The sequence below is a fragment of the Melospiza melodia genome, chromosome 3 (assembly GCF_035770615.1).
Source record: "Melospiza melodia melodia isolate bMelMel2 chromosome 3, bMelMel2.pri, whole genome shotgun sequence".
NCBI lineage: Eukaryota > Metazoa > Chordata > Aves > Passeriformes > Passerellidae > Melospiza > Melospiza melodia.
This window is the reverse complement of record NC_086196.1, coordinates 21,665,580-21,785,511: the sequence shown is the minus strand read 5'-3', so window position 1 is coordinate 21,785,511 and position 119,932 is coordinate 21,665,580. Positions and strand designations below refer to the sequence as shown.

General features: G+C 43.3%; 8 protein-coding genes across 10 annotated transcripts; 2 read left to right on the top strand and 6 right to left on the bottom strand.

The window, feature by feature from the left end:
* Positions 1–240: 240 nt before the first annotated feature.
* BEND3 (BEN domain containing 3) lies at positions 241–20,348 on the top strand. Of its 3 annotated transcripts, none has more exons than XM_063150962.1 (4): positions 241–329; positions 9,889–9,933; positions 10,374–10,594; positions 15,501–20,348. In XM_063150962.1, the coding sequence occupies exons 2-4, from the start codon at positions 9,900–9,902 to the stop codon at positions 17,760–17,762; spliced, it is 2,517 nt and encodes an 838-aa protein (XP_063007032.1). In that variant the 5' UTR covers positions 241–329; positions 9,889–9,899; the 3' UTR covers positions 17,763–20,348. The 3 variants fall into 3 exon arrangements, with proteins under 3 accessions (XP_063007032.1, XP_063007031.1, XP_063007033.1); XM_063150961.1 differs by lacking the exon at positions 241–329 and adding an exon at positions 1,028–1,097; XM_063150963.1 differs by lacking the exons at positions 241–329; positions 9,889–9,933; positions 10,374–10,594 and adding an exon at positions 11,643–11,784.
* Positions 20,349–31,816: 11,468 nt separating this feature from the next.
* LOC134416684 (taste receptor type 2 member 9-like) lies at positions 31,817–32,767 on the bottom strand. The gene has a single exon (XM_063153428.1). It carries the CDS (start codon positions 32,765–32,767, stop codon positions 31,817–31,819), a length of 951 nt encoding a protein of 316 aa, XP_063009498.1.
* A 5,559-nt stretch (positions 32,768–38,326) lies between these two features.
* On the bottom strand, positions 38,327–39,280 carry LOC134416683 (taste receptor type 2 member 9-like). The gene has a single exon (XM_063153427.1). It carries the CDS (start codon positions 39,278–39,280, stop codon positions 38,327–38,329), a length of 954 nt encoding a protein of 317 aa, XP_063009497.1.
* Positions 39,281–42,917: 3,637 nt separating this feature from the next.
* Positions 42,918–43,871, bottom strand: LOC134416682 (taste receptor type 2 member 9-like). The gene has a single exon (XM_063153426.1). The coding sequence runs from the start codon at positions 43,869–43,871 to the stop codon at positions 42,918–42,920; it is 954 nt and encodes a 317-aa protein (XP_063009496.1).
* A 3,637-nt stretch (positions 43,872–47,508) lies between these two features.
* Positions 47,509–48,462, bottom strand: LOC134416680 (taste receptor type 2 member 9-like). Its single transcript, XM_063153425.1, has one exon. It carries the CDS (start codon positions 48,460–48,462, stop codon positions 47,509–47,511), a length of 954 nt encoding a protein of 317 aa, XP_063009495.1.
* A 3,637-nt stretch (positions 48,463–52,099) lies between these two features.
* Positions 52,100–53,053, bottom strand: LOC134416679 (taste receptor type 2 member 9-like). Its single transcript, XM_063153424.1, has one exon. It carries the CDS (start codon positions 53,051–53,053, stop codon positions 52,100–52,102), a length of 954 nt encoding a protein of 317 aa, XP_063009494.1.
* Positions 53,054–56,153: 3,100 nt separating this feature from the next.
* MEP1A (meprin A subunit alpha) lies at positions 56,154–69,223 on the top strand. The gene is made up of 14 exons (XM_063150960.1): positions 56,154–56,222; positions 56,307–56,331; positions 56,429–56,476; positions 57,143–57,183; positions 57,290–57,368; positions 57,689–57,806; positions 59,173–59,348; positions 60,980–61,201; positions 62,134–62,283; positions 64,862–65,077; positions 65,952–66,417; positions 67,821–67,987; positions 68,511–68,709; positions 69,076–69,223. The coding sequence occupies exons 1-14, from the start codon at positions 56,154–56,156 to the stop codon at positions 69,221–69,223; spliced, it is 2,124 nt and encodes a 707-aa protein (XP_063007030.1).
* Positions 69,224–70,064: 841 nt separating this feature from the next.
* On the bottom strand, positions 70,065–111,116 carry ADGRF5 (adhesion G protein-coupled receptor F5). Its single transcript, XM_063150958.1, has 22 exons — positions 110,704–111,116; positions 94,210–94,361; positions 92,954–93,097; positions 90,959–91,019; positions 90,227–90,391; positions 88,635–88,814; positions 88,131–88,258; positions 87,624–87,682; positions 86,815–86,957; positions 85,760–85,966; positions 83,640–83,873; positions 82,124–82,288; positions 81,775–81,993; positions 81,298–81,516; positions 79,932–80,084; positions 78,518–78,714; positions 77,781–77,960; positions 74,954–76,324; positions 73,941–73,982; positions 73,783–73,842; positions 71,858–71,942; positions 70,065–71,050 (listed from the first exon to the last, which is right to left on the bottom strand). Exons 3-22 carry the CDS (start codon positions 93,053–93,055, stop codon positions 70,971–70,973), a joined length of 4,050 nt encoding a protein of 1,349 aa, XP_063007028.1. The 5' UTR covers positions 93,056–93,097; positions 94,210–94,361; positions 110,704–111,116; the 3' UTR covers positions 70,065–70,970.
* Between the last annotated feature and the right edge of the window lie 8,816 nt (positions 111,117–119,932).

Below are 119,932 nucleotides of genomic sequence, written 5' to 3'. Positions count from 1 at the left end.
CTCCCACGGGCGCTGCCAGCTCGGGGCAGCGCCGGGGGCCGGAGCCTGCCGGGCCGGGCAGAGGCGGCGTGCGGGTGTCACAGCCCGTGTGTGCGAGGAGCTCTCGGCGCGTCCCCCGGCTCCGCCCGCAGAGCTGCCCCGGGCTGACCCGCGGGCACGCCGCCGTGGGGACGGATTTACGGGATCGGTGCGGCCGCGGCCGGGGTCTCGGGAGCAGCCGGGCGATCTCTCCGGCGGCGCGGCCGGAGCCCGGCTCTGCCTGGGGATGACCCGGATCCCCCCGGTTTTGTCGCAGCCTGGCGGTGGCGGCGGCGGGACGCGAGTGGCGGGTGGGTGTCGGGAAGGCGCGCGGGGGGATGCGGGACCGTGTGCCCGCGCGCGGCCACGTGCTCGCCGCCACCTGCCGTGGGCACGCGGCCCCCGCCGCCGCCTCCCCCGCGCGCGCACGTGCGCGGCCCGCCGCCTGGCTCTCCACGCGAGACCGCGCGGAGCGGCCCGGCCGCGCAAAGGCCGGGGAGGGCGGCGCGGGGGAGCGCGTTTTCCGCGCGGTGGCGGCGGCCGGCAGCGAGCGCGCCCCGTCCCCGCCGTTCCCGGCCCCGTCACGCGGGTCCGTGTCCCCGAGCGGCGGCGGCCCCACGTGCGGGCGCGGGGTCCAGGGCAGGGCGTGTCGCGGGGCGGGCGCGTGGCACTCCCGGCGGCGGGGCCTCTGCCCGCGCGGCACCGAGTGGGCGGCGGGGCGGGCGCGGCGCGGGGGCGCGCGGGGTCTCCAGTGGGAACCGCGCGCGTTCCCAGTGGCAGTGCCGGGGAGGGCGGGGGGTGGGGAGCCAGGGGACGGGGGAGGAGCGGGCCGCTCTCCCCCCCCACCCCCGCTCCCTCCCTCCCCTGCCCCTGCCCCGGGGCGGCGGGTGGCGCTGGCCGCGGCGGGTCGGGGCTCGGTGTCCTTGTGCGGAAATGACACACGGTCCCGTCACGTCACGCGAGAGCGCAGCGCGCGGACCCTCGCACACAAAGAGCGGGGGGGAAGCGCGGGCTCCAGCGGCGGCCGCTCCAGCCGCCCCCGCCGCCCCGGGGCTCCCGTGGCCCCGCGCGGAGCAGAGGTAAGTCTCGCCACCGCCGCTGGTGGGGACGGGCGCCGTTCCACGCACCCCACGGCGAGCGGGGAGCGCCGCCCCGGCGGGTGGGGGAAGAACGGGGAGGGGGGGGCCGAGCGGGGGAGGCGCGGGGCCGGCCCCTCCCCCGGCCGCCCGCGGGCCGGGGCCGCGCTGCCGGGGCCGCGCGGGCGGGGGTCTCTTTGTTCGCCGCTCCGAGCGGCGCTGCGGCGGCGCGGGTCGCGCGCGCCCGGCCCGGGTGCCTCCATCCGCGGGGCCGGGGGAGGGGGACAACGGGGAGCCGGTGGTGGGGGGGGAGCAGCGGAACGGTCACGCCGCCGTCACCTCCAGCCTCACCTTAACCCCTTCCCCCTCCTCCCCCGCGCGCCGGCCACATAGATCCGCCCGGGCAGGGTTCGGACCGGAAGCACCAACCGCCGCCTCCGCCTCGGGCTCGTGGGTCTGACCGCGGAAGCGGCCGCGGCCGCGCCGCGTGCGGTGCGCGCGGGGCGTCCCCCGCCGCAGCGCCCGCCCCCGGGCGGGGCCTCGCGCCGCCGCCGCCGCGCGCGCCGCTCCCACGTGGCGGCCGCTCCGCCGGCCCTCGGTAGGCGCGGGGGGAGCCCCGGCCCCGCCACGGGCCCGCCCGGGCACCGCCCCGGGGCTCCGCGCGGCCACGCGTGCCCCGGGAGCTAGCGCCGGGGTCAGGGTCCCGCCTGTCCTATCATACACGGCGGGAGGAGCGGCCGGCGGGTGGTTGCGCTGGAATTCGTGTCGGTCCTCGCTGGGTCGCGCTCTGAGGGGCCCGGTGTAGGGCACTGCGGGGGAACGGGCCGCCCCTGGCCCGACCGCCTCCCGCCAGGTCACCCGCGGCTTCCCCTGCCCCGAACAGCCGCTGCCTCCGCCCGGAGCACGCTCACCGCCCCTTCCCCGATCACCGCCCGCTTCCCCCGCGCTGATCGCCCGCTGCCTCTACCCTACTTTTCCCTGCGGTGTGTCCACACAGCCCTTTGTAAATAGAAGGGAACAAACTCTGAACCAGCAGAATGCGAGCCGGCCGCGGGCCAGCAGCCATGTGACGGCTCCCACATAGCGTTGACGCAGTCCCAGAGTTTTTTTGGGTTGAAGTGTGAGTAGGGTTTGCGCTGCCACCCATAAACACAGAGTATGCCTGACCCATGGGGCCGAGACATCTAGACAGGGAAAGGGAAACCTTTTCCCTGTTTCCAACTTTAATGATTTACATCTCGTAAAACAAATAATTACCCATGGATGTTCATACATACTTCTTATCTCCTGCTAAATCAAACTCATTATTGGACCAACGGAGTTTTTATCTTTGCGCTAAGTATTTTCATAGGTTAGGTAAGTTCAGTGGATAAAAATAAACGGAAGGTGAATGAAGTTTGGAGGAGAATTTAAACTGCACAAAGTTCAGATGGAACAGTATTTTAAAATAAAAGCAGACTGAGAGGGGAGAGAGGAAAACAAAATGTTTTAATAGACCAGTGGAAAACACGTGGTTGAAGAAAAGACAAATCCATGCATTACTGCTGGAAATAAACTAGGTTGCATTACTGCTAGAAATAAACTAGGTTAGTGTTTTGCTGACCCCTGCAAGATTAAATTGCTGTTTGGTAAAAGTACAGAGGACAGAGTGAGAAAACTTCAATTTTAGGCAAATTGTGAGAAAACTGAGCAGAGTGGTTTTGATTTGTTGGGTTGTTTTTTGGTTTTTTGGGGGGTTTTTGTTTGTTTGGTTTTTTAGGCTTTTTTTTTTTTAATCTGCATATTTAACTTAATTAAAATGAAATATGAAAGACCCAAATTAAGTGCATGCCCTCTTAGTCCTACTGAAAAAGCACCCTTGTTGCAGGCTGGCTTCAGTGGAGATTTGAGGCTTCATGTCCTGCTCCACAGGGCAGCAAAGGAGGTTTTCAAAATATGAAAATATAAGGATTTTTATTCTCCATAAGAATAGTGCTTCCAACGACATCTGCTGGTTCCTTAAAATCTTTGTAGTTTTAGAACTTACTATTCATGTATTTAGAACTTACTATTACTCATGTAGTCAAAATGCTTGTAATGTTGGAATACTGTTTTCTACAGTACTTAGTTTTACAAGGGTCAGTACTGGATATTAAGAACAAATTTTATTGAGAAACAAGGCTACAGCCCCCTATTACCTCAAAATGAATAGAACAGAAAGCATTTGCTTTTAGTATTTCATATGCTGTCTACTTGCATTTTTCTCTTTGCTCAGTTAAATGAGGCAACATTCAGATCTCAGTTTCTTTAAGATGGGTTGTCAGTTTCAAATAACTGTCTTGGTTTTTGTTTGGTAGTGTTTTTTATTAAGGTGATTTCAGGTATTGGACTTCTTTGACCCTCTGCTTCTTCAAAATTTATAAGGCCTTGTCAAAATTATGTAAAATTTGTTGTCAAATCACAGACCCAAATCACTGGCCCATAGACCTGAACAAAAGGCAAACATTGCCTTTAAGAAATACATTTTCCAGCTCTGTCTTGGAGTGGTATTTATGTCTAATTTAGTTGAATTGAATTTGAGTTGCATTGTCTTTTACAAATCGAAGGAATAAAATCTACCCTGAGGATAATTGCAATATTGAAATTATTGAACCCAGTGCTGCAGCTAGGAAATAAAAGATGCAGATTACTTGGCACCCAAAGCAGAATGCAGAACTCGCAGTTCTCTAGGTTTGCTTCTCAGCCCAGCAGGAGAGCTTTCCAAGAGACAGCCTGGAGAGCAGCACGCACCCCGAACAGGAGGCGGCTCCTGGGCGGCCTGAGCAGAGGGCACACGCCTCCAGTCCTTTTTGACTCTGGGACTGTAGGCCTGGGTTGAGAATTGTTATTTCCTCTCATTATTTCCAACTGTTCTATAGGAATCAGTCTTCTAAATCATCACGAGGGACAGAGTTCCACACCATTGCCAGGCACTTGGAGCAGCCCTCTGCTCACCTGCTGTGTGGAATGGCACTGCTTCCACCTACCCCCACCAGCTTTCAGGGCTCTGGACTTCCCATGGGAAGCTTTGGTTACTTTCTGTGCTTCACCCAGTGCATGATAGGAAGTATAGGCAGAGTCTGAGACAGGGAGCAGGACAGACACTTGAGTTTTGGCCCAGATTAATTGATTAATCATTGTCAATTGCTGACAATGAATATATGTACAGTGCTTTTGATTGGCTCTGGGTAAATCATGCTCTAGTTATGTAGTGTAATACCATTGCAATTCAGTGATAAAGTCCTGTTACATGATGGTATGTGTAGGAGGAGGTGCTAATTTTGGCTGTTAAACAGCAGTTGAATGTACATGTCTTAGAAAATTTAGCTAGTGTCATCTCCTTAAAAGATCCGCTTTTTTTCTTTTTGTTCCTCATTTATTTAACATTATTAGGATACATATGCTGTAAGAGGGATGTTGTATCTTTCACTGCATGCTGAAAGCTAAGGAAACAGAGCAGTTTATTCTGCATATGTTATCAAACACGTATTTAATGTTACTAACAAACATGTATGTCTTAACATTTGCCCAAAATGTAGAAGAACAGTTGACATTTTCAGAAGCAATGCTCAAGAACATTTTTCATTATGAGCTGAGTTTTATATATGAAGCAATGTACCACCACGAGGCTTTAAAGGGAATAAACTTAAAACACAATGTCTCAATCCCCGTGTTTTTAATAACATTCTTGTAGCCAGTAATGAAGAATTAGGGACATTCCTGCCAACCTACATGAAGAAGCTAAAATACTTAGTGGGACGATGTGCATCCAAGAAGCAACTTCTACATTTTTACCATGCATTAGTGAATTGAACAATACAATGTTCTGTAAGCAGCAAACTTCTATAAAACTGATAATCTTCATTATTGTTATTATTTAGTAACTTGTTTAAGGTAGTTATTAATTTTCATTTATGATTAGTGTTAACAAGTGTGATGAAATCCCAGTTGCTTTCCACATGCAGCATGTGTACAGTTTTATAGTTTCCTGTGTGGTTTTCACACTATTTTTTTTCATTTGTCAGAACTTAGCACATTAGATATAGGAGTTCAAAGAGTACAGTTACTTTAGTTACAAACAGCAGGACAGCAGTATTTTTTTCTGGTGGAATTTGTTCATTCAATTTTTAAGTCAGGCTGTGAAAATGATCAGTCAGGCTTTCTTTAAGAATGATTGCAAAGGCAGAGAACTACCTTCATCTTACATGATGAGCAGGATCTTTTCTCCCTGTATTGTGCTTTTGTAATGGTCAAAATCATAAGAGGGGTCGGGAAAGCATCCTTCAAAGCAAACACGAGTAATTGTTAGGTGGTAAACAGGAGGAGGAGAATGCACATTATGGGAAGATATAACTTAACAAGCTAAACAAAACATTCAGTTTTGTTTTGTGTATCAATAACTAGATAAACCTTATGCTACTTTGAAGTAGCAATATGTATTATATTAGATGATATGAGAATGAAATACATTCCGAGTATGAGTTGCAATTTCTTTCCTTACTCATAAAATCTGTCGTACCCCAGTGCTTTAAATCTTTAAAGCTTCAGTGCATATTTTGGGTAGGTGCATTTTTGGTAGGTGGTTCACATGTTCCGTTCTACATGCAAAAGCAGCATCAGGGTGGTCGGTAACACTAAATGCACAGAGAAACATTCCAAAACACCTTTTTAAGGTGTTATTCCATGCTTTGGAACTCCCAGCACTGCCCTATTCTTTGAGGTTCTCTGTTGACCATGGGTAATACCTTTTCAATGTGGAATGTCATTACCAAAATGATACAACAGTGCAGTTAAGTGTCATGACCTGGTACATTTTTGGAATAGAGGCAGATGTCTAAGCAAGAGTAATCGAAGTAGGGAGTGTTAAGTCCCTTCATTGAACTGTCTTGTTCATTTCCTAGTCTGATGAGAAGGGAGAGCAGGATCTGTGGGAAGGGAATTTGTCCAGTAGTGACAGACAAGGTGTTCCAGGACTCCCCTTCATTCCCTACTCCCTTGGATTTGGCTGTTGACATAGGTGTAAGTGTTTGGTTTGGAATCTTTTTTCCAGGGGGTTCACCAGAAAGCAGGATGCAGTGCAGCATCTGTCTGTATCCCAGCGAGATAAAGCTGCCAAGGCTGGTTGCTCTGCCAGTCACAGTTGCAGGCATGGGCTTCCAACTTCAGCACAGAGTGTTCACTCTTTCCTAGAACTTGCTAACAGCTGTCCTCTAGATAGCATTGAGCAATTATTAGGCTGAGGATGATAAGTATATTTATCTTCCGTTTTGAAAAAAATACATATAAGATTGAAATATGTTTTGTATACTCAACATGACAAGGAACAACTGTTGGATGTTTGCTTTACTGTATGTATTTCTCACTCAATTGCTTTTTGCAGTATTTTGCCCCAAGATCTTTTAGACTTTTTTTTTTTTCATTCCAGCTTTGCCTAATTTCACAGTCTGGGCTAGAATGCTACCTCGAAACAAACTTTGACAGTGCTACCTCTTTTAAAGAGGAAGTTATTATTAGTAAGAACTGATGCACAGCAAACAATATTTTAGCAAATATGAAATCTTTTCTCTTTAGTGGACTTGAAACAATCAACAAAATTGTTGTTAATCTTACATATACAGGCATGCATGCACAGACACACTCAGAAACAGATACAGGCTTTCTACCTTTGCATAAATCCTAATTTCCTGTGGAAGCAATGATGCCATTGCTATGTTGGTGCCTCTTTGTTGGCTCACTAGTCACCCGTGGGTCCACTATGACCCAGATTTGAAGCGAGATGGTGGAATAAATAAGGTATCATTGAATAGTTGAACCAAGCCAGTGACTTGCTGGTATGAGGAGAGATTTTAATTCCTCCTTTCCAGCCCAAACCTTGTGCACATTCCTGAGCTGGGCCCTTTGCTTCTGTCTTACAAGGAAAGTGACCCAGGAAAAAAAGGAGTTGATTTCTGACAGTTTATCAAGATGGAAGGTTAAGGTGGGCACCCATGCTTGACCAGGGGAGCAGGTGGGGCTGCAAGACAGGAAATCAAAGGGACAATTGAATCCTGTCTCTTAACAGAAGCTGTTATATGTTTGATGTGCTTCATTTTCTCAATACCAGAGTTCTTACAAATCTCACAAAGAAGACAGGAAGCTAGATAAGGAAAGAGATTATTACCAGGGCTCCCAAAAATGAAAAAAAAAAAAAAAAATTGAGTTCATGCTTTTTTTTTGACACCTAAGATCTCAGGTATGGAACACAGTCTTCCCAGGCTTCATTGGTTCTGACACTGATTTTCACTATTCACTTTTAATTGTATTCTGGCAGTTTTCGGATTAAAAAACCTTAAAAGGTTTAAACCTGTATTTCAAATTTGTGAAACAATGTTTTAACTCAGTGTTATTTGACCTGAATTCAGGGTAGCTTTGGCCTTCCTAATGTTGTTTTCTTCAGAAAGTTAACTGTTGCTTTGCTTTAATTTTCACTTCTTTCCAATGTTAAAGAGTGGTTTTTCAGGTACTCATTTATCTTCTCCTTTTAGTTTGATTTTTCCTCTGATAGGAATTCTTCTAAAGCATTCTTCCCATTTTAACAATAGTAATAGCAGGAATTAGAAAGAAAATAAAATTCCTAAATATTCCGTCCTAAATATTTGTTTCATCCACTGCCACCTTTTAATCTTCTCTTCTGCCTTTCTGGTTAACATTTTTCACTGTTTTGCTCCAACGAAGCAGTCTAGGATTATATGAAAAATCATTTTGATCTCCATTTTAGAATGTTCTGTAGTGGTATTGATAGATTTGCTTACTGTCACCTCAGGCTCTCACAAAAAGATTGTGTGTCACACTCCCTGAGCACTGACATCTGTTGGTCTTGTACCACAGCCCTCAGAGCCATGCCTAGTGCAGCATGGAAAAGTGCAAGGAAGATCCAGGCAGTAACTATCAATGTATGTGGGATATCAGGGCAAAATATGAACTGTTAGTACAATGGGATTTTCTTAAGGTCCAGGAGGGCTTTTTGATGGTGCTGTGAGAAGTAGACTGCTGTAGGATTTTTCATGAAGAGCTATAGTGACTTTGTCTAAATCTCTAAATACTGTTGAGTTAATAAGACCGGGTATTAACCCATGTCAGGGCTTATCAGGTGGTTTAAAAGTTGGTGCAGGCCACTTAGCTTCACGCTGTTATGTTTAGAGAGTTTGCAGGAGTTTAAGTGACATGATTATGGTACTGTTAGGCTTGCATAATTGATATATGGATCAATTCATAAATCAATACAAGTCCTGAAATAGGGAATTATGGTGGGTAAAAGGATAAGGTATCTGAGGGGTTTGTAGTAGCTCTACATCCAACTGAGAGAGGCTTATTTTTATACGTGATGATGAAGACAATCTCATTTTATCCCCTTGAGGATGCCCTTTACAAGGCTGTATATAGGGGCCATGTGGAAGATCAGCACATCAAAGAGTATCTTGGCTTCAAGGGTGGCCCAGTATAAGCTGATTTTATAAATCTGTGCATCTTTTGTTCGGGTGCCACCTATTGTAAATTGTACAAAATCTAATCCAGAATGGAACCTCATAGTTACCATTACAGCCATCAATGACCTACAAATTGAAATTCATATCTACACAGCATTCACGTGTTTACAGAGTTTTTAAAAAGTGTTTTGAGATGTAAAAAAAATAAAAATTGATTAATCATTATTCAGGAGAGAGTTACAGACTATTTTTCCTTCCACAACGGATTCTCTGTCTTTCTTTCCCCATCTTTCTTATCAATTTCATTATAATTCCCACTCCTGGGCTATGTGTACACTTTTGATTGACTGGTTTTATTGACTTTCACTTGTAAAGCAATAATATTCTGGGCCAGATAAGCATAATGCTGCGTGTAGAGGAGCATGAGCAGAGCGTGACCGTTTGCCAGTCACCCGCTCTCCAGTGGAGAGTGTCAGTTTGCAGCTGCGTGCCCTGGAAGGGTCAGTGATATCTGACCAAGTTGTTTGCTTTGTAGATCTCCAAAGATTTAGAATATCTTTTAGGAACATGTACAGAGATTGATGTTTGGCCCCAAGTAACTTGCAAAATTAGTTTTCAAGTAAACAGAAATGCAGGTGAGTTTTTCACGTGAGAAGTAACACTAAAATCATGCGAGCATAATAATATATATTTGCTTTTCCCTACAAAACCCACATTATTTAGAGGCTGACAGAGAAAAAGGACTTAGTGTAGATCTATGTGCATTGTTCTGCTGGAATTGATGCAATTTATACCAAAAGATGAAAGATTTTTAAATAAAAACATACTCCAGGATGTATGTTACTATTAATGATGAGTTTTCTTTCTGTGATGACTTTGTGTCAACCACAAGGACAATATGAACACATTTGACTGTAATAATAGCGATTTTGTACAGGGGGGAAGACTTAATACAATTAACTTCCATTTATATACTGCCAAGACACTACAGAGAAGGTTTGAATGACTTTTACATTTGTCTGTACCAGAAAAAGATACAGAGTTTAAAATAGTTCCCTACCTGCTGTGCGTTATTAACAATATAGTTTGCCTGTTGACGGGTCTGTAGATGGCCATGAAGGTTATTGAAAATAACTAGTTGAAAATAACTATTGAAAATAACAAACATACAGACTGGAAAGACTGGGAGTCATTTGTGGGCTGTTAACTCAATACTTCTAGATTAAGAGTAATTACAAGAGGAGATGTAGATATTCCCTGATTCTAGAAGATGCTGATATTTATTTTTGTGTTTTTGTTTTGTTCTTTAGAGAGATAGAAGATGAATTCAGCTGAAATCACTGATGATGATGAAGGTAAAATGATACTTCGTATAATTTTTGATCAGGCAGAAATATTTGTTGATTTAAAGTATTTGCCACCTAATAGAGAATGCAGTTGGATCAAGACAAATTACACTGTTTTTTTTAAAGTTATCTAAAATAGGGCATTATCTTTGTTAGTCATTATTATTTCTGCTCTACATCCTTCCTCCCCTCCAAAAAATCTTCCTCCTGTAATATTATTTGTTTATACTTTAGATTCTTCTTTGGACAAGAAGATGTCATTTATTGGAAAATGGAATGATTTGATTTTGTGGTGGCCCCAATATACACTTACCATAGAAGTAATAAATATAATGAAGTTCTTCAAAACACATTTTCGTATAAAGAGACAAATCACAGAACATTATACTAAAGATGTCATGGTTTTCTGGAGAGGGTGCTTTATCTTTCTAAACATTCTCTTTTTTCAGTAAAAATTCCTAAGAAAAATGTGAAAGTGGAAACAGAAAATAAAGATGAAGCTCTGGACTGCTCAGTAACTTCCAGATCAGCTGAGAAACACTCACTGGATGGTGCGGTGACTTGCCTACAGGATTCCAGCAAACGGAAACAGAGCTCCCTTGGCTGTGATGGGTCAGGAGGCCAGCAGGATGCCTTACCCAGCGTGAAGAAGAGACGCTTTACACAAGAGGTGACTGCTCTACACATGACTGTGATTTTTTGGTTCATATTTTCTAGGCTAAATTCTCTGCTGCTTTAAGTAGAGTGCAAGTCTTTTAACTAAATTTGCATTGGTAATGAGTTTGTTGCAAATGTGGCTAATCTTAAGCCAGTTTGCACACAGCTGGGTGTTCTCTAAATAACGTGAAAGTGGTCATATTTATGAAATATAGTTCATAGTTATAGATTAATTCATTTATGTGAATTATATTTTTGTTGCTCAGCAGATAACATAGGAAGGGGCAGTGACTTGGAGTAACTGGGCATGACTGATTACAGTCCCTCTCCTGTCACACAGTCCCTCAGCTTGATCCTGAGTGGCAGAATCAGGGCTGTGATTCTTTCTTCAGTGGCAAAGATTTAATGTCAGTAAGACATTAAATAAAATGTATAAAATAATACAGTATAAATTACTGTATTATTTGAAGGATAAAAATGCAGGGATGCAGAAGATTTCAGTTATATCAAGAGTGGAATGTATTACAGCATCTGATGTGGCATCCCAGCTTGGGACAATCCAGATGTTTCTCTAGCCAGTGAAGGAGATGCCCAGTCTTTTCCATTATCCTGATCTTGTGTTTCATCTCTCTAGTAATGGTGGATTTTAACTAAACTCTGCTGAAATTGAGCTAGCTTCTTTTTGTCCTTGTTCTTTTCAGTAGGGAGAGCAATGATCATCTGTTCCTAGAAAAGTCTTCTGCTTGTGGGAAAATTCATGTGATGTTGTCCACTCTTAGTCCTTCCTTTCCAAGATTAAAATTCTCTTTTTTCAGCTCTTCTTCAGGAGTCACGTTATATTTTTGTTGTTCCATTTGAGAGTCCAGGCAGACTAGTGTCCAGTGTTGGGTAGTAACATCTCTCCTGCCACCCTCTAGAGCAGTATAATGACCTCCTGTTTTTCACACTCAGCACTTTATTAAAATAACCTAGATTCAAATTCATCCTCTTTTGAATAACTTCAGGCCCTGGGTTATATTTAGTTTGTGACCTATCCTAATGCACGTATCCTTTTCTGCTCTTCTACTACCTAACCAGTTATTCCATGTTGTATTTGCACATTTCATGTCTTCTTTATAGCTGTAGTTCTCTGTGATTCTTTTTCTTGACTATCATCTCTCTGACTTCTTACGGCTGTTTTTTCCCCCTGAATGCCTGTGGTAGGTAGGTTTTAATCTTATTACACGGTTTCTTTCTTTTCCTTTTTCTTTTTACAATTGTTTTCCTTACATTCAGATTCTTAAAAGAGCTTTATAATGTGAACTGTGCTTGCTTTGCATTTTCCTGTTTGCCATTAATAAATTTTAAAGTTTTATTTGAAATTAATTATAACTTTGGATTTAAAATATCAGAAGTTGACCCAGGAATAACAATGAAAATTCATTCTTGGCTGACCCCAATGAATCAGCATGTTTAGTTAAATAACCAACCAGAAATAGTCCTCAATCTTAACAGGATTTTTAAAGTTAATTACTTCTCTAGTACCAATATTTTGTTTTAATTGATGACTTCATTAACTATTTCTATTTAAACACTGGAAAAATCTTAATTATTCTGAAGAATGTTGTGCTTGTATATTTTTACTGCACGTCATATAGGCATCTATCTATGATATAAACAGAGCTGTACTTTTGGGCTGGTAATTATATTACTAAATTACTTTTTATCTGAAGACTTCACTCTTTTTTTTAAATTTTGAGTGCCACTTCTTAATCATGAATTAATTTTTCCCGATTTTCTTTTTAAAAAACAATATGTAGAAGATTGTAGATTTTAAAAAGTTATGTGCAGGACTTTCCATACTTTTTATGTGCCTGAAAGTATATGTTTCTTGCTTATGTATTTATTTATTCTTTACTTCTGTGCTTGAATATTATGCACTATTTTCTTAGAGATATTTAGACTTTGTTTATTAAGCATAACAAAGGTCATAAATGGACTTGAGGATTAAGCAGCACAATAACTAAGCAACTTTTAAAACTTGGCTTAGGATTCCCAGGGAGTATGTGAGAGACTATTTCACAATTTCTTGTATTGGTCGATGTTTTGCAAAATACTGTACTTTGCAAATGTTCATAAAATGTTTAGAACATAAAAACTTGCTATGCAACTGTAGTCTGAAAAGCAGCAGTGTCTTACATGCATTGAGTCTCATAGAACAATATCTTTGCTTCTTTTTTGATAGTACTTTAGAACCGATAATCTTAAATGGGTGCAGTATTATCTGAAATTCATGGATGTTTAAAGATCAGTGTTACAGAAAACTGATTAGTTAAATTGTACATTTTGCAAAAGCCATGTATTTATGGTGTTGATAGTGCTGTTCCCAGATGGAAATCATAGACAGGATAATTAAAAGCAAAAGAAAAGAAAATGAGAATGCATCTGAACTAAAATATCCTTAAATATTTTTAAGGCCCAAATGTTTTGTCATCTGCTGGGAGAACACTGGCTATATGTTTCTGAAATGCAAATATTCTGAAATGCAAATCCATCCTGCAGCCAGATCCAGACACTGGGAGCTGCATTAGTGAAGGAAGAAGTTCAGCTGCTATCGTAGTGTAGTTCTTAGCATGAGCTCCAGAGCACCATGTCCAAAACTGAGACTGCAAACTTTAATGATCTTACTGTCAAAGTAATGAATTAATGTTCTTTAATACACATTCTAATATTGATTTGGCCTGACTGTGTGTGAGGGGCACATCAATAGAAGTTACCCTTATATTGCCAAGTTTTATTATTAATTAATTAGGGAAAATAAACAGCAGGAGGTCAAATGAGAACTGACAGATACCTGGTGGCCCGTGGCAAGCTATTTAGCAGCAAGGTATTTTCGTAGTAGAAGAGGAATTGAAAGAGGCATATGCTGTTTCTGAAGGCATATTTGGTATATTCTCAGTTAACAGGAGTGTTAATGAAAGAGCAGCTTAGGTGGTAGGTCTCACTGGTTGTGTAAGAAAAGTTTTGTTTTGTTCTTTAGATGTAGAATAGTAAAAAGCTTTGTAATTCAGTTTGTGTGCCTGACTGGGGAGCAGTATTGTGCACACTGTCAGTGAGATTTTCATGGCCTGCTTTTAGGTGATGTCTATGCAGGGCTCTGTTACCACCTGGAACTTCCTCTGTTTCTTCACTGACAGGTACAGGTGGGGTATGACATCTTCAGTCCCAGCTTAGGAGCCTGCAGTTTGGTGGGGGCAGCGTGGATTTCAGTTTGCTCACAGTTCGGTCGCTGTTCTGGCTTTGTTATGAGTGGGACTGGAGTGGGACAGTCTTCTAACTGGGACCTGGAAACCAGGTGTCCTAGGCACCATGACAGCCAGGGATTCTGCACACTGAAATGCATCTCCTTGGCATTACATTTTCATTTGATCATCTCTTCACACAGCTTTGGATGTGCAAACACAAGGTTTTGTATGAGGGTAATGTGATGTGAGTGAGAGCAGTACTTGGAAACAGCTTCAGTTTAATTGAATGCTGGTTTCTAAACTTGGAGTGGAAACCAGCTTGTTCTTTCTGAGTCTCCTTTGAGTATACATTGCATTAGAAATTAAAAAATAATTAGATTCAGTTTGTCACTGCAGTAAGCAGATGCCAAGTATGAGTACACATAGGGACCACATTGATTTCATGACTCAGTTCTGTTTCTTAAGAAAGAAACCTTAATTCAAATTCCTCATTGTAGGACATTATGGGGCCTTCACTAGAATTTCAAATTTCTTGTGGCTCTCAGCTCCGACCTGAAGTCTGTGTTTCATTTGTTTTAATACTTGAATGCAAATTCTGTAGTGTTTTATCTAATTCATGTTCTATAGAACAAGCCAAGAAAATTGTTTCAGTATAGAAACATCTACAAATCTCGGAGTGTTTTCTCATGTTTGAATTCTTTATGTTGGATTTTGATTCTGTTGTATCTGCTTAACTTTTAAGAATTGTTTGCAATATCCATGTGTTTGTGAAAAAAACCCCAAATCAAGCCCTGCATATCTACTCTGAGATGATGAAAATGCTTGGTTCCAATTTCAAGCAATGAGGAATAAGTACAAATAATTGGAACATTAAGTCCTCAAAAATTCATTACTAGTTTTATATAATTTATGAATTATATAAATTTCTATAGTTTAAATAATTTAGAAAGTTAGAAATCTATGAGTCTAAACTTCCTTGTCTTTCAGAAATAAAGAAATCTTCTGTTAGGCTTCCTTTAAAAAAATATATTGTACCAAGGTACTTTCCACTTTTTTATTATTTAAATAGAATAACTTTTAAAAATTAATAAATTTCTAGGACTTGTTTAGTACTTCTGCACCATTATAAAGAATTTTTTAAAAACATATATAAACCTTTCACATCAGAAAAAAGGGAATAAGCATATTTTTTGTGGTTTATAGCCTTTGTGACATTTTCAAAAGCTAACCTAAAGAGAGTGCTGGAATGTTAAATGCAGTTGTTGGAGGCAATGGCAAGGTCACAGGACTAGGAGTCAGAAAATCTAGATGCTATTCTTGGCTCTGTTGCTGACTTGTTGCCACCCAAATTCTTGACAGCCCAAGATCCTCATATCCAAGGTGAAGCCTAATGATACTTAATTTGGGGGAGTAATTAGAGCTCTGTGGGTAGAGAGTACTAAGGATTATTATTGCATTTCTGTTCCATGGGGAAAGCTATGAGCCAAAAAAAGGAAAACAAAAAGGAAACCTAAATAATTCTTTACTGTATTTTTATTTTTTCCAGTGAAATTATTAATTTTTATTGTTTAACACAAGTCCCCTGGAGAAAATTTGACTTTGCATATTTATGTAACAATGCCTGCTTAAGGAGCACATATTTATAGCTAATATTTTTAAGGGAGTGTTACTAATACAATATTTGTTCATTTGAAGGGCTCCCTTTCAAACATGAGGAACAGAGATGCTGGCTCACCCACGAATGCAGAGCAGCCAAGCAAGAACAAGAATTCTAATGTAGCATGGCTCTGTGAAGAAGAATCTTTCAGTGACATAATCACTCCATCTTATAAGAAACCTCTCTATGGCATCTCACACAAAATCACAGAGAAGAAGAACCCACCAGGAGCCGAGCAGTTTGCTTCTTATGAGTTGTTTGAAAAAATCAACCCCAGCAGTCCCTCACAAATTCGGACTTTGAACGATCAACGCAAAAGAGACTCAGCCATTGCAGTAGCGGCAGCATCAGCAGATTCAGAATCAAATATATATTCTTTGATACAGAAAATGTTTTACACGCTGAACACCCTCAACACCAATATGACTCAGCTTCACAGTAAAGTTGACCTGTTGTCTCTGGAGGTTAGCAGAATTAAAAAGCAAGTCAGTCCAGCAGAGTCTGTTGCTGACTTCAAGCCTCCCCCGGAGTACCAGCTGACTTCTACGGAACTCAAACAAATCATGGATCAAAGCACATCGGGCGGAGACCTGGCTTGCCGGTTGCTGGTGCAGCTCTTCCCAGAGCTCTTCAGTGACGATGAGTTTGGCAGGAGCTGTAGTGCATGTGGCTTTCTCAACAAAAGGAAACTTGAATCTCTTCATCTGCAGCTTATTCGTAACTATGTGGAAGTTTGTTATCCTTCTGTGAAGAATACAGCTGTGTGGCAGTTGGAGTGTTTGCCTCAAGTCAATGATTTTTTCAATAGATTTTGGGCTCAAAGGGAAATGGAAAACAGTCAGCAGAATGTGCAATCATCCAGTTTTTATGAGACTGAGCAGGTCGAATCCTCTCATTTTATGGAGGATAAAGAGCAGGAAGAAGCTTTGTCGTTGGACAGGAGTAATGTCATTGCCTCAGATTACATGCTGGATGCTCAGGATCTCAATGAATTTTTAGATGAAGCTTCTTCACCAGGAGAGTTTTCTGTTTTTTTGTTACACAGACTGTTTCCAGAGCTCTTTGACCACAGAAAATTAGCTGAAAGGTACAGCTGCTTTGGAGACTCTGGAAAACAACTGCTGGATCCTCATCGGCTTCAAATAATCCGTAGGTACACTGAAATTTACTTTCCAGACGTGCAAGAAGAGGAAGCCTGGTTGCAGCAGTGTGTTCAGCGAATAAATGATGAGCTTGAAAGTACGTATATGGATGGAAGTGAATGTGACCAGATGAGAGATGACTGTTACGATTCTTCTAGTTTACCAGATGATGTATCAATCATAAAAGTGGAAGACAGTTTTGAATATGAAAAGCCCGGCAGACGGTCCAAAAAAATTTGGCTTGTACCCATAGATTTTGACAAACTTGACTTTCCCCCTCCTGATTTTGATGTCCCTGTCCCAGATTACCTGTTGAACAAGGAACAGATTAAAAGCATATATGAAAGCAGTCTTTCCATAGGCAACTTTGCTTCCCGATTGCTTGTTCTCTTATTTCCTGAACTATTTACTCATGAAAACTTACGGAAGCAATACAACTGTAGCGGATCTTTAGGCAAGAAACAGCTTGACCCCACTAGAATTAAATTAATTCGACATTATGTGCAGATACTGTACCCCAGAGCGAAGAATGACAGAGTGTGGACATTAGAGTTTGTTGGGAAGCTTGACGAGAGGTGTCGACGAAGAGACACGGAGCAAAGGCGCTCGTACCAACAGCAACGGAAAATCCATGTGCCAGGGCCCGACAGGAGGGAATTTCTCACCTATGCAATAAACCCTGAGAGATTCCGGGAAGAATTTGAAGGGCCGCCACTGCCACCGGAAAGAAGCAGCAAGGATTTTTGCAAGATACCACTTGATGAGCTTGTTGTTCCTAATCCAGACTTCCCTGTGCCTTCTCTGTATTTGCTGTCTGACAAGGAGATAAGAGAGATAGTGCAGCAGAGCCTGTCGGTCGGCAACTTTGCTGCCAGGCTTCTTGTAAGACTCTTCCCTGAACTCTTTACTCCGGAGAATCTGAGACTGCAGTACAACCATTCAGGTGCTTGTAATAAAAAACAGCTTGATCCCATCAGACTGAGACTGATCCGTCATTATGTGGAGGCAGTTTATCCTGTGGAGAAAATGGAAGAGGTGTGGCATTATGAATGTATACCGAGCATCGATGAAAGGTGCCGGCGTCCTAACAGAAAAAAGTGTGATATACTGAAAAAAGCTAAGAAAGCAAAAAAAGTGACAGGCTCTTTAAACTGCTAAGACTTTGACCACTAAATTATTGTCAAGAGTATGCTTTGGTTTAGACTGAAGGGCCTGTTGGGAGCTGAGGGTTCTCAGCACCTGGGACAGTCAGGCACTAAATTTGTTGCGTTTCAGTGTGTGTGTTGCATTTCTGTTGGCACCGCAGCAGTGGGAAGTGGCTGACTACATTTGTACATGGGTCAAGACCATCAGTGACAGCTATCAATGACTCGCTAAGAGCGTGATATTCACTGGTGCAAATACATGTATTGAAACTATTGCTCCACTCCCCATTTCTGCATCTTCCTTTTCTATCACTTTCTGATAATAAAGAATTTTTTTTATGGTTGTGCTCTTCAAGAGCAGTTTTACATTATACCATTAGAAACAGTATTTTTAATTAATTCAGATTTTCAAATGTGTAGACTAATTTAAATTTGAATGTGCCATTTTCATTGGAAATCATTGGAATATTAGACTTTGCTTTTACAGTAACTTTAGCTTCACACTTGTTTTGTTCTTCATGATGTTGAGGTACTGGAAGTTATAATACTGTGTCAAAGAGTGGGTCAGAATGGTGTCATTTGCATTTTTGACTGTTACATTGGTTTTATTTCTAAAATCAAGAATTTCTGTTGAAGAATTGAGACATGAGCATAGACACCGTGGGAATGGGTTTTTTTTTTTTGCACTGACACCACAATGTGTGTGATGTCAATGCAAAAAATAATAACTCACTCACCCCCGTGAGTTATTGTTTTGTCCAGTGTAACTGCTGGAGTGTCTGAGGATTGCTTGTCTTGGGTAAAGCCACCAAAACAGATCCAAGCCTATACCCATGGAATATCTTCCCATCATCTGCTTGCCACCCTGTTTGTAAAATAGCAGAAGCAACAGCAACATCAAAAAGACCTGAAACAATGACTTAAAAAAATTTTAGACCTTACTTTCTATCAAAATCATGATTCCAAAGGTTTCCAGTGTTGATATTGAATTGCATATATAAAAAGTATGTGCAAAGATTGGTTTTGTGGTGAAATCCAGTGTTTCAGGGTCCCAGCATATGAGCTGTGGCAATGTAACTTACTCTTTCCATGAGTGCAACAGCATCTGAATATTTGGGTGTAGGGATACGGAACTCCCTCACTTTGCCAAATTGTTTTAGTGTAATTAGTAGCTATTTGGAGACATAACTGTGTATGTATAACTTAGGTTCATATGGTCAAGTTTGCATCATTAATATCCTCAAATGTAGCAAAGATCATCCAGAACCCAACATGAATTTGCTGTATGACTTGTCACTGGAGAGTGCTGCTTTAAAACTAGTTTTCTCTTAAAAAACAAACAACTGATAGAAATGGTGAGAGAGAGTCAGTAAAGACAGTGGTTGCCTAAAGAGCATCGCTGGAACACCTTGGAGCAATTGTTGATGTTCTCTGTGGTCCTTTTCTGTTGTTTACTTAGATGGGTCATAGCAAAATTTAAGTCAGTTCCAATGTAATTTTCTATTTTAGCATTTTTAAGGAAGTACAAAATATTTGATATTTTTACTTCAGATTTTTAGAATATATTGTTCGTAGACTCATATTGATCCCTTTGAAAGGAAAACAAAATGGTTTTTCCTGATGGCAAGAACTAGTAAACGTATTGTGTTAAACTGGGAGTAAATCATAGTTAGTAGCATTTGCTCATTTTGCCCATATGCTAGAAACATTCTCAGAGAATGTATGAAAAAAAGTCATGAATGTACTTAACAACACATTGATACTGTTTATATCCATTTAAATGTTTCCTGTTGGTTTAATTAATAGCAGACCATACTCAAAATGGATATCAGAGCAAATACGGCTATAATAAATTGAAATCATTTTACCAAAGATAAAGAACTGATACCACAATGTCTGCATGTGTTCATTTTAGTGCATAAATTTGTCAAATTGAATGTATCAGAAACCAAGATTCTCTTGTCATTGTATGCTACCTAGAAACTCTGTGAATTTTTTTTACATGCACTTTTATAGGATGATATATAAAATAACAGAAGATCTTAACAGCTGTTTAATTTGTAGTTGCAAATGGCTGGCCAAAAGGTAAGAAATACAATTTTATTTTCTTATCCTAATGTTATATGTTTCACCACTTAGTGATGTCAAAGCTCCCAGAAGAATTCAATATATATTGAGCTTTTTTACAAGGGATAGATGTTACTAGCTAGCATGCAAGTTTGAGACATACTGGCTTTTACTGTAGTCATTAATATTAAGTCATAAAATCAGTCAATTGATATTATCTAAAAAGTAGTGAAAGAAAGAATTTGACAACTTTGATCATAAAAATGATAATTTTTGAAACTGGGTGTAAAAATATTTTTGTTGTGTTTTTTTTTCTCTTTTTATTGCTGTGTACATTCCTTTTGTCCAGCTCTTCACAACCCTTTCATGATTCGCTTGATTGTATGATTTATAACTGATGTCAAGAAAATACAGACATATAAATAGTGGCATAGTTCACTAACACAAGCTCTTGCAGTGCATCTGAAGTACAGCCACTTCATCCAGTTGGTCAGTCTTGTAAATATATTAAAGGTATATTATTTTCATACAAGAGGAATGTTGTCTGGTGATTGTTCAGGTACAAGCAGGATTATTTTCCTATAAAGTCTCTTACTAAGGTCTGAGATAACCTTAGGTAGTTGGACAAATACATAAAGGAAAACACCCCAGTTTGCTGCAGCCATTTAAAAAGATTTTTCTGTCTTTCAGACTTCTTCTGTTTAAAAGAATAAACTTAAAATTTTGGAAGTGAAACTGTGATAGGAGAGTGGCCAGATATTGAAGTGTTGGGTGCATAAATAGCCATGCACGCTGACTTCCTATGGATGAGCGTTACTTTCTACCTACTCAGTTAAGGTGGGTGTCAGGTGTCTCTACTTGTTACAGTGTAACTGTGTCAGCTTTCAGTAAGTATTGAATTGCCCATTTCTAAGCTTCCTAAAAGAAACAGTGTAGTATTATTATTTATTTTTGCATCTTATGCATTTTCTACAACTTGAACATTTCCGTAGAAGTTCTGTAAAAAATACAAAACAACACGTAAAAGAGAGGTGACGTATACATCAGTTTATTGCCTGTAAAGTGTATTCAAGTGACAGAATCAACAACAAATGTGTTGGCAAATGAGAAAAGTCTTCACTTGAAATCACTTAGTTATGCTGAGGCAGTGCAGCCAACAGTGTTTCATGTTCTAAGAAATGTTAGTGACTTTTTAAATTCTCTTCAAAATGCATATAAGTTTTTTCTAGGTACATTTTAAAAATGCTGTCATTTGTCTCTTTTCAATTATTATTTGATATTTATGCTGGAGCAGTGAGAAACAGAATTGTGTGCTCAATGCTCTACAAAGGCACACCAGGTCTAGTTTCATGCTGGAAGGGGCTAAGATGAATACTATATCCCCAAGAAGCCCAGAAAATAATGTATAGGTTTTATTTATAATTTATTTTCATTCAGATTTCATTTTGCTGATTAAAGCAATGTGGAACAACTGGAAAATTCAATGTCTTAAGCTTGCTTTGAAGGCACAGCATAAATTGCCAAGTGCTCTTACTTACAAAAGTTTTAGTTGATTGCACTTAAAATTTATGGAAGAACAAATGTGGCAGGTTTTTCTGAGTAAATTAAACAAACTCCATCACTTATAAACATTTCTTTACTGCCTTGGTTTGATTTCCTGATTTTTTTTCCATTATTACTGCAAGTCAGCACCAATGGAGTTACAGATTTTTCCTCAGAAACATTTTGAAAGTATATTTTTTTAATGTGCCTGAAGTTGATAAAAATGAATAGATGAAGTTATGGTTTAGTTTCCTCTTAATTCTCTCTTAAAATTGACTTTGCTAAGAAAGGCAGAACAAGCGAGAAATACACATTTGTCTTCATCCTTTCCTACCTATTTTTTTTGTTGTAGTAAATGTTAAGACAGATAAATTTCTATTAGTAATAGTGCTTTCAAATCCTTATTTTGCCCTAAAATTCATTCATCAAAACTTCTCACTGGTAGTAATAGTCTTAATTTTTTATGGAAGTGTCTCACAGAATACATAATGCCTGTGTTTGTTGGAGCTCACATAAATCCTGTTCTGAGAGGTCATCTCTCCTGCAGCAGAGTGCCAGCTGAAGGAGCTGCCCGGGCTTTGCCAGTTCCAGTGCTGGAAGCAGATGACTCCTAACAAAATCAAACCTCCATCACATTCACATTTTCCTTGTATCTCATCTGACTGGCAAGAGATTAACCCCTACACTGTATTATTTTTACCCACCATATTCATTTTCATTATTGTAATTTTCTGGATGCTAATGGTCATTTCTAGCTAATGGTCATGAAAGCCTGTGACATGAGCAGATCACTTGCTTTCTCCATTTCTTGGTTTGTTACATCATGGAACTGTGGTCCCCACTGAGCATTTTTCTTTGATTAACAATTCAGAAGGAAGAACTTTGATTCCCTTGGGAAAGGAAGAATTCTAATAGAAGAGAAATAAAGCTGTTCTTTTCCCACTTCTCCCCTTTCTTACCTACACCCTAAGATTAAATTGAATAGAGCAATTTTTATGTATGTTTTTAGCTATGGTTTCCTTTCTGTTTTAAAATTTAGTGAAAGTGACTTCCCAGTCATAAAATGGGTGAAATCATTGCATGTCCAATCACACTAAAATTGATGTTAATAGATGGAAAGAAATCATTACTGGATATTGGAGGAAGATCAGCTAATTTGTATCTATACACACAGAACACACACACACAAATTCCAAGTAATCACTCCCAATTTCCTTCACAAATTTCATTATAGCAAAGCAGCTGTTTATCCTTGTTTCCAGAGGCATTTTGTAGTCTTGTGTGTTAGAGGTCACTTCTCTGGAAGGCAAAATGTTCCTTTAATTCCTTTCAGGAATGTCCCACTTTGGTGAGCTCATATGGTGGTGTGTTAGCAAGTTCTACAAATGTTTCCTGAGAAGAAAATCCTAAGGTAACTGTCAGCAGTGCGAATGAGTCACTTGATAGGATTGCATCCTACATTTGAAATCTGACCCCGTGTATAAAGCCAGGAGTTTGATATTATGTCATGTAATGTTGTCCCTTGTCTCTTACCCCCTATCTCTCCTTGTTCCAAGAGGTTAAACAAAAGAGGGTCTCCCTCCCTGTAGTGCTTGTCTGTGTGCAGAAGCACTGGAAACCAGTAAATTTTAGCTTCAGTAGTGCTCAGATGTGCATGGCTCACATGCATCCCCCTTTGCATTCCTTTCCCTTCCATGCCCGAGCACTGTAATTTGGTAGGTGCTGAAGGCAGAGTGTCTTGTTCTGACATGCCATTACAGGAAAAAAGCAACCACACCCAAGAAACAAAACAACAAAAAAAAAAATCAAACCAACCAACCAAACCACAAACCCAACTCCCCATCAGAAATACTTGGGTGCTTTTCTGTTCTAAGAAAAAAAGAATTGCTTATTATGTGTGGCCAGAGGGGTTGGGGAATACACCCTGCCTCTCTGTCAGTCTGTAGGCAGCAGAACTTGGAGCCTATTCATGAGTGCCAGTATATGCCAGGCTCTCTTCTGCCAGACCCAAGTCCAACTCCTGTGGGAACAATTTCCCAGTATTCCTTCACAGGGTTCTCTGTCCCATGCCCTGCTCCATAATGCAGGTTGGCCCACACGCAGCAGGTTCTGCAGTTGTGTAGCACTGCTCCTGCAGCAGGTGAGACACACAAAGCTGCCAGGTAATGCTGCAGGCTGTGCCAGGGACAACAGACTCCTCCACCCACAGTCTGGCAGTGCTTGCCCCTTATGGGACCAGGCAAAGTCACCTGGATCAGATCATCAGTCTGTGAAGGGCAGGCAGGCTGCACATTCCAGGTCCATTCCTTGACATCCAACATGAAAGTGGGTTTGCCTGTGATTAATGCAGAAGTGGCTTGGACAGCACAGTCATCTGGGCAGCCTCCTGGGAACTTGTCAGTCACTTCTCAAGCTGTCCAAGCCTCCCCTTTCCACCTCTCATCAATGTATCCAAGAAGAAGCCCTTACACATAGTTCCTCCATCACACAGAGTGGTTGATCCCCAGATCAGTTTCTGTGTGCTTTACATGCCCTCCAACAAAAACTGGAAGTGACATGCCTGTTCATACACCTCCCAGAACACATTCTGACCCTTCTTTGGGTCACAGTTTTAGCTCACATGATATTTAAAGGCTGCAGAAACAAGTGCAACTTGCTTAGTAGCAGTGTCTGACCCCAATAAAAAGGTCTGATCAATAGAGAAGCTTATCCAGGACAGATCAATGTAGCCAAGCGGAACAGCTACTCACCTTCCTGCTGTCATAGTTTTCCTCTGAGATCACCCTGCCTTGTGACTGAAGCTTTCTATTTTGAAGCACTTGGGTACAGTTCCCTCTCCAACCATTTCAATCCTGAAACCACAGAGGGCTGTCTCATGCATCACAGGACTCCTGTAGGAAGTCTGCCTTTCTTTTCCTTAGCTCATACCACTGGTGGATTAACACTTCAAACTTCTGAAAGCCTGTTTCTACCTTCTGCTGTCAGTGAGGGCCTGGTTTTGGTGGCAGTCATAGAATCACTGAATTATTTGAGCTGGACAGGACCTCTAAAAATCATCTAGCTCCAACTCCCTGCCATGGTCAGGGACACTTTCCACCAGACCAAGTTGCTAAAAACCCCATCCAACCTGACCTTGAAGACTTCCAGGGATGGGAGATAATTGGATATATTGTTTCATTGTCTCACCACCTTCAACATTGAAAAAAAAAATCCCTATACCCAATGTAAATCTATCCTCTTTCACTTTAAAACCAGTGCCGCTTGTCCTGTCTCTACAGGCTCTAGTGAAAAATCTGTCATCATTAGGAATAGGCTAGGTCTTGATTGCTTGTGCTCTTGTCTACTTGGGTTTCCAAAAGGCTTTTCCAGAAGTCAAAAGTTTAACTTTTTGGCATAATACTGTATTTATATTCTGTTCAGTTCAAATTACCTTGCTAGGTGCTCTGTTATGCTAATGGCTCTCAGGGATGCAACTGCCCTGCTCATCTTGGATGCCAGGAAGGTGCTTTTTGTTGTTACTGTTTTAATCCTGCATAGAACAGACCCTTTCAGAAAGTTAATTTCTTCACATCCCTACCTTAGCTACTCCCAGGCCCCAGAACATTCCTGTCATTTTGAGTGGGGTCTTCCTCTGGTCCTGCATGCTCTGGTGTAAGCTACTACTGCTGGAGGTGACAGGGAGTGTGTACATGCTGACAAGCATTTGACAGGTTGCTGACCAGCAGCTGGAGCTCACTGACATGTTACAACACACCCCTCTACTTGTTTCTCTCAGCACCCCTGGAGATTATGGCAGCCATTTAGAATAGCAAGAATAAGTGGAATTGGGGAACAGAGGATGCATTTCATTTATTTCCATTGCAGCTGCACAAGTGCCAACAGAGTGGTGACAGCAATGCCCACAATGAAAGTACAGCCCGCTCTGCAGAGTCCCTTCACTTCTGCAAAGTAAGGATCACCAAAATCCCCTTGCAGAGTAAGGATCACCAAAATCCCCTAGGAAAGCTTTCCAGGATCATGTCCTCTTAACAATTTTTTTTGAAAGGTCGCTATGCCTGTAAATCAATAGCTAGACATGTATCTGCATCTTTAAACATCTACACAATCGGGGGAAAAAAATAAAAGCAAAACAAAATGAAAAACCAAAACCCAACCAAACTAAAACCAAACCAAAACAGAAAGCAAACAAAAACCCCAAACAAACCAAAACAAAAAATCAAAACAAACAAAACAAAACCAAAACAGCACACATTTTAGCTATGCCTGAAGAAAGCAAGAAATTATTTTAAATCCTTCACTCTGCAGCCATCACTTTGGGGCTATGGAAAGGTACACCCTGCTTAAACTCCGCAATTGAGTAGCTGTTGCCATGAAAGAAAAAGTGTCCTGGGATATGCTCTTGCTGCCTCTTCAGGGCTATCTTTGTCCTTCCAGGCTCTCCAGACCAGGTTGGGAGCAGACAGTACTGGATGAACAGTAGCTACCTGCTCCTACTGGCCAGCTTTTCTGCAGACACACACCTGTGTATGGCTGTCTAAACACATATAAACAAAAAATCTGTGTGCTTCACAGTTCACCAACAACTAGGGTTGGTGGAAGCACGTTTAATGCCACCAGTGCAAGAGGTTATTCCTGAGATACCCGTCCTAAGTGACAGTATTTTCCTGAATTAATACAGACATGAGCTTCTCTCCCCAGTATGGTCTGACCTTCACTCAGCTCCTTAAAATGTCTAAGTATTAAATATCTACCTAAATGCCACAATGAAATTGATACATGACAATCTGAGATTTCATCTTCCTCTGCATGGTTAGTTAAACAGGAAAAATCAGCAGTACTACACAAAGCTCCTCACTGATCGGCATTCTACATGAGAGCAGAGAATCACTGCCATGGTTTACTCATAACTTCCTGACACACCTGATGAGAAGACTGGCCTGGCTGAACAGAGAACTTTGGCTGGAACTCAGAAAAAAAAAGGAATGTTTAGACATCTGGAAGAAGGGGTAGGCAACTCAGGAGGACTACAGCAAAGTTCTGAGGCTATGCAGAGAGAAAAGTGGAAGAAACTGGAACTTAATCTGGCTACTGCCATAAAATAAATTTAAAAATGTTTCTATAAATACACTAGCAACAAAAGGCTGGCTAAGAAGAATCTTTTATTGGATCATTTACTGGATGGGTATGGGTGGAAATGTACTGACAAAGGTTCTGCAGGTACTCAGACCCCTGAGCTGGACAACAGGGAGAAGAATGTAGCCCCCATAATCCAAGGGGAAAGGGTCAGTCACCTGCTGTACCATTTAGACACAAGTCTATGGTGCTGAATGGCATCCACCCAATTGTATTCAGAGAGCTGGTGGAAGAGCCCACGGAGCCACTTTCTATCATTTTCCCACAGTCCTGCCTCACCACGGAGACTCCAGGTCACTGGAGGTCAGCCAGTGTGATGCCCTTTTACAAGAAGAGTTGGGAGGAGGATCTGGGAAACTACAGACTGGTCAGCCTGACAGTGCTGGGGAGGGTCCTGCAGAAAACAAAACTGAGTGAATTGTGTGGCATGGACAGCACAACCAGGGGATTTCAAAGAGCCATCATGGCTTTGTGATATGGCATGGATACTTAAAAAAAAAAAAAAAAAAAAAAACAACTTTGGCCAAAGTGAAAGCCATCAAAAGGCACAGCATCACAGCATGCCATCAAGAACAGGGACACAAACCAAAACTTGCCAAAATTGATCCATTCAAATCCCAGAAAGAGAGAAGAAGGACTTACAAATACTCTGAAAAGGAGATATGCTGAAAAGAAATGCAATTGAAGGAAAATAAAAAGAAAATGAGGAGATTAGTGATCACAAGAAAGTGGTCTGAGAGAAAATGAGGTGCAGCACAAAGGACCAAAACAGGCCAAAACTAAGCTCACAGATGTTGCAAAAGAAGGGGAAAAAGTAAAGGAGGAAGACACAACTTGGAGGGGAAGATATCAATGACGTGGCATGGATACTTTAAAAAAAAAAAAAAAAAATCTTGACCAAAATCCAAAGCCATGAAAAGGCCTGTATGCCTACAAGTGCAGGTACATGCACAAAAGTTTACCAAAATTGATCCCTGTTGAAGGCTAAAACAGAAATGAAAGACTTACAAACACTCTGGAATGGAGGTACCATCAAAGGAAATGAAACTGAAGGAAAAGAAAAGAAAATTGGGAAATTTAGAAATTACAAGAAAATGGACCAGGAATATATCAGGTGCAGTGCAAAGGACCAAAACATGCCAAAACTAAGCTCACAGATGTTGCAAAAGCAGGGGAAAAAGTCAAGGAAGAAGACTCAATTTGGAGGGGAAGATATGAGGGACATGGCATGGGTACTTAAATTGAAAAAATCTTTCCCATGGTCAAAGCCATCAAAAGGCAGGCCATATGCCATCAAGTGCAGGCACATGTAGCAAAACTTTCCAAAACTGATCCCTGCTGAAGGCCAAAACAGAAAGGAAGGACTTAGAAACACTCTGGAATGGAGATACCATCAAAGGAATTGCAGTTGGAGGAGAAAAAAAAAATTGGGAAATTTGGTGACTGCAAGAAAATGCACCAGGATTATATCAGGTGCAGTGCAAAGGACCAAGACAGGCCAAAACTAAGCTCAGAGATGTTGCAAAAGCAGGGGAAAAAGTCAAGGAGGAAGACACAATTTGGACAGGAAGATATGAGAGACATGGCATGAATACTTATAAAAAAAATTCAAAACTCAATCTTGGCCAAAGTGACTTTTATCGAAAGTCATAGCATGCCATCAAATGCAGGGACATGGACCAAAGCTTGCTAAAATTGATCCATTCAAATCCCAGAAAGAGGAAAGAAGTACTTACAAACTCTGATATTGTCTTATTGCAAAGCTCTCATACTTTCTCGGTGATTTCTCATGGGCACCTCCTCACAGCACCAACTCCTTCTTCCTCACAGCACAGCCAACAAACAACAGATTTCTTCTCAACCAGCTAACCCACTCTTTTATAGCCCTCATCTTTACTAATCACAACTGCAGCCTATTAAAGGCAGGCCTGTTCCTAATCTTTGGTCCTTAGTACAGCTGCAACTCCTCAGGGGCGAGATTATCTTCTGCACTATCTTTATTTTGTTACATTCTATCCCCCCACAAGACAACTTTCAGGGGAAGATATGAGGGATATGGCATGGATACTTGTAGGAAGATACAGTATGGGTAATGTAGAATGTAATCTTAGCCCCCAACGTTGCAGCTGGACCCTATTACTAAGGATTAGGAGTAGGCCGGATGACAACAGGCAACACCTGTAGCCAAAAAGAACTAGTGGCCTAAAAGAGTGGATTGGTGGGAAGTGAAGTCAGAAGAGTGATGGCTGCTGCAAGGAGCAAGAATAGGCAGTGCTTAGAGGAGATGCCTATAGGAAACATTGACGAGGTATGAAATTCAGGCACTATGGAATCCTTGGACCATAATGATAAAAGAACTCTTAATATATAGCACAGCATGTAATGATAAATGAACTGTTGTAATATATAAGATGATAGATACTTAAAAAAAAAATTCAAACTTGGTTAAAGGGAAAGCCTTCAAAAGGCACGATGTGCTATTTAGTGCAGGGACACAGACCAAAGCTTGTCCAATTGATTCCCATTGAAATTGCAAGATTTTGTTTCCCTTCCTGAAAGGAAATAACATTTCAGGACCACGGAAACCAAGGAGATCTCATGTGGTGCTGTGGTGGAAGCAGGAAAAATGAAAGCCCAAGCAGGAACTCTATGGCTGCAGGAAATGAGCCACCAGCATTTTCTCTCTTCCAAATGATGATAGCCATGTTTTCTGTAGGTTATAAGAGCCAGGAGGGTGTTACATGAACATTCATATCACATGCTCCCAATTGCATTGATTTGCCATCATAAAGACTTGGAATGTGACCCAGAGCAGTTTTCCATACTGTGCCAGCACTGGGCTGCCATTCCCATTGCCTTCTGACACCTCTGATGTGTCAGCTTCTCCAGGCTGGGCCCATCCTGCATCTGTCCCCATGGGCTGTGCAGGGTGGCTGTGCTGATGGACACCCTGTCCCCTGCAGTGCCAGCTGAGTGGGGCTGGTGCACAGGAGCAGGATTCAGTGCTGGCTGTCACATTCTCAGGGGTTTCGTGGGGATGGAGGAATGGATGTGCAGCGTGGTTCACTGGGGCTGTGGTGTTTTTTGTGGTGCCATCTGCAGGGTGCTGGGTTTTGCCTGCTGAGTCTTGTGGCATGTGAGGTTGTGAGGGATGGATGTTGCACTGCATGTAGGGAATGAGATGGGTCTTCCAGGGCTTTTTTGTGTAATCAATTGTGGCTTTCAGGTTAAAGGATCAAGTGCAGCAGCAGAGGAAGAAGGGATGTGTGGATGTTCCTGCCTTTCAGGGCCTTTCACAGGGGAGATGTGTCCAGCAGAGCTGCTTGCAATCTGCATCTGGAGCTGAGCTGCTGGCAGAAGTGACCAATTCAGGTTCTGTTTTGTATTTGCTGACACTATTTCATGTTTCAGCTGCTGTGATGGGTTGCCCTCAGGCAGAAGCCAGAACTCCACCGAGCTGGTTTTTCCCTCGCACCCACAGGAAGGGCAGGGGCAAAAAAGAGGCTGGAAAAACTCATGTTTTGAGATAATGGCTGGGAGATCACTCACCATTTACTGTCGTGGACAAAATGTATTTTGACACCAGGAAAATTAATTTAATTCATTTAAATATAGAAAATAGAGCAGGATAATGAGGAAGAAAAGGAAACCTTGATCCCACTCCCTCTACAACCCATTCATCTGAGGCCAACTTCCCTAATTCATCCCCAGATCCTCCAACTACTCCCCCACAGCAGCACAGGGCCAAGTTGAATAGGGGCTGCAGTCACCTCTTAACAAGTTGTCTCCTCCACTCCTGATGCCTCAAGTTGCTTCCCCAATCGAGGGCAAAGCCTGTTCGCTGGGTGTTTCACTGAGCCAGAGTGCACTGGGAAAAGCCAATCTCATCTCCAGGTCAGAGCAGCCCAGGAGAGCAGTCCCACAGAGCAGGCAGTCCTGCCCTTGCAGGCAGTGGGGTGCAGAGGATGCGCAGGGCTGGGGTGGGAAGGGGGCTCTGCACCCCCTGAGCTCCCCGGGGCCGTTCCTGCCTCGCTCTTTGTGGCTCAGTGACCACCTCTGGTGAGTGACAGGGCTCAGTGAGTTCACACTGAGCTATCAGCCACTGCCAGGCCCTGATACAGCCCATAATATATGCCACAGCAGAAGGAAAGGGAAACCAAAATAGAGGGAAACCTATTCATTGCAGCCATTTCATTCTGTGAATACCAAAACATTTGTGGAAGGTTGGCAGTATTGTTATTCCATTTTTTGCAGCCGGTTTGTGTTCCAGTCTTGCACATTTTCCTACTCCAATAAGAGTTTAGAAATGTGGGAGAAAATAAAGCCCTTGCAGGTCCTCAGAGATGAAAGTGCCTGGGTGCAGCTCGGTTGAATATCTGATTATGGCAAATTCAACATGTAAGTCTTGTCATGTTCAGTAAGAACTTTCAGAGTCACAGAATCACAACTAATGCACTTTATTGTAGAAATACAAATTTGGAATTGCTACTAATAAATACACTCACTGGACTAGCTCTAAAAATATTTAGGAAAGAAGAAGAAAATAAGGAAGAGCAATGGGTAATTCATTAAGCTTAACTTCACCTCTAGGTAGGCCTATGAACAGAATTTCACCACGGTGCAATCTGACAAAATCAAAAGCGCAAATTGTTACAAAGAGGTGTTCCCTGCATCGGGGAGGAGAGCAAAGCAATCCTGTTGTCCTGTCTGCACAGTGGGGTGATAGTCTCATCCTCTGCCAGGGAGGATTTGAAATGCCAGATTGATACTTTTGGGAGAAACGCAGGTGAGGCTGCAGTCAAAACACCTCCTTGCTGCCATGGTGAATGGTGGTGGGCAGCCAGCTGCTGTGGAGGTGAGGGATACCCGGGGTTCTGATTGCAAAGGCTGTGAGTCCTGGGCAGCGGCTGAACACTTAATTAGCATCACTCCCTCTTCCACTGAGCACAGGTAGAGGTAAAGGGGCTCTGCCCAATGATCCATCACCCCACCAGCAGACTCTCATGCCCAAATTAATCCCTTCACCACACAGGGGCTTGCTTAGGCATAGTTCCTACCATCAGGGCTAAATGACTTTGTTTATAACAAAAATGTATCTCAAAGTTTAGCTGAATCTAAATATGATAATAATGCAATATGATAATAGAATTTAGCTCACAATAATTTAGCTCAAAAGACACAAATGAAGTTGTTGTAACTTGGATGTTGAAGAGTGAACATCAGTATCATCTACACTGCCTGGAGAGCTGCATCCGAAATGAAATTACTTGTTTTCTACAGTAAAAGATCAACATTTTGCATGGGCTCCAGCTTCTCTCTCAGTTCCTACTTCATGAAAAACTCCCCCTTCACACAGGAGAGAAACTTCAGCAGTGCTTTTTCCAGCTTGGGATTGCTGAAAATCAGAATAAGGGAATGAACACCTGGAAAAGCATACAAATATATGTATATAAGGAGTGTCATGATATTTTCTTTCTTCGTGGTATAAATTATTGTCAAGGTCAAACATACAAAGTTGATGCTGTACATCACTAAGAAGGAGAGGACAGATTTCATGGCTCTGATGTGGGCATCCATGCTGAGGTCCTTCATGGAGTTGGTCTGCATCGTGCGCTTGTGTCTCCAGAGAGAAAAGAGAAGGGAAACAGCAGAAAAGGTGACTACCAGGAATGAAGCCGTTAATACAAGCCCAGCAAGAAAATGAGAAGAGAAAAGATGTTTATCCTTCCTGATAGTTACTTCCCAAAAATTTCCTTGGCCGGTCAAAGTGATGTTCTTCTGCAGAGTTTCACCGAGGACATAGGTGATGATGCTTATAGCCAGGGCAAAAATTTCTGACCCCAACAAGAGCCAGGGCACCATTCTGTCAATTTTTACTTTCAGGTAGATGAAGAAGCTGTTCCTGAAATTGGCAATTTTTATGCAGTAGAAACCACAAAGACAGGCTGAGATCCACAAGTTGGAATAATTAAAAGATGTTCCAATCGATGCAAGGACTTTAAGTATGGTTTGACAATGAAGAAAATTGGGAAAGATTTTTGACAGGAAGTGGTAAAGCCATGCATCGCATAAAAAGGAAATCCTGGAGCATCCCAGCAGCAGCAAGATCTTCTCATTAGAGTTCAGGGTTTTCTTTTTGACCCAGGCAATGCAAAGCACACAAACGATGAAAGCATTTATCCACATGCCAGCAAACACCTCCAGGGTGATGATGGCCAAAGCCATGGCCCCATAGGAAGTGCCATTGGATTGCTGTGGAGGGTGACAAGCTTCCATGGTGCGAGCTGGGGAGCAGAGCTGTGCTGGCCAAGGGGGCTGTGGCAGCAGAGCCTGAGGCAGGTCAGTGGCTGCTGTTGGTGGAGTGTCAGGGATGGCAAGAGGAGCTTTATAGAGCTGCTGCTGCTGCTGGGGGGGATTTTGGTGCCGCTGCTGTGGGCACAGGGCAGGTGCAGGGATGTAAATGTGCTGGGTATCCCCTTACCCGGGGCCAGTGTCTCTCTTGACTATTTGAATGTTGGTTTGGGGGTGCTGTGCTGGGTGACACAAACAGCGGAGATGTTTTTCTGTGGTGGAGAGTGTTTTGGTTTTGATACTGATCCCTGTTTGATCAGTGTCAGGCTTCAGGATCTGGGTTCTTCTGTCCCTTTTTTTGCCTATGATGATCATGCAGAGCCCTGACTGTGCTCAGCAGGTCAGGGGACTCTAAAAAGTGTCCTTTTTAGTCTGAGAGTCTGGGTGCTGCAACGTTCAGCCCACATGCTGGAAAATTGGCATTTATTTTGATGCTTCACAGGCATTGAAATCCATGTTTGTTTCTCAAATGGCATTGCCTTAAGAGTAAGTGAAGAGCCCCCTAGTGGGGCAGGTCATGGGAGCCAAGAAAATAAAGCTGGTACTTTTTGCCAAGTTTATTTTGAAGCATATGGGGGGAAGGGGTAAAAACTGGGACTATTCCCTGTTCCAATCTCATCTGCTTGGGAAAGTGAAGGCTTTCAAAGATGGCACCATGCTGAGTTTCCCCCACACTGCAGTGCCCTAAATCTTCCAAATGATTTAGACCCTGAAAGCTGTGAGGTTTTTCCCAGGCAAGTTGTGTTAAGTTCGGTAGGGCATGGACTGCCTGTGCCCTTTGGGGTAGTACAGGACCTGTCCCATTTGGCCTTGCACATCAGGAGCACAGAAACCAAGGAGATCTCATGTGGTGCTGTGGTGGAAGCAGGAAAAATGAAAGCCCAAGCAGGAACTCTATGGCTACAGGAAATGAGCCACCAGCATTTTCTCTCTTCCAAATGATGATAGCCATGATTTCTGTGGGATATAAGAGCCAGGAGGGTGTTACATGAACATTCATATCACATGCTCCCAATTGCATTGATTTGCCATCATAAAGACTTGGAATGTGACCCAGAGCAGTTTTCCATACTGTGCCAGCACTGGGCTGCCATTCCCATTGCCTTCTGACACCTCTGATGTGTCAGCTTCTCCAGGCTGGGCCCATCCTGCATCTGTCCCCATGGGCTGTGCAGGGTGGCTGTGCTGATGGACACCCTGTCCCCTGCAGTGCCAGCTGAGTGGGGCTGGTGCACAGGAGCAGGATTCTGGCTGTTGATTCAGTGCTGGCTGTTGCATTCTCAGGGGTTTTGTGGGGATGGAGGAATGGATGTGCAGCGTGGTTCACTGGGGCTGTGGTGTTTTTTGTGGTGCCATCTGCAAGGTGCTGGGTTTTGCCTGCTGAGTCTTGTGGCATGTGAGGTTGTGAGGGATGGATGTTGCACTGCATGTAGGGAATGAGATGGATCTTCCAGGGCTTTTTTGTGTAATCTGTTGTGGCTTCAGGTAAAAGGATGAAGTGCATGAGCAGCAGAAGGGGAAGAACGGATGTGTGGCTGTTCCTGTCCTTTCAGGGCCTTTCACAGGGGAGATGTGTCCAGAAGAGCTGCTTATGATCTGCCTCTGGAGCTGAGCTGGTGACAGAAATGATCAGTTCACATTGGTTTTGCTGTGTTCTTGCTGGAGATATTTCATGTTTCAGCTGCTGTGATGGGTTGGCCTTGTGCCGTTGTCATATTCCCACTCAGCTGCCCCTTCACTCTCACCTACAGTTGGGGCCGGGGTGGTAAATAAGATGGAAAACCTCATGGATTGAGATAAAGACAGGGAGATCAATCACCAGGTAATGTCATCGACAATAGTCTTGAGAAGAACAAAAATCAGGTTATTTATTGACTACTGGAAATATTGTAGGTTGATAAGAAACAAAGAGAAAATTAGAACCTGCTGCCTCCATCCCCTTCTTCCCCAGATCAGTTTGATGCCTCTTTCCCAGGTTTCCTACATCAGTGCAGAGGGATGGGGAATGGGGGTTGTAGTCAGTTCCTAACAAGTTGTCTCCTCCACTCTGTCCTTGCACTCTTCCCCTGCTCTAGCAATGGTCCCTCCATCGGGCTGCAGTCCTTCAGCATGAGCTGATTCCAGCGTGGCCTCTGCCTCGCTGCCATCCCTCAGGATACACCCACCCCCCCGACTGTGCTGTGGGGCTCTCCTGGGGCTGCAGGTGTCTCCCCTTTGCACCACAGACCTCCATGGGCTGCAGGGCACACTTGCCTCACCATGGGCCTTTTCACAGGCTGCAGGGGAATTCTTTCTCCAGCACATGGAGCAACCTATCCCCTCCCTCCCTTGGCCCTATTCTTCAGGACTGTTTCTCACAATATTCCTTAGTCCTCACTGCTGGGACATGTTCCATCCATAACTGGACTTCAATGCACAGAAGGCCACAATTGTTTCAGGATACAATCCTGAAAAACAAAATGAAATCTCCTCAGGGCAGGTGTCATGAGCTTGTTATGGAAATATAAATTCAAATTCAAATGCTTCCTAGCCCCAGAAGGTGGATTGGCATGTTGTAAAGTGGCATTAATTATTTGTTTGCTTGTTTCTGGGCAGTTGCTGTTTAAGGAGAGTTGGGTATTTTGGTGAGGCAGCCTGCTAGAACCAGTAGTTGAGAGGTTGCTCTGGCCTAAATGGTTGTGTCTCTCAGTTCAGAAGCAGGGAGGAAGCTTTTGGCAGGTGAGATGTGAAATGCACACCTGGCACTGGGTGTGAGGTAAATGACCCCCTGAGTGTGAGCTGGTAAAACAAATGACCCCATCATGTTCTGCTCTGTTCATGCTGGTGTGAAGGAAACTTTCCTGTCTCACCACCCAGGAGGCCTCTGACAGTCATGGCCCAGCACCAGAGACTGTCACTGCAGGGCCCAAAGCCCCTCCACCGTGGGCAGCTGCCCCACTCCCCTCCCTACACACACCCTGCTCTCAGCCAGACCAGGTTTCCTCACTTGCTTGGCACTGGGTTTCCCATAGTGGAGTCTCAGGCCTCTGGATCTTTAAAGCACTTTAATCATGGCACAGTAGCGCAGAAGCAGCTCAAGCTGGGTGCCTCTGAGGAGGTAAGCCAAACAATTGGGTCCCTGGGATTTTGTGTCCTTCCTGTCTATGCACATGATGACTGCAGTGTCTTAAGTGTCCAGTCAGCTGTCTGGTGCCGCAGGTCCCTGTGCTGTGCAAGGCTTGGCACCATGCTTGGGACTCCCTGCACTTCCCCACAACCTGCAGCTCCCTCCTATTGCAGCTGCTGCCTGAGCTGTCTGCACTGAATGTGTTCCTCCACACTGGAACTATTTCACATTTCTCTGTCATGGTGAGTTGTGCTTGGGCAGCTCTCAGACTCCCACTCAGTAACTCCTTGACTCTCACTCTGGAATAGGACAGGGGTGGCAAATAAGATGGAACTGCTCATGACTCAAGATGAAGACTGGGGAATCACTCCCCAGTTATTTTCACAGACAAAGCAGAAATGACACAGGGAAAATCAGTTTAATTTATTGCCTATTGAAAACAGAGTAGGATGATGTAGAACATGCATGAAACTAGCATATTTGATCTTCACCCCCCAGTAATCTCAGGCTCAATTTAACTCATTCAGAGATTCTCTGCTGCCTCCTATCCTCAGGAGCACAGGAAGACAGGGAATGTTGTCAGTTCATAAAAAGTTGTCTCCTTCACTCTTCTCCTGCTCCAGCACGGCTCTCTCCCGTGGCCTGCAGTCCTTCAGGACTTCTGTTTTCCGAGAGGAGCACGATGGTTGCTGATGAGATGAGCAATGTCTGGTGTTGGATCCATTAGGGTGCCTGGAATTGGCTTTTCCCAGCATGAGACAGCCCTGACCTCACCTAGTTGAGAACCCCACAGGCCCCAGCTGCAGCTCCTGGCCCAGACACCCTGTACTTCTGCCTGTGCGTCACTGTGAGATGAAGCTGTGGCTTCATCCCACGCTGCAACTTGCAGAAAACCCACCTTCCTGGGGCTGTAACTGAGCCAGAGTGCACTGGGAAAAGCCAATCTCATCTCCAGGTCAGGGCAGCCCAGGAGAGCAGTCCCACAGAGCAGGCAGTCCTGCCCTTGCAGGCAGTGGGGTGCAGAGGATGCGCAGGGCTGGAGTGGGAAGGGGGCTCTGCACCCCGTGAGCTCCCCGGGGCCGTTCCGGCCTCGCTCTTTGTGGCTCAGTGACCACCTCTGGTGAGTGACAGGGTTCAGTGAGTTCACACTGAGCTATCAGCCACTGCCAGGCCCTGATACAGCCCATGATATATGCCACAGCAGAAGGAAAGGGAAACCAAAATAGAGGGAAACCTATTCATTGCAGCCATTTCATTCTGTGAATACCAAAACATTTGTGGCAGGTCGGCAGTATTGTTATTCCATTTTTGCAGCCAGTCTGTATTCCAGTCTTGCACATTTTTCTGTTCCATTAAGAGTTTAGAAATTTGGAAGAAAAGAAAGACCTTGCAGGTCCTCAGAGATGAAAGTGCCTGGGTGCAGCTCGGTTGAATATCTGAGTATGGGAAATTCAACGTGTAAATCTTGTCATGTTAAATAAGAAGTTTCAGAGTCACAGAATCACAACTAATGCACTTTATTGTAGAAATACAAATTTGGAATTGCTACTAATAAATACACTCACTGGACTAGCTCTAAAAATATTTAGGAAAGAAGAAGAAAATAAGGAAGAGCAATGGGTAATTCATTAAGCTTAACTTCACCTTTAGGTAGGCCTATGAACAGAATTTCACCACGGCGCAATCTGACAAAATCAAAAGCACAAATTGTTACAAAGAGGTGTTCCCTGCATCGGGGAGGAGAGCAAAGCAATCCTGTTGTCCTATCTGCACAGTGGGGTGATAGTCTCATCCTCTGCCAGGGAGGATTTGAAATGCCAGATTGATACTTTTGGGAGAAACGCAGGTGAGGCTGCAGTCAAAACACCTCCTTGCTGCCATGGTGAATGGTGGTGGGCAGCCAGCTGCTGTGGAGGTGAGGGATACCCGGGGTTCTGATTGCAAAGGCTGTGAGTCCTGGGCAGGGGCTGAACACTTAATTAGCATCACTCCCTCTTCCACTGAGCACAGGTAAAGGGGCTCTGTCCAATGATCCATCACCCCACCAGCAGACTCTCATGCCCAAATTAATCCCTTCACCACACAGGGGCTTGCTTAGGCATAGTTCCTACCATCAGGGCTAAATGACTTTGTTCATAACAAAAATGTATCTCAAAGTTTAGCTGAATCTATATATGATAATAATGCAATATGATAATAAAATTTAGCTCACAATAATTTAGCTCAAAGACACTAATGAAGTTGTTGTAACTTGGATGTTGAAGACTGAACGTCAGTATCATCTACACTGCCTGGAGAGCTGCATCCGAAATGAAATTACTTGTTTTCTACAGTAAAAGATCAACATTTTGCATGGGCTCCAGCTTCTCTCTCAGTTCCTACTTCATGAAAAACTCCCACTTCACACAGGAGAGAAACTTCAGCAGTGCTTTTTCCAGCTTGGGATTGCTGAAAATCAGAATAAGGGAATGAACACCTGGAAAAGCATGCAAATATATGTATATAAGTAGTGTCATGATATTATCTTTCTTTGTGTCATAAATTATTGTCAAGATCAAACATACAAAGTTGATGCTGTACATCACTAAGAAGGAGAGGACAGATTTCATGGCTCTGATGTGAGCATCCATGCTGAGGTCCTTCATGGAGTTGGTCTGCATCGTGCGCTTGTGTCTCCAGAGAGAAAAGAGAAGGGAAACAGCAGAAAAGGTGACTACCATGAATGAGGCAGCAAATACAAGCCCAGCAAGAAAATGAAAAGGGAAAAGATGTTTATCCTTCCTGATAGTTACTTCCCAAAAATTTCCTTGGCCGGTTAAAGTGATGTTGTTCTTCTGCAGAGTTTCTTTGAGGACATAGGTGACAATGATCATAGCCAAGGCTAAAATCCCTGTCCCCAACAAGAGCCAGGGCACCATTCTGTCAACTTTTACTTTCAAGTAGATGAAGAAGCTGTTCCTGAAATTAGCAATTTTTATGCAGTAGAAACCACAAAGACAGGCTGAGATCCACAAGTTGGAATAATTAAAAGACGTTGCAAACGATGCAAGGACTTGAAGTATGGTTTGAAAATGAAGAAAATTGGGAAAGATTTTTGACAGGAAGTGGTAAAGCCATGCATCGCATAAAAAGGAAATCCTGGAGCATCCCAGCAGCAGCAAGATCTTCTCATTAGAGTTCAGGGTTTTCTTTTTGACCCAGGCAATGCAAAGCACACAAACGATGAAAGCATTTATCCACATGCCAGCAAACACCTCCAGGGTGATGATGGCCAAAGCCATGGCCCCATAGGAAGTGCCATTGGATTGCTGTGGAGGGTGACAAGCTTCCATGGTGCGAGCTGGGGAGCAGAGCTGTGCTGGCCAAGGGGGCTGTGGCAGCAGAGCCTGAGGCAGGTCAGTGGCTGCTGTTGGTGGAGTGTCAGGGATGGCAAGAGGAGCTTTATAGAGCTGCTGCTGCTGCTGGGGGGGATTTTGGTGCCGCTGCTGTGGGCACAGGGCAGGTGCAGGGATGTAAATGTGCTGGGTATCCCCTTACCCGGGGCCAGTGTCTCTCTTGACTATTTGAATGTTGGTTTGGGGGTGCTGTGCTGGGTGACACAAACAGCGGAGATGTTTTTCTGTGGTGGAGAGTGTTTTGATTTTGATACTGATCCCTGTTTGATCAGTGTCAGGCTTCAGGATCTGGGTTCTTCTGTCCCTTTTTTTGCCTATGATGATCATGCAGAGCCCTGACTGTGCTCAGCAGGTCAGGGGACTCTAAAAAGTGTCCTTTTTAGTCTGAGAGTCTGGGTGCTGCAACGTTCAGCCCACATGCTGGAAAATTGGCATTTATTTTGATGCTTCACAGGCATTGAAATCCATGTTTGTTTCTCAAATGGCATTGCCTTAAGAGTAAGTGAAGAGCCCCCTAGTGGGGCAGGTCATGGGAGCCAAGAAAATAAAGCTGGTACTTTTTGCCAAGTTTATTTTGAAGCATATGGGGGGAAGGGGTAAAAACTGGGACTATTCCCTGTTCCAATCTCATCTGCTTGGGAAAGTGAAGGCTTTCAAAGATGGCACCATGCTGAGTTTCCCCCACACTGCAGTGCCCTAAATCTTCCAAATGATTTAGACCCTGAAAGCTGTGAGGTTTTTCCCAGGCAAGTTGTGTTAAGCTCGGTAGGGCATGGACTGCCTGTGCCCTTTGGGGTAGTACAGGACCTGTCCCATTTGGCCTTGCACATCAGGAGCACAGAAACCAAGGAGATCTCATGTGGTGCTGTGGTGGAAGCAGGAAAAATGAAAGCCCAAGCAGGAACTCTATGGCTGCAGGAAATGAGCCACCAGCATTTTCTCTCTTCCAAATGATGATAGCCATGTTTTCTGTAGGTTATAAGAGCCAGGAGGGTGTTACATGAACATTCATATCACATGCTCCCAATTGCATTGATTTGCCATCATAAAGACTTGGAATGTGACCCAGAGCAGTTTTCCATACTGTGCCAGCACTGGGCTGCCATTCCCATTGCCTTCTGACACCTCTGATGTGTCAGCTTCTCCAGGCTGGGCCCATCCTGCATCTGTCCCCATGGGCTGTGCAGGGTGGCTGTGCTGATGGACACCCTGTCCCCTGCAGTGCCAGCTGAGTGGGGCTGGTGCACAGGAGCAGGATTCAGTGCTGGCTGTCACATTCTCAGGGGTTTCGTGGGGATGGAGGAATGGATGTGCAGCGTGGTTCACTGGGGCTGTGGTGTTTTTTGTGGTGCCATCTGCAGGGTGCTGGGTTTTGCCTGCTGAGTCTTGTGGCATGTGAGGTTGTGAGGGATGGATGTTGCACTGCATGTAGGGAATGAGATGGATCTTCCAGGGCTTTTTTGTGTAATCAATTGTGGCTTTCAGGTTAAAGGATCAAGTGCAGCAGCAGAGGAAGAAGGGATGTGTGGATGTTCCTGCCTTTCAGGGCCTTTCACAGGGGAGATGTGTCCAGCAGAGCTGCTTGCAATCTGCATCTGGACCTGAGCTGCTGGCAGAAGTGACCAATTCAGGTTCTGTTTTGTATTTGCTGACACTATTTCATGTTTCAGCTGCTATGATGGGTTGCCCTAAGGCAGAAGCCAGAACTCCACCGAGCTGGTTTTTCCCTCGCACCCACAGGAAGGGCAGGGGCAAAAAAGAGGCTGGAAAAACTCATGTTTTGAGATAATGGCTGGGGGATCACTCACCATTTACTGTCGTGGACAAAATGTATTTTGACACCAGGAAAATTAATTTAATTCATTTAAATATAGAAAATAATGAGGAAGAAAAGGAAACCTTGATCCCACTCCCTCTGCAACCCATTCATCTGAGGCCAACTTCCCTAATTCATCCCCAGATCCTCCAACTACTCCCCCACAGCAGCACAGGGCCAAGTTGAATAGGGGCTGCAGTCACCTCTTAGCAAGTTGTCTCCTCCACTCCTGATGCCTCAAGTTGCTTCCCCAATCGAGGGCAAAGCCTGTTCGCTGGGTGTTTCACTGAGCCAGAGTGCACTGGGAAAAGCCAATCTCATCTCCAGGTCAGGGCAGCCCAGGAGAGCAGTCCCACAGAGCAGGCAGTCCTGTCCTTGCAGGCAGTGGGGCACAGAGGACACGCAGGGCTGGGGTGGGAAGGGGGCTCTGCACCCCCTGAGCTCCCCGGGGCCGTTCCTGCCTCGCTCTTTGTGGCTCAGTGACCACCTCTGGTGAGTGACAGGGCTCAGCGAGTTCACACTGAGCTATCAGCCACTGCCAGGCCCTGATACAGCCCATAATATATGCCACAGCAGAAGGAAAGGGAAACCAAAATAGAGGGAAACCTATTCATTGCAGCCATTTCATTCTGTGAATACCAAAACATTTGTGGCAGGTCGGCAGTATTGTTACTCCATTTTTTGCAGCCAGTTTGTGTTCCAGTCTTGCACATTTTCCTGCTCCATTAAGAGTTTAGAATTGTGGAAGAAAATAAAGCCCTTGCAGGTCCTCAGAGATGAAAGTGCCTGGGTGCAGCTCAGTTGAATTTCTGAGTATGGGAAATTCAACGTGTAAATCTTGTCATGTTAAATAAGAAGTTTCAGAGTCACAGAATCACAACTAATGCACTTTATTGTAGAAATACAAATTTGGAATTGCTACTAATAAATATACTCACTGGACTAGCTCTAAAACTATTTATGAAAGAAGAAGAAACTAAGGAAGAGTGATGGGTAGTTCATTAAGCTTAACTTCACCTCTAGGTAGGCCTATGAACAGAATTTCACCACGGTGCAATCTGAGAAAATCAAAAGCGCAAATTGTTACAAAGAGGTGTTCCCTGCATCGGGGAGGAGAGCAAAGCAATCCTGTTGTCCTGTCTGCACAGTGGGGTGATAGTCTCATCCTCTGCCAGGGAGGATTTGAAATGCCAGATTGATACTTTTGGGAGAAACGCAGGTGAGGCTGCAGTCAAAACACCTCCTTGCTGCCATGGTGAATGGTGGTGGGCAGCCAGCTGCTGTGGAGGTGAGGGATACCCGGGGTTCTGATTGCAAAGGCTGTGAGTCCTGGGCAGGGGCTGAACACTTAATTAGCATCACTCCCTCTTCCACTGAGCACAGGTAGAGGTAAAGGGGCTCTGTCCAATGATCCATCACCCCACCAGCAGACTCTCATGCCCAAATTAATCCCTTCACCACACAGGGGCTTGCTTAGGCATAGTTCCTACCATCAGGGCTAAATGACTTTGTTCATAACAAAAATATATCTCAAAGTTTAGCTGAATCTATATATTATAATAATGCAATATGATAATAAAATTTAGCTCACAATAATTTAGCTCAAAAGACACTAATGAAGTTGTTGTAACTTGGATGTTGAAGACTGAACGTCAGTATCATCTACACTGCCTGGAGAGCTGCATCCGAAATGAAATTACTTGTTTTCTACAGTAAAAGATCAACATTTTGCATGGGCTCCAGCTTCTCTCTCAGTTCCTACTTCATGAAAAACTCCCACTTCACACAGGAGAGAAACTTCAGCAGTGCTTTTTCCAGCTTGGGATTGCTGAAAATCAGAATAAGGGAATGAACACCTGGAAAAGCATACAAATATATGTATATAAGGAGTGTCATGATATTTTCTTTCTTCGTGGTATAAATTATTGTCAAGATCAAACATACAAAGTTGATGCTGTACATCACTAAGAAGGAGAGGACAGATTTCATGGCTCTGATGTGGGCATCCATGCTGAGGTCCTTCATGGAGTTGGTCTGCATCGTGCGCTTGTGTCTCCAGAGAGAAAAGAGAAGGGAAACAGCAGAAAAGGTGACTACCAGGAATGAAGCCGTTAATACAAGCCCAGCAAGAAAATGAGAAGAGAAAAGATGTTTATCCTTCCTGATAGTTACTTCCCAAAAATTTCCTTGGCCGGTCAAAGTGATGTTGTTCTTCTGCAGAGTTTCACCGAGGACATAGGTGATGATGCTTATAGCCAGGGCAAAAATTTCTGACCCCAACAAGAGCCAGGGCACCATTCTGTCAATTTTTACTTTCAGGTAGATGAAGAAGCTGTTCCTGAAATTGGCAATTTTTATGCAGTAGAAACCACAAAGACAGGCTGAGATCCACAAGTTGGAATAATTAAAAGATGTTCCAATCGATGCAAGGACTTGAAGTATGGTTTGAAAATGAAGCAAATTGGGAAAGATTTTTGACAGGAAGTGGTAAAGCCATGCAAAGCATGAAAAGGAAATCCTGGAGCATCCCAGCAGCAGCAAGATCTTCTCATTAGAGTTCAGGGTTTTCTTTTTGACCCAGGCAATGCAAAGCACACAAACGATGAAAGCATTTATCCACATGCCAGCAAACACCTCCAGGGTGATGATGGCCAAAGCCATGGCCCCATAGGAAGTGCCATTGGATTGCTGTGGAGGGTGACAAGCTTCCATGGTGCGAGCTGGGGAGCAGAGCTGTGCTGGCCAAGGGGGCTGTGGCAGCAGAGCCTGAGGCAGGTCAGTGGCTGCTGTTGGTGGAGTGTCAGGGATGGCAAGAGGAGCTTTATAGAGCTGCTGCTGCTGCTGGGGGGGATTTTGGTGCCGCTGCTGTGGGCACAGGGCAGGTGCAGGGATGTAAATGTGCTGGGTATCCCCTTACCCGGGGCCAGTGTCTCTCTTGACTATTTGAATGTTGGTTTGGGGGTGCTGTGCTGGGTGACACAAACAGCGGAGATGTTTTTCTGCGGTGGAGAGTGTTTTGATTTTGATACTGATCCCTGTTTGATCAGTGTCAGGCTTCAGGATCTGGGTTCTTCTGTCCCTTTTTTTGCCTATGATGATCATGCAGAGCCCTGACTGTGCTCAGCAGGTCAGGGGACTCTAAAAAGTGTCCTTTTTAGTCTGAGAGTCTGGGTGCTGCAACGTTCAGCCCACATGCTGGAAAATTGGCATTTATTTTGATGCTTCACAGGCATTGAAATCCATGTTTGTTTCTCAAATGGCATTGCCTTAAGAGTAAGTGAAGAGCCCCCTAGTGGGGCAGGTCATGGGAGCCAAGAAAATAAAGCTGGTACTTTTTGCCAAGTTTATTTTGAAGCATATGGGGGGAAGGGGTAAAAACTGGGACTATTCCCTGTTCCAATCTCATCTGCTTGGGAAAGTGAAGGCTTTCAAAGATGGCACCATGCTGAGTTTCCCCCACACTGCAGTGCCCTAAATCTTCCAAATGATTTAGACCCTGAAAGCTGTGAGGTTTTTCCCAGGCAAGTTGTGTTAAGCTCGGTAGGGCATGGACTGCCTGTGCCCTTTGGGGTAGTACAGGACCTGTCCCATTTGGCCTTGCACATCAGGAGCACAGAAACCAAGGAGATCTCATGTGGTGCTGTGGTGGAAGCAGGAAAAATGAAAGCCCAAGCAGGAACTCTATGGCTGCAGGAAATGAGCCACCAGCATTTTCTCTCTTCCAAATGATGATAGCCATGTTTTCTGTAGGATATAAGAGCCAGGAGGGTGTTACATGAACATTCATATCACATGCTCCCAATTGCATTGATTTGCCATCATAAAGACTTGGAATGTGACCCAGAGCAGTTTTCCATACTGTGCCAGCACTGGGCTGCCATTCCCATTGCCTTCTGACACCTCTGATGTGTCAGCTTCTCCAGGCTGGGCCCATCCTGCATCTGTCCCCATGGGCTGTGCAGGGTGGCTGTGCTGATGGACACCCTGTCCCCTGCAGTGCCAGCTGAGTGGGGCTGGTGCACAGGAGCAGGATTCAGTGCTGGCTGTCACATTCTCAGGGGTTTCGTGGGGATGGAGGAATGGATGTGCAGCGTGGTTCACTGGGGCTGTGGTGTTTTTTGTGGTGCCATCTGCAGGGTGCTGGGTTTTGCCTGCTGAGTCTTGTGGCATGTGAGGTTGTGAGGGATGGATGTTGCACTGCATGTAGGGAATGAGATGGATCTTCCAGGGCTTTTTTGTGTAATCAATTGTGGCTTTCAGGTTAAAGGATCAAGTGCAGCAGCAGAGGAAGAAGGGATGTGTGGATGTTCCTGCCTTTCAGGGCCTTTCACAGGGGAGATGTGTCCAGCAGAGCTGCTTGCAATCTGCATCTGGACCTGAGCTGCTGGCAGAAGTGACCAATTCAGGTTCTGTTTTGTATTTGCTGACACTATTTCATGTTTCAGCTGCTATGATGGGTTGCCCTAAGGCAGAAGCCAGAACTCCACCGAGCTGGTTTTTCCCTCGCACCCACAGGAAGGGCAGGGGCAAAAAAGAGGCTGGAAAAACTCATGTTTTGAGATAATGGCTGGGGGATCACTCACCATTTACTGTCGTGGACAAAATGTATTTTGACACCAGGAAAATTAATTTAATTCATTTAAATATAGAAAATAATGAGGAAGAAAAGGAAACCTTGATCCCACTCCCTCTGCAACCCATTCATCTGAGGCCAACTTCCCTAATTCATCCCCAGATCCTCCAACTACTCCCCCACAGCAGCACAGGGCCAAGTTGAATAGGGGCTGCAGTCACCTCTTAGCAAGTTGTCTCCTCCACTCCTGATGCCTCAAGTTGCTTCCCCAATCGAGGGCAAAGCCTGTTCGCTGGGTGTTTCACTGAGCCAGAGTGCACTGGGAAAAGCCAATCTCATCTCCAGGTCAGGGCAGCCCAGGAGAGCAGTCCCACAGAGCAGGCAGTCCTGTCCTTGCAGGCAGTGGGGCACAGAGGACACGCAGGGCTGGGGTGGGAAGGGGGCTCTGCACCCCCTGAGCTCCCCGGGGCCGTTCCTGCCTCGCTCTTTGTGGCTCAGTGACCACCTCTGGTGAGTGACAGGGCTCAGCGAGTTCACACTGAGCTATCAGCCACTGCCAGGCCCTGATACAGCCCATAATATATGCCACAGCAGAAGGAAAGGGAAACCAAAATAGAGGGAAACCTATTCATTGCAGCCATTTCATTCTGTGAATACCAAAACATTTGTGGCAGGTCGGCAGTATTGTTACTCCATTTTTTGCAGCCAGTTTGTGTTCCAGTCTTGCACATTTTCCTGCTCCATTAAGAGTTTAGAATTGTGGAAGAAAATAAAGCCCTTGCAGGTCCTCAGAGATGAAAGTGCCTGGGTGCAGCTCAGTTGAATTTCTGAGTATGGGAAATTCAACGTGTAAATCTTGTCATGTTAAATAAGAAGTTTCAGAGTCACAGAATCACAACTAATGCACTTTATTGTAGAAATACAAATTTGGAATTGCTACTAATAAATATACTCACTGGACTAGCTCTAAAACTATTTATGAAAGAAGAAGAAACTAAGGAAGAGTGATGGGTAGTTCATTAAGCTTAACTTCACCTCTAGGTAGGCCTATGAACAGAATTTCACCACGGTGCAATCTGAGAAAATCAAAAGCGCAAATTGTTACAAAGAGGTGTTCCCTGCATCGGGGAGGAGAGCAAAGCAATCCTGTTGTCCTGTCTGCACAGTGGGGTGATAGTCTCATCCTCTGCCAGGGAGGATTTGAAATGCCAGATTGATACTTTTGGGAGAAACGCAGGTGAGGCTGCAGTCAAAACACCTCCTTGCTGCCATGGTGAATGGTGGTGGGCAGCCAGCTGCTGTGGAGGTGAGGGATACCCGGGGTTCTGATTGCAAAGGCTGTGAGTCCTGGGCAGGGGCTGAACACTTAATTAGCATCACTCCCTCTTCCACTGAGCACAGGTAGAGGTAAAGGGGCTCTGTCCAATGATCCATCACCCCACCAGCAGACTCTCATGCCCAAATTAATCCCTTCACCACACAGGGGCTTGCTTAGGCATAGTTCCTACCATCAGGGCTAAATGACTTTGTTCATAACAAAAATATATCTCAAAGTTTAGCTGAATCTATATATTATAATAATGCAATATGATAATAAAATTTAGCTCACAATAATTTAGCTCAAAAGACACTAATGAAGTTGTTGTAACTTGGATGTTGAAGACTGAACGTCAGTATCATCTACACTGCCTGGAGAGCTGCATCCGAAATGAAATTACTTGTTTTCTACAGTAAAAGATCAACATTTTGCATGGGCTCCAGCTTCTCTCTCAGTTCCTACTTCATGAAAAACTCCCACTTCACACAGGAGAGAAACTTCAGCAGTGCTTTTTCCAGCTTGGGATTGCTGAAAATCAGAATAAGGGAATGAACACCTGGAAAAGCATACAAATATATGTATATAAGGAGTGTCATGATATTTTCTTTCTTCGTGGTATAAATTATTGTCAAGATCAAACATACAAAGTTGATGCTGTACATCACTAAGAAGGAGAGGACAGATTTCATGGCTCTGATGTGGGCATCCATGCTGAGGTCCTTCATGGAGTTGGTCTGCATCGTGCGCTTGTGTCTCCAGAGAGAAAAGAGAAGGGAAACAGCAGAAAAGGTGACTACCAGGAATGAAGCCGTTAATACAAGCCCAGCAAGAAAATGAGAAGAGAAAAGATGTTTATCCTTCCTGATAGTTACTTCCCAAAAATTTCCTTGGCCGGTCAAAGTGATGTTGTTCTTCTGCAGAGTTTCACCGAGGACATAGGTGATGATGCTTATAGCCAGGGCAAAAATTTCTGACCCCAACAAGAGCCAGGGCACCATTCTGTCAATTTTTACTTTCAGGTAGATGAAGAAGCTGTTCCTGAAATTGGCAATTTTTATGCAGTAGAAACCACAAAGACAGGCTGAGATCCACAAGTTGGAATAATTAAAAGATGTTCCAATCGATGCAAGGACTTGAAGTATGGTTTGAAAATGAAGCAAATTGGGAAAGATTTTTGACAGGAAGTGGTAAAGCCATGCAAAGCATGAAAAGGAAATCCTGGAGCATCCCAGCAGCAGCAAGATCTTCTCATTAGAGTTCAGGGTTTTCTTTTTGACCCAGGCAATGCAAAGCACACAAACGATGAAAGCATTTATCCACATGCCAGCAAACACCTCCAGGGTGATGATGGCCAAAGCCATGGCCCCATAGGAAGTGCCATTGGATTGCTGTGGAGGGTGACAAGCTTCCATGGTGCGAGCTGGGGAGCAGAGCTGTGCTGGCCAAGGGGGCTGTGGCAGCAGAGCCTGAGGCAGGTCAGTGGCTGCTGTTGGTGGAGTGTCAGGGATGGCAAGAGGAGCTTTATAGAGCTGCTGCTGCTGCTGGGGGGGATTTTGGTGCCGCTGCTGTGGGCACAGGGCAGGTGCAGGGATGTAAATGTGCTGGGTATCCCCTTACCCGGGGCCAGTGTCTCTCTTGACTATTTGAATGTTGGTTTGGGGGTGCTGTGCTGGGTGACACAAACAGCGGAGATGTTTTTCTGCGGTGGAGAGTGTTTTGATTTTGATACTGATCCCTGTTTGATCAGTGTCAGGCTTCAGGATCTGGGTTCTTCTGTCCCTTTTTTTGCCTATGATGATCATGCAGAGCCCTGACTGTGCTCAGCAGGTCAGGGGACTCTAAAAAGTGTCCTTTTTAGTCTGAGAGTCTGGGTGCTGCAACGTTCAGCCCACATGCTGGAAAATTGGCATTTATTTTGATGCTTCACAGGCATTGAAATCCATGTTTGTTTCTCAAATGGCATTGCCTTAAGAGTAAGTGAAGAGCCCCCTAGTGGGGCAGGTCATGGGAGCCAAGAAAATAAAGCTGGTACTTTTTGCCAAGTTTATTTTGAAGCATATGGGGGGAAGGGGTAAAAACTGGGACTATTCCCTGTTCCAATCTCATCTGCTTGGGAAAGTGAAGGCTTTCAAAGATGGCACCATGCTGAGTTTCCCCCACACTGCAGTGCCCTAAATCTTCCAAATGATTTAGACCCTGAAAGCTGTGAGGTTTTTCCCAGGCAAGTTGTGTTAAGCTCGGTAGGGCATGGACTGCCTGTGCCCTTTGGGGTAGTACAGGACCTGTCCCATTTGGCCTTGCACATCAGGAGCACAGAAACCAAGGAGATCTCATGTGGTGCTGTGGTGGAAGCAGGAAAAATGAAAGCCCAAGCAGGAACTCTATGGCTGCAGGAAATGAGCCACCAGCATTTTCTCTCTTCCAAATGATGATAGCCATGTTTTCTGTAGGATATAAGAGCCAGGAGGGTGTTACATGAACATTCATATCACATGCTCCCAATTGCATTGATTTGCCATCATAAAGACTTGGAATGTGACCCAGAGCAGTTTTCCATACTGTGCCAGCACTGGGCTGCCATTCCCATTGCCTTCTGACACCTCTGATGTGTCAGCTTCTCCAGGCTGGGCCCATCCTGCATCTGTCCCCATGGGCTGTGCAGGGTGGCTGTGCTGATGGACACCCTGTCCCCTGCAGTGCCAGCTGAGTGGGGCTGGTGCACAGGAGCAGGATTCAGTGCTGGCTGTCACATTCTCAGGGGTTTCGTGGGGATGGAGGAATGGATGTGCAGCGTGGTTCACTGGGGCTGTGGTGTTTTTTGTGGTGCCATCTGCAAGGTGCTGGGTTTTGCCTGCTGAGTCTTGTGGCATGTGAGGTTGTGAGGGATGGATGTTGCACTGCATGTAGGGAATGAGATGGATCTTCCAGGGCTTTTTTGTGTAATCAATTGTGGCTTTCAGGTTAAAGGATCAAGTGCAGCAGCAGAGGAAGAAGGGATGTGTGGATGTTCCTGCCTTTCAGGGCCTTTCACAGGGGAGATGTGTCCAGCAGAGCTGCTTGCAATCTGCATCTGGACCTGAGCTGCTGGCAGAAGTGACCAATTCAGGTTCTGTTTTGTATTTGCTGACACTATTTCATGTTTCAGCTGCTATGATGGGTTGCCCTAAGGCAGAAGCCAGAACTCCACCGAGCTGGTTTTTCCCTCGCACCCACAGGAAGGGCAGGGGCAAAAAAGAGGCTGGAAAAACTCATGTTTTGAGATAATGGCTGGGGGATCACTCACCATTTACTGTCGTGGACAAAATGTATTTTGACACCAGGAAAATTAATTTAATTCATTTAAATATAGAAAATAATGAGGAAGAAAAGGAAACCTTGATCCCACTCCCTCTACAACCCATTCATCTGAGGCCAACTTCCCTAATTCATCCCCAGATCCTCCAACTACTCCCCCACAGCAGCACAGGGCCAAGTTGAATAGGGGCTGCAGTCACCTCTTAGCAAGTTGTCTCCTCCACTCCTGATGCCTCAAGTTGCTTCCCCAATCGAGGGCAAAGCCTGTTCGCTGGGTGTTTCACTGAGCCAGAGTGCACTGGGAAAAGCCAATCTCATCTCCAGGTCAGAGCAGCCCAGGAGAGCAGTCCCACAGAGCAGGCAGTCCTGTCCTTGCAGGCAGTGGGGCACAGAGGACACGCAGGGCTGGGGTGGGAAGGGGGCTCTGCACCCCGTGAGCTCCCCGGGGCCGTTCCGGCCTCGCTCTTTGTGGCTCAGTGACCACCTCTGGTGAGTGACAGGGCTCAGTGAGTTCACACTGAGCTATCAGCCACTGCCAGGCCCTGATACAGCCCATAATATATGCCACAGCAGAAGGAAAGGGAAACCAAAATAGAGGGAAACCTATTCATTGCAGCCATTTCATTCTGTGAATACCAAAACATTTGTGGCAGGTCGGCAGTATTGTTACTCCATTTTTTGCAGCCAGTTTGTGTTCCAGTCTTGCACATTTTCCTGCTCCATTAAGAGTTTAGAATTGTGGAAGAAAATAAAGCCCTTGCAGGTCCTCAGAGATGAAAGTGCCTGGGTGCAGCTCAGTTGAATTTCTGATTCTGGGAAATTCAACGTGTAAATCTTGTCATGTTAAATAAGAAGTTTCAGAGTCACAGAATCACAACTAATGCACTTTATTGTAGAAATACAAATTTGGAATTGCTACTAATAAATACACTCACTGGACTAGCTCTAAAACTATTTATGAAAGAAGAAGAAACTAAGGAAGAGTGATGGGTAGTTCATTAAGCTTAACTTCACCACTAGGTAGGCCTATGAATAGAATTTCACCACGGTGCAATCTGAGAAAATCAAAAGCGCAAATTGTTACAAAGAGGTGTTCCCTGCATCGGGGAGGAGAGCAAAGCAATCCTGTTGTCCTGTCTGCACAGTGGGGTGATAGTCTCATCCTCTGCCAGGGAGGATTTGAAATGCCAGATTGATACTTTTGGGAGAAACGCAGGTGAGGCTGCAGTCAAAACACCTCCTTGCTGCCATGGTGAATGGTGGTGGGCAGCCAGCTGCTGTGGAGGTGAGGGATACCCGGGGTTCTGATTGCAAAGGCTGTGAGTCCTGGGCAGGGGCTGAACACTTAATTAGCATCACTCCCTCTTCCACTGAGCCCAGGTAGAGGTAAAGGGGCTCTGCCCAATGATCCATCACCCCACCAGCAGACTCTCATGCCCAAATTAATCCCTTCACCACACAGGGGCTTGCTTTGGCATCGTTCCTACCATCAGGGCTAAATGACTTTGTTTGTAACAAAAATGTATCTCAAAGTTTCACTGAATCTAAATATGATAATAATGCAATATGATAATAGAATTTAGCTCACAATAATTTAGCTCAAAAGACACAAATGAAGTTGTTGTAACTTGGATGTTGAAGTGTGAACATCAGTATCATCTACACTGCCTGGAGAGCTGCATCCGAAATGAAATTACTTGTTTTCTACAGTAAAAGATCAACATTTTGCATGGGCTCCAGCTTCTCTCTCAGTTCCTACTTCATGAAAAACTCCCACTTCACACAGGAGAGAAACTTCAGCAGTGCTTTTTCCAGCTTGGGATTGCTGAAAATCAGAATAAGGGAATGAACACATGGAAAAGCATGCAAATATATGTATATAAGTAGTGTCATGATATTATCCTTGTTTGTGTCATAAATTATTGTCAAGATCAAAAATACAAAGTTGATGCTGTACATCACTAAGAAGGAGAGGACAGATTTCATGGCTCTGATGTGAGCATCCATGCTGAGGTCCTTCATGGAGTTGGTCTGCATCGTGCGCTTGTGTCTCCAGAGAGAAAAGAGAAGGGAAACAGCAGAAAAGGTGACTACCATGAATGGGGCAGCAAATACAAGGCCAGAAAGAAAATGAAAAGGGAAAAGATGTTTATCCTTCCTGGTAGTTGCTTCCCAAAAATTTTCTTGGCCTGTCAAAGTGATGTTGTTCTTCTGCAGAGTTTCACCGAGGACATAGGTGATGATGTTTATAGCCAAGGCAAAAATCCCTGTCCCCAACAAGAGCCAGGGCACCATTCTGTCAATTTTTACTTTCAGGTAGATGAAGAAGCTGTTCCTGAAATTGGCAATTTTTATGCAGTAGAAACCACAAAGACAGGCTGAGATCCACAAGTTGGAATAATTAAAAGATGTTCCAAACGATGCAAGGACTTGAAGTATGGTTTGACAATGAAGCAAATTGGGAAAAATTTTTGACAGGAAGTGGTAAAGCCATGCAAAGCATGAAAAGGAAATCCTGGAGCATCCCAGCAGCAGCAAGATCTTCTCATTAGAGTTCAGGGTTTTCTTTTTGACCCAGGCAACGCAAAGCACACAAACGATGAAAGCATTTATCCACATGCCAGCAAACACCTCCAGGGTGATGATGGCCAAAGCCATGGCCCCATAGGAAGTGCCATTGGATTGCTGTGGAGGGTGACAAGCTTCCATGGTGCGAGCTGGGGAGCAGAGCTGTGCTGGCCAAGGGGGCTGTGGCAGCAGAGCCTGAGGCAGGTCAGTGGCTGCTGTTGGTGGAGTGTCAGGGATGGCAAGAGGAGCTTTATAGAGCTGCTGCTGCTGCTGGGGGGGATTTTGGTGCCGCTGCTGTGGGCACAGGGCAGGTGCAGGGATGTAAATGTGCTGGGTATCCCCTTACCCGGGGCCAGTGTCTCTCTTGACTATTTGAATGTTGGTTTGGGGGTGCTGTGCTGGGTGACACAAACAGCGGAGATGTTTTTCTGCGGTGGAGAGTGTTTTGATTTTGATACTGATCCCTGTTTGATCAGTGTCAGGCTTCAGGATCTGGGTTCTTCTGTCCCTTTTTTTGCCTAGGATGATCGCTCAGCGTGGGGTTAGCACTGCGCAAAGCACATCCATGGCTGTGAGATGAGTGATCAAGTCCGGGAATCCTATTGTGAAAAACATTCATATTGATCTGCTCTATCCTTTGTGTCTTTTCCTACCAGTCTGAGCTCAGTACAGGCCAAGGGAATATGTAGATATTTTTTACATAAAGTCGTTCAAGGCATTATCATTGTTGCCATCTGATTTTAGACACTATTTTAAGTTTTGATTTATACAAGATTAAAAATTAATAGTATATTCCTTTTTAAATCTGTCCTGTATTTTGTTTTACTGGCCCTGAGCTCCAAGTTGACAATATTTCAGATTACATTATAACATGCAATAAAATTTTCGAGTGGTACCTGAACAATGCCCTGAATGTCCAAAAGCCTGCTTGTTTTTCTCAGCACTATCAGTTTATCTAATAAAATATTATCTTTCTATGACCTTTGCCAAAATTACTCCTGTCAGGGAATTTTGCTAACTGCCTTCTGCTCTTTCATTCAGGCAGATATTTATTTATGTGCTCCTATTTTTAATGTACACCTATTCATTTTTTCTATCTAGAATCGTAGATATTTATAATACTTTAAAAGCAGAGCAACTGCTGTTGTTATCCTCTGCTGTGTATTTGACATCTGAATACTGGAGCTGTAGGCATTTGACAAGTTAAGTCTTGTGTTGATTTCAAGCCCTGCAAATCAAAAATAGACTTATCTAAAAACTGGGAAGGTTCATGGGTAATTTTTTTATTAAAATGTGGTTGGTGCCACTTTGGTATACCAGTTTTTCCAACTCAGGAGACATTTGTTTTCGTAGGACATAAATTTCACCACATTTCTCTGTCTGAGTTTTTCTGTGTTACAGTGGAGTTAAAACCAGTGCAAGCAGATTAACAAAAGGTATTATCTGCATTTAGTGACACCAGGTAGTGCCTGTGTCTAGGAATCCAGGGTGGATCTGGATTGGGCGTGGGAATACTGATGCACAGCAATTTTTGCCACTTCATACAATGCGGAGTAAGAGACCAAAAGGCACCTGCTGTACTTCCCAGAGTGGAAGAGCAGCAGCTTTTCCCATCACCAAGTTCTTCCCACAACTGCAGCCAATGGAATAATGTGCATGCATTTGCCCTCCAGGGAGGACAAAATGCAACTGGTGCTGGAGTCCCTCTGCTGCGGAGACAGGCTGAGAGGTGGGGCTGCTCAGCCTGGAGAAGAGAGAGCTCCAGGGAGACCTTAGAGACTAGCACAGTGCCTAAAAGGCATCCAAGAGACTCCCTGTATATATCTGTGAAAGCAAATATATGCTCTCAGAATGACTTATCTTTAGACATCTGCTTTAGGTTCTTGAGTTGAAAAGTTAAGGGTACTAAAACCAAGTGGTTTTCAGACAGTTCTGCTTTTGCTTCATTTTTTTTGCTTCCTTTCTCACATCCACTGCCAAACATGTGGAAATATGGCCTTGGTGCTGTGTTTTGACTCTCTTTGCTTGCCTGTGAAAACAGCCTTGACGTGCTGTATCTTGAGACATGCTTATTTTGCTAGTAGTATGTCCTGTTCAGCTTAGGTGTCAGCCACAATTCTTCCTAAAAGAAAGTGTTGAAGAACATTCATTTATGTTAGGTGAAGGATTAGTGCTCTGGGGCCCTTCTTCTCTAAACAAGAAAAGATCTCTGTACTTTTTCCTCTGCAATGTTATCTCTTATGAATAGATTCCTACTTTGATTTGTTTAGGGAAAAAATGTTGCTTAGCTTGAAGGGCTGACTTCTTTCTAGGACAGGTCCATTTCCTACTCAAAACCTACTTACTCAAGCTCTCTGCCTGGGCTGTGGGTAGCGGTGTCATGGCACAGCCCTTCTCTGCTAATTGCTGAACACAGAGGTGAACATCCTCACATCCAGGACTTGTAATTTCAGATGTGAAATGGAGGAGCAGGATTCCATGCCTAAGCTAAAGGCACTCAGGCACTCCAGGGCACATGGGGGCTGTGGGAATACTGATGCACAGCAAACTAGAGATTTATGGAGCCCTTCCTGACCCATGTTCCTGAGAAAGAAGATAGCAAGATACAGGACAAGAGTTTGTGATCTCTGAAACCCACCTGGAAGGCCAAGGATTACAGCTCTAAGTGACTGTTCTGGAGGCTGAGGGTGGCAGGTTGTGCATGGAGCATCAGCTCTGGGATGGGATCAGCTGAGCAAAGACACTGTCAGGGGATTCACAATCATATCTCTCTTACTTCTAATCTTTACAATGTGGTGTTAATTATTAATTGAAAGCAGCACTGGGCCAAATTCTAATGGCACTGGAGTGCTATAAAACTGGAAGAATTCTGCCTAAGAGCGTGGCTTTTCTCCTGTGCAGTCAAGGTGATAATGGTGACAGAAAACAAACACAGGGGAAGGAGTCAGCAACTTTGGGCCAGAGGAGAAGCTGTCATGTGAAGCCTGGGTGTGTCTTTCACCAGCTGCACTGAAGACATGAAGTTACCACATTCCTCTCTGTAATTTTCCTCCAAATGGACTTAGGTAGCTGATAAGAGCAATGCCAGCAATTGCCATTCAGGAAGAAATCTAACTGTTATAATAATGTTTCAAAGGTGAAAAGTCTGATGCTTATTGGCTGAAGCTCCATGGAAAGCTCAGCAATGTGCCCTATATATTGCCAGAGATGAGAGGGAGCAGTTTCTGTTCCCTCTGCAAAAATGGGCTCCAGCATCTTCCCACTCTGTGTGACACTTCTGCTGTGTTCTGTCTATGGTTCTCCAGTCTCTGTGAGTAAAACCTGATTTCTATAGGCTCCTCTCAGTCCAGAGGCATCTCATACCTTATACTGGTTGTATTCCATTCTCCTCCAGGTGGGACAGCTCTCCAGTGAAGCTGGTAAGTGCTGTGTGAGCTGGTTTGAGTTCCGAAGCATTTCCTTCTGCTTGCTGTGAGCCACCACATCTGAACACTTTATGGTTTGACTGTCTTGCAGATGCTGGAGCTGGTGAGGTATTCAAAGACATTCCCCAAATCAACTTGGGTGAGTTCACATCTAAATTCTCATGAGGCCTGAAGAGTCGTGAGCATAATGCTGAATTTTCAGTATTGTCAAGAAGACTGATGGTCAGGTAGCTCATGGTAACAAGAGAATGAAAATCAAGTGAGCTCAGAACTCTCCGTGACACCTGAATATTTCCTGGATTGTAAGTCTATGTGAACAAAGGATGCAGATGCCTTTTGTTTCTGAATTTTGGACAGACCCATGGTGCTAAGGCAGAAAAACACTGTATGATTCGGAAGGACTCTGCAGCCCCAGCTGCATTTTCTGTCCCTCTCTATATGATTTTTATAAAGTTTTGCAAACATGTTTTGCTGTACAACTTAGATGTTTATTGGTCACTGTTCCATTGTGTGACTCTTGTCACTGCCTGAGAGCAAGCAGAGCTCATCAAAGGTGACCACAGATATTTGTGCCACCACAAAGGCACTGCCAGGAAGACATTGTCATGAAGTAAATATCGAGTAGAAACTAGAAACTGCTGTTACTTTTATTGTTACCTGTAACTCAGTGTATAGAGGCTGGTCCTTATTTATTTTCTGTAGATGCCCAAGGACATTAACTTTGTATAAGCAGGTTCAATGTGGTTTATGAAATGAAATATATTTGAAATTCATTGACACTATTTTTGATTAAATACCATTTCAGCTGCTGGACTGGACCTCTTTCAGGGTGATATCTTGCTCCCTGTAAGTAACTAAAAGCTTTCTGTTGCTTGTCCTAATTGTATTTTTGCTACAAATCAGCCCATCTCCCTACAGTAGGTACCTCACCAGCTGTTAATTCCCTTTTCAGAAAAATCAGCGAAATGCCTTAAGAAATGAGATCTACAGATGGAAGTTCCCCATTCCCTATATTCTGGGTGATGACCTAGGTAACACAGACACTTTATTCAGATTTTATCTCCAATCCTTATTTGCACTGCAGACACTATGATTAAAATTTTGCCTTTTTCAGAACTGTTTCAAATTAAAAATGTTAAACTTCACTAATAACTACTTATTGTAGTCTTGTTTATATCAAAATTGTTTTTCTTTCTTCTACAGCTAACATAGCAAACTACAATTTAATAAAATTCAATAATTTCTCTTTTCAATAATTTTTCCTTTGCTTCCACATGTGTATCTGTACATATCTTACCTCTCCAAGGTGAACAAACTGCAATGTAGTAAAGGTTCAGTCCTTGTTTTCCAGACCTGAATGCCAAAGGGGTCATTCTCCAGGCATTTGAAATGTTCCGCCTGAAGTCCTGCATTGATTTCAAGCCATATGAGGGAGAAAGATCCTACATTTTCTTTAGCAAGCAAGATGGGTAAGGATAATATCAATTTCTGTTTAGTTTTGCCAGGCAGAATCAGCTGGGAACTCATTCCATTTGACTTCAGCAGTCTAAAGGTTTGCTGCCAGCAGACAAAAAGAGGCCGCCAGCAAAGCAGCTCACCTTAGACTCTTAGACAAAAAGCTCGCAAGCAGCTGCTCCCTCTGCTGACTGCGGTTTGGAGGAGGAGTTCTGAAGGTGAAGCCCAGCCTCTCCGGGTTTTCATCAACTACTTCCACTTTTCCATCTAGAGTTGTTTTCCATTTTGATGAAGACCTCCATGTACATCCTTTTAACTTACCAAGAATGTGAATAACTAGAAGTTAAGTCTGGAAATTTTTGGAAGGCAGACAAAAAAAAAGAAAAAAAAAGAAAAGAGAGAAAAAAAAAAGGAAAGGAAAGGAAAGGAAAGGAAAGGAAAGGAAAGGAAAGGAAAGGAAAGGAAAGGAAAGGAAAGGAAAGGAAAGGAAAGGAAAGGAAAGGAAAGGAAAGGAAAGGAAAGGAAAGGAAAGGAAAGGAAAGGAAAGGAAAGGAAAGGAAAGGAAAGGAAAGGAAAGGAAAGGAAAGGAAAGATAATCTATTATAATATTTCTATTGTTTTGATATGGCTCCTTGTTAATGAACAGTCTCTCAAAATCTGAAAGGGTTTTATGCACAGAGAGTCAAGTTTTTCAAGAATTGAAAGGATTTATTTCCTACAGCTAAGTATGTTCTGGAAGAAAATGTAGAAAAGCACAATAATCTCACTGTATCAGCTGTGAATATTTCTTGTTTTCCCAGAAGTTCATGTTTCTGCCTTCATCTCTTCCTTGAGTGTCCTACAACACTTCTCTTACAAGTTTACAAGCATCATGATTTTTGACAAGCCAGTGTTGAAGATCTTAATACTAGAAATGTATTTTCACACCTCTGGCCAATGCAAAGCATGGTTGCTGTTAAAAAGGACCAAATGTTGCTGTTCTAAATACTCCTGGGTCTTTTCTCTAGCTCAAGTTATTGCAAAAATGCTCAGCCTGTTTCCATGAATTTACTGTTTCCATGTAGGTTGCGTGTTTTATGTTTCTTGGCCAAATGGCAGCTGATGCAGGACAAAACTTCTGTGGCTTTCAAAAATGCAGGGTGATCTTCCCTGACACAGAGGACAAGTAATGAAGTGATGGTTTCTGGGGCTTAGTCTGCTTTCAGACTGGAGTATTTTTAGGGTATCAAGGCACGTGGTCAGCATCCAAATAATGATTAATGTGACTCCTTTCATATTAAAACCTTTTACAATCTTACTCTAAATCCAGTGAGCAAATTCAAAAGTTAAATAGAGAGAAGAAAACTACTGAACAGAGAGTAAGCTCTCCCTTTTTCTCAGGTGTTGGTCCATGGTGGGGAACCAGCAGACTGGACAGAACCTCTCAATTGGGTCAGGGTGTGACTACAGAGCAATTGTGGAACATGAGATCCTGCACGCTTTGGGATTTTACCATGAGCAGTCGAGGATGGACCGGGATGACTACGTCAATATCTGGTGGGATGAAATTATTGAAGGTGGGTTTTAACGTTCAAGTTACATTTTGCAAAGTGTAGATTTATCAATATCCCATTTTCACTTCTAGATTTAAAGACCTTCCTAAGGATAGAGTTTTAGAAAACAGTGAACCACATCTGAGACCACTGTAATTAATAAATTTTGGTGCAACTTCTCTGGTCAAGCCCGGACATTATTTAAGGCCAGAAGAGAGAGGCCCTGCTTGGAAATCAGGACTTTTATTTCCCCTTGGCTCTTGGACTGCTCTGGTCTCTTATTTTAAACAAATTACTTCCCCTCTATGAATCTATTTCCTTTTACCATGTAATGCAAATTGTAAACTTACTTAGATTATGAGTTTTGAGGTAGCTCTTCTGTAGGCATGATCCTTCCAAAATCTGAAAGACTTTATATTCAGAGATTCAGGCTTTCCTGAAACTGAAAATATTCACTTTACACATGAAAAAACCCTTAAAATTATTAGAGCAGATGGGAAATATGAAGTAGGGCTCTGTCTTGCTCTCCCCTACCCAGGTGTGTCTGCAGACTCTTGCCTTCAGGTTCAGTATCACCATATTCAGGAGCTTTATGAGTTTCAACAAACTCTTCACAGTCCTCCTGATCCTTAGACAGTTTTTCCTGTTGTCCCCTGTGAGATCTGATTCTGTATTACATAACAATGATATATTTGAAAAAGAGTGACTAGAAGAGAGTATTTTAAAAAATTGTGATAAAAGGTGCAATTCAAGTCTCTGTAAGAAAACAATTCTAAGCTCCATATAATCTCAAGCCTTGAACTGAAGACCTTTGTGATTTGCAGAAGGGGAGGGCAGCTGTTAAGCAGAGAAAGTGTAACTACCCACCAACACAGTCGTGTGCTGTTTTGGCTTTGAAAAAGAATGCTAAATATTCTAAAAACATTACTTGCAATTGTAAATGCTGGCAAGCTCTTTTTACTTCTATACCAAAGTATGTGAAATGACTCTCTCTCTTTGCCCTAGCACACACCTTCATCATAATGAAAAACTTTCTCTAGGTACAAATTACTTCACCAAGAAACCATGAGAAACCTCTTTCCAACAGCCATTTCAGTAGAAATATCATATCAATGTTGTAAATCTAGGGTAAAAATATCTTTTCCCCCAGAGATTGCTAGGGCATTATTTATTTCAAAGAAGAGCAGAACCTGAAGACACTTCTGGGCTTTCATATTTGTTTCCTTTATGAGTTTCAGGGCCTCTCCTTCTCCATATATGATCTAATACCTGGAAAATGTTTGCATCAATATTCACAGATTCTGAATAGAGTACATTAATCCTTAAACTTAATCCTTCAGGATCATTACTGTTAAACCATTCCTATTAATTCTAATCTCACCTCCTATCTATTCCATTTTTTACAGCTCATTGATATTAATTTTTGAATTTACTGAAGTCACCTGTGACTTCAGTAGTGGAAATGCAATCCAAAGGCTCTGCTTTGTTGTCCAAATGGCAAACACAAATCTTGCTAAATTTTAATATTTTGTTGTGAAGTAATTGCTTTGGGGTATATAATTTGTGCCTTAGAAAATTGTATCCAAGGGGAGATGGTAATGCCATTTCCTTTCCATTTTCTCTAAAATGGAAGCACTTTTCTGTTTTTTTACCAGGCAAAGAGCACAATTTTGTGAAGTATGATGACACCTACATCACTGATCTGAACACCCCCTATGACTACGAATCAGTGATGCACTATCAACCATTTTCATTTAACAAAAATGAAAGCGTCCCCACAATCACAGCAAAGATACCAGCGTTTGATGACATTATTGGACAACGTCTAGACTTCAGTGCCATTGACCTGGAAAGACTGAATCGCATGTACAACTGCAGTAAGTCAGAATTTAACCATGGCAAACAATTTCTTAGGTTGTACTTGAGCCAGGCTGGTTCATCTCCTTTATGTCTCTAAACTCACAAAAGCTCTTCTCAGATGTGCTTGTAGAGGCATGAGACAGGACCTGTAGTGTGCAGATAAACACAATCAGTTTGTTCCCTTCTCATCCCTTTTTGGCTCTTCTCACTGTCATAATTTTAGGAAAGATTAGTCAAGGAAAGTCAAACCATCCACACTTTTTCTTCCATGCTGCTCCCAGGAGTTCAGACCTGTGGTTGTGTTCTGCTTGTGGTGTGTGGGCAGCCTTGTGCTTTTTGAGGTGAATGCAACTGCACTTTGTCCTCTTTTACTGACATTTGGACTTAATCAGATTATTTTGCACCTGAGATTGCCTAGGTCTAGAGTCCCACACTGCCTAGGTGTTTGCTGAGCTGGTTGATATTATCACTGATCATGGTTGTTCATGAGAAGTTACTGTCCCCTTGGTGTTGCCAGCAGGAACATCACCTTGAAGGCAAACTCATCTGAACCAGCCCAAGGTAACTGGGTGGACTTTGCTTGGAGTGGAAGGACAGAGCTCAGGTTAATGAGAGAAACTGCTATGAAGAACAATAACCTCAGCTGAGGAATGGTTAAATACCGCAAGGCTGGCAAAGAGAGACAAAGACAGTCACCATCTGTCACTTCCACTGGGGGCTTATTAACCTTCAGCAAAGAGGTCAAAGATTGTTGTCTTTATCCAGGGAATCCCTCCAGGAATCAAATGTTTCCTCTTTTGAGTCATTGGGCTCACATCTGCTAACGTGAGGGTTGTCTTATCTACAGGATGGTTATACTACTGTAAACAACCCCCCCCCAAAATTAAAGAAGAAATTTTAATGAGCTAGAAGCTCACTCTGAGGTGACCATGTGTGTATTTTTTTTCAGCTTCAACTCACACCTTTTTGGACCAGTGTTCTTTTGAGCTTGAAAACATCTGTGGTATGATCCAGGGCACCAAGCATGACCAAGACTGGGTCCATCAAAAGGGCAGTGTGATGGGGCAGGAGGACCACACACTTTCTGGGCGCTGTAGAGGTAAAAGAAGGGAAAAAAACACTTTCTGAGCTGGGTTTCCCCAGGGCTGACTACAATAATGGGTTCAGAGAAGTTGGTAAAGACTCTAGAAAGTTTTTGCATTCCCACTCTCACCAAACTTTTTCAATGTAGTGGAATGTTGTCCACACCAGGAAGATCAAAGGGGACAAAGAACAATCTGAACCAGAGGTCTTTTAAATATAACCTGGAAAACAATTTACTGCAACTTCCAAAGTCTGTGGAAGAGTTATATTACCTCATGATAAGAATCATACAGCACTTGTTGCCACTCATAAATGTTGTGTTTGCAATGCAAATGGGAAGTTAAGCTTGTGGAATTCTACTTCTGGAAGTAGAAGAAAGTTGCAAAGATTTTATGATAGGAGTTCAGGGATAATTTTTATTTTGATGTGGTAATTTCACCATTTTTGAAAGGAAGACATTCTCAAAAATAGAGCAGTGAGTCTCAGTCACAGTGTGCTAGTTTACAGCTGAGAATAAGGATTAAATCCCAACAGGCTGTTCTGAAAAGCAATAGCTGAATTTGTCATTGTTTAGACAGGGTAAACTACTACACAATTCCAAGATAAAAGTGACTTCTGTGGTAAATTTTGGCTCAGTAGAGGGAGAGGGACTCCTGACTTAAAGCACATTCCTTTGCTTTGTTACTCTTTGTCTTGCTGCACTCAGGAGTAGTTTATTCCCCCCAAATGATCCACCAACTGGAAATAACAGGTGTGATTAGCAACCTTTATAATTGTTGTTGTTAACAACCTTTTATAATGTTGATAGCAATGGATCAGGCCCAAGAATATAACTCAAGAAAACCACCTGATATTTTCTAGAAATACATACTTCTAACCCTCAGCTCATTATGAATTCTTAATTCCTTCTCTCATCTTTCTTACCCTGTACAGTACAATTGTAAATGAAAAAGATAATTTAAATGAGTTTTTGAGATTATCACATCTGCCTGAACTGGACACTTAATGTGCCCTTAGGTTTTAACATCCAGCAACTCAGTCCAAAATAAGCATCAATGTTTTTTTTAAGAGTTAATGGAGAGGGGTGGGTGCCTCTGAGGATCTCCAGAGGGTAGAAATGAATTGCATGGGAAGAGAGTGTCTCTCCTTTTGGCACCTCCAAAGGGTCATTGACACCATCAGGAGTTTCTGACATTTTTGAGAACTGGTTCTGCAATCATTTCAAGTGGGGGCAAATTTAGGTTTCTAACATAGATGGATCCTATTTTCCCCATATAGTTTTGATATTCTGGGTATTTGACTAATTGCTGGCTAAACTGAAGGAGAGAAAGTACAGCTAAACATTTAGGGAGTCTGCTGAAGTCTGCCATATTCTAATTGCCATAGGTACTTAACATTGCCTTTATTTGACTTTCTTATCGAAAAGGAGGTAGAGTCTAGATCATTTGGGTGTTTGTTACTATAACAATTGCAACAACAGGCTCACAGCCCTGCTTCTCACTTGGAGCAAGAGTTAAAATAAGTTTAACTGTTGGTTAAGTGTCATACATTGCATAGAACAATCTCTAACAAGGTTTCTGTGGACATGAGTTCAAAATATTGCTGCCATATGGAAGTGAATGAAGATAATTCCCCAGACTGATTAGAGAGAACCTGATAAGCAGCTCAAGACCCTTCACTAACCCTGCAGGAAGCTGCACTGCCTTTATGCAGCTGCAGGTATAACTGTTGGAACGAGATTATCTTAAGGTTCTTCCCAACCCAAACCATCCTGTGATTCTAAGATATGTTATCTTGGACAAGAGTCCATGGAACTTTCACACAACAGCAAAAAAATTAACTTATTAATTTAACCATTGACTAAATTGAATAACTAAAATGTAACACAATACAAATAAAACCTGACAATTTTGTGTGATACCAAGATATGATAGGTGTGCAAATGGTGAATCCTTGTAAGTAGGAGGATAAAAGTAGACACTTCAAAATTAAAGAAAAGAACATTTCAAAAATGTTAATGGAAAATAGAGGAGCAGGAATTCTTAAGTAATTTTCTTATGGTGAGTCATTGAGTTTTGAAGTGTTTGGGCAAGCTGTAAAAAAAGACCTTCTGCATGTTCAAGATCAGGACAATGTTTTCTGTCCAACCCCTGCTTATTATCTTTATTGCTGATAAGATAAGAAATTATCTTACTCTTTACAAGGTAATATAGCACATGACCTCTAAGATCTCATTTTTGGATTATCTTCAGTATAAATCAAATTTTAAAAAATGTATCTCCTTATTGCTTGTCGTCAACACTGAATTCTCTGCTTCATATATCTCTGACATTCCAGAGGAGTCCAAATTCCAATTAGACCAACAAATGCACAACTGACATGAGCTGACAGCAGTGAGTTCCATATATATGCTGAACTGCTACTCCTGTTCTTGTCCCAGTCTGTCTTGGATGGTTGTCACATGTCCTTTATTGTTCATGTTAAGTACTGCTCTGCTGTTTACTAAAAATGCGTAAATGAAATGATCAATTTACACCATGCAGCTTTGCAGGAAATGTGTAAACAGACAGTGACAGATTATCCTTTATTCCCAGATGCTGGCTACTTCATGTACTTCAACACCAACTCTGGCCAGGCAGATGAGGTGGCAGTCCTAGAGTCCCGAATTCTTTATCCAAAGAGAACTCAACAGTGCCTCCAGTTCTTCTACAGGACCACAGGAAGCCCTTCTGACAAGCTGATCATCTGGCTGAAAGAGGACGATGGCACTGGGAACATTCGTAAGATGAGGAAAATTCAAACCTTTCAAGGTAATTCTGGAAATAAGATGAATATTTGAGTAAAGAGGAGGAGTTGTCATACTCTGCCCATGACTGACTCAGAAACCAAAAGATTTTCCCAAAGTTACCAGGATACCTTGCCATACAGCTAAGAATTTTGGTATTACATGAGCACATTTAGCAGAGAAACTCTGGGTTGTAATAATGTAATTTTAGTGCTTCACAGTATAAGTCACAACATTCCTAATATTACGTTGCACTCAGTGACTGAGAGGGACCCCAGGCCACGCTGGAGACCAGCTGACTGTGTCTCCACTGGCTGCTATATGATCTAAGAGTGGGCTTTCAGGTGTAAAATACCTGTGCTCCTTTGCAGCCAGTAAGAATCCCAGACTGACTTTTAGACAGTTGGGAAAAGCATATGCAGTTTTGGAAATGTGAACTGGATTCCCACTTTGGGTGATTTGCTAAATAGGACAAACTCACCCACTGAAGCTCCATGTGATTTATGTGGTCAAAACACAAGACCTGTCATAATCTGCCTACGTGAGGCTGCCGCAGTTTACAGTGAAGGATAAATACATGAAAAATTGTTGGGAACACATTGGGTCACTGATTCCCATCCTCTTGTTTAATCTTAACCTTAGGCTGTTGTCCTTTGTATTGGAGGCTGTCATTCCCTAACATGTGAGGAATTCCTTGTACAACATGTCCAAAGCATTTAGATGACAAAACAATGTGGATATATTTTAGTCACAATATCAACTTAAGATCTCTGGCCTTCAGGACTCTGTGAGGAGTCCAGTTGTCTAAAAGTCCAGCTGAGATGGACAGTTAGGGGCAAGTTGCTTTATAATATCTCTAATCCCACCGATGGAAATGTTTTTCTTTCCTTTTACCAAAGCGGACAGTGACTCCAGCTGGAAGATTGCCCACGTAACCCTCAACGCTCAGAAGAAATTCCGTTACCTCTTCCAAGGACTGAAGGGCAACCCCAGCTCTTCACTGGGTGGGATTGCTATTGATGATGTGACTCTGACAGAGACCCCCTGTCCCACAGCTGTGTGGGTCATTCGCAACTTCAGCAAAATCCTTGAGAACTCATCCATCAGCCTTGTTGAAAGCCCCAGGTTTTACAGCCCCGAGGGTTATGGGTTTGGCATCAGCGTGTTGCCCAACTACCAGAACAGTAGCTACGCTCGTGTTGCCTTCCACCTGTGCAGTGGAGAGAACGATGCAGTTCTGGAGTGGCCGGCTCTGAACCGCCAGGTCATACTCACAGTGCTGGACCAGGACCCCGATGCCCTGAAAAGGATGTCCTCAAGCAGAAGCTTCACCACAAGCAAGGACCATGTTGTCTCAGGTAAGGGGTGTCATAAATGCCTGGAGGAATGTTGGCAATGACAGCCAAGGAATCTGAGCAAGAGGACTGAGTGTAGGACTCAGAGCTGAGAAACTTTGGCCGTATTTCCCAATTTGGGACACTTTGCTGTGCACATCTTCCCTGTGTGGGACTCAGAATTCCTGCCTGTGAAAGATTGTATAAGATGAAAAGTGACATATATAAGGTTGATGTTATTATGAACAATACCTGGGATATCTGAGCTTGACTCTAAATATAGATTTTGCCCAAGAGCTGGCAATTCCCTTTCTACCTGTGGTTTGTCCATTGTGATAGGTGACACATCATCACAGGTTGACGGAATGACAGCAGGGTGCAGTATTCTGTCACTAAACAATAATTTAAGTTAAAACTGTATTTTGGAGGCTCAGTCAACTTCAACACACACTCAGGGAACCTCAGCCTACATGGTCTGAATGCACAACATTCACCCTTTCTCATGGATGTGTCAATTCAGAATTGTTCAGCCTGGAGAATAGAAGGCTGAACAATCAGGGGGACCTAGTTGTGGCCTTCCAATACCTGAAGGGAGCCTGCAAGAAAAATGGAGAGAGACAATTTACAAAAGCACAGAGTGCCAGGACAAAAGGGAATTGTCTCCAAACTGAAAGAGAGCAGGTTTAGATTGGATATTAGGAAGAAATTCTTTACAGTTAGGATGATGGGGCACTAGAACAGGCTGCCCAGAAAAACTGTGGATGCCCCATCCCTGGAAGGACTCAAAGCCAGGCTGGATGGGATTTGGAGCAACCTATTTTAGTGGAAGGTATCCCTGCCCATGGCAGGGGGTTGGAATGATATGATCTTTTAGGTGTCTTCCAATCCAAACTTTTCTGTGATTCCATGATGGAAATTAGAATAATAGGAAAAAACTGAGTTTGTACATAATAAAATGCTGCACATGAATTTTCATTCCTTTCTACTTTTTTTCTAGTGGAATTTAAGTACATGCTTTTTCAGTAGGAGTTTTTTAACCCTAAATATGAATATGTTTAACAAAATCATAGTAATGACAAAAATCAGCTAAATTCTAAACCATAGGTGCCTACAAACTGGTCTGGGAGTGTCCTTACTCAGGAGGGAACTCTTAGCTGGTAACAGTGAGGAGGTAATTTGTGTTTGTTTAGTTCTCAGGGAAAAAGAAGTTGTGGAATTTCAATGGCCTCTTATAGACTAAGAATCCTCATGCAGACCTGACCTGAAGATCACCTGGCACCTTTAGTTTGTCAGTCCTCTGGGATTTGTTTGGGAAATTCAGGCCTGACCTTGATTTTATAGCATAAATCACCTTTAACACAGTAATGCAGGAAAAAGTTATGTTGTACTTTGAGATGCACAGCTTTGTGGTTCTCATTTTCCCTTTGCAGGTAGTGGAACTATAATATGGGATAAACCATCAATTGCTGGAAGGTTTGATGAGTCGTGCAATTGCTACAGAAGTGTAACCTGGGGGTGGAATACCTTCATATCTCACAGCCAGCTGAGACGAAGAAGCTTCCTGAAAAATGATGACCTTATTATCTTTGCAGAATTTAATGGTAAGGACCCCTTTCCTGATTCTTCTTACAAAAGGGGTGATTCTTTCTATTTTCATACATTCAAATAACTCTTGACACCTGTCTCCAAGATCTCTTCTAATGGGGATCAACTTTAAAAAGCATTTCTGTGTCCTAGTGTCAGGTGGGTGAGGTTGACTAAAGTGATTGTGAGTTAAGAGGGATCTAAATGGCAGTGAGTTTTGAAATGTGAACTACCCTGACCAGTATCTATGTCCCTTCTAAGCACCGAACATACTAAAGGCCATCCCCACTGTTTGTTTCCAAATAGAACAGCCTCATAGAACATCACAGATTTACCTAACTAGTTTCTGTAATTTCAATATGATTTTCTATCGTGTGATTTAAATACACAGAACTTGTGGTGGTACAGCAAGAGCTCTGTTAAGGGAAAATGGACAAGGAGCATCTTCTGGTGTAGAAAGCATCCTTTGAGCCCCTGATTTAAGGCATGCTACATATAGCATCATTCACTGATTCTGATGTCTTTCTCCTTTTTTTAAAGATATAATTCACCTCAATAACACAGAAGTTCCTGTTGAACCTGTGCAATCTGCCCTTATGGAAGGCCTCGTGCTTGAAAGGCAGAAGAGAGCAGTCCAGGACATGGAGCCCATCCAAGCCCATCTGCCAGACCCGTGTGACCCAAACCCTTGTCAGAATGATGGAATCTGTGTGAATGTGAAAGGAAAAGCAAGCTGCAGGTACCACAGACCTCCTCCCTCCTTGTCCTGGCTCTCTTCTTCAAGTAATGCAGCTAAAAATTACTCAGAGCTACAGACCTCAGAGGTCTAAGCCATCAGGTTGTCAAGGAGTAGTAGAAACAAAATACTTTGCCACAGTTGCTAGTTCCTTCCAGCAGTCAGGAGGGCAGGTTTCTCAGCATAAAGCAAAGAAGCCCCATTCTCTGGTGCTTCCAGGGTGTGTAAATAGCCTCCTAACAAGGTAGGAATATTGTGACTTGAACCCCTCCAATGGGAACTGCTCATCTGGGATAGTGAGTGTGAGGACCTTGGGGTGAGGGCATGACAAGGCTCCTGATCCACTGAATCTGTGTTTTGTTTTCCCAGGTGCCCATCAGGACAAGCCTTCTTCTTCACTGGGGAGAGGTGTCAGTCAAGGCAAGTCCATGGGAACATCCTGGGAATGACTATTGGTGGAATTGCTGGAACCATTGTCTTAACTGTCGTCCTCATTTCCATGATGGCTAGAAGATAAAGAACTGCAGGGGGCACAAATTTCAACCTTATGAACCCATTTCAAAATGGGTTCATAAGACACCCATTTTCAAAGAAAAATTATGAATGCAACTTGGAGAAAACCAGTCATCATATGGATGAAAAGTTGTGCCAATGGCTTGGCAGCAATCTGGCTTTTTTCTGAGGGATGTGGCAATTAAAGTGTGTCATGTAGAGCTGCTATCTAATAAAAATTCACACTCCCTTTCTTGTGTGTATTTTGAAAGTTTTGTTTCTTCATCCCATAGCAAGCAGCAGTGTTGAGAGCCTATGCATTTACTCTCAGCCATGGTTCAAACTTAGATTAAATAACTGGTTGAACCTCTCAAAACACTGTTAAAAATCACACCAAAACACCTGTATTAAGATTCTGGAAATGTTCCTGCAAAAATTGCTCAAGAATCCTAGAAGGTACAGATACTTATGTAAGTCAGTACATCATCACTCACTTTCCCTGGAGCTGTGCTGGTGTACTTCCACTAATTAGCTATTACACAGAATTCATAAACTCTTGCCCATACAAAGCCATTATAAGTGCTTCTGACTGTAGAGAACAGTTTCCCATCCTGATTCACCCCAAAGTTCCAGGAACAGCTTCACCATTGACAAACACAGGCCTGATTCCCTAACAATCAAGCAGAACTGTACCACGTGGCTGAGCATTTGATATTGAACTCAAATCGAAATCTTCATGATTCTACCACATTGTATATTAAATTTTGCAACATTTGTGTGCATTATAAATACTTTTCAGGTTCTTCTGAAGACAGGGGTCCTGCCTTTAAAGGTGTACAGGCTTGAAAAAAATGGTTCCACAAATGTAGTATTAGAGCAATAATTTATATAAAACCATTCATCCTGCCTGGCACATGATGATTTATATTCACTATAGAACTTATTCTCTGAGTCCTTCAAGCGTGTTTCTCCTCTGAGAGAAGACCCAAACATACAGACTTTATACAAGGCACTCCTTGCATTCTAAACAATTGTATGCATTAAATAAATGCAGTCCCCTCTGTGGCAGAGGGCAGCAACCATCTGTGTCTTACCACATTACATATCAAGGGAAAGAAAAATATTGTTAAGGGCATAAATCTTCCTTTTCTTCAAAAAAGTGCCACATGGAGCTTTCAGTCTTTCCATCTGAAAGAAGACCATGCAGGAATCATCACGGTCTTCATTTTATGTGAGTCAAAAGTGAAGATCTGAAATGGGCCTTCTCAGTTGGAAATTTTTAGTTCCAGAAAGTCTTAAATAGAAAGTGGAAACCACAATGGCCTTTTCAGACTCTATTAGGAGGGCAGGAGAGAAGCTGTGAGGTATTTGTGTATCTACACAGGCCTTTGGGATCATTCAGAGAGTTGATAGGGGAAATACCAAATCCACTGGACAACAACTGTGTGAAGCACTGCAATTCATGTCTCAGTACTGCATAGTGCTAAGCACCCACTTAAGGGCTGAGAGTTCCTCACTCCCAATGTCCTTTCTTGCACATGAAGGCCTTCAAATCCTTGTCATCTCTTCTGGGATTGGCAGACCTTGTAAAATTCCTCCTTTCTCAGCTTCCCTGCCTTACACATTAACCAGAAATGATTATTCCAGAAGAATTCACCAAGGCACAATTCAGTCAAAATGAAGCAGTCTGCTTCCTGGTGATTCCCAGGAGCTTTTTGTGTGTGTCTTGAAGAGGTCCTTTCAGAGTAACATGATTTAGCACTGGCAGTGCTTCAGTTAAGCAAGGAATATGCCTTGGAAGTATTTTCAGTGGAAGAGGTGGATGGCTCGGAAGAAGACACTCTGTATTTGCCTGCAAAACGAAGCACAGGGGTTAGACAAGTTGTCACTGCAAAGTAAGGACAGTGACAGCTGTGCTGGTGGCTGAGGTGGCTCTGCTTTGCCCTGCAGCCCTGGCACTACCTGGATTACAGCAGTACCAACAACCACAGAACTCAGCATGTTTGGTGACACAGCCAGGATGTGTCAGCTCGAATTCCCAACCATCCCACAGGACAATGATTTTCTCACATAAATGAAGGCACTTAGTGCTTCTCCTGGAGCACAGGGACATCCAGAGCACATTCACAGGCTCCTGAGATGAATCTCAGCTCCCTCCCTCTTATGGCCACAAGGCTCTAAACTAAGACCCAAGTGTCACTATTCTCTCTGAACAATGTGTGGATACAAAGATTGGACACTTAGAAATTAAATGTTATTTCCAGAAATGTTTTTTGCAAGATGAAGTCATAACACTAAAATGGTGATGTCCACAAAATGGCAGCCAGAGAACATTTGAAGAAATAAAGTTACAAGGTGGTGAAGAGTACATGAATGACAGATGAACTGTGCCACGATCTCATTAAGCTCAAAACAGAGCTTACTTAGTGGGATTTAGAATTGGTGAAACATCCAATAATTGTTTTAGGGATAGACAATTTCACTGCTAGCAGTATGCTACAATTGACTTATTGCAGTTTCTTTGCATTAGAAGAGTAAAAACAATCTATGGATGCATGGAGAGACAGATTAATGGATATCAGGACAGACAGATCCTGAGAGCAAGAATGAACGCCAAATCCTGTTTGTGCTTCAGTAAGGGAGATCTGTTGTCACATACCTGTTTTCCCACATAAGTTGTTAAAAGTTCTTGAAAATGGGTAGCTCATAGCAAGCATTGGTGTCACCAGGATCAGAGAGGATGACTGAAAGTGAGAAAAATGCTTTTGTCAAAAGAACTTTCTTTGTAGCCCCATTTTAGAAAAAAAAAAAAAAGGTTCCAATAAACTTTGTTTCAGTAGTATGAGCAAACAATCCACAGAAGGCAAAGCTAGATGTTTGTGAGGTATCAAGTTCACACATTTGCATGTTTATGATGGTGATGGAGGAGATCAACTTTAAAAGAAACTACAAGGCACAATCTGTTTGTCTCTAACTCTTGGCCAGGTGGATGGCTTAGGCTCCAGAGTCTGTCCTAACAGGCAGTATGGGATCCTGTTCTCTTAGCTGTGTCAGTATGGCCATTAAGGTAGCCACAATAGCCAAGATTTATGTGAATGGGGATTGCTCTTGACAGCCCGCAGGCTGAGATAATCCGAGGCAAATTTTACTTGCCACGCTAGAGGGCGCTGGAACACAACTCTTTGCAGTCCAGGAAGGACGGAAGGAAGGAACATTTTGCTGCTAAAATTGAGTTTCGTTTTTGATTCTGGAGTGGTTGGAGAATTTAACGTGATTCCTCCGTATTAAAAAAAGGCATGAAAACCACATCTTTTTCTCTTCGGTCCCCCTGTGTTATTTAGTTGCACTTTGGTGGGGGAAATAAGGCAGTGTTGTGTATTGTCACCTATATCATAAGGTGGTAGAGAAAGAAGGTAAATGAATATAAAACCCTTAATGAAAGACTTTGATATTGCTTTATTTGCTCATTCTCAGGCCTCAACAGGCTGGAGAAATGACAGGAATCTTACGACGTTCAGCAAAGGGAAGTTCAAAGTCCTCCTGCCCTCGGGGAGGAGCAAACCCAATGCCAGGACATACTCAGGGCTGTCTGATTAGGACAGAGTAAAGATGGAGCCAGACTTTTCTCCTTGGTGCCCAATGAAGGACAAGAGGCTTTGAGAACAAATAGAAATACAGGAAATCCCACTTAAGATGAAACTCTTTCACTGTGAGGGTGGTCAAACACAGGAAAAGGCTGGGCATGGAGCTTGTGGTGTCTCCATCCTTGGAGCTACTCAAACCTAACTGGACACAGCTCTGAGCTCTAGCTGACCACGCTCTGATGGGAATGTGGTGCAAGATGATCTCTGAGGGTAGTTTCCAATTTCAGCAATTCCTGTGGAAACTGGAGTGATTTGATCCAATGCTGCTCTTCTGAACTGACAGCTCAGCCTTAATGGACTCCTTAATTCCTTTGAGCCTGTGTTCTCATCTTCTTAATTATCCTTGCTTTTAAGTCGGCTTCCTAGGTCTTTAGCAATACCTGTACAGGCTCTTCTGAATAAACCCTGTTCAGATACCAATATAAAATCAAACTTTATTGTCATATAAGGATGATGCCAGCACCATTGGCAGCTCAGGAAGAGGGAGGGGTGGGTGTTGGAACTAGATGATCCTGAAGATCCATTTCAACCCAAAGCTTTCTAAGTTTCTTACACATCCTTACACACCTTTTTGTTAGGGTGTTATATATGCAGAAGTGTAAATTGAAACAATAATTCCCCAAGAAGTTCCCCTTGCATTTCTCTCAGATTGTGAATAAATAATAGTGCCAAAAATTTTCTGTTTTCTAACTAAAAGTTTTCAGTTACATTTTCTAGTTTCTTTCTTGTGGAATTTAAATCAAATGTCCATTAACTGCCTTCTCATTTTTTACCAATTAAAGTGAAAATAATGAACTTTTATAAAGGGGATATAATCATATTTATGTTGTTAGTGTCCTCTATGACTTGTTCTAATAAATAATCCAGAATTTAAAGTGCACTGGACAAAATTAGGCTACTCAGCAGTAACTGAAACGCATTTTTAGGTCAAGATTCTAACCTTTGATTGCTGTGAACTCCATTTGGATGATGAATTCCTCTTCAACAGGGCTTCTTGAATCTATTTGTTAAAAAAATTAGTCAATCAGTAAATACAGAAATTCTGTTCAAATTCCAACAGTATTTTGGCATATTGTAAGAAATAGTTGGAATCCTTACCTTCTTATCCCAGAGAGTCCCAAACACCAAAATGAATAATCCCTAGGAGACAGATAATTACATTCATTTTGATGACAGCAATCTTTAATTTCAGTATCTCATAAATATCTCTGACATTGTCCATTTAAACTATTAAATGGTACTATTTAAACTTTGAACTCTTTGATAGAGAGCATTTTTCTAACTGTTTATCACAGTTAGGGACTGCTCATTTGGCAGCTCCCCAGGCGTCGTCTATTTAAATTCTGTGTTGATCTAGTCTACAAACTGACACAGATAGTTTGGTAGCACTAAATGTATTTGGAAAAAGGAATGTGTATGTATGGAAGACATGCCCTACCTGTGCTCTCCAGACAAACTAGTAGGCTCCAAGAAAAAGGCCAGTGAGTTTGGTTTGAAGAAAACAGTTTTGATGCCACTCTTAACAATGGGAAATGTTAAGAATTCTCTTTAAAGGGAGAGTACACATAACTTTATTGTCCTTAAGAAATTTCCTTGTATTGGGATCCTACTGACCACCTAAATATGTGGCAAAAGTCATACTGACTGAAAACTCTCAATGGTATATTTTTGTCAGTTTTTCTCTTTATCATTAGTACTTCTCAGTTGATCTTGGTGACTTTCTTGTGGTTTATACTGAAACCCAAAAAAGCATAACGTGATGCCTCCAGCTGCACTGTAAATGGAAACAGGGATGCTGAAGTTTGCCCACCTGAACATAACAGGGCTGTTTTCCTGGTCTTCAGCAGTGAAGTTGATCCCAAAACTACTGGCAAAGTAGGGAGTTATCTTTAGGCCAGCTTTGTCTATATGGCACATCTGCTAAGGCAGTTGAGAATATGAAATACTGCTGAATTCCTGGAATGGCTTTCCCAAAGAGCTCTTTTGAAATAAGGATGTGTTAGGCAAATTTAAGCTTTTCCCTGGTGTTCTTGTGCCCTGCCAAGCATAGCACTGCAATAACGTCTCTATGTTAAATCACAATAGAGGAAACAAAAATGTGCACAACTCACCTGCAAAGCATTGAGCAGACTAAAGAGGATGTGGAAAGCTGGATGACTGTTTTTGATGATGGTGGCAAGGCCAAAACCCCAGGTGAGGCCTAACAGTGGTGTCAGGATGGCCACGCTTTTGCCAATCTGAAACAGAGATTTCCTCTCCTGCCCGCTTGACCTATCCCCAATAGTTGGCCTCAGTATTTTTATTATAACAACTGCGGCAATGAAGAAGTTCGTGGCCACAATGATCAAGGCAGGTATGACAAAGGCCAGGAGAGCTTTGCTGTCCTGCCAGTTGAGCCAGCAGACATCCTTTCTTGTGTAACTGTTCTTTGGCAGCGTGACAGCGATGGTGGTGACTGCAATGACAAAGGGGCACACGTATCCCAGGCAGAATGCCACCGCCTTCTGAGCAGTCTTACTCGTGTTGTGTAGGATGAACACCAGTCTGTAGAAAAGGATGAGGCCCAGGCTCAGCATCCAGAAAAAGACACATAGGTAGAAAAAATGGATGAAGAAGGTGGCCATGATACAGATGTCTCTGCTCATCTGCTGGTTTTGATCAGTGATGGAGGCAATGACAATGAACCAAACGTCAGCAATCAGCAGGGATGTGGCAATGTTGAGAATACAGACGTGGCGCATGTAGGAGGTTGTGTTGTTTGTCACGTACTTCCAGACCAAGGATTCAATTATGATGCAGACCACCAAGCTCACGATTGAAATGGCCAGGCCAACGTAGGAAATATAATTTTCAAAGATTAGCTCGGAGGATCTATCAGGTGACATCAGAATGGAGAATGATGTCAAGTGATTGCAGGAGCAAATGACATAACGTTCTGACTCTGTGGGTGTGCAGCCATAATTATCCCAGTCCCCCTTGTGATCGTTGAGTGTGAAGTTCCAAAAGACACACTTGGGCATCTTTAGAGACAAGTCTTTCTTTGCAAATGTCATATTAACATCAAACTTCTGGCTCCTGTTGCTGCTCAAAGTTGTTGTTATCAATAAACCATTCACAAATTCAAATGTTTTCTGGGGCAAAACATGTCCAAGTTTTGAGTACATCACACTGACAATGGTTGAATTTTGGGTTAGAGTCTGGACATCAGTTTCACTAATGAGCACATTGACTGTGAGGTTTCCTGCACTGCGGAAGTCCTTGTTATAAGCTGTGTTGTTATTTCCCTTGACAACTTCTCCTTGGAGCTGAACGGTGTTTGCAGAGACAGAAGGAATGGTGTTATTAACTGGTTGGAGGCGCAAGGAAAAATTTTCTACCGACTGTAGTAACAAAGAACTTTGTTGTGTCTTCTCTTTATTCAGTTTTTCCCAAGCTGCAGTTGTGGAATCGTCAACAATTAAGTCCACTGTGGATAAGAAATTCTGGAACAACAACAGAATAATGCAGTAACTGAAATCTCACACAATTAATTGTTGTTTCCGATGGTAATTTATATGTGGTCCTAGAAGTGCCTTTTGAAAAAGCCCAACATTTTCTTATTTTGCTCGGTCCATGTCAAGTCTTCCGTTGTTAACCCTCTGCATACTCTGTTTGCAAGTTAAGGTTTCCAAAAGCAGAGCTGTGTGACTATTTTTTAATATATTATTTGGTACTTTGGCATTGTTTAGCATTTTTGGCATCTCCAGCCTTCTTTCCTTTCTTTCTCAGTGTTCTTGCTGTCTTTCATTTCTTGGTGCCTCATGTAGGGCTTTCTATCTATGACTATCAAACCTTTTTGCACTTTTCTGTTCAGAAGAGCAGTGTTTTTCCTCTGGACCTCATAACCAAGGTTCCCAATTATTTCTAAGGTTTCTTTTGTTATCAATTTGTTGTTACATTCAGTTTATTTTTCTTGCTTGATCATGGTTCCTGGAATTTACTCTCCCTATTCCTATTTCACCATTTTTTTCTATTCCTATGTCTACTCATGGAATCATAGAATCACAGAATGGTTTTGACATTTAAAGGTCATCCAGTCCAACCCCCCTTCCAGGTGACAGGGACATCCAGCTTCATCTTGGACACTTCCAGGGTTTAGGGCATCCACAACTTCTCTGGTAAATCTATTCCAGTGCCTTACTGCCCTCATAGCAAACAATTTATTCCTAATACATAATCCAAACCTGCCCTCTTTTACTTTAAACTGTTTTTCCTTCTCCTGTCACTACTATCAAAAGGCCTTGATAGAAAGGCTTTTTGTAAGTCCCCTTTAAGTATTGAAAAGCTGCAATAAGTTCTTCCCTGAGTCTTCTCAAGGCTGGACAACCCCAACTCTCTCAGTCTGCCCTCACAGGAGACCTGCTCCACCCTCTGACCATTTCTGTGACCCTCCTTTGGACCCATTACAGCATGCCCCCATCCTTGTTGCCCTGTGAACCCCAGAGGTGAATGGAGTGCTCCAGGTGGGATCTCACCAGAGCAGAGTAGAGGGACAGAATCACCTTCCTTCACCTGCTGGTCACACTCCCTGTTAAGCAGCCCAGGACCTGTTTGGGTGTCTGGGCTGCAAGAGAGCATTGCTGGCTCATGTCCAATTTTTTATCCATCATCCCTTGTCCTTTCCTGCCTTAGAATGCTGGAGATATCCATGTGTTCCTAAAATATTTCTAGTTGCTAAGCTTACAGCATCTTCTCTTTCATGCATAGACTCCTTGTCCTCATCATTTTGAGTTTTCATGAACTTCTCTGTATCTTTGTTGTCACTTTATCTCATTCCCTTAACACTGCCCTGATCTTGATCCTAAGCAAGTGTGAAACTTCAGGGAAAACATCATTCTCTCTAACTAAAAGGGTCAAAGGGCTTGGTAGGTGTAGATAATACTTAAAATAAAACCTTACCTGCATAGGGAGCTCCTTTGCCTCAACTGGGATAGAGGAGACCATATCCAGGATGGTAACAATTGCACCTATGTTTGCTGAAGAATTGTGTATTGTGGTTAGCTCCTTTTTTGTCTGTTCCTTAAGCCGTTCAAGGTAGGAGGGTAGTTGAGCTTTTGCCTCAGGGCTGCTGACCAAAGACTGGAACAGAAGATAACAGCATGTCACACAGGAAATCCTCTAACCTGGCTGAGATAAAGGTGACTCTGGATGGTTTGTGGATGGGAAGAGCACTGTGGGATGATACCAAGGCTGAAAACCAAGGCCTGGCACCCATCTGTCAAGTGCGGTGGCCAAGGGTGTGGGCACTGTAGGAAGGGCCTGGGGATGAGGCTGGGTAGTTGTCCAGAGTTAATCCTACAGCCTCACTGTTGGTGTGCCTGAGCACAGCTCAGGGAACGCTCCAGGCCAGGAACTGCTCCTTATGGATGCCATGGACAAGGTCACCTTGCCTGGGAACAGAGCATTCATGTGTATGGACATTATCCATGCAGTGCCTCAGGCCCTCTGTGTCCCGGGAGGGGCCTCGGCTCTTAGGCTGGCCAGTGTAAACAAAGCCAAACATTCTTCATATCTTTAAAAAGAAACTTTCAAATGCTTCATGTATTTTAGACTATGATAAGCAAAAATCATGCAACCAATACTTTTTCTCTCCACCCCGCTCCCCAGCCCAGCCTCCACAGACCCATGAGTGTTACCTCAGCACCACTCAGCAGGTCGTTTATTGGTCCGGACAGGCAGTCATTCCTTGCAACCGTCCATGAGCTGTGGATGCACTGGTAAGTTATATTGCCTCGAGTAAAGCCTTTTGGATTTTTTACATCACAGCATGGCTTTATTAATATGTCCCTTTCTGTTCCAATGCCCAAGCTGTCTGAGCAGGAAACTTTCTTACCTGTACAGAGAGGAGACAGAGATAGAAAATAAGAAGCAGGAAGATGAATGAATTTCCCCCACAAAATTTGTGATCTGTTCAAAGGTCTTTAAATTAGGATTTCAGTTTACTGTTTTCATTAATTATGATCTTTCAGGGTGTATATGTCTCACATTCCTTATTTTTATGAATCAGGAAATGAAAAAGGCAATCTAATAAAGCTCCAATTTTTGAGTACTGAATCCAATCAACAAACCAACACGCAAAGACTTAGATTTATCTGTTAGACTACAGGGTTAGACAGAGCTGGAGTGGGATTATATTGAACATCAAGTGAACAATAATTAATACAAAATTTATTCTGTTAAGGTACTCACTACTGCTGTAGCACTAACAGGAAATTCATTAAGACCTTCATAGTGAGGCCTCAACACCTTTTTGATGAACCGTGGGTGTTGCTAATTGTCTTTGATTGGCTTAGTCATATCAGTAAGTATCTGCTGATTAAAGTGATTAAAGTAATTAAAGTGCCTGCATATTTATTGCCTAAGAGAGTGAAATCTGGCAGATATAGTGATTCAACTGTAGGTACCACTGCTGTGGGAAAAAGAACATTTCTGCATTAGGGGGATGTGCAAGATTTCTTCCTTTCCAATTTAGAATAAAAAGAGCTGAAATATCCAAGCTCTTGTCAGAACTAAACATCAAAGCTGGATTTAGCAATGCTGAATTCTAATTACAAAACATTCCCTGCAGAGCTGACTGGAAGCTGCCCTGGTCTCTGCAGCACCTCACAGAGGTTGCCCTTCTTGTGTTCAAAGTGGAAATGCTCTCCCACAGGCTGTCCTCCTGAGCCTGATGAGGCACCACAGTCTTTGATCCCTGCTAAATTGTTAGCAAGGAAGCTGGAAACTGCATGACCACATTTCAACACAGAGGATGAAGCTTGGTGGTGCAGCCTGCAATAGTGATTAAACTGTCACTGCTTTGGAACATACTGAGTCCACTCTCAAATACAGCAAAGACAACACATTTCATCTGGGTTTTTTTTAATTACATAAAACCTGATATTTTCCTCTGTGTGTAAAAATTTCCCATGGGAAAAGGAGACAAAAGTGCTTGGATAACAAAAATCTGTTTCTGTTAGATGTCATTGGAGATGAATTTGTGGCACCTGATTTAATAAAGATATTGTAATGTCCTATATAACAGCTATAAAGAGTAACTTTTCTCCTTACCAGGTATCAAGTGCAGTGTTATATGTTCACTGTCAACTCCCTGTCCGATGCGGTTGACAAATTTGCAATATGCCATAACCTCTTTCTCTTTGTTGCATTCTTTTTCCGTGTGATTGTACATGTAGCAAAGCAAATTGTCTTTTTTCCTTTTCACTGTAGGGATGGATGAAGACAGGTTAACACAGATTTTGGGTCAGCCAATTAAAACCAGCAGAAAGCACTGACAAAACTTTATTTTCTGTGGGTACTAGAAAAAAACCACAAATTTCCTTTGTGAAAAAGCTCCCTCTCTGTATGCCTCTCTGTCCCTCTGTAATAAATCTGGCAGCTGCTGCATGATCAATACCTTTTCATTTACTGCTGTGTGAGCAAATCCTCCCCAAACCCTCTTAACTGTGCAGTAACCAAAATTTGCTTTGAAAATAATTTTTGAGAATACACTTCCTGCCTTTACCACAGGTGTTTCAGTTAAGCTGGGATAGCATTTGGCTGTTCTTCCATGGTTCTTTTGAACTCAGGATCTGTGTCACACTCCACTGCTCTTCAGAATGCCTGTGGCTGAGGGTGGGTCTCCAGCTGCAGTCTCTTCCAACATCATCTTGCCTTTTTCTTAGCTGCTGAAGACCTCCTCAGTCTCCACCTGCTTTACTACTCAGCCTGTTGTTATTGCACTCCTGCATGTTTCCTGAGTTGTTTTTGGTAGATCATATTTGCTTTTTTTTTTTTTCAAAGTAACATTTTTATAATTCGCTTGAAAAATTCTGGTGTATGAAAAGCAACTTGCTTGAACAATTATAGTATATAAAAACACGTCAGGGAAGTTGCAGAATTACCCTAAATTTGAAGACATAGAAGTGTAGGCTTTTGTATTGTTAAAGATGTGCTCCCTGTATTTCTCCCTCAAAGAAAATGGAGTAGTTTTTTTGAATTGCATTCTAAATGGGTTACTTGACATTTTTCAATAATTAGTAGATTTTCTTAAGTAACGTTTTCTCAGTATTCATTTTTAAAAGTGACAGAATGGAAGATAAAAGCAAATAAAAAGAGTTCAGCAATTTCCAAACTGAAGAAGGGTCAGGATGCTCACTTCTCCCTGGCAAGTCAAACCAAATGTTGAGTTTACCTATTATGTATTTTTCAGTATAGCAGTGACTTCAGTATTAATCCCAGACATGTTCCCCAGGCATGCTCAACATCCTAAAAAAGTCCATTTCTCTTTTTTTTGCAGCCTCAGAAGTGCTCTTGAGTTGTCATGAAAGCAGTAAACATGACTTGTTCACACAGACCTAACTGAAAACAAAAAACCCAGAGACTGGGTTGTGACACAGAGTGAAACTAATGATTCTGCAAATTTATTGTGTCTTACCAACTTGAAATTCATTTTGTTGAACCACAAATGTAACCCTGTAGTCTCTCACAGTCTTTGCACTTATGCAGCACTCCAGGGCATGTGGCACTTGGCACTGTATTGATGTTTCAATGGGGTCTACCAGGATGTTCTGCTTCAGGGGCAAGGAAACCACCTCGATGGTAATGTTGGCAGAACTGTCCAGGTTTTTCTGGGAGAATGTGCAGATGTAGGTGCCTAAAAGAAGTGATACAAAACCATGTCTCAGTCAACAGAACTGCTCCTCAGCTTTTGCATGGTCATGAATGATGAACAAATACAATTCTGTTGGCAACATCAAGCCTTGGTGCCCTGCAATACTTAAAATTTTAACCCTGGGGGCTTTTTATTTATTGTGGCCAGGTTGCACAGTGATTTGCAGGGCTCGAGATGCTGTAAATTATCTGGTACAGAGATTTCATTGCCTTTGTAGCCAATGAGACCAGATTTACTCACCTCTCCAGTCCTGTGAGGCAGACTTCACTGTGAGCACAGACATGGCTGTGAATTTGCTATTTTTGATGTACATATCACAGTCTACTGTTTTTGTGTCATTTCCAGACTGGATTTTCCAACTGATGCTGTCATAATTGCTCACATCACTTTCACACGTTACATTGAACCCGTATCCCTCGGAAACTGATGAGTTTGTGCTTGAAGATATTGTTACATGGGCTGAGACAACACAGGACAAAAGTCACATTAGTGAGAGTTACTTTTAATCATTTTCTCACAAATTCTGTGTGCCACAGAGGCCGTCTGTGCACAAAGAGCTGTTGCTCTGTGACAGGTCCCTGCCCCTCACCTTTCCGCAGGTACGTGACTGCGATGCTTCGAGCGCGCCTGGCTCCGTGCCCGGTCTCCATCTCACACGTGTACGTGGTCACTGCCCCTGACTTCTCAGGGGGGCACAGGGACTCGCTGATGTTGAGCTGGTATCCAGTGCAGTTTCCACTCAAGATGGTTACTCCTAGGGAGCAATAAGCATTGTTCAAAGGGCTATGGATGTCCAAAAATACCTCTGGAAAGCACAAGCAATTACTCCAGCCATGGAAACCCTTGTGGGTTTGTATGTAATTGACATCATGGCACTTGTAACTCATCATCACTGAAGTTCATTCACATCTTTTGCTGTGGCAACACTCACAGAGTGGCAGCACACAGCTCTGTGCTGAGATTCCTCCTGCCAAAACCAGTCAGAATGCAGCCACACTGCTTGGAAATCTCAGGGTCAATCAAAATGAAGAGTATTCTGGTTAAACTTAACTTCAACATCTGTGATACTTATGGTGAGTAAAGGTAAGTAAAACAGGAATAAACACTGCAGATTTTAATGCTGTCTAATTTTGAAATAAAAATGTGGAGGTACTTGACAGTCATTCAACTTAAAATCTGGAGTGCTGGTTTAGCTGTGAGCACAAAAGCTGTCCCACGCTGCAGCTGGCAGCAAAGTGGACATGAGAGCAGAGCAGAGTTCCTGGGGGAAAGCCTGGCCACAGGGAATGAGGGGTAAAACAGCCCATTTCAGTGGGCCAGGATCCCTCTCCCTGCAAGCACTGCTGCACTCTGGTAACTGTCCTTTGAGGAAGTGGGGGCATGCATGACCTTTGCAGATTTTATCTCAGTTTGCTGTCCTGCTTTCTGGAAAGTTTCATTTACGGCCAATAGTTAACAATAAACAGTTACTTCATACTCATAAAATATTAAGAGGGGCAATAGACTGTTTAGGTGATGGTTCATAGACATTTATGAGCAGTTCTGTTCATGTTACTTTGTAGCTCTTTGTAGCACATTTACTTGGTGCCTTATTAACTCTGTATACTGGAAAGCCTTACGGGATGCCTCTGACTCAACTGGTATGTAAAGTATCACAGCTACAAGTGGAGAGATAAACAGTGCTCATATTTATCTGCATTGCAGCTGTTTCACAGTGCAGCACTTGTACCTCATGACTGACAAATCTCAGTATGTGGTACATGAAAGATCTTTGTACCCCAAGGGTGATTCCAGAGATAGCAGTACAGACTCATCCCTGGTCTCAAAATTAGACCATGCAGAAATAAACTTTCTGGAAGAAGCTGGTGTGTTGCTGGTCCAGGCAGCTGTTTCCATACAGGATGGCACAGTTAAGGCATCAGTGTATGGAGATGCCTGAAACCCCACTGGCACCTGCACAACACATACAGAGTCTGTCCTTCCCCCTGCCACTTTTGGAGCATACCCTGTATTCATCCTAGGACTTTGGGGCAGCCACTTAGGAAGGAGACTTTTGATCAGTGAGCAAACCTAGCAGGTGAAAGCCAACCTCTTGTTAATCTTACCTGTAATGTTGATTGTTCCATTTACTTTCCAGGAAACCCTAAGCGATGTCAAGTGTCTGTCAATGCAACAGGACAGCTGAAGACCCTTTGCTTGCACTTCAGGACTGTTACATGTGACATCGATGTCCTCAAAGTTTGGAGTGACATGCAGTGGAAAGACAGATATTGTTTCTGTGCCATTGTGTATCTCTGTGTGATATGGACCACTCCTTATGGACACGCAGCTATAGGAACCTGTGAAGCAGAAACAACAGTTTTTGCTGAGTTTGCCTTTATTTTGGAATTAGGAACTACTTCCACAGCTGGTTTTCACATGTCCCTGCTCTGCAGTGGCTCTGCTACTTGCTGATCAACATGTATCCTCAGGTCACCTGCAGAATGCTTTCTGCAAACCCCTGGTGCCAAATGGATCTAGATTAGGATTCACTGCTGATGGTAACCTGAGATCTGTGTTCTCAGACCAAAATACTTAAATCTGGCTGAGTAGGGGGTTTTGGGATCTGTATATTGCCCATAGTCCTTCTGGCAGCAGTATGTCATGGTAAAAAGATTCCTACAGAGAATAGGTGACAAGAGAGGTGATCGGGGTGGACTCCACCAGAACTGGCCTCAGAGTGGAGGCTCTTAAGCTGCTCAGAAGGCGCTGCCAAACAGAGGAGAGTATTTGTCACAGAACCACAGAGTATGCTGAGTTGGAAGAGACCTGTCAGGATCATTGAGCCTGACTCTTGGCCCTGCACAGGACACTCCAACAGTGACACCATGTGCCTGGGAGCTTTGTTCAAACACTTATTGAGCTCTCAGGCTTGGTGCTGTTACCACTGCCCTTGGGAGCCTGCCCAACCACCCTCTGGGTGAAAAACTGTTCTCAGTTATCCAAAACCTCCCCAGACTCAGCTTCATGCCAGCTCCTTGAGTCCTGTCCCTGGTCACCAGGGAGAACAGATCTGTACCTGCCCCCTGCTTACCCTCATGAGGAAGTTGAAGATCACAATGAGGTCTGAGTCTCCTCAATGCTGAACAGACCAAGTGACCTCAGCTCCTTCTCACACAGCTTCCCCTTCAGGCCCTTCACCATCCTTGTGGCCTCCTTTGGACTCTGTCCAATAGCTTGATGCCTTTTTTGTATTTTGGTGTCCAAAACTGCCCCCAGGACTTGAAGTGAGGTCTCCCCAACCCAAAGCAGAGCGGACAATCCCCTCTCTTCCTCATCTGGCAATGCTGTGCCTGATGCCCCCTCAGGACATGGCTGTCCCTCCTGGCTGCAGGGCACTGGTGGCTCACATTCAAGTTGCCACTGACCAGGACCCACAGGTCCCTTTCTCTTTATCAGCCACTCTCTCAGGCACAAGTCCCCTGGATGCAGCCAGGCTTGCTTTTGAGATTGGCAATAGGAGCTCCAAATTTCCCACATATTTTAAATATGTGGATTTCCCTTCCCCACTGGGATAGCCAAATGAGCAGACCACTTACATAGGAGTGGAAACACCCAGATTCAGGGCATCCTCAGTCCAAAGAATTCTGGATCCTACTTCACATACATGTGCCCAAACACCTGATCACAGGTTACCCTTTTTGAAGTTGAATGTAGAATTCATGGTTCAAAGACATGAACTGAGTGGAAGCTTGAGTCCAAGCTCTGATAATACATAATAATTCCCCTGATAGATCCTCCCAGAAAAATGCTGCCAGTTTACCTGTTTCTGATTTTCAAAAATCCCTAAACATGCAAAACTGTAACTCTGTGCTCTGATTTACTTAGGTCATGTGTGTGTAGGGGGCAAGGGCATTAAGAACAAATTCAACTACAGCCTCCAGCCACCACACCAAAAGGGTGGGAAGGCCTCACAGCCATGCAGTCACCATCATCTCCCTGGTAGGAAAATGAAGCCTGGCCCTTGGAACACCCAGTCATGTACAATCACTTCAGTCAGTTCACATCTTACTGGCAATGCCAGTCAATATGTAGATCACTAATGAAAACAACAGGAAAATTATGAAGGGCAGTGTAATTTTCATATTTCCTCTAGAAAATGCAGCCACTGCATTCATATTTGCTTTTTATAGAACTAGCCACAATAAAGATTTACATCTGCTGTTTTAACAATGGAAAATCATACCAGAATCCTTCGTCGTAACGTTGGTAATTTTAAGAATTGATCTTGTGAATGCTGAAACTGTCTCTATGGAGTACCGGGAGCCAGCTGAGATGGTCTGGTCAAAGTGATACCAGGTCACATTGGAAAACGTTGAATTTATCTCACAGGTCAGTCTTACTGTGTCCCCTTCAAAAATGTTCGAGGGTTTCACGGTGAAGTTTGTCTGATCTGGGAAGACAGAGAGCAACATTCTGCATTACTGTCACTTCAGCTCACATCTTTATGGTGTCTTTCATCTTACAGGGTTCCCAGGTGCTTCACATCAGCTGCAGGTGTTTCACATCAGCTGCAGGGTACCACCTCTAATACAGGCCATGGGACTTTCCCCTCAATATATTCTTTTAGTATCTTTCTCAGCTAAAAATTCCAGAAGGTTTTATGCAGAGTTAGAAGAATTATTATCACCACCACCACTTTCTAATTAGATTAGCTGGGAGGAGAAGCAACCAGGTTGAAGTAATCCTCTGGGACAGACAGTCCAGCACTTGGTGCACTGAGAGCAGAACACCTCCAGGGCACTTGATCAGCAGCTGAATTGTAACACACTGTCCAGCAGCAGCATGGAAAATGTGCCAAGGAAGCCAAGGGGAATGTCGTGTAAGCTGCTAGAGTTTTATGTTTTGCTTTAAAGAGTAGGAAGTGCTGACAGCCTGACATTCTTAGAGCTGTCTCGGTTCTGAATTAAGGGTGTTCAGTCTTTCTCCCCTGGACAGACCACATCAGGGGTCATTTAGAATAATTTAGGCTGGAAAAGACCCCTGAAATAATCAAGTCCAACCAATAACTGGTCAGTGGAGTAGCTGGAAGTGTTTGGTTTTTCATGGGAGGTACTGGATGCATGGTCCTCTCATGAGGGTCCTAAGCTTTGGTGACACAAGATAAAATGAAAGAGCTAAGAAATAAATGTTTCTTGAAAGTCCAGTGCCAAATCATCAACGGTATAGGGCAGCTACATGATTCAGGCTAAAAATACTAAAGTAAAAGTTGAAGGAAAGCACTGAGAGCTTTAAACTTACTAGTGATTACTCTTGTGAAGGTGAATGGGTTCAGCTGGTACGATGAATCCAGAAACTGCGGTACAGCTCTGTTGGAATGTCCAAGCTGAGTGAAGCTTGCTGCTCCTGTTCTTACTTCAAAGTTCACAAAAACACTTCCAGGGCTAAACAGATACAAGAATGACATGAGCACCAGAGTGAAATATCCTTGTATATTAGTGCTTTTCTGTGTTGTGGTGACCCATCTTGCATTGATGGAAAGACCTCACAGGACTCCCCTGTGGAGACTCCTCTTGGGACTCAAAACTTGCTCTGTTATACTAGAAAGTTGTGCTACAGCTCTTCCCTGCAAAGCAACACCTTTATGTGACACCTTCCTTGTCTGATGTTTATTTCTAGTAAACTTTCCTTAGAAACCTAAAATGCAACTGCATTTAAATATGTATGGACAGCACCAATGTCTCCTTTATCCAAGGCTGTATCCAGAGTCAATGTACTATTCACCTTCCTCATGGCCTAGAAAGTGATGTTAAGTTTATTTGCATTCTTTTCCCCTTTGGGTAGAGCTCAGTCTTTTCCATAAAAGGCTTTGCTCCAGATGGGGAATGATTGCCTTTCTTGGACTTTTGCACAGGGATGAATTCTACCCACAATCCCATTTCCATGTTCATACTTGGGCTTTGCTTTGCAGTGATTATTCTGTTATTCAGTGTGTGCATGCTGGGAGTGGGTTCTAGGCAGAGTGAATGTAACCTTTGCTGACTTGTGTCTCCTTGAGACTGGACAGGGAGATTTGTGTCTCCCAGGAAAAAATGAAATTATTTACGTACCTAAAACCTGTTACTGTTGCTGATACAAAGCCTGGTAGACATCTGTAGCTGGCATTAAACTGTAAACAAAGACAGGTGAGATGGTGTAAGTCCTCTGTGTATTACTGAAGTGTGCTTAAAATAGAAAACTCTCAATTCCTGATGTGAGTAAGGACATGTAACATATCTGATACAATAGGCCTGGTGCTCTCCTGCTGTCATGGAACACATTTCTGTTCATGGTTTCATTCCATGTGTACCACCATGGATTTAAGATTGGACCAATAAGAGGATTTTTTTTTCATGTTTTATATACAAAAGATCCCTAAATACTTCCCTGTGTATTAAAATAAATGGGAATATTTTCATTGCCATCAATGGAGTCAGCTTTGCCCCACTTTGCAGCTCCCATTGCTGCACGCTTCCCAGCTCCCCACAGAGACACTGACCACCCAGGCACTTGGGGTAAACACCACGTTACTTAGGGGACTCTCAACCTTCAGAGATTAAAAAAAATAAAGTCATTACCGCTTTCTCAAGGTCCATTTTGTATTTTTGGTACAACAGAGAGGAAGAATTCTTGAGATCATCCTGGAAGTCTGAGTCAAGTCTGACTGACATATTCATTAAAATGGGCTCTCCCGTACCACATGACTCTGTAAGGAAAGACAGAAAAATAAATGCAAAATTATAAAAAACAATGCTTATGAGGTGAAAATCTGTCTAAAATCTGATGAGATTAAACTTTCTTGGCTCAGCGAAAGCTGAAAGTCCCAAAGAGGCATGGGAGTGATTCCAGGAGTTGGGGCTCCAAAATGCTCCAAATATCTGCCAGTGTTTGGGTCAAGGTGGGCCCATATCACAAGGAGAAGAGCTTTAGACCATCTCTGCAGACTTTCCTCCACATTCACAGGCTGAGTGGTAGCCAGATCAGTCCTGATGTGCCTTTTCATCGCACCTTTCATCACTATTCTGACCTCTAAGCAGTGTGTGAGCTGCACAACAATGAAGTTCTTCCCTGTGCCTCCTCACCTTCAGTCTGGGGCTCACAGTAGGGTCCATAGAAAGGCAAATTCTGCATGTAGCCACAGGGCAGGGCTGGTTCCAGGCTCAGAGAAGGGCAGGGCATCACATCACTGCACACTGTGCTTGGCCAGGCATATCCATCTTCACAGAAACAGCAGCTGCTATTCTCACCACTGGGCAGGCAGACTGGAGTCAGACAGACAGAAAAATAGCATGAGAATAGTAAATGGGGCATAGCTATTGCAAAATAAATATCTACCTTTCTTTGTCTTCGTGAGAGGGATCTCAAAAGCTTGCCCTTATTGTGAGTTCACTTGAATGATGCTAAAATGTTGATCTGACAGCTTTCAAATTTTACTCTACTAATTGTAAATTACCAACAAGAAATGGGAGCCAGACTGGCACAGGGAAAAGTCTGATCAATTGCTTTCAAGTAACTGAATGGAGATGTGAAGTCTGATCCTAAAAGTTTACCTGGCATAGGCATACTGGCCAGGGTCCCATAATACTTTTCAGACTGAATGTTTCTATGTCACCTGAGCTGAAAGCAAGTGTACAAGCTTTTAAGAGATTGTAAGAGTGAGATCCTTCAGAGTCCCAGTGGCTAATGAGGTGATGTGTTGTTCTGGTTGCTCTGTCCCCTCCTATGTGATAGAAGGTAGCATAATCACTAAGTGCTTTAAAGCACTAAAAAAAAGAGAAACCAATCAAAAAAACCAAACCAAAACAAAAACCCACCCAAAACCACCAAAAAAAAAAAAAAAAACCAAAAAAAAAACAAAACAAAAAAAAATCAAACCGAACCAAACAAACAAAACCAACCCCCCCCACAAAAAAAAAAAAGACAAAAGAGAGCACATCACTGTAACTTTTTCTACTCTTAATGTGTCATTGGCAAAGTAAGATATTAACAAATTGATTTTCACACATTACATGTGAGCCTGAAGGCCTTTATAAGATGCATTTGCATGTTGCTTTGGAAACTGTTGAATACTTCCTTTTGCTGCTTTAGGGCTCAGTGATAAGAAGGTATCAAATCTCCTGCTGTTGTAAATGCTTGGTGTGCTTGTATATGCTCTGCTGTATTACTTGGATGTGATGTTGCATGACCACAACTTGTGTAATAAAACCTGTTTTACCCTGTAGGAATAGGTGAAGTGAGATCTATCTCATGCAGCCTTTCCCTGTCAGGTCAGAGTACAGCCTCTTACAGCCATCTATGTTCCAGATACAGGAGGAGGGAAGTAAACAGTCTGATGACTGCTGCCAGAGCTTCCTGAAACTTGAAAGTAACTCAGACTGCTTGTCAGCCAAGCTGGAGCAAAATCCTTTGGCTCAGGCTTCCTCTGGCTTTGTCCCTTCCTTAGGAAAAGCATTCAGAGCTATTCCTAATGCCAACATTATATAAAAAGGAGTGGTGAGAGACAGATAACAAATATGATGTTGTGTGCTACAGCTTCAGCCTTGCTGGGTCTTTCAGCAGGAGCACAGATGGTTCAGTTTTGCTGATTCTGTATGATGGGTGGTAAAAGTGGGAGACCTCAAATACTGACAAAACCCCACATTATCTAGAATAAACAAATCAATAACCAACCCACCTGTTGTAATGCTGATGTTTGAAACTGTTGTTTGTATGTTTGAAATATTAATTGGAAGATCAATGTTTTTAAAATAGGCTTTGATTTGCTCCAGATAAGATGAATCTTGCAGGCTTACTTCAATGTCAAAAGTATGCTCCGGAAAGGGGAGGTCAAGAATAAGCACTGAAAGAGAAATAGAATGAGACTGCAAAGATGTGTTTGAGGGTAATCACAAATTGATGGCCTCTAGTTTAGCATTTGGGGTCTTTGTTGCTATTTAATGGTTGCTTAGTGTGGCATTCTGCTTAGGAAATCTTCTTGCTTCCCACTCAGCTGATATTCTGCTTCTGTTCTATCTGCTCCTTGTCTGACAAAAGCCAGATTTCTCTGGTGTCAGAGCATAGGAAGCTGATACAAATGACATAATATATTCATAGAAGAGCTGTCTCATCCCTTCTCTCCTTAGAATCAGTAAGTTGATGGGTTGCCAACCACAGACTGAGCCATATAAGATTATCTTGTCTTTATCTCATCCCATGAGTTTTCTCACTTTATCCTTCTGATTCTGTTCCCCATCGCACTGAGGGAGAGTGAGCGAGGGGTGCTCTGGTGTTTGGCTGGGGTAAAACCACTACCACACCTTGTCCTTGATGCTCCCAGTTCAGTACAGCAGGAGATGCTGTCCCTGACAGTGATTTCACCCTGGCCCCACTGGAAACCTGCTCTGTTACCAAACATTTGTGTACGTACTGTTTCGCTTCTGCCTTTGCATCTCTGGGAAGAAGCTTTCTTGCCCTAGCGTGCTGTCAATCTGTGGGAAAAAAAAAAATAAAATGGTGAAGTTCCATGACAATAACAAAGTGAAACTTCAGCTGCTGTTGTTGGCGAAAGAAATTAGGGAAGAAAATGCTGACATAGATAATTTTTTCCCACTAATCTTGGTCTCACGTCTCCAACCTCCCACCCCATCTTCCTCTTTAAACTGAAAATTTCTATCATCCAAGCAGGGAAGGGTTAAGCACCAGCTAAGGGATGTACTGAGTTTGCAGATGCCTCTTTTCATATCTCTGCACACCAACTGTCCCAGTTCAGGAGGATTTTTGTGTCTGAGCCTCAAGACCTCCACGGGGCTGTCACAGAGCACTTAGTCCTGGGCCTGCCTTGTGAACTGCTTGGGAAACCTGGCCACTTAGCATTTGAATCCAGAAACTGGACTTTGATCACCTTTTGCTTTCCTCTGAAGCAGCAGAGCCAGCCTGAGCGGGAGAAGAAAGGAGACTGAAAAGCCTTGGCTCCAGCTCAGTTTCCAGGTCAGCTATTTTGGGGCCATCAGTAACACACAGCTGACCATGGCAGGGGTTAGCACCACTTCACTCTGGCTGGGTTTACACAGGCTGCAGCCAAGTCAGATTCAGACCATCTTATCTTTTTTTTAATTGTGCCCTAAAAATACATTGGCACCACTGTTAGCAAGAAAGGCTAAAGAACAAGCAAAGACACAGGCAGGAAATTTGCAGCTTTGCCAGCTTCTTGGTTCCTACTGAAACCTTTATTTACAGAAAGGGTGAATAGCTTGGCAACTCTTGAGTCATCTCTTTACATAAAGGAACCATCTGGTGTGTGATTAGAGCGGGTTTTGTATCACAGCTGTGCTGGGGTGAGGATCCCAAGGAGTGCTGGCACTTTTTGCACTGCTGGGATGTACCTTGGTTGGCTGCAGGAGTTACAGAAAGTGCCCTGTGACCCACGTCCTTCTCCAGGTTTGGACTCAGTGGTTTCCTCTTTCAGTTATTCTCCCAAACAATCAAAGAGTATTGCTAGGTTGCTAAATACTTCACATATTTCACACCATTAAGTAATGACTCATCTGCAGGCTGTCCCATGATCAGTGGTGCTAAAAAAAGGTGTTGCTTTTTTTCATGAAAGCTCCTAAGTGCTGAGATGAAGACTCAGCTTGAAAAATCAGAACAAATTAGATAATTGCCACTGTTAGACATCTGCTGAAGCACAGATGGGGCTGCTGTAACCAGACATATCTTGTTTTGCCAAAGGAGGAGGCAGTAGTAGAAAGAGCTTAAGGAGTTCCCACCTTTCTCTTCATGTTTCCTTTCCTTTTTTTTCAACTTTCTCAAAGAAGGAGGTTCTCCATTTGCTCACAATGGAGAAGATAGAAGTATTGTCTGGTCTAATACTAATTGTGATGACCAAGAATTGGTGGATTTACCAGATTATATTTACTTCCATTTGGTTAGAACCTTGGTTTCTCTGTTCTTCTTTTGTCTTTTGTTAGGGAAAATTTGTCTTTTTTGTTAGGGAAAAATGTGCAGAAACTGTCTGGTAACAAACACAGGATGAAGCACAAAATGGCTTTCCATAATTCACACTGTCAGTGAAACAGAAAGGATCTGTGAGGATTATTGAAAAAGTGGGAAACGAAAGTAAAATCTCAGTTCATGGGCAATATCTAAACACAAATCACCCAGGAGTAGATTTTTGGTCATGTGCACTTGTCCTGCTGTTGAGACAGTCCTGTCACCTACCTGCAAACATGTCACTTCTAGATATATTTGGTTCCTCTCTCCTAGGATGGGTGAATTCCATCCAGGAGCAGTGCCCACATATATGTTATGTACACTCAGCTCCAGGGACAGTAATTGAAACCAAAACCCCTTGCAGACCAACACAGTGAGAAACATGTTGTGTTTTGTTCAGTGCCTTCTGGAGAGACTTTAAAAGGATACTCACTACATAGGACAATGGATAGAAGTTTGAGCTCTGTGGTATCTGGCAGCAGGCTGAGGCCAGCAGGAAGAGGCAGTGGAGACCTGTAGTGGTTGGGGATGGCATTTTGCTTGGTGACTTTGCTCTGCAGACTGAAGCCAGCTGTATCTACTCAAAATAGGAGAAAGAAATTGTTTGAAGAAAGCAGAGTCCTGAGCAGATTCCTGTCAGGAACAAAGGAGTGCTGGAAATCTGCCTTGAGAAAAGTTGACTTTGGATCTTCAAATATCCCTCCTGGTGGTACTTGGGAAATGCACTGCCAGGAGATGAGGGAGCAATTAGGAATGTTGCTGCAAGTGAGGGCCTGCCCTCTTGCAGCAGGGAGAGCTCTGCTGCCGGCTGTATCCCACTGGAAAGGGTTGTAGCATCACCATGGGCTCAGGTACAGATGTCTGTGGGTCTGTTACCCCTTGGCTAGCAATGGACACAATGAAGAGTGGCATCTTCTGGAAATAATCTGTGTTATCTTGAGGTTTTAGCAAACTTCTCCATTATTTGCACCGAAGTTAACAAATAAGTAAACTAGAATCTAAGGACCATGTCATACAAGAATATAATGTGGTGCCTGAAATCACACACACACATATCCACACCCCAATAACATTTTCTACCTCATTAACTCCTGAGCTAATTTAGTCACACAGCAGACTGGATGATGAAACATAAAGGGAGAGGTAAAACATTCATGGACCCTTATAACAAGAGCTGACACATTTATGCAACCAAGGGGAATAGAGAAAGGGAGGTGAAGAATCCATAAAAGATAAATATTTTGCTGTGAATATGCACTTTCTGGTTATTCCAAACAAAGCACCTTCTTAGTTCCAGAATTAGCAACTAGTGGAGATCTAAAGAAAAAGAGAAAAAGGCTGAACCCAAGAGGATTGTGAAAACCATTTTAAGCACTGAGGAAAGGCTCTAAGCACAGTACTGGATAGAGCCTGAGTGGACAACATCAGCCTGATTAGAATCATGAACTCCTGTAAAATTACAATCTTTTCACATTGAAAAGGCTGTTCATCCAAACTCAAGTTTTGCAAGGCAGTGAATCACTAGGGGAAAACAGAAAAATCAGCACCTCCTGAGATCAGTGGCTGCCTATTGCAACCATTATTTATCAGAACTGAGGCTCCCAGGCAGGCTGGGGCTTTGCTGGCACTTTCCTGCTCAGATGAGTCCATGACAGAAAACAACAATATGAACATGATCTGTGGTCTCACCTTGTGAATTGTAAGAGGATGGCAAGGAGTTTATAGCCAAGCATGTACTTGATATCACCAAGGTGGGTGCCCAGCGGGGATTTGTGACTTTTCTCACCAACTGTGATTCTTAGAGAGATCCATCTGGAGTGGGACTTCACCTGGTTACTGACCTGGTTAAAAGATAGGAGGCAAAAGTAGGGATAAATTATTTTCTTTTCCAATACAGAGATGTTATCACCAGAGCTCTGCAGGAGTGAGGTGTAAGCCTGTACCTTGCTCTCTGTTCTCAAGTGATGTGGAAAAGGCAGTGGTCAGTGATGCAACACTGTGGAAAATTTTACTTGGTTGAGACTAGCAAAAGCAAAGTCTGCCTGTGAAGATCTGCACTGGGGTCACAGAAGACTGAGTGACTTGATAATGAAATTCAGAATTCATAAGTGTAAGGTAGAAAGAAATTATCATGGCAGTCTGTATTCTGTGATGGACTCTGAACTGACAATTACTACTCAGAAATGGGATTTGAAGGAAATGTCAACTGAATTCTGAGATTAAATTAAAGAAGGAAAATTAATTTTAAGATATTTTAGGATATTAATGGAGGGAAAAAACCAAAACCAAAACAAAAACCCCAAAGGCTCCAAACCAACATAAACCAAACAAAACCAAAACAAGAGCAAATAAAAACAAAATAAAATAAATAAACAAAGAAAAAACTCCTCTTTTATCTAGACATCTGAGCTAACACAGTATAGCTGCTCTTATACTCCTATACAGCAATAACCAGAAAGGGCATCACAGTGACTCAGAGTATCTTCCTACCCCACTCCAAAATCAATTAAAATAAAAGAGTGTTACAGGCTTTTTTTAATCCAATCAATGAATGGCTAACAGAATTGGGGGGAAAAATGTGGAGAATTTTTTTCAGTTTCTGGGTCATGTCTGTCACTATATCCAGAATTCTATAAAAGAGACTATTTTGAGACTATTTTCCTATTTTGAAGACATCATCCACTTGTAACAAACTCAAGACTTCCATGGATCTGGTGATCCCAAGATGACAATTGATTAAAGTGGATCATGAGGGAAACATTATAAGCTGTGACATAAGTTCCTGAGATAGTGACATGACTTAATAATTGAAGCACTAACTAAACAAAGGTCTCTGGTAGCTTTGTATACTCAGCATATTCTCACAACATATGGTAAACGAACGTAATCTGCACAAAGAGTTTGTTTTACACTGGTAACAGGTTAATGAAACAGATAATAGAAGGGCAAAAGGGTCATTAAACAAAATTTATGATGAGAGTAAACACCATCTGGCAGAGTTTTGCATCTATCTTTTGCCCTGCTCCCCAACTTGCCTTCATATTCAAATGTTGTGGGTCAGCCTCTATTTCCAAACACGTCTTCTGTGTGACTTTATGCAGCTGACAGCAAACACCCTGTTAATTGTACGTGTAAGACCCCATATAGAGGACAACTCATGTAAATGAGACCTGAGCTGCTACTCAGGCTTTGGTAGCTATTTAAAGCTCCAAAACATTCCAAGCCAGTATCTAGAAAGCCAGAAAACCAACAAACAAGTTGAAAATGGGGAAAAGTATTAAATGTTCTTCTCAAGCAATGTGGCTGTTCCCTTTGTTTATTTAATTTCTCAGTGAATAAAGCATTGGTGTTAAACTTTTAGTGAGCAAATTCTCAAGTATCTGTCTGCCTTCAGTGGGCAAAGCACACATTCCTCATTTCTCATACAAACTGTCTCCTGGGAAACAATAAGTATCTTCAACTTATAAAGACCCAGAGAGCTAAAGATGTCCGGATTTGCCACGAAATGCTCATTCTCCACAGCACTCAGGCTGGAAAATATTGTTTCAAGTTAATACTAAAATGCAGAGGATTCCTAGAGGCAAATAGCAAGGTCTCATTTTAACCCAGGACATAAGGGAGATACATGACCTTCTTATTAATTTTTCTCTAAACTTCTCTTTTTCATGAATGCTGTAAAATAATTACACCTTCTCTTGCAAATCCACCCAGCACAATAGTCACCATCACACATTTTAGAAAATAAAGACAACACCCCGAGATTTAGTATGATTTACCTTCTCAGGTGGTTCAAAGAGAAGATCTTCTGATTAGATTCATCTTAAACATCATCTGCTTTCTACCATAGCTCAGCCTGCTCTCTCAAAGGGATATTAAACCACAGGAACTTTCATAATTAGTTGAACAAGTTATTGCGGCCCAGAAAAGAAGTTGCCTCTAGAGCCTGCACTCAAATTTCAAATGTGAGACTGAGCAGATATGCCACTGCAGAAAACCCACAAGGCATTTTAAGAGGAGATATTTCCTGATACCATTCATCAGATTGTGCTCATTATTTCCCCCTGCACTGATCTGAATCCCTCAGTGTCTTATCTGCAGATTAGTGGACTAACTTGTTCCCCTGCTGTTACTCACCTTCTTTGTTCTAACAAAAGAGGGTGTTGAGGACTGAAAGCAGCAAAATCATGTTTTGTAGCTATGGCAAAGTGTCTGTGGGCTATGACTTAAACTACAAAGGAGGAAATCCCTAAAATTTTCCTACCTGAGCTGGCAGCCTGCTTGCTGGGCCTGGAAGACTCTGTGGAGACACATTTATGCCCTTGGAGCAGCTGCTCAGAGATGCAGACCTGTGGCTCTGATGGCTATGGGAATTCCCAGAAATCAGGGGAAATTCTGATGTGTTATGTATGTTCCTACACTGAACAATATCTGGAGCCAAGAACACACAAACAGGGGACATCTGTCCAAGTAACAGTGGAACCCTTCTCCCCAAGTGTTTGATAACAGTTGGTTTATCAATGGAATTTGTTTCCACAGCAGTGTGTGAGGCAGTGACTGACTGAGGTCTGTGGAAATCCCTGGGATTAAGTTCATGTTGTGTTTATTTTTTAAACACTGATTAATTAATTTAGGAGTCAGGTCTGTTTCCTTTTCTGCAAACCTGCTCACCTGCTGTTCCCTGCAAGGTGGTGAGTCAGACCTCAGCTGTTTGCAGCAGTTTTAAATTAAATTTAATTTAATTAAATTGGCATGACTGATGCCCTGGTTAACCTTACAGCATGTCTTTGTCTTCACTGTTGTGGTGCCATCGCTCTGATTTATTGCCCACTCAAGCTGGTTCAGGAATCTGAACAAGTAGAAGTCCAAGGCTACATCTACAGCACTTAATGCCACCACCTCTCTCTCTGTGGATTGGTTTTATTGATGGCCTTGGCCTTCCAGATTCTTACCCAGTTTAACTCCCTGTCCCTGCAGAAAACTAAAGCAGCAATAAGGTGTCCAGCTCACTTTCATCTGACTCTGCTCAGCTTAGAGAAGGTCTCAGTTAGTGCCAGAGCCAGGGCAAGAAGAGGAGCACCTATGTGGCCCCAAGCAGGGAAGGGAGATGGAACAAGGGTTGGCAGACAGGGCAGGAGGGTAAGGACAAGGAGGACCTCTTCCTTTCTGCCCTGGCAAGCTGCTCAACACGAGTTCATGCTCTATCCCTAGAGAAAAAGCCGATCATTTTCTCCCAAAGTTGCTCCCTTGGCTGACTGCTGGTAGGTTTAAATGATCAGCAGTGCCAGTGCAGAGGCTGAGATGAAGAGGCTGAACAATTGGCTTAGGCTGAGCCACCTGTGCCTGTGGTGGAGTCACACCTTCCACATTGCCAGGCCTTGACTGGAAAACTGGTCTGTGTTAAACCTGCTTTCCCCAAGCTTTTGTGGTTTTGGTTTTTTTTTGTTTTTTTGGGTTTTTTTTGGGGGGGTTAAGGATTGTTTTGTTTTGTTTTGTTTTGTTTTGTGTTTTTTTTTTTTTGTTTTGTTTTTTTGTGGTTTCATTTATGATTTTTTTTAATTGCTGTTGTTTTTGGTTTTTCCCAAAATTTTTAAGAAAGAGCATCTTGGGGTGTGAGAATGGGAAAGAATGTCAGCAAGGCTGTCTTAAAAGAGGGTTTCTGCTCAAGGCTTATCATCAAGCTGCAGCCTAAAGGTATGAGAAGTCTTGGTTTACTTTGCAGGAGAATGTGAAAATTATACAATATCAGAGGATTAGGTATGTAATCAACTTGGTATGTGAGCACAGGGGATGTCCTGATCGTCCTGATGTTTTTTCCTGTACTCATTCATCACGTACTGTCATGTCACCAGAAACTGTGAGCTTCCTGGATTCTAAACTCTCAACCCCACAACATTTTTATTTAAACATTTGAGTCTGCTATTAACCTTCACAGGCTCAAGAAAGCAAGAGGTGTGCTAGAGGATACTTGCTCTGAATCAGAAGTGCTCATCCAAACCAGGGCAGAGCTACAGGGGTCCTGTAATTCACTGGAAATGTGCCGTTGCAAAAGCAGTGAACACATTTCCTCTGTCACGAAAGACAGGCCGGGGTAAGGTTCCCACAGAGCTGCACCCTGGCAGATACTGTTCAAAGAGAAAGCAAATGTGGAAACAACTTAGAAATGAAGCTGTTGCAGCTCTCTTGGCTCACCCTTCCTCATTCCAGTCCTGGACATTCACACTTCAGTCTCATGTCTAGAAATTAATCCCAGCAATTTGTGTAATCAAACCTCAGTGTCAACTGTATTCGAATGCCGAAGAAAGATGCCAGAACCTCTCAGAATCTCAGAAACTGGATGCAACACTGCAGATTCTTACACCATCTCATATTCTTGAGTCTGAATTTTGTGTGTTCAGACACCCAAAGCTGTGTTTTCAACATGTGAGGACAGAGTGAATCCCAAGCATAGTGGAGCTAATAGGTAGTTTGATTTGAGATAACAGTTTTTGGGGTGAATCTGACAATGCCTGGGGCTTCATTTATTATCTCTATCTGTTTTAGATAGTTTTGCTCATCTCAATCTTGCAGAAATTATTCTGAAGGGAGTCCTAAGAAGCTGCTATCTAAATTCACTCACTGTAACAATGTTGAAATATCTGTTTTTTTGGTTTTTTTTTAGCAAATATTTTTAATTGGAGACCTGGGAGGTAACAAAAGTGCACTGTGTGATGCTGTTGATGTTTTGGCTGGAGCCCTGTGTCCGGATATGGCTGTATTGGAGAGCATCCAAAGGAGAGCTAGGACAAGAGCATTGTATAACCTCAATGACAAGAGACATAATCTCATGAACAGGCTGAAGGTTGTTCAGATTAGATAGGACAAGACTCAGGTATGGACACAATAACAGTTTGTCCCTTGAAAAAGGACTGATATGGATGTTCACAGCGACAGCTGGCTGAAGTTACACAGTCTGAAGCAAAAGTAAATATGCTAGCGATTATGGAAAATATGTAATTATAACATTTAGAAGCACAAAATTAGGCTACCCAGGGTGGCTGCAAAGTTTCCTTCAGCAGAGGTTTTTAAGAACAGGCTATACAATTGCTGACATGGAGGAGAGGCTTTGATTCTGCTTCCATGTGGGTTTGTGGCAGTAGGGTGATGCGTAGATTGTTTGCTGATCTCTTCTCATTACCTGTGTATCTATACACTTCAATTTGTGCTTTGAATTAATTCAAAGAGATTCAGAGATGTGCAAGAGCACATATCTGTGTTCTCAGTGCTGTGCTTGGACTGACCAGGGCAATGATTTTTCCCCTGTGCATGGCACAGGTGAAACATTAAAAATCTTGTGTTCTGTTTGGGGTCCCTCATGACAGGAAGGTCACTGAGGTGCTGGAGCATGTCCAGAGAAGGACAACAGAGATGGAGAAGGGTCTGGAGCACGAGTATGGTGAGGAGCAGCTGAGGGAGCTGAGGGAGCTCAGCCTGGAGAAAAGGAGGCTCGGGGGGACCTTCTCACCCTCTACAACTCCCTGACAGGAAGGTGAAACCTGGTGGAGGTCGAGCTCTGCTCCCGAGTAACACACAACAGGACAAGAGGAAATGGCCTCAAATTGCTCCAGGGGGGGTTAGATCGGACATTTAGAAAAAAGTTATTCAAGGAAGGGGTGGTCAAGCAGTGGAGCAGGCTGCCCAGGGCAGTGTTGAAGTCAGCATCCCTGGACGTATTTAAAAGATGTGCGCATGTGGACTTGAGGGACATGTTCTAGTGGTGGATTAGTAGTGTTGGCTTAATGGTTGGACTCATCACCTGAGAGTTCTTTTCCAATCTGTTATTCTACCTTATTCAGGTTTAGGCATTCCTTTCTTGACCTTTGCAGCACAATATTCTCACAGGTTTAAGCAGAGAGGAGGTAAACTGTACCTACAGTCTTATCAAGGGTTTCCCCAAAACAATATTTCCAGAGGAGGGCTATGGTTCACACCTTTTTCTACATCAGCTCACACCAGCTCACATTTTCCATCCTTGTTTGTGCCGTATTTATCTTTCCTTTTGACCTATGATTATGACTTTAGATTCCTCTATTCCTCTGTCAGCCTTCCCGTGAATTGTTGATGACCTTTTTACATAGCCAAATAATCTACATGGAAAATGAAAATAATTTAGACCCAGCTATCTGAGGATCAGGCTCAAATCATACCATGACCATGCAGGACTTCCTGCAAGGAGAGAACAACTCTCTAGGACTCATGTTTGCAGGGCACAGAAGCTGAAATAGCAACCATTTACTGTAGGACTGGGAGCACAGAGAACACTGCCCAGCTGAATGTCCAAATTATCACATTCTCCGGGCATTTCTAATACTCTTCGAGCAGCCAAAAGAAGTTTCTGTGAGCATTTTTAACACATTCTGGACAGTGCCAGCCAGCCCTGCAATGTTTTCATAGCCCTTCTGGCGCAGTTCACAGCTGGACTTACTGCTTGTCACTGGAGAACAGCAATCTGCCAGATCAGTGAGGGCATTCTTGCATGAATAAGCATCAACTGCCACAGTCACTGGCTGAGCATTATCTCAGGGAAGGGGGAAGGTGAGAAACAGCTTGGCACTTTTGGAGAGGCATGAACACTGACCAGTGTACATCTGACCCCTCTGGGAAGATACCACACCAAGGCTGGACCTGTGGCCAGCCTCTCCCATGGGGCTGGCTGACAATACATCCACACTTACAGCCACATCACTGTGTTAGGACAGAAAGGGCATCTTTGGCAGGGTGGTGATGTCCACAGAATTCTTGGGGATGGTCCTGTGCACAGCCAGGAGCTGGACTCAATGATTCTTGTGGGTCCCTTCCAACTCAGCTTCTACTGTGATTCTGTGATAGCTCATGGCTTCTGTGGCCTTGGCAGTGTAGCATGATACAGACACCTGGGTTCTACCAGAGGCAGAAATAATGTGCTGTTGGCATTCTGTATAATCCCTTGCAGCAGGACTGCCTCTATAGACATTCTCTTAGACCTGGGGCTCCTTACTTGGGTTCCTTTGCTCAGGTAACCTCTGTTCACTCAGAGGGACCTGGCCTATTCCACCTTATCCTTCTGTCTGACTCACCAACTCTGTCTCTTACAGGCAGACATATTTGTAAGCTTTTCTTATCCCGCTTGTCATGTCTTTTTTCTAGAATCTCTCTGACAACATTTCTCATTTGATGTTAGATTTAAGAAAAAGAAGATTTCCTGGTTCTGGATTCATCTCAAGCACAATATCCAGCTCCTAAGCTCCCCGGTACAAGAGAGACACACTGAAGTGAGCCCAGCAAAGGGCCATGAAGATGATTAAGAAGTTGGACCATCTGTCATACCAGGAGAGGCTGAGAGAGCTGCTTAGCCTGGAAAAGGAAAGGCACAGGGGAATCTTGTCAATGTCTAAAAATCATGGGACCTAAAGATATACCCACCCTGGAGTGGCTTCTCTGGTAAGGGGTTATGAATGCAGAAGTGGAAACAAGCAGTTCTGGTTTAGAGTTATGCTTCCCCATGCAGCCATCCCACATAAAAGTATTTTTTTCCTGTTGGCTGTAACCTTTCTACATGCTGTGTCTGGGAAAGCTGCCCCTCTTGTACCAAAATGGAGATGAATACACCTTTGGCATCAGCAGGAAGAAGAAAACAATCAACCTTGCAGGCACAACACATCTTCAACCAGCAGTTCTTTGTGAGGTGGGTATTAGTCCACAGCCTCAGTTCTTGGCCCTCTGCTCTGGCTGTGAGACATGTCCTGGGTCACTGAGGCCAAGAGCTCCCTGTGTGGTCAGGCAGACATATTCTGCTTTAAAGCCTCATTGTAAAAGCCCTCAACTCTGTGCTTTTTACTCCTTTGTCCACACTGAGAGACCATTCTCCCCCCTTTCTAATGGGCTCTGTTAGCTTCATGTCCTGAACAGATTTGCCCTTGGTTTGATCCAAGGATTGTCTAGCCCAGTTGGTTCTATCCAACAAGGACTATAGCAGAGGCCCCTGGGAACAGTTTTACAAAAATGAAGTAAGTTTGCAGCAGCTCATCTTCAGAATGTTATTTCCACTTCTGGCTATCAGAACTACAGGGATTTCTGGAGGCAAAGGCAGGTCATTGATGTTTAACAGCCCTAATGGCCTATTAAGATAAATGAAGTAAATTACAGGAAAATCTATGAGAGTGTGCAGAATACATAATTTGCAGAAGCAAGAAGGTCTGAATTCCTTTGCTTGCTTTGAATCTACCACTCATTAGGGTCAAGTTTGATCCTTAATTGTCAAACTAGATAGTACAAATTTTTCCATGGCCTCTTACCCCATATGTCACTTTTACATTCCCCATCAGCTGTTGAGGATGAAGAGTCCTATGTCATTTAGCACAGCAGTCCTCCTGCCTCTTTGGTACTTGCTCTATATCTTTCCACTTTGGCTGGAATTTTTTTTTTTTTTTTTTTTGTAACATAGTTAAGCTCAGTTACCCCCATGCCAGCATTTTCCTGTGGTTTAAACAACTCTGCCTCCCTGTAGGTATTTTGGATGAAGCCTATGGTGCTGTGAGATCTGTGGAGGTGAAGGATGCCTGGAGAGAGGAACCAGGAGCTGCTACAGGTTAGAAGGTGTGAAGGGGGAGATCTGCTGCTGGCACAGGCACAGTTTGGCTCTGTGGCTGCCCAGTAGCCTGTAGCAGCTGAACCTTGGTTACCATTTGCAAACAACTATGGAACGTTTTCCCAGAGTCTTGAACTCTGGGGCTAAAGCCTTGTTTTCAGTGCCTGTCCAGTTTGTTATTCCTCAGCCACAACAGAAGAGCTTTCCTTTCTCTGCATAAAGCATGACCTTTGGTTAGTGCGTAATAGGTTGGATGATCAGACAATGTTTGTTTCAGACAGAAAACACACAATGTCTTTAAGAAACACACACCCAGGCACAACAATATTTCATGGGAGAGTTGGCTGAAAGGGAAAGGGGGGACAAGGGAAGTTGCACTGACCTTAGATAACACATCTGAATGAGAACAAAAATAAAATAAACAGAAATTAATCAAGGACACAAAACTGAACTGCTTGGTGATAAGGATTCAAACAGGCAATAAACAAGCTGTGCATGCTTTCTTTGTGATATTTGTGGAGCTGTGTTATTCCAGCTCTGTGCCTAGCATGGTGCAGGGGGCTGAGTTTGATGGGATGCTCAAGGATCTCTCAGACATGAGCAGAGGCTTTGTTTTCTGTGGGAATAGAGGGGTAATTCTTATTTTTGTTGGTTTTGTGCAAATAGATGTCATGGCACTCATAAGTAGAGGTATGAATGTCCTCCATGCCACATGGCATGTTAATATGCCAGACTGAAAACAGTGATAGCTGCAACCAAAGTGAAATGGCATTTAAATCAGCACTTTACTGGAAAAAGAAAGCCCTGCCTAATTCTTGCTTTCTTCCTGGCAGTTCTTTCTCACTTCTGCTTGGGCTTTTCTCTACTCCTGCTAAGTCCTCCTCCATGACCTTCATGTTGGACTTTTGTAGAGAAGGAACAAAGAAAAAAAGAAAAAAAATTCTAGCCAACTAATTCCACACTCCTATTTCAGCCCTTTGTTGCAGCTGGGTACCACATGTTTGGAAAGACTGTGGAAAAGCACACACCAGCTCACCTCTGATGACTGGGATGGAAGAAGGGATGTACCCATGAACCTTATCTTCCCTTGTGCTTTTCGGAGCATCTGCAGTGGGGTGCAGGCCTAATTCACAGTGAGAAGTAACACCACAAGACATTTGAAGCTCAGCACTGTGGGAGTACTGGGGAAGGAGGAACTTGCCACGTACTCCCATATCAATGTAGTGACGAGTGAGATCTCACAATATCCGTTGCACTGGAATTTCCATGGGCTGCAATGAGTTTTGGATTGGGTCCCTGAGTCAGGCCAGACATGGGTTACTTCTATAGACTAAAGTACTAGAAAGTCTGATGACTGCATGCTTCCTGCTCATTTCATTTTATTAACCTCTTGATTTTTTTTCCTGTTATTACTGCAGCTGGCTGTGTAGGAAGCTCCTGTAAGTTGTGTAGGTGTCAGCCTTTTGGAGTTTGTACAATCGCGCTCTGGACAGAAGGTGTTTCCTGTCTGAGGGCCTGGCTTGTCACACCTAGCAACAAAAAGATGGAAGTACAGAGTACTATCCACCTTTTGCACATAGTATCATATAAATGGAGGGAAATCCCTCAAACCAGTGAAGGCAGGTCTCTGTTGTCCATATGTCTTAATAGCCTTCTCTTATCATGAAGCCTGAGAGAAAAAAATAATTGTTTCTATTTTGTTCCACTGATTTCATTTGCAGCCTTACTATTTTTGTACTGATCTGTCTTTCAGAGCACAGGAGAACTCAGAAAGGCTAAAAAGTGCTACTATTTAACTTCTTGGAAGGTTGCACCTGTCTATAATATTTTCAAATTTTTCTCAGTCTGAAGATAAGCATGTCTAAAGTCTATTATCCATTAAAGTCTTCTGAACACTACTAAAACAAACAAGTCCCATCTTTGTTGATGATACCGTGGCTTGATCTCACGCCTGATGCCAAGGATAAAGATGCTTCTCTTCAGACTGAGAGCAGGGATGATCCAGACTTGTGAACCCCTGTGGTGCTTGTTGGGTTCACATGGCATAAAAACACAGCATTGCAAAGACAAGTTAAACCTGATGGCCGGTTTGACCATGAGATACAGCACCAAGGAATGGCATTTCTCAAGCCACAGGGTGCCTTTGGAGAGCTTAAATAAGCACCTGCCAGGAGATTTAGGGCCTGAGTAGATGAGCTGCTGAGGTCTCTTTCTGCCTTTCTTTAGGAGGCCTTGTGCATAGTTACCGTGTTCCCTGTCTCAGCCAGTGCTAATGTCAAGATTCACAGGAATCCTTCAAAGAACAGCATGGGCCAGGGCTGTTCCCAGTCAGCAGCATAGCCTGGGCTCCTTGTTTAGGGAGAAAAGGAGAGTTCAGGCCCGTGGAGGGGAGCCATGCCCTGATGATGGCCTCAGGGCTAACACGCCCTGCCCTGCTGCTGTGACACTGTTTCTCGTAATTCTAGCATGGCCTAAAATAAAATGCACATTTCAAGAACCGGAAGGTTCTCCAGTTCTCTTCCAGCTCCCCCATCCCCCAGCTCAATGGGATGAAGTTGGTGCTGAACTTTGGTTGCATCTCCCACAAGAAATTTTCTGAGGCCTTTGTGCTTCTCTGTGCTGATTCTACAGGCAATCTAGGCCTTGCTTCAGTAGGAACCTCCTCTGCTTCAACATCCTCAAAAGCACCTGGACTTACATTAGGGACAAAGAAAGCTTCCATTAACTGCTGTCAGATTGAAAGTTTGGTACTATGATGCTGGAGCAGTGCTGGAAGAACCATTGCAAGGCTGTTCAGAAACAAGGCATTCAGGAAAAGAGCAGGCAGCTTTTAAAGCAGATTTTCAATAGCAACATAGAATACCTCCCCTAAAAGGACGGGCTGAGAGATCTGGGGCTGTTCAGTCTCAAGAAGAGAAGGCTCCAGGGAGGTCTTTGAGCTCCTTCCAGTACCTAAAGGGCCTACAAAAGGGCTGCAGTGACAGAACAAGGTGGGGATGGCTTTAAACTAACAGAGAACAGGTTTAGATTAATTATTAGGAAGAAACTCTTCCCTGTGAGTGTGATGAGGCACTGGCACAGGTTGCCTAGAGAAACTGTGTCTGCCCAATCCCTGGAAGTGTCCAAGGCCAGGCTGGATGGGGCTTGGAGCAACCTGGTCTAGTGGAAGGTGTCACTGCCCGTGGAAAGGACTGGAATGAGATGAGCTTTAACATCCTTTCCAACCCAAAGCATTCTGTGATTCTATGATTTTACATGCAGTGTGTCCTAACTGCAATAAGGGACAGTGTTTATGAACAGCAGTTGAACCTTTTAAGCCACAGACTTGAAACAGGATGGATAACAGGAGGAAGGAAGGAAGGAAGTGCCATCAGTCCTGTTTAATTGCCAGAGACACTTGAGGCATGCACAGGCTCATCCGGGACCTCAGGCCTAGGGTCTGGCAACCAAAATTTTAGGGACAATGTGCAGGAATTTAAAGAATTTCTCTCTCAAAAAAGCACAGTGAAATAATTTCAGGAGTAAGGGCCATTCTGTGAGTAGCCTGTCATAAGGCACGTAGGGACATCTTTGGAATGAAGATGGCTTTCACACACTCAGTTTAATGGTCATGGAGGGCCAAGCCTGTGCTCACAGGATTGAGCCAAAGCAGGAACTCTAGTAGAGCTTTTCCTCTGAGCATGAACAATTGAGGGAAGCTCTGTCGTTTTGAGGAATTTCCGAAGACAGTAAATTACATACTTGATCACAGCTCTATTATGTTTTGAGGGAAGGCATTTGGAAATTAATATTTCATATTAAGATTTAAATAGGGCATGCATACAGCTCTGCTGCTCACAAGCACTCTCAAACCTGGCTGCCATAGCATTCTCCATGCTGGTGAGGTGAGTTTAAGCAGACCCTGGGTTGGCAGCAGCCAACCTTGTAAGCAGGCTCTGGCTATCGGTGTGCCTCAGTTCTCTGCTGCCACACAAAGATGATATTTGCTATCTCTGCTTCACAAGGTGCTTAGAGAGACCCTGGGACAGGAAAAACCCATCAGTGACTGCACTAATGATCTGATAAAGCAAAATGTGGAAGTACCTAGAAGGCAAATGAGATGTGGCTCCCTTTTCATCCAGAATGAAGGAATTCAATGCCAGGCGAAAGATATTAGATGACCTTTGAGGTCTTCCTGAAACAAGTATTACTTTGTGTAAATCAGCCAATGGAGATGACACAAGGGAGTTCAAAGGTTCTTTTCCTGGGCTGGGAAAAACTTCTGTTTATTCAAAAGTGGCCCATTGGAAGGTGTCTGAAGGGTGGGCTAGATATCCTGTTGTTGTGGACTAAACAGGAACCTCCTCTGCCAGAATTCTGGTCTGAAGCTAAACATCCACACAGGCACTCGTTTACTGCCCATCTGTCAGAGAGATGGAGGACAGAATAAGATGAGAAAAAGTACAAAAACTAGTGGATTGAGATAAATATAGGTTAATAGGAAAAAAAGAGGAAAGAAAAAGAAAACTGATGTGAAGGCAATCCTTCACTATGTCCCACAAGCAGGTGTATATCCAGATAATGTCCAAGCAATGGCAGGTTTGGAAGACAACCCTGACTTCCACCACTACTTTTTTGTTGCTGAACATGATGTTATATGGTTTGAAACATCCTTTTTGTGAATTCAAATCAGCTTTCCCTGTTGTAATCCCTCCCAGCCCTCATCCCACTCACTACAGAGTCAGTGGGAAGAAAGGGAAAGCCTTGATGCTCTGCAAGCACTGCTCAGCCATAGCCAAAACATTGTTATGGTGTCAACATTGTTTCAGCCACAATCCAAACAAAGCACCTTATGAGGAAAGTCCCATCACACATCACACCCATCTTGTTTGGATTGCTCAGATGGGAATTATGATGGAGAGGGGAGGGTTTTGGGGCAGAATTCATTGCAGGCTTCAACAGGAATAAACTGAAGTTTGTAGAAAAGATATAAACTGTGTGTAGACATGGTGGATTAAGGCTACAACATCCATGTCATGTCATGGGATGGCTGTGAAAGGGAAACTTCTTCCAGCCACCAACAGCAGATAAGCACTTGGAATAGGCTGCAAATGTAGTCAAAAACTCCTTAACAAAGTCCACTGGTGCAGCATTAAAACATGCAAATATAGCAGTGTAATTACTAGTCAATCTGCTACAGTGAATTATCTGCTCTGCAGGAGCTAATATTTTCTAAAAAAAACCCAACTGAACAAACAAGGAATCAAAACATTCGTTCATCAGAGAGAAACAAGCCATTGCAAATATTTTGCTATCTCTTTCTCATTTTACCTGTTCCTTCACACCCACCTTGTGTATTCCATCTCATCCACATTCTTAATACAACCAGTTCAGGGCCACTATCACAACCCCACAGTTCCTGCCCTCACCCAGTGCTGGCTCAGTGCTCTCAGGATGCTGCCCAGCATAGATAAGGGGTAGAGCTGCTGTTCCTTACCAGCAGGGCAGGTGCAGGATCAGATTAACCCATGGGTAGTAACTGCCCCCAGGCAGGCTGAGCCACATGCAGGATCATTTGAGAAATAAACTCTATATAAACATGCAATTGGGGTGGATCTGCTCATGAATGTCAATTGAACTCCTTTCGCAGATCACAGTCCTGAGAAACTCTTTCATGGAAAATTGGAAATGGTTTTCTGCAAGAAGTTTGGTTTTTACTGTAGATTCGTCCCATTTGATCTTGAAAAGCCATGATTCTTGCTCAAGGCTGAGATTAATTCCAGCAGCAAACCATTTCAGTGTCAAGTGCAATAAAACCCCAGAATAATGCCGTCTTTGTGGATGATGAAATTCACTTCCATGCTTATCTGCTGGGAAACTGTGAATCACAGCCCTGAGCAGTAGCAGCAGCAGGTAGATTTCTTGGTCAAGATGAATGGGTTAAAAAAAGGAACTCTAGTAAAGGCTGCACTGGTCTTTTGTGTTATAACAATGAGAGGAAGCTCTGCCTAGTTTGAGGAATTTCCCACGTCTCCAATTCAGATGTTGGAGAACTTCTTTATTAAGCCTGCCTAAGAGGTGTTAAAAAATAAAAATAACCAAGAAGATCAGGACAAAGATATCTTCCCAGTGCCTACGCATGTTCTCTGTGTTTGCTTTTTAAACCTGGATCACCAGAGGCAAACTCAGATGAATTTAGGGAAGTTAAATGGTGACAGATGCCAAATAGTCACAGCAGGTTCCTGCAGAGCTGGCTGACCCATCACTGAGTTCAGTTAAGTTTCAATGCTACCCAGGTGCTAAAGATTGGCCTCTAAATTTATTTAAATATCACTTCATTCTGCAATGTTGCCAGACATCACTGGACAATGATGAAATAGATAAGGAATTTTTTGGGTGAGAAGAAAATCTATGGATTGCAAAATACCATTTTCATCATGCAACAGCAAGTGATAGAAGCAGAAGAAATGGAGCCTCAGGCTTTCAAATTCACAACATCCTTTGCTTTGCTATTTCCTTTCTTGTCACAAGCCCATTGCCTCATAAAACTGCCACTGAAAGTGCGAGTTACAGCATTCAAACAAAAACACCTTTCTCCCCCAAATCCAAAAGCTCCTCATGCACATAGGTGAGCATTGCTTTCCCATGACAGGGAAAGAGAAATGAGGTTGTACAGGGTCACATCACAGCACTGTTTTTTTTCTGAATCATGACCATTTAAGCAAAGTGGATACTTCTGCACCAGAGATGTTTGGAAATGGAGCAGAATTTTTGGGGATATAGACATCAACAGAGGTGAAAGCATCAGAAAGCCTCTCTGTAACCCCTCTGACACTGAACACTGGTAGCAGCACTCCAGCACAACACCATAAAATTTTCTTTCATTTAAGAAGCAGAAAACACAGATAGAAAAGAATGGAAACAAGCTAAATGTGATGCTCAAAGACAGTATACAGCAGTTCCTCAGCCTGTGGCTCTGAGCGCTCCAAGTCCCTCTCCCCTGTCAGCAAGTTTCACCTATCATGAAACTGAAGGGAGATTGCTCTTAGAAGAAACAAACCCGTTCTATACAGCTAACAAAATACAGTGCTTGCATCTGCACTGCAAATTCCAGCCACTGCAAGTACAAAACAAAGTGGAAAAAAAAGAAAAAAATGTTCTAAATGCTATTGCAGTTGACTTTTTTTCTCTGAAACTCTGCAGCACAACTTAGGAGGTAATAAACGCAATGAGGATTAGCACAGCACTTCCATGCACGTCCCTCTCTACCTCTGCAGCCCCAAGCTTAAACTAAAGCAATCATAACCTCTATTGGCATTCACTAGCCAAGTGAACAGGCTGTAGCACTTTGTGAGAAGCTTGAATGGCTTAATTCATACCCTGAACAGCCAAAACCATCCTACAGAAAACTGCCAAGTAATCACCACAAAATGAAACTTGTGACGATTGCAGTCCCCCTGGCAAAAGCCTGCAGCAGGTTTACTGGTGATGCAAAGCTTGCACTACACTGTCAGAATCTGTCAGAATCAAATTCCTTCAAGCCACCCTTGCCCTCCCCAAAGCATAAAAGCAATGCCACATTTCACACACAGCATCCATACCTGCACGGCAACAAGTGCTGGTCCCCTCCGAGTCTTTTCCAAACTTGTCCTCTTGCGCTGGGATGGAAACTTCCCATCCAAGTGTCACCTCCTGCCTCAGCCTTTGCCCTTTGTTTTCCCAGGATCTGGAGACACACCTGCTTTTCCCTGTGTGCTGTTGCTTCTTGGGCTTGGGGTTTGTTTTTTGTTTTGTCTTGCTTTTCTTTTCGGAACAAATTAAACAGCCCGTGAGCAATCCTCAGTGAGCAGAGAAAAAACCTTTTGGCTTGTGGTGATTTAATCAAGCAAACCTCGTGACCTCCCTTTCCTGCGATCAGTGGGAACTGATCCCTTCTCCACCAGTGTAGGGTGGAGTTACAGCTAAAAAGCACAAGCTTGAAAGCTGGAAGGGCAGGACAGGTCTTCCTCCTCCGTTTGTTGTGTCAGAGAACATGGTGATTCCTGCTGCTTTGAAACACAGAGGTGACCTCTGGCCAGGAAGGAACCTGGAAATATTTTCTAAGCGATTTCCTGCTGTTGGGGGGAAAGTGGATGTAAGGGACACTTGGGCGGGGGTGCTAACAGAGCTTCTGGGGAGTGTGATTTCAAGGTGAGCAGAACACTTTTTTGGTCATCAGGGATGTGAAAGTAAAAGAAATTACTTTTTTTTTTTTTAAACCCAGGGTAAGCTGTTCTGAGAGCCTCGGTTTTCACTCTACTGAATAATCTGGAGCCTACAGGTGCTCCTCAGACTTTCAGCTATGGTGCCTTTCATTCCCCAAGGTGCTGAGATACTCTGCAAAGAAATAATGGAGAGCCATTCCACATGGAGTTTGTGTTCAGCAACACCCCAGCAATGCAGCTGTGCTGCAAGGGCTCCTTGTCAAGGTGCAGAAGAAATCTGGGCAGACTCATGCATCAAGAAGAATAGCTTTTCCTGGAATAGCCCATAAACTGCACTGTGCAGGTCCTTTTGCCTCCAGCTGCGGCTCTCAGAGTGGATTTTTCAAGCATTAGCCAAATGACTGCACCCCTGGAAGGTGGGGAAGGTGCCCCACAGCTCAGACCCTGGTTATTCTGATAAATGAAGGATACTGTAATGGCTTCCTTAGAATCACAGAATCATAAAAGGGTGTTGGTTGGACAAGACCTCTAAGATCATGGAGTCCAACCATTAACGCTGCATTGCCAAGCCCAGTGTTAAACCATGTCCCTAAGCACTACATCCAGGTCCTTTAAGTTCCTTCACCACTTCCCTGGACACCGTTTTCCTTGCTGTTGTCTCTCCTGGCTTTGCACCATCTCTGCTGTTCTTGCAAGGTAACTGCAGTCCCATGGGCCAACATCAACCCATCAGATGGCCCATGGCATCTCTCATCTCTGATGAGAGGTATCAGATTCTACCTCTTGACTGTACAAGTAGCTGAGAACAGCTTGCCTCTCTGTGTTTCAGGGCCTGACTGGGGTATGCATGGATCATATTTCTGAGGATGTCTTAAGATGGAAAATTGCATCTGGGACTCCGGATTCTGCATATAATAGCACCCTTCTTTCTGCACACAGCAAGAATTTAATTTAGCAACCTGAAATCTCCACTCAGGATCACTTTTAAGTTACTCTACCTGATCCAGTTCATACTGCAAAAGCAAGAACAAACATTTGGACATTTCACTGTTGAATACACCTCACCCACATGCTCACTGACATATACTTTTTCTGTCAACAGAAAAGGAGAAAAGGAGATAGGGGGGAGCCTGGGCAACACACCCCATCTTTGTGTGCTTTTGATTAATGGTGTGACCCATATTTCCTTCTATTTAACAACAACCTCACTATCTGGAGCATTGCACTACCTATATCCAATAGAAATCATTATTGCCATGGGTCACTAGAAAGAAGATAAAGCTAGTATTTTCCTTCATCACAAGCTTGTCCTGTCATCAAAGAATGTCATGGCTAGCAACACTTTAATGTGCACGTGGACAATAAAGGGATATTTCAATTGTCCTCGTGATCCTGGCAGATGGCAAAGAATCAAACTTTGCTCATATTGGGGAGAGCAAAGTTTAATTCTTTATTCCTGGCTCATTTTGCTGTAGTGTGCTGAGAAGGAAGGAAGTAATGAAATGTCTCATTATACATCTGACTTGAGGAATATATTTAGAACTGACTCTAGTACTGAAGGCTGCATGGTCTCCAAAAGGAGTAACATGCCCTGCCCTGTCTCCCTGCAGCCAGTGGTCAACTGAATCTATTTATGTTCATGAACAAGATCTCTGAAGATGACTTTTTTTCCTGAAGCACCAAGAATTCAATGCAGTGATAGAACAACCAACTTGGGTACTCAGAGTACTTTGGTTGTACGCTACCATCACTCAGCTTTATGGGTTTCTTTTAGGTTGAGGTGATTTGGGTTTATAATGAGGATTTTTAGGCTAATTATCACACTTGTATGAATTTCATTATAGCAGGATGATCACTACAATAATGTGTAATGTAACCATCTAGTTGTGAATGGCCAAAAAGATAAATGGATATTTAATCTTCGGGGTGGGGGGGGAGCACAGACAAAGAAAATGTGGGAAACTGAAGCTGAGAAACTTAATTGAAAAGCAAACGTCCATATTTTTCATAATCCCATCAATCAATCTTACATGTAAACCTCAATGTGATTCGCTAATACCTGACATATTTGTGTAACAACTGGCTGCTTTCCTTCATTTTTCTTCATTATTTGGCTTAGATAGAGATACAGCTACCTGACATCTTCAATAAAGGACCTACTCTTTCAGCCTTTAGACTTACTGAGCTCTTTTATTATTAAATTAGGGCTCTGTCTGCCTCAGTGGACTGTGCTTTTAACAACATGTTTTGTCTGAGGTTATGTAAAGCTTCATCTGCTAAAAGCAGTTATTGACAATAGGCAGCCAAGAGCCTTCATAGCTGATAGGAAATCCCATTGCAGAGACCCAGGCCAAAGCAGGGGTTTGTGGAGAATGATGGAGAACTCGTTGAGCTTCTGTGAAAGCCAATCAAGGAAGTGGAAAACGCCTGTTACTGGTAGCCTTTGTGCTCGTGCGATTGTTGGATTTCCCTAGCAGAATACATGCGGTAATTCCTCCAGGGATTTCTGAGTCCCTTCCCACAAAGCACAACCCACCCATCCCTTTCTGAAACTTCAAGCAGCTTCCTCTAGGTTAGCTGGGCCCTGTTTAGAATGGATGGGTGCAGGCAATGGCCTGTTTTCCCATCGTTTCATCTGACAATGGACAATGAAGAAAATGCTTTTTTAATGGTACACTACCAAGCAGAAATGATCATCACCCTCGAGGCTTGGGTGTGGAGAGCTCTGCAAAGCTGTGTCCTACATAACATGGGGCTTCAAGACTCCATACAATGCAGTGATCTGTGGAATTCCCACTTATTATTGTAATTATTTGCTCATAAAAGTAATTAATGGAATTACTAGTAACAACACAGAGAAACCCAGCTGTAAGGAGGCTACCTTTGTGTTGAAGGTGTACAGATCCAGAGCTCCAAGAGAATGGGATGAGTTTTAGTGGAAGATACACAGATGGGACAGGATGTGTTCACAAGGCGTGATCCTGGTCCTGACATGTCAAAGGGACAACGCTCAGGCTAGACACGTGTGCAAGACCAGACACCAGCAGAAGGAGATGGAACAATGTTGTTGTCACCAGGAGATGCTACAAGCGAGAGGGACAGAACCCATGGAGATGAGGGAAGAAGCTATCTCCTGGTGCTGGAGTCCAGCAGAACCTGCAGGACTTAAGCAGGGAATCTCTTGAAGTGTTAATCTTGAGTAGTGCACCACTTTGGCATGGGAGCACACCACACACACGAAGAACTCGGCTGGGATTGCTTTCAGGGCCAGGACCTTTCTTTCGAAGTCTGATCGATGTGGCATGTTGCATCCCATGAACTCTCTGCTCTCAGTCCACTGCAGTTTTAGTGGCACATAGTCCAATGTGGTGGGAAAGTTGATGTGCTCAACTGTGATTCAAAAAAATGGTGTTCCTCTCCTGGGGCAAGGGGTGGGAGGGTGTAGGGAGAGAATTCCAGGAACTCTTCTTCTCCTTTTGTCCCCATGACAGGCACAAAAGTGGGGAGATAGATTATGTGTATACTGCCTTTCCTTATGTCCTCATGTCCTTTCACTCGGTACTCAATTTACTTAGTATTGATTTATTTACAGGAGAGGAAATCTTGCATAGATAAGTGTTGGGAAAATAAACTTGTCTAGGAAGATGTGTCTTTAAAATCCTTGCTCTGACAGCAAGTGTCATCTATGAGATTAAAGTACAATACCTTGGGAAGATCTCCAAAGCATTTTCCAAGCTTAGAAGGTGAAGAAGAAGGGATTGGCCATCTGTGAGAGACTCCAAGCTGAAAGAACGTGGGCTATGAAATGATGCCTGATGTCCATCACACTGACCGAAGCGCACGTCAGGGCATTGTGTATATATTTAGATATGCATATCCTTTCCAGTGAGAAGAGACCTTTTGATCCAGTCAGAACATCTTTGTGGATCATGCTGGTAAAAAGCATTCTGGTCATACTGCTGATTTCCAGTCACCCCTCTGCCCCAAATGTCCACCACACCAAATGTCCATGGAGGTGAGATCTCTCCATGGGAGCTTTGGAGTCACACGGATGACTAGAGGTAATTGAGCACAAAGAAAGGCAAATTCAGAAAGGATTTATTGATTCCAGCTTGCAGAGTCAGTATGCTTAAATACATAAATAAATACGTATATATAGTCCATGGATTCATCAAGGCAATTACTCTTTTGCAAAGAAAATGTCTAGGCAAAGCAAACTTCTGGCTATACAGAAACCTTGTCTTTGGTCCAATTCCACATGAAAGGCACTTTTTTTTGTGTGATGTTTTTTCTCCTTTGCAGACATGAATGAGACATCACATTTTCCTTCTGATGCATAGGTCCAGCACCCATACCTATCTTTTTTATTAAATCAAATTATTCTTTACTGTCTTTCCTTGCTCTGGGACAAGAAGCACTCTTTGTTGCTGTCAAAAAGAAGACAACAATGCCACAAATATCCCTTGGTCACACATCCTTGGCACTTGTGAGAGACAACCCCATGTGTATTGGGAGAAGAAAACTGATTTTTAGCTTTGTGTATTGTGACATTTCTTAATTTCTTCTATAACTCTTTCAGGCTGATCTCACAGTTTCTCTGAAGGACAAAGTGTGGTGAATGAGTGTTTTAAGGTCTCTTAAAGAGTCACCACCAAAGGTATTGGCAAAAGCAGATTTAATAAAAAAGTGATAGTGCAACAAAGTTTGTTGGCAAGATTCATGTTCTACTTAATTGGATGGCTAAAGCACATAGAGAAAAAGCAAACTAGAACCAAAAATCAATCAATCTAAACCTGAAATTCATCCAAAAATTACCTACATGGAGGCTGATGGAGAATCTGTGTGGGGAAAAAGGGTAAGGATAGAAAGGACTAAGAATGATCTTCCCGCTGAGTCACAAGGTTCAGAGTAGATCCCCTTTCTAAACTAAGCCCCAGACTTGACCAACAGTTTAGGCCTAAAAGGTTTAACAGCACTTACATTTAACAGCACCTAGTCTATAGCTTAATTTAAACAATTTAACAAAACATTCATATAGAATTTCCTACAGACACAACAGTAACTCACAGGCCTAATCTACTTACAAATCTGAAGTGCTTCAACATCTAAGAGAGAAACATTCATGGTGTGTTTGCATATTCACACTCACATATTCACACTCACAACATTCAAAGTGTGTTTGCATATTCACACTCACAAGTGGACACACCTGAAGGAAGGCGTGCAAGGTACATACCTGCAAAAATTTCCTGAATTCAGGGAAGTACTGATGCCAGACACCTTTGCACTTTTTCAACAGGTGAAGGGGTTGAGTCTCAAGGAGTGGGAATCTCAGATCAGGATCTGCCACTGTCCCTCAGCTGTGGTCTCCCAGGTATTTCCAACATGGGAATTGTGTGGCTCAGAGAGGCCCCACTCAGAGGGAGGTGCTGGTCTCAGCCCACTGGAGTCCTGGAGAGTTCAGAGGGTCTCACTTTGGACCCCTGTTCAGACAGTCACAACAGAGCTGGTTTGGTCACAGTAGTTTTCCATCTTGGCTGCAGTTCAGGTCGGTACCTTTCTTTGAAAGTTCAAAACCAAAATTGTTCCACCTGGGCGGTTATTCAGGGAAGAAAAGTAAGTTCCCAAGGCTGTTAAAACCCAGGGAGCTCCTTAGCAAGCACAAATTCCTGGGAGCAGACAGTGTTTCAGATAAGCTCAGAGGAGCTCAGCCCAGCGGCTGTTAGGCAAGGCCAAGTTTTAATGAGCATTTCTGAGACCGTGGTGAACCCCACGAGGGAGTGGGGGATGCACCATCACACAGACACTTTGCCATGTCTCGTAATCTCAAAGTTAATAAATACCTACTGGTTTCTTCTCAGGGCCAGGCTAAAGAACAAACACCTAAAAGACAAATCTGTTTTATTTGGCTGCTTAGCAGCCGGAAAAGGTGTAGAGATAATAAAACACAGTGAAGTGGTTGCCAACTACATGGTGAAGGCAATTGTCGGGCCATATATAGCCAGACAGAGCCAGGCAGGAGTCATGGGAGTTGAGTGATGGTGTTAGGGGGATGGAAAGTACAGAAATGAGTTGGAGGTACCATTGGGAGGTAAGGGATAGGTCTGTTGGAAATGTGGGAGAGAATTGGGAACAGAGACTTAGAGAGGACACAAAAGGACTAGAGCAGAGTCTAAGGAAGGTGAGGGGGCTTGACTGTTGCTATGGGGAATATAGGGAGTTTGCTGGGGTTGTCGTAGAAGGTGTTGGATAGAAAGCTGGGGAAAAATTCCTTACTTCTGTGTTTCACAAAACAACTTTTTCAAGTTCTATGTAAAGCATGTGGGAGATTGCTGAAGAGTTCCAAATGCTCCTGCACCCTAAGGAGTCCAGAGAGAGATGGCCAGGCCAGTAACCAGAATATGGGGCACAGCAATGAGCCTGGAGCCAGAGCAGCAGATAAAGGCATCCTGGCTCCACTGGAAGGGCATTTAAGCAGATTTTGATCTGCATACTAGAGGTGAAGAGGCAGTTCACCTGAATTCCCATCTTCTAACAGATTTCCTTGTTTGTTTATAGCTCTACGAAATGAGGAAACTTGGGCCGGTAAGAGCAATAAGGAAGGGTAAAGTTTATTTTCTTCGTAGAGTAAAAGAATCTGGTACAGTTTAGCTGCTTATCAAGAGAATGCTGACAAAAGCCACTCCCACTCCTCCCGAGAGGAGACCACTGGGTAGAATTTTTGCACTGGCATGTTTGTGTTGGATAAACTTCCACCAGGAGGCTTTGCTTTGTACTTGATCTGTGATGTTCATGAGTCCATTTGCTGATTTTTACTCAAGATTGATGAACCATAAGAAACTGAATTCTACTGCAGATCAGAACCACCAAGAGATATCCCAAATTCTAGACCACATGTTACCCTGGACCTTCAAGTTCTTTCCATTGGAATGGAATCTCCAGCACATCTCCTGGATGAGTTGCAACAGGATGTTCCCAAGGAAGTTTCACCTGAAAAATTCCCAGACAAACCAATGAAAAGGTATCTTCTGAGAGATCTAGAACTTGGATTACAGCAGCCTATGTGGATGCTTAACCCACAGGGGAAGGAGAGGCCCAGTGCCAGGGAGCAGAAGCCAGCTGCTCTGCTTGCTCTGCATGACCAGCACCCTCACTGATGGGCACAGCCCTGTGGCACCCAGACAAGGAAAGCAGAGCAGCTCTGCTGACCAGCTTAGGCCTCAGTCCCACCAAATGAGCCCGTAGCAAAGCTGCAGGTCCAAGGTAAAGCCAGGAGGTCACTTCAGCAAGTCCCTGTTGGGATTAGCAGGGTATAAAGCTGGGCGCATGCAGGCATGCAATGTGGCTTGGCCAAGGACCAAGCAAAAACATAAAAGTGGCTCCAACCCAAGGCAGGGTTCCCAGTGAGGTGTCTCCCAGCTCTTCACACCTTGGCTGTCTTCCCAGCAGTGTCCTCCCTGGTTACATAGCTGTACCCTTGCAGAGCTGGCCTTGGGCAGAGGAAAGACTCAGGGGAACAAAGAGTTCAAAATTAGTGTTCTCAGAGCCACAAAACTTCTTAGACATCTGAATCTATAGGAACTGACTACTGGGGGTATTTCAGTGCATCAAGATGCAGCTGTATGGCAAAACTCAAAGTTACCTAAACCAAATATCTCAAGAGGCAGCACCTCATTTCTGAGCATCTGCTCCCACCGCAACACTATGCCCTCATTTCTGTGTCCCGTCTTCCCATTACACAAGAGAGGAGCTGGTTGTCTTGGGGCTCAGATCCAGCTGAAGGAAGAGCAAAGTGCTGTACAGGTATTTGAGTGTCCACCCAATTACACCTTGCTAGGTACAGGATCCTTCTCTCAGCAGCATCACTGAGAGGCTTTTCCCCTGGTGGGGGCCTTGGTTGCAGTGAAGGCTTTTGTTTGCCAAACTTTCTGTGATGGAAAAGTGAGAAAAAAAAGGAAAGTGGCTGTTGGGGAAAGACAGATCAAAACAGCCAAAAAATTAGTTTATTAGCAAGGAAAACACTCATCTCAATGTGAGAGAACAAAGGAGTAAACACCAAAGGGGTCGAATGCCCTGATTTGACACTAAGTTCCCCAGTCTGAGACCCAAGTTTGGCTTCTGCTTGGCCCTTCTCTCAATTGCCAGCACCAAAAACACCTCTGTGGTATGGAATCACACCAGTTTGACCCCTTAGGTTAAGCCTGGCATCTGCCACCCATGCAGAGCTGAAGAAGGGGTTGCTGAAACTGAACCTGAAAGGGTTTGGGCCAGATGAGGATGGTGGTACAGACTCACTCACGTCTCTTGGATCTGCTGGGACTGCACTGTGTTGGTATTTCTGAGGTAAAACAGGTATGGGGATGAGGTGCTGTGTCCAACAACAGCTTTGGCTGGAATGTGCTTGTGCTTTTCAAAAGAAACAATTCCCTGGCCAAAACTAAATGCCTGTAGGGATGTCAGTACTTATTTGTCACTTCAGGCGCCAAGTTCTGTGTCCCTTATCAACGATACCACTCTTGATTACTCTGAAAGTCCTTATCAGCCATTGTCTAAGCCTATAGACATCTCTGCCTGCTCAGTACTGATTTGGATAAATCCGTGTTCAGCTTTATAGTCTTTTGAGAGT

Bases quoted from the DNA above. Each gene is read 5' to 3' on its own strand.
- LOC134416683 (XM_063153427.1), bottom strand. From the start codon at position 39,280: ATGGAAGCTTGTCACCCTCCACAGCAATCCAATGGCACTTCCTATGGG.
- LOC134416679 (XM_063153424.1), bottom strand. From the start codon at position 53,053: ATGGAAGCTTGTCACCCTCCACAGCAATCCAATGGCACTTCCTATGGG.
- ADGRF5 (XM_063150958.1), bottom strand. From the start codon at position 93,055: ATGCCATCCCCAACCACTACAGGTCTCCACTGCCTCTTCCTGCTGGCC. The intron at 77,961-78,517 runs GTAACACTCATG...CTTCTGTTCCAG, and splicing joins ACCTGCTGAGTGGTGCTGAG to TCTTTGGTCAGCAGCCCTGA. The intron at 71,943-73,782 runs GTTAGAATCTTG...TCTCACTTTCAG, and splicing joins GGAGTTCACAGCAATCAAAG to TCATCCTCTCTGATCCTGGT.
- BEND3 (XM_063150962.1), top strand. From the start codon at position 9,900: ATGAATTCAGCTGAAATCACTGATGATGATGAAG. The intron at 9,934-10,373 runs GTAAAATGATAC...CTCTTTTTTCAG, and splicing joins AATCACTGATGATGATGAAG to TAAAAATTCCTAAGAAAAAT. The intron at 10,595-15,500 runs GTGACTGCTCTA...GTTCATTTGAAG, and splicing joins AGAGACGCTTTACACAAGAG to GGCTCCCTTTCAAACATGAG.
- LOC134416684 (XM_063153428.1), bottom strand. From the start codon at position 32,767: ATGGAAGCTTGTCACCCTCCACAGCAATCCAATGGCACTTCCTATGGG.
- LOC134416680 (XM_063153425.1), bottom strand. From the start codon at position 48,462: ATGGAAGCTTGTCACCCTCCACAGCAATCCAATGGCACTTCCTATGGG.
- MEP1A (XM_063150960.1), top strand. From the start codon at position 56,154: ATGGGCTCCAGCATCTTCCCACTCTGTGTGACACTTCTGCTGTGTTCT. The intron at 56,332-56,428 runs GTAAGTGCTGTG...ACTGTCTTGCAG, and splicing joins ACAGCTCTCCAGTGAAGCTG to ATGCTGGAGCTGGTGAGGTA. The intron at 57,807-59,172 runs GTAAGGATAATA...CCTTTTTCTCAG, and splicing joins TTCTTTAGCAAGCAAGATGG to GTGTTGGTCCATGGTGGGGA.
- LOC134416682 (XM_063153426.1), bottom strand. From the start codon at position 43,871: ATGGAAGCTTGTCACCCTCCACAGCAATCCAATGGCACTTCCTATGGG.